Source organism: Parasteatoda tepidariorum, chromosome 11 (genome assembly GCF_982258835.1).
Source record: "Parasteatoda tepidariorum strain Cologne lab strain chromosome 11, Ptep-v5.0, whole genome shotgun sequence".
NCBI classification, from domain to species: domain Eukaryota; kingdom Metazoa; phylum Arthropoda; class Arachnida; order Araneae; family Theridiidae; genus Parasteatoda; species Parasteatoda tepidariorum.
In genome coordinates, this window is record NC_141765.1 from 98,345,735 (window position 1) to 98,489,913 (window position 144,179).

The 144,179-nt window shown below is 29.5% G+C and overlaps 3 long non-coding RNA genes across 21 annotated transcripts; 2 read left to right on the forward strand and 1 right to left on the reverse strand.

The window, feature by feature from the left end:
* Positions 1 to 24,758: 24,758 nt before the first annotated feature.
* On the reverse strand, positions 24,759 to 77,758 carry LOC147801977 (uncharacterized). 14 transcript variants are annotated; one of them, XR_015430139.1, is made up of 7 exons: positions 77,131 to 77,569; positions 76,001 to 76,246; positions 70,463 to 70,586; positions 61,622 to 61,720; positions 37,528 to 37,570; positions 35,249 to 35,319; positions 24,759 to 24,926 (listed from the first exon to the last, which is right to left on the reverse strand). It is a non-coding gene; the product is annotated as an uncharacterized LOC147801977 (long non-coding RNA). The 14 variants fall into 14 exon arrangements; XR_015430141.1 differs by lacking the exon at positions 24,759 to 24,926 and adding an exon at positions 32,011 to 32,149; XR_015430140.1 differs by lacking the exon at positions 35,249 to 35,319.
* On the forward strand, positions 51,302 to 54,413 carry LOC147801978 (uncharacterized). Its single transcript, XR_015430167.1, has 3 exons — positions 51,302 to 51,565; positions 53,374 to 53,435; positions 54,349 to 54,413. It is a non-coding gene; the product is annotated as an uncharacterized LOC147801978 (long non-coding RNA).
* A 97-nt stretch (positions 77,759 to 77,855) lies between the features above and the next one.
* LOC147801979 (uncharacterized) lies at positions 77,856 to 93,576 on the forward strand. Of its 6 annotated transcripts, none has more exons than XR_015430173.1 (5): positions 77,887 to 77,909; positions 80,369 to 80,471; positions 82,106 to 82,209; positions 85,769 to 85,849; positions 93,119 to 93,576. It is a non-coding gene; the product is annotated as an uncharacterized LOC147801979 (long non-coding RNA). The 6 variants fall into 6 exon arrangements; XR_015430172.1 differs by having other exon boundaries at positions 77,900 to 78,027; XR_015430170.1 differs by having other exon boundaries at positions 77,856 to 77,909; positions 80,369 to 82,209.
* The last annotated feature ends 50,603 nt before the right edge of the window (positions 93,577 to 144,179 follow it).

Sequence of the window (144,179 nt, forward strand, 5' to 3'; positions counted from 1 at the left end):
TCTTTTATTCTTTCTGAGTTCTTTATAATTTGCAATTTTAAAACTTATACGCAATAAGAGAATAAAATATCCCTTATCCAAGCAGTAGAGTTAAAAGAATAAAGTTTCACTTATCGTATATCATAGTAGGAAAGAAAGTAAAGAAAATAAAAGTAATTGCCCTACCACATTGTAATAACGGTTAGATAATAAAGGTAATCAATTATAAGAGAATAAAATTTCTTATCAGAGTAGTAAGAGAGGAAAAATTAAGTAATCAGTGATAAGGGAATACAATTTCCTCTAATCTTAAAGAGAACAAATTTCTCTTATTACAGTAGTAGTGGTAAGAAAATAAATTTCCTTTATTGCAGCATTATCGGTAAACGGATATATTTTCCTTTGATATAGTAATATTCGAAAAATAAAACTGTTTTTATCTTAGATAAGGGTAAGAGAATAAAATACCTTTATTACAGTAGTAGAGGTAAGAAGATAAAATTTGTATTACTACAGTAGTAGTAATAAGAGAATAAAATTTCCTTTGTTATAGTAATATAGGAAAGATAAAACTGCCTTAATCATGTTAGTAGCAGTAAGAAAATAAATAAAAAAAATCCCTAAGATGAAAATAATCAGTAGTAACTTAAACAATCCCTTGTCTTTCCAAATCGCCAAAACAGAATGAAATTTTCTTTCTTCCGATCGTTGCGACGGTAAAAGAATAATAAAAATTAGTAGTACGAAAAAAAAATTTACAATACCAGAAATAGGCAATTTGTTCCCCATGTCCATTCTCAACATTTCTGTCCAGTGCACTGTGGGCCAGAAGACCATGATCTTTGGCCAAAAGTCAAAAATTAAATTTTCCACTAAAATATGTGTAAGCAGTTTTAAAATAGCCCAAATTAAGTATTCATAATCATTCCAAACACTATAATTTACTTTTTATACCAACAAGAATATAATGTAATGAAAAATATGTTAAAAAAAATTTCTTTTTAAGTGTAACTTTTACATTTTTATTTCAAAAATATATATAGAAATGTCACCTTACTGTTGCATTTTAATCCGAGTAATTAGTCTGAAATTATAGTACAATTTTTCAATTTGTTGGATTAGTTAATACTCTTGACAAACTTTAGTATAGTTTATATCTTATCATTTGACATTTTACAATGTTTGAATGACTTTCGATACTTAGTTCCAAAAAGTTCCACGAGGTAATTAGCTCAACTTTTTGTTGTTGACTTCTCTAATGTTTCTTTTTTCGAAAAAACCTACCCCATTTTGCCCGTATTGTAAAGGTGGACTAAATATACCAAAAAACAAATATTATGTTTTTTTTAATATTTTCGCGTTATTTTGTAATATTACTTCGGAAATATAATTTGCTTTTCATTTTTAATATAAAATTACGAAAATTATTATATTTTCATTGCTATATTTAATTATTTAAACGTACTATATTATTTTTTTTATTTTTGCTCGTCATATTTCAGCCGCCATTTTTTTTCCTGGGTATTTTTAGTGTATTTCAAAATTTTAACTATGCATTTAATTTACCTGCACATAAGAACCCCCAAATTTTGAAACAAATTTTTCAAAATACTAATTTTGGCCACGAAACCTTGGATGCTGGTCAACTGTGCAGTGCATTGTAGCAGATATTGGTCATCGCTCCCTTCATCCATTCGACAAAAATCCTTCCCTTATTGTCATCGAAATTGGACCCGCAGACATTTTAGTTCGGAACCGAAATTTTCCTATATAAAGTTTCCGAGGCCTCGCTCCAGAAGGCATCCGGATCTTCCAAGGATTTCTTGTGCATATTCCAGAGCTCATCTGGGCATATCGCTTCTGCTCCTCCGTAGCCTCGTATGCGTAGTTCGTGTCCTGGTAGTTATCGTGCAGTACTAGTCCATTTTACGATCTCAATAATATAAAAGAGTTTGAAAGTCAACCTTTGCAGGGTTTCGTACCCGGAGCCTCCGGGACTACATATCTAACTTGCCCATAGCGCAACCAACTGCGCCACAATTCACATGCTAGCCCCACGAATATTTAGATTAAAAACACCACGTCCGGTTTAGTCAACAAAACTTATTTTGGCCCATTGTGGGCCCACTAATTGGTCTATAAAAAATTCCTTCTTTACAATTGTTTGTTACATTAACCTCTAATTTCGGGCCGAGTTTGAAATTAATAGGTTAATATTATCGAGAGTTACGGGGTGTGATGTGTGCGTGCCCACTGATACTACTTTTGTTCCTTTTGCAGTAATTATTCGCTCTTTAATAAAGAAAAATAATTCTTTTCATATATAGAACACTTTATTCACTTAAAAATATTGAAAAAGGAGTTAAAAAAATAACATTAAATAAAAATTATCCGAAATTTATCCGTTTATTAGCTATTATTCGCAATTTCCCAAAGGAAAAATAATTATTTCTATATACAGAATACTTGATTCACGTTAAAATGTCAATAAGTATATTAAAAAACATAATATAAAATAAGTAAAAAAAAATTAAAGTCGACCCTCCCAGGGTTTCGAACCCAGGACTACGTATCTAACTTGCCAAAGCGCTACCAACTTCGCCACGCTTCACATCCCAACTCCGCGAATATTTAGATTTAAAATACCACATCCGGTTTAGTCAACGAAACTTATTTTGGGCCCACTAATTGGTCGTTAAAAAATTCCTTTGGGACAATTGTTTGTCATATTAACCTCTAATTTCGGGCCGAGTTTGAAATTTATAGGTTAATATTATAGAGAGTTACGGGGTGTGATGTATGCGCGCCCCCTGATACAACTTTTGTTCCTTTTTCAGCAATTATTCGCTCTTTAACAAAGAAAAATAATTCTTTTCATATATCGAACACTTTATTCACTTAAAAATATTGAAAAAGGAGTTAAAAAAATAACATTAAATAAATAAAATAAATAAATAAAAATTGTCCGAAATTTATCCGTTTATTAGCTATTATTCGCTATTTCCCAAAGGAAAAATAATTATTTCTATATACAGAATACATGATTCACGTTGAAATGTCGAAAAGTATATTAAAAAACATAATATAAAAAAAATTTAAAGTCGACCCTCACGGGATTTCGAACCCAGGGTAGCCGGGACTACGTATCTAACTTGCCAAAGCGCTACCAACTTCGCCACGCTTTACATGTCAACCCCGCGAATTTTTGGATTAAAAACACCACCTCCGGTTTAGTCAACGAAGCATATTTTGGCCCATTTTGGGCCCACTAATTGGTCTTTAAAAAATTCCGTTCTTTCAATTGCTTGTTACATTAACCTCTAATTTCGAGCCGAGTTTGAAATTTATAGGGTTATATTATAGGGAGCTTAGGGGTGTGATGTGTGCGTGCCCCCTGATACTACTTTTGTTACTTTTTCAGCAATTATTCGCTCTTTAACAAAGAGAAATAATTCTTTTCATCTGTAGAACACATTATTCACTTAAAAGTATTCAAAAAAGAGTTATAAAAATAACATAAAATAAAATAAATAAATAAAAAATTATCCAAAATGTATCCGTTTCATAGCTATTATTCGCTATTTCCCAAAGGAAAAAGAATTATTTCTTTTAATAATTAAAGGAAAATAATAGGAAAAGAATTATTTCTTTAAGAATACTAGAATCTCGTTAAAATGTCGAAAAGTATATTAAAAAATATAATATAAAATAAGTAAAAAAATCTAAAATCGACCCTCACAGGGTTTCGAACCCAGGAACTCCGGGACTACACATCAGCCTTGCACACAGCGCTACCAACTGCGCCACGCTTCACATGCCAACTCCGCGAATATTTAGCTTAATAAACCTACGCCCGGTTAGTCAACAAAATATATTTTGGCCCTTTGTTGGCTCCTAATTAGTCTATAAAAAATTCCTTTAGTACAATTGTTTTTGACATTAACCTCTAATTTCAGGCCGAGTTTGAAATTTATAGGTTAATATTATACGGAGTTACGGGGAGTGAAGTGTGATGTGGCTCGAGAAAGGTTCAAATTTCAGGACCCCCTAGCTCCCTTTAATATGAAGGTATAATTTTCTAACTCGAACCCTAAGTAGGGGCCTATGGTCCAAACAAGGCTGCTGCAGATAATTTTTATAGGCTATTTAGGGGGGTCACAGTGGGGCCCTAAAGGTAAATTGCGAAGATGAGAGGAGAGAGTTTTTGAAGCGAAACTGTGGTAGGCTTCACGTATCACCGTGGACTGGAAGGTAGGCCACCAGACAAGCAAGTTCGCTGCAGGATGGAGGGGTCCTGGATTCGAATCCCAGATACGGTCAAATTTTCAAAAAAATTTCTTTTTTTTTGTTTATTTTAAATTCTATTATTTTTTTATGTGTTTTTCGATATTCTGGAGGATCCTGCATGAGGGAAAAAATTTTTTTGTTGGGAAAATGGGAAAAAACTGGAAAAATCCTGGAAAATCAGCTAATTTGCTCTTTTTCGACTTCTATTGTAACATTTTGGATATTCTAGCATGCATGGGGTGTTTTCTGTGTGTGAAGTCCAGCAAGGAAAGCGTAATGGTATAATAAAAAATAAAAAAAATGGCTCGGGAAAGGTTCAAATTTCAAGACCCCTAGCTCCCTTTAATATCAAGGTATAATTTTGAAACTCGAACCCTAACTAGGGTTCTATGGTCCAAACAAGGCTGCCGAAGATAAATTTTATAGGCCAATTAGGGGGGTCGCAGTGGGCCCCTAAAGGTATATTGCGAAGATGAGAGGAGAGAGCTTTTGAAGCGAAACTGTGGCAGGCTTCCCGTATCACCGTGGACTGGAATGTAGGCCACCAGACAAGCAAGCTCGCTGCAGGATGGTGGGATCCTGGGTTCGAATCCCAGGGGCGGTAAAATTTTCGAAAAAATGTTCTTTTTTTTTGTTTATTTTAAATTATATTATTTTTTCATGTGTTTTTCGATATTCTGGAGGAACCTGCATGTAGGAAAATTTTTTTTTTGGGAAAAAGGGAAAAAATATGAAAAATCCAGGAAAATCAGTTTATTTGCTCTTTTTCGACTTCTATTGTAACATTTTGGATATTCTAGCATGCATGGGGTGTTTTCTGTGTGTGAAGTCCAGCGAAGAAGGCGTACAGGAATAATAAAAAAAAAGAATAAAAAAATAAAATGGGTCGAGAAAGGTTCAAATTTCAGGACCCCCTAGCTCCCTTTAATATCAAGGTATAATTTTCAAACTCGAACCCTAACTAGGGTTCTATGGTCCAAACAAGGCTGCCGAAGATAATTTTTATAGGCCAATTAGGGGGGTCATAGTGGGCCCCTAAAGGTATATTGCGAAGATGAGAGGAGAGAGCTTTTGAAGCGAAACTGTGGTAGGCTTCACGTATCACCGTGACTGGAAGGTAGGCCACCAGACAAGCAAGTTCGCTGCAGTATGGAGGGGTGCTGGGTTCGAATCCCAGGGACGGCAAAATTTTCGAAAAAAAATTTTTTTTTTGTTTATTTTAAATTATATTATTTTTTTATGTGTTTTTTGATATTCTGGAGGTTCCTGCAGGAAGGAAAAATTTTTTTTAAAGGGAAAAAAGGGAAAAAACTAGAAAAATCCAGGAAAGTCAGTTTATTTGCTCTTTTTCGACTTCTATTGTAACATTTTGGATATTCTAGCATGCATGTGGTGTTTTCTGTGTGTGAAGTCCAACAGAGAAAGCGTAATGGAATAATAAAAAAAAGGAATTAAAAAAAATGGCTCGAGAAAGGTTTAAATTTCAAGACCTCCTAGCTCCCTTTAATACCAAGGTATAATTTTCAAACTCGAACCCTAACTAGGGTTCTATGGTCCAAACAAGGCTGCTGAAGATACTTTTTATAGGCCAATTAGGGGGGTCGCAGTGAGCCCCTAAAGGTATATTGCGAAGATGAGAGGAGAGAGCTTTTGAAGCGAAGCTGTGGTAGGCTTCACGTATCACCGCGGACTGGAAGGTAGGCCACCAGACAAGCAAGCTCGCTGCAGGATGGAGGGGTCCTGGGTTCGAATCCCAGGGACGGTCAAATTTTCAAAAAAAATTTTTTTTTGTTTATTTTAAATTATATTATTTTTTTATGTGTTTTTCGATATTCTGGAGGTTCCTGAATGAAGGAAAAAAATTTTTTTATTGGGATAATGGAAAAAAACTGGAAAATCCTGGAAAATCAGTTAATTTGCTCTTTTTCGACTTCTATTGTAACATTTTGGATATTCTAGCGTGCATGGGGTGTTTTCTGTGTGTGAAGTCCAGCAAGAAAAGCGTAATGGTATAATAAAAAAATAAAAAAAAATGGCTCGGGAAAGGTTCAAATTTCAAGACCTCCTAGCTCCCTTTATTATCAAGGTATAATTTTCAAACTCGAACCCTAACTAGGGTTCTATGGTCCAAACAAGGCTGCTGAAGATAATTTTTATAGGCCAATTAGGGGGGTCGCAGTGGGCCCCTAAAGGTATATTGCGAAGATGAGAGGAGAGAGCTTTTGAAGCGAAACTGTGGCAAGCTTCACGTATCACCGTGAACTGGAATGTAGGCCACCAGACAAGCAAGTGCGCTGCAGGATGGAGGGTTCCTGGGTTCGAATCCCAGTGACGGGAAAATTTTCGAAAAAATTTCTTTTTTTTTTTTTTATTTTAAATTATATTATTTTTTTATGTGTTTTTCGATATTCTGGAGGTTCCTGCATGTAGGAAAATTTTTTTTTATTGGGAAAAAGGGAAAAAATAGGAAAAATCCAGGAAAATCAGTTTATTTGCTCTTTTTCGATTTCTATTGTAACATTTTGTATGATATAGCATGCATGGGGTGTTTTCTGTGTGTGAAGTCCAGCGAAGAAAGCGTAATGGAATAATAAAAAAAAGAATAAAAAAATAAAATGGCTCGAGAAAGTATCAAATTTCAGGACCCCCTAGCTCCCTTTAATACAAAGGTATAATTTTCAAACTCGAACCCTAACTAGGGGTCTATGGTCCAAACAAGGCTGCTGAGGATACTTTTTATAGGCCAATTAGGGGGGTCACAGTGGGCCCCTAAAGGTATATTGCGAAGATGAGAGGAGAGAGCTTTTGAAGCGAAGCTGTGGTAGGCTTCACGTATCACCGCGGACTGGAAGGCAGGCCACCAGACAAGCAAGTTCGCTGCAGGATGGAGGGGTCCTGGGTTCGAATCCCAGGACGGTCAAATTTTCAAAAAAATATTTTTTTTGTTTATTTTAAATTATATTATTTTTTTATGTGTTTTTCGATATTCTGGAGGTTCCTGAATGTAGGAAAAAAATTTTTTTATTAGGATAATGGAAAAAAAACTGGAAAACTCCAGGAAAATCAGTTTATTTGATCTTTTTCGTCTTCTATTGTAACATTTTGGATATTCTAGCTTGCATGTGGTGTTTTCTGTGTGTAAAGTCCAGCAGAGAAAGCGTAGTGGAATAATAAAAAAAAGGAATTAAAAAAAATGGCTCGATAAAGGTTTAAATTTCAAGACCTCCTAGCTCCCTTTAATACCAAGGTATAATTTTCAAACTCGAACACTAAGTAGGGGTCTATGGCTCAAACAAGGCTGCTGAAGATAATTTTTATAGGCCAATTCGGGGGGTCACAGAGGGCCCCTAAAGGTATATTGCGAAGTTGAGAGGAGCAAGCTTTTGAAGCGAAACTGTGGTAGGCTTCACGTATCACCGTGGACTGGAAGGTAGGCCACCAGACAAGCAAGTTCGCTGCAGGATGGAGGGGTCCTGGGTTCGAATCCCAAAGATGGTCAAATTTTCAAAAAAAAAAATTTTTTTTTGTTTATTTTTAATTATATAATTTTTTTAAGTGTTTTTCGATATTCTGGAGGTTCCTGCATGAAGGAAAAATTTTTTTTTATTGGGATAATTAAAAAAACAGGAAAAATCCTGGAAAATCAGTTAATTTGCTCTTTTTCGACTTCTGTTGTAACATTTTGGATATTCTAGCATGCATGGGGTGTTTTCTGTGTGTGAAGTCCAGCAAGGAAAGCGTAATGGTATAATAAAAAATAAAAAAAATGGCTCGGGAAAGGTTCAAATTTCAAGACCCCTAGCTCCCTTTAATATCAAGGTATAATTTTGAAACTCGAACCCTAACTAGGGTTCTATGGTCCAAACAAGGCTGCCGAAGATAATTTTTATAGGCCATTTAGGGGGGTCGCAGTGGGCCCCTAAAGGTATATTGCGAAGATGAGAGGAGAGAGCTTTTGAAGCGAAACTGTGGCATGCTTCACGTATCACCGTGGACTGGAATGTAGGCCACCAGACAAGCAAGCTCGCTGCAGAATGGTGGGGTCCTGGGTTCGAATCGCAGGGGCGGTAAAATTTTCGAAAAATTTTCTTTTTTTTTGTTTATTTTAAATTATATTATTTTTTCATGTGTTTTTCGATATTCTGGAGGTACCTGCATGTAGGAAATTTTTTTTTTGGGGAAAAAGGGAAAAAATATGAAAAATCCAGGAAAATCAGTTTATTTGCTCTTTTTCGACTTCTATTGTAACATTTTGGATATTCTAGCATGCATGGGGTGTTTTCTGTGTGTGAAGTCCAGCGAAGAAAGCGTAATGGAATAATAAAAAAAAAGAATAAAAAAATAAAATGGGTCGAGAAAGGTTCAAATTTCAGGACCCCCTAGCTCCCTTTAATATCAAGGTATAATTTTCAAACTCGAACCCTAACTAGGGTTCTATGGTCCAAACAAGGCTGCCGAAGATAATTTTTATAGGCCAATTAGGGGGGTCGCAGTGGGCCCCTAAAGGTATATTGCGAAGATGAGAGGAGAGAGCTTTTGAAGCGAAACTGTGGTAGGCTTCACGTATCACCGTGGACTGGAAGGCAGGCCACCAGACAAGCAAGTTCGCTGCAGGATGGAGGGGTCCTGGGTTCGAATCCCAGGACGGTCAAATTTTCAAAAAAATATTTTTTTTGTTTATTTTAAATTATATTATTTTTTTATGTGTTTTTCGATATTCTGGAGGTTCCTGAATGAAGGAAAAAAATTTTTTTATTGGGATAATGGAAAAAAAACTGGAAAACTCCAGGAAAATCAGTTTATTTGATCTTTTTCGTCTTCTATTGTAACATTTTGGATATTCTAGCTTGCATGTGGTGTTTTCTGTGTGTGAAGTCCAGCAGAGAAAGCGTAGTGGAATAATAAAAAAAAGGAATTAAAAAAAATGGCTCGTGAAAGGTTTAAATTTCAAGACCTCCTAGCTCCCTTTAATACCAAGGTATAGTTTTCAAACTCGAACACTAAGTAGGGGTCTATGGCTCAAACAAGGCTGCTGAAGATAATTTTTATAGGCCAATTCGGGGGGTCACAGAGGGCCCCTAAAGGTATATTGCGAAGTTGAGAGGAGCAAGCTTTTGAAGCGAAACTGTGGTAGGCTTCACGTATCACCGTGGACTGGAAGGTAGGCTACCAGACAAGCAAGTTCGCTGCAGGATGGAGGGGTCCTGGGATCGAATCCCAAAGATGGTCAAATTTTCAAAAAAAAATTTTTTTTTTGTTTATTTTTAATTATATAATTTTTTAAGTGTTTTTCGATATTCTGGAGGTTCCTGCATGAAGGAAAATTTTTTTTTTATTGGGATAATTAAAAAAACTGGAAAAATCCAGGTAAATCAGTTTTTTTTATCTTTTTCGACTTCTATTGTAACATTTAAGATATTCTAGCATGCATGGGATGCTTTCTGTGTGTGAAGTCCAGCAAAGAAAGCGTAATGGTATAATAAAAAAAAATAAAAAATGGCTCGGGAAAGGTTCAAATTTCAAGACCTCCTAGCTCCCTTTAATATCAAGGTATAATTTTCAAACTCGAACCCTAACTAGGGTTCTATGGTCCAAACAAGGCTGCTGAAGATAATTTTTATAGGCCAATTAGGGGGTTCGCAGTGGGCCCCTAAAGGTATATTGCGAAGATGAGAGGAGAGAGCTTTTGAAGCGAAACTGTGGCAGACTTCACGTATCACCGTGGACTGGAATGTAGGCCACCAGACAAGCAAGTGCGCTGCAGGATGGAGGGGTCCTGGGTTCGAATCCCAGTGACGGGAAAATTTTCGAAAAAATTTTCTTTTTTTTTGTTTATTTTAAATTATATTATTTTTTTATGTGTTTTTCGATATTCTGGAGGTTCCTGCATGTAGGAAAATTTTTTTTTATTGGGAAAAAGGGAAAAAATAGGAAAAATCCAGGAAAATCAGTTTATTTGCTCTTTTTCGATTTCTATTGTAACATTTTGTATGATATAACATGCATGGGGTGTTTTCTGTGTGTGAAGTCCAGCGAAGAAAGCGTAATGGAATAATAAAAAAAAGAATAAAAAAATAAAATGGCTCGAGAAAGTATAAAATTTCAGGACCCCCTAGCTCCCTTTAATACAAAGGTATAATTTTCAAACTCGAACCCTAACTAGGGGTCTATGGTCCAAACAAGGCTGCAGAAGATACTTTTTATAGGCCAATTAGGGGGGTCACAGTGGGCCCCTAAAGGTATATTGCGAAGATGAGAGGAGAGAGCTTTTGAAGCGAAGCTGTGGTAGGCTTCACGTATCACCGCAGACTGGAAGGCAGCCCACCAGACAAGCAAGTTCGCAGCAGGATGGAGGGGTCCTGGGTTCGAATCCCAGGGACGTTCAAATTTTCAAAAAAATGTTTTTTTTGTTTATTTTAAATTATATTATTTTTTTATGTGTTTTTCGATATTCTGGAGGTACCTGCATGTAGGAAATTTTTTTTTTTGGGAAAAAGGGAAAAAATATGAAAAATCCAGGAAAATCAGTTTATTTGCTCTTTTTCGACTTCTATTGTAACATTTTGGATATTCTAGCATGCATGGGGTGCTTTCTGTGTGTGAAGTCCAGCAAAGAAAGCGTAATGGAGTAATTAAAAAAAGAATAAAAAAATAAAATGGCTCGAGAAAGTATCAAATTTCAGGACCCCCTAGTTCCCTTTAATACAAAGGTATAATTTTCTAACTCGAACCCTAACTAGGGATCTATGGTCCAAACAAGGCTGCTAAAGATACTTTTTATAGGCCAATTAGGGGGGTCACAGTGAGCCCCTAAAGGTATATTGCAAAGATGAGAGGAGAGAGCTTTTGAAGCGAAGCTGTGGTAGGCTTCACGTATCACCGCGGACTGGAAGGTAGGCCACCAGACAAGCAAGCTCGCTGCAGGATGGAGGGGTCCTGGGTTCGAATCCCAGGGACGGTCAAATTTTCAAAAAAAAATTTTTTTTGTTTAATTTAAATTATATTATTTTTTTATGTGTTTTTCGATATTCTGGAGGTTCCTGAATGAAGGAAAAAAATTTTTTTATTGGGATAATGGAAAAAAACTGGAAAATCCTGGAAAATCAGTTAATTTGCTCTTTTTCGTCTTCTATTGTAACATTTTGGATATTCTAGCGTGCATGGGGTGTTTTCTGTGTGTGAAGTCCAGCAAGAAAAGCGTAATGGTATAATAAAAAAATAAAAAAAAATGGCTCGGGAAAGGTTCAAATTTCAAGACCTCCTAGCTCCCTTTAATATCAAGGTATAATTTTCAAACTCGAACCCTAACTAGGGTTCTATGGTCCAAACAAGGCTGCTGAAGATAATTTTTATAGGCCAATTAGGGGGGTCGCAGTGGGCCCCTAAAGGTATATTGCGAAGATGAGAGGAGAGAGCTTTTGAAGCGAAGCTGTGGTAGGCTTCACGTATCACCGCGGACTGGAAGGCAGGCCACCAGACAAGCAAGTTCGCTGCAGGATGGAGGGGTCCTGGGTTCGAATCCCAGGGACTGTCAAATTTTGAAAAAAATATTTTTTTTTGTTTATTTTAAATTATATTATTTTTTTTATGTGTTTTTCGATATTCTGGAGGTTCCTGAATGAAGGAAAAAAATTTTTTTATTGGAATAATGGAAAAAAAACTGGAAAACTCCAGGAAAATCAGTTTATTTGATCTTTTTTGTCTTCTATTGTAACATTTTGGATATTCTAGCATGCATGTGGTGTTTTCTGTGTGTGAAGTCCAGCAGAGAAAGCGTAATGGAATAATAGAAAAAAAGAATAAAAAAATAAAATGGCTCGAGAAAGGTTCAAATTTCAAGACCCCCTAGCTCCCTTTAATATCTAGGTATAATTTTCAAACTCGAACCGTAACTAGGGTTCTATGGTCCAAACAAGGCTGCTGAAGATAATTTTTATAGGCCAATTAGGGGGGTCACAGTAGGCCCCTAAAGGTATATTGCGAAGATAAGAGGAGAGAGCTTTTGAAGCGAAACTGCGGTGGGCTTCACGTATCACCGTGGACTGGAAGGTAGGCCACCAGACAAGCAAGTGCGCTGCAGGATGGAGGGGTCCTGGGTTCGAATCCCAGAGACGGGAAAATTTTCGAAAAAATTTTCTTTTTTTTTGTTTATTTTAAATTATATTATTTTTTTATGTGTTTTTCGATATTCTGGAGGTTCCTGCATGTAGGAAAATTTTTTTTTATTGGGAAAAAGGGAAAAAGCAGGAAAATCAGTTTATTTGCTCTTTTTAGACTTCTATTGTATCATTTTGGATATTCTAGCATGCATGGGGTGCTTTCTGTGTGTGAAGTCCAGCAAAGAAAGCGTAATGGAATAATAGAAAAAAAGAATAAAAAAATAAAATGGCTCGAGAAAGGTTCAAATTTCAAGACCTTCTAGCTCCCTTTAATATCTAGGTATAATTTTCAAACTCGAACCCTAAGTAGGGGTCTATGGTCCAAACAAGGCTGCTGAAGATAATTTTTATAGGCCAATTAGGGGGATCACAGTAGGCCCCTAAAAGTATATTGCGAAGATAAGAGGAGAGAGCTTTTGAAGCGAAGCTGTGGTAGGCTTGACGTTTCACCGTGGACTGGAAGGTTGGCCACCAGACAAGCAAGTTCGTTGCAGGATGGAGGGGTACTGGGTTCGAATCCCAGGGACGGTAAAATTTTCGAAAAAATTTTCTTTTTTTTGTTTTTGTTTATTTTAAATTATATTATTTTTCTTATATGTTTTTCGATATTCTGGAGGATTCTGCATGTAGGAAAAAAAAATTTTATTGGGAAAATGGGAAAAAACTGGAAAAATCCTGGAAAATCAGTTAATTTGCTCTTTTTCGACTTCTATTGTAACATTTTGGATATTCTAGCATGCATGGGGTGTTTTCTGTGTGTGAAGTCCAGCAAGGAAAGCGTAGTGGTATAATAATTAAAAAAAAAATGGCTCGGGAAAGGTTCAAATTTCAAGAACTCCTAGCTCCCTTTAATATCAAGGTATAATTTTCAAACTCGAACCCTAACTAGGGTTCTATGGTCCAAACAAGGCTGCTGAAGATAATTTTTATAGGCCATTTAGGGGGGTCGCAGTGGGCCCCTAAAGGTATATTGCGAAGATGAGAGGAGAGAGCTTTTGAAGCGAAACTGTGGCAGGCTTCACGTATCACCGTGGACTGGAATGTAGGCCACCAGACAAGCAAGTGCGCTGCAGGATGGAGGGGTCCTGGGTTCGAATCCCAGTGACGGGAAAATTTTCGAAAAAATTTTCTTTTTTTTTGTTTATTTTAAATTATATTATTTTTTTATGTGTTTTTCGATATTCTGGAGGTTCCTGCATGTAGGAAAATTTTTTTTTATTGGGAAAAAGGGAAAAAATAGGAAAAATCCAGGAAAATCAGTTTATTTGCTCTTTTTCGATTTCTATTGTAACATTTTGTATGATATAACATGCATGGGGTGTTTTCTGTGTGTGAAGTCCAGCGAAGAAAGCGTAATGGAATAATAAAAAAAAGAATAAAAAAATAAAATGGCTCGAGAAAGTATCAAATTTCAGGACCCCCTAGTTCCCTTTAATACAAAGGTATAATTTTCTAACTCGAACCCTAACTAGGGATCTATGGTCCAAACAAGGCTGCTGAAGATAATTTTTATAGGCCAATTAGGGGGGTCGCAGTGGGCCCCTAAAGGTATATTGCGAAGATGAGAGGAGAGAGCTTTTGAAGCGAAGCTGTGGTAGGCTTCACGTATCACCGCGGACTGGAAGGCAGGCCACCAGACAAGCAAGTTCGCTGCAGGATGGAGGGGTCCTGGGTTCGAATCCCAGGGAATGTCAAATTTTGAAAAAAATATTTTTTTTTGTTTATTTTAAATTATATTATTTTTTTTATGTGTTTTTCGATATTCTGGAGGTTCCTGAATGAAGGAAAAAAATTTTTTTATTGGAATAATGGAAAAAAAACTGGAAAACTCCAGGAAAATCAGTTTATTTGATCTTTTTTGTCTTCTATTGTAACATTTTGGATATTCTAGCATGCATGTGGTGTTTTCTGTGTGTGAAGTCCAGCAGAGAAAGCGTAATGGAATAATAGAAAAAAAGAATAAAAAAATAAAATGGCTCGAGAAAGGTTCAAATTTCAAGACCCCCTAGCTCCCTTTAATATCTAGGTATAATTTTCAAACTCGAACCGTAACTAGGGTTCTATGGTCCAAACAAGGCTGCTGAAGATAATTTTTATAGGCCAATTAGGGGGGTCACAGTAGGCCCCTAAAGGTATATTGCGAAGATAAGAGGAGAGAGCTTTTGAAGCGAAACTGCGGTGGGCTTCACGTATCACCGTGGACTGGAAGGTAGGCCACCAGACAAGCAAGTGCGCTGCAGGATGGAGGGGTCCTGGGTTCGAATCCCAGAGACGGTAAAATTTTCGAAAAAATTTTCTTTTTTTTGTTTTTGTTTATTTTAAATTATATTATTTTTCTTATATGTTTTTCGATATTCTGGAGGATTCTGCATGTAGGAAAAAAAAATTTTATTGGGAAAATGGGAAAAAACTGGAAAAATCCTGGAAAATCAGTTAATTTGCTCTTTTTCGACTTCTATTGTAACATTTTGGATATTCTAGCATGCATGGGGTGTTTTCTGTGTGTGAAGTCCAGCAAGGAAAGCGTTGTGGTATAATAATTAAAAAAAAAATGGCTCGGGAAAGGTTCAAATTTCAAGAACTCCTAGCTCCCTTTAATATCAAGGTATAATTTTCAAACTCGAACCCTAACTAGGGTTCTATGGTCCAAACAAGGCTGCTGAAGATAATTTTTATAGGCCATTTAGGGGGGTCGCAGTGGGCCCCTAAAGGTATATTGCGAAGATGAGAGGAGAGAGCTTTTGAAGCGAAACTGTGGCAGGCTTCACGTATCACCGTGGACTGGAATGTAGGCCACCAGACAAGCAAGCTCGCTGCAGGATGGTGGGGTCCTGGGTTCGAATCCCAGGGGCGGTAAAATTTTCGAAAAATTTTCTTTTTTTTTGTTTATTTTAAATTATATTATTTTTTCATGTGTTTTTCGATATTCTGGAGGTACCTGCATGTAGGAAATTTTTTTTTTTTGGGAAAAAGGGAAAAAATATGAAAAATCCAGGAAAATCAGTTTATTTGCTCTTTTTCGACTTCTATTGTAACATTTTGGATATTCTAGCATGCATGGGGTGCTTTCTGTGTGTGAAGTCCAGCAAAGAAAGCGTAATGGAGTAATAAAAAAAAGAATAAAAAAATAAAATGGCTCGAGAAAGTATCAAATTTCAGGACCCCCTAGTTCCCTTTAATACAAAGGTATAATTTTCTAACTCGAACCCTAACTAGGGATCTATGGTCCAAACAAGGCTGCTGAAGATACTTTTTATAGGCCAATTAGGGGGGTCACAGTGAGCCCTTAAAGGTATATTGCGAAGATGAGAGGAGAGAGCTTTTGTAAGCGAAGCTGTGGTAGGCTTCACGTATCACCGCGGACTGGAAGGTAGGCCACCAGACAAGCAAGCTCGCTGCAGGATGGAGGGGTCCTGGGTTCGAATCCCAGGGACGGTCAAATTTTCAAAAAAAAATTTTTTTTGTTTAATTTAAATTATATTATTTTTTTATGTGTTTTTCGATATTCTGGAGGTTCCTGAATGAAGGAAAAAATTTTTTTTATTGGGATAATGGAAAAAAACTGGAAAATCCTGGAAAATCGGTTAATTTGCTCTTTTTCGACTTCTATTGTAACATTTTGGATATTCTAGCGTGCATGGGGTGTTTTCTGTGTGTGAAGTCCAGCAAGAAAAGCGTAATGGTATAATAAAAAAATAAAAAAAAATGGCTCGGGAAAGGTTCAAATTTCAAGACCTCCTAGCTCCCTTTAATATCAAGGTATAATTTTCAAACTCGAACCCTAACTAGGGTTCTATGGTCCAAACAAGGCCGCTGAAGATAATTTTTATAGGCCAATTAGGGGGGTCGCAGTGGGCCCCTAAAGGTATATTGCGAAGATGAGAGGAGAGAGCTTTTGAAGCGAAGCTGTGGTAGGCTTCACGTATCACCGCGGACTGGAAGGCAGGCCACCAGACAAGCAAGTTCGCTGCAGGATGGAGGGGTCCTGGGTTCGAATCCCAGGGACTGTCAAATTTTGAAAAAAATATTTTTTTTTGTTTATTTTAAATTATATTACTTTTTTTATGTGTTTTTCGATATTCTGGAGGTTCCTGAATGAAGGAAAAAAATTTTTTTATTGGAATAATGGAAAAAAAACTGGAAAACTCCAGGAAAATCAGTTTATTTGATCTTTTTTGTCTTCTATTGTAACATTTTGGATATTCTAGCATGCATGTGATGTTTTCTGTGTGTGAAGTCCAGCAGAGAAAGCGTAATGGAATAATAGAAAAAAAGAATAAAAAAATAAAATGGCTCGAGAAAGGTTCAAATTTCAAGACCCCCTAGCTCCCTTTAATATCTAGGTATAATTTTCAAACTCGAACCGTAACTAGGGTTCTATGGTCCAAACAAGGCTGCTGAACATAATTTTTATAGGCCAATTAGGGGGGTCACAGTAGGCCCCTAAAGGTATATTGCGAAGATGAGAGGAGAGAGCTTTTGAAGCGAATCTGTGGTAGGCTTCGCGTATCACCGTGGACTAGAAGGTAGGCCATCAGACAAGCAAGTTCGTTGCAGGATGGAGGGGTACTGGGTTCGAATCCCAGGGACGGTAAAATTTTCGAAAAAAATTTCTTTTTTTTGTTTTTGTTTATTTTAAATTATATTATTTTTCTTATATGTTTTTCGATATTCTGGAGGATTCTGCATGTAGGAAAAAAAAATTTTATTGGGAAAATGGGAAAAAACTGGAAAAATCCTGGAAAATCAGTTAATTTGCTCTTTTTCGACTTCTATTGTAACATTTTGGATATTCTAGCATGCATGGGGTGTTTTCTGTGTGTGAAGTCCAGCAAGGAAAGCGTAGTGGTATAATAATTAAAAAAAAAATGGCTCGGGAAAGGTTCAAATTTCAAGAACTCCTAGCTCCCTTTAATATCAAGGTATAATTTTCAAACTCGAACCCTAACTAGGGTTCTATGGTCCAAACAAGGCTGCTGAAGATAATTTTTATAGGCCATTTAGGGGGGTCGCAGTGGGCCCCTAAAGGTATATTGCGAAGATGAGAGGAGAGAGCTTTTGAAGCGAAACTGTGGCAGGCTTCACGTATCACCGTGGACTGGAATGTAGGCCACCAGACAAGCAAGTGCGCTGCAGGATGGAGGGGTCCTGGGTGCGAATCCCAGTGACGGGAAAATTTTCGAAAAAATTTTCTTTTTTTTTGTTTATTTTAAATTATATTATTTTTTTATGTGTTTTTCGATATTCTGGAGGTTCCTGCATGTAGGAAAATTTTTTTTTATTGGGAAAAAGGGAAAAAATAGGAAAAATCCAGGAAAATCAGTTTATTTGCTCTTTTTCGATTTCTATTGTAACATTTTGTATGATATAACATGCATGGGGTGTTTTCTGTGTGTGAAGTCCAGCGAAGAAAGCGTAATGGAATAATAAAAAAAAGAATAAAAAAATAAAATGGCTCGAGAAAGTATAAAATTTCAGGACCCCCTAGCTCCCTTTAATACAAAGGTATAATTTTCAAACTCGAACCCTAACTAGGGGTCTATGGTCCAAACAAGGCTGCAGAAGATACTTTTTATAGGCCAATTAGGGGGGTCACAGTGGGCCCCTAAAGGTATATTGCGAAGATGAGAGGAGAGAGCTTTTGAAGCGAAGCTGTGGTAGGCTTCACGTATCACCGCAGACTGGAAGGCAGCCCACCAGACAAGCAAGTTCGCAGCACGATGGAGGGGTCCTGGGTTCGAATCCCAGGGACGTTCAAATTTTCAAAAAAATGTTTTTTTTGTTTATTTTAAATTATATTATTTTTTTATGTGTTTTTCGATATTCTGGAGGTACCTGCATGTAGGAAATTTTTTTTTTTGGGAAAAAGGGAAAAAATATGAAAAATCCAGGAAAATCAGTTTATTTGCTCTTTTTCGACTTCTATTGTAACATTTTGGATATTCTAGCATGCATGGGGTGCTTTCTGTGTGTGAAGTCCAGCAAAGAAAGCGTAATGGAGTAATTAAAAAAAGAATAAAAAAATAAAATGGCTCGAGAAAGTATCAAATTTCAGGACCCCCTAGTTCCCTTTAATACAAAGGTATAATTTTCTAACTCGAACCCTAACTAGGGATCTATGGTCCAAACAAGGCTGCTAAAGATACTTTTTATAGGCCAATTAGGGGGGTCACAGTGAGCCCCTAAAGGTATATTGCGAAGATGAGAGGAGAGAGCTTTTGAAGCGAAGCTGTGGTAGGCTTCACGTATCACCGCGGACTGGAAGGTAGGCCACCAGACAAGCAAGCTCGCTGCAGGATGGAGGGGTCCTGGGTTCGAATCCCAGGGACGGTCAAATTTTCAAAAAAAATTTTTTTTTGTTTAATTTAAATTATATTATTTTTTTATGTGTTTTTCGATATTCTGGAGGTTCCTGAATGAAGGAAAAAAATTTTTTTATTGGGATAATGGAAAAAAACTGGAAAATCCTGGAAAATCAGTTAATTTGCTCTTTTTCGTCTTCTATTGTAACATTTTGGATATTCTAGCGTGCATGGGGTGTTTTCTGTGTGTGAAGTCCAGCAAGAAAAGCGTAATGGTATAATAAAAAAATAAAAAAAAATGGCTCGGGAAAGGTTCAAATTTCAAGACCTCCTAGCTCCCTTTAATATCAAGGTATAATTTTCAAACTCGAACCCTAACTAGGGTTCTATGGTCCAAACAAGGCTGCTGAAGATAATTTTTATAGGCCAATTAGGGGGGTCGCAGTGGGCCCCTAAAGGTATATTGCGAAGATGAGAGGAGAGAGCTTTTGAAGCGAAGCTGTGGTAGGCTTCACGTATCACCGCGGACTGGAAGGCAGGCCACCAGACAAGCAAGTTCGCTGCAGGATGGAGGGGTCCTGGGTTCGAATCCCAGGGACTGTCAAATTTTGAAAAAAATATTTTTTTTTGTTTATTTTAAATTATATTATTTTTTTTATGTGTTTTTCGATATTCTGGAGGTTCCTGAATGAAGGAAAAAAATTTTTTTATTGGAATAATGGAAAAAAAACTGGAAAACTCCAGGAAAATCAGTTTATTTGATCTTTTTTGTCTTCTATTGTAACATTTTGGATATTCTAGCATGCATGTGGTGTTTTCTGTGTGTGAAGTCCAGCAGAGAAAGCGTAATGGAATAATAGAAAAAAAGAATAAAAAAATAAAATGGCTCGAGAAAGGTTCAAATTTCAAGACCCCCTAGCTCCCTTTAATATCTAGGTATAATTTTCAAACTCGAACCGTAACTAGGGTTCTATGGTCCAAACAAGGCTGCTGAAGATAATTTTTATAGGCCAATTAGGGGGGTCACAGTAGGCCCCTAAAGGTATATTGCGAAGATAAGAGGAGAGAGCTTTTGAAGCGAAACTGCGGTGGGCTTCACGTATCACCGTGGACTGGAAGGTAGGCCACCAGACAAGCAAGTGCGCTGCAGGATGGAGGGGTCCTGGGTTCGAAACCCAGAGACGGGAAAATTTTCGAAAAAATTTTCTTTTTTTTTTGTTTATTTTAAATTATATTATTTTTTTATGTGTTTTTCGATATTCTGGAGGTTCCTGCATGTAGGAAAATTTTTTTTTATTGGGAAAAAGGGAAAAAGCAGGAAAATCAGTTTATTTGCTCTTTTTAGACTTCTATTGTATCATTTTGGATATTCTAGCATGCATGGGGTGCTTTCTGTGTGTGAAGTCCAGCAAAGAAAGCGTAATGGAATAATAGAAAAAAAGAATAAAAAAATAAAATGGCTCGAGAAAGGTTCAAATTTCAAGACCTTCTAGCTCCCTTTAATATCTAGGTATAATTTTCACAACTCGAACCCTAAGTAGGGGTCTATGGTCCAAACAAGGCTGCTGAAGATAATTTTTATAGGCCAATTAGGGGGATCACAGTAGGCCCCTAAAGGTATATTGCGAAGATAAGAGGAGAGAGCTTTTGAAGCGAAGCTGTGGTAGGCTTGACGTTTCACCGTGGACTGGAAGGTTGGCCACCAGACAAGCAAGTTCGTTGCAGGATGGAGGGGTACTGGGTTCGAATCCCAGGGACGGTAAAATTTTCGAAAAAATTTTCTTTTTTTTGTTTTTGTTTATTTTAAATTATATTATTTTTCTTATATGTTTTTCGATATTCTGGAGGATTCTGCCTGTAGGAAAAAAAAATTTTATTGGGAAAATGGGAAAAAACTGGAAAAATCCTGGAAAATCAGTTAATTTGCTCTTTTTCGACTTCTATTGTAACATTTTGGATATTCTAGCATGCATGGGGTGTTTTCTGTGTGTGAAGTCCAGCAAGGAAAGCGTAGTGGTATAATAATTAAAAAAAAAATGGCTCGGGAAAGGTTCAAATTTCAAGAACTCCTAGCTCCCTTTAATATCAAGGTATAATTTTCAAACTCGAACCCTAACTAGGGTTCTATGGTCCAAACAAGGCTGCTGAAGATAATTTTTATAGGCCATTTAGGGGGGTCGCAGTGGGCCCCTAAAGGTATATTGCGAAGATGAGAGAGCTTTTGAAGCGAAACTGTGGCAGGCTTCACGTATCACCGTGGACTGGAATGTAGGCCACCAGACAAGCAAGCTCGCTGCAGGATGGTGGGGTCCTGGGTTCGAATCCCAGGGGCGGTAAAATTTTCGAAAAATTTTCTTTTTTTTTGTTTATTTTAAATTATATTATTTTTTCATGTGTTTTTCGATATTCTGGAGGTACCTGCATGTAGGAAATTTTTTTTTTTTGGGAAAAAGGGAAAAAATATGAAAAATCCAGGAAAATCAGTTTATTTGCTCTTTTTCGACTTCTATTGTAACATTTTGGATATTCTAGCATGCATGGGGTGCTTTCTGTGTGTGAAGTCCAGCAAAGAAAGCGTAATGGAGTAATAAAAAAAAGAATAAAAAAATAAAATGGCTCGAGAAAGTATCAAATTTCAGGACCCCCTAGTTCCCTTTAATACAAAGGTATAATTTTCTAACTCGAACCCTAACTAGGGATCTATGGTCCAAACAAGGCTGCTGAAGATACTTTTTATAGGCCAATTAGGGGGGTCACAGTGAGCCCCTAAAGGTATATTGCGAAGATGAGAGGAGAGAGCTTTTGTAAGCGAAGCTGTGGTAGGCTTCACGTATCACCGCGGACTGGAAGGTAGGCCACCAGACAAGCAAGCTCGCTGCAGGATGGAGGGGTCCTGGGTTCGAATCCCAGGGACGGTCAAATTTTCAAAAAAAAATTTTTTTTGTTTAATTTAAATTATATTATTTTTTTATGTGTTTTTCGATATTCTGGAGGTTCCTGAATGAAGGAAAAAATTTTTTTTATTGGGATAATGGATGTGGTGTTTTCTGTGCGTGAAGTCCAGCAAGAAAAGCGTAATGGTATAATAAAAAAATAAAAAAATAAAATGGCTCGAGAAAGGTTCAAATTTCAAGACCCCCTAGCTCCCTTTAATATCTAGGTATAATTTTCAAACTCGAACCGTAACTAGGGTTCTATGGTCCAAACAAGGCTGCTGAAGATAATTTTTATAGGCCAATTAGGGGGGTCGCAGTGGGCCCCTAAAGGTATATTGCGAAGATGAGAGGAGAGAGCTTTTGAAGCGAAGCTGTGGTAGGCTTCACGTATCACCGCGGACTGGAAGGCAGGCCACCAGACAAGCAAGTTCGCTGCAGGATGGAGGGGTCCTGGGTTCGAATCCCAGGGACTGTCAAATTTTGAAAAAAATATTTTTTTTTGTTTATTTTAAATTATATTATTTTTTTTATGTGTTTTTCGATATTCTGGAGGTTCCTGAATGAAGGAAAAAATTTTTTTTATTGGAATAATGGAAAAAAAACTGGAAAACTCCAGGAAAATCAGTTTATTTGATCTTTTTTGTCTTCTATTGTAACATTTTGGATATTCTAGCATGCATGTGGTGTTTTCTGTGTGTGAAGTCCAGCAGAGAAAGCGTAATGGAATAATAGAAAAAAAGAATAAAAAAATAAAATGGCTCGAGAAAGGTTCAAATTTCAAGACCCCCTAGCTCCCTTTAATATCTAGGTATAATTTTCAAACTCGAACCGTAACTAGGGTTCTATGGTCCAAACAAGGCTGCTGAACATAATTTTTATAGGCCAATTAGGGGGGTCACAGTAGGCCCCTAAAGGTATATTGCGAAGATGAGAGGAGAGAGCTTTTGAAGCGAATCTGTGGTAGGCTTCGCGTATCACCGTGGACTGGAAGGTAGGCCTCCAGGCAAGCAAGTTCGCTGGAGGAGGGAGGGGTCCTCGGTTCGAATCCCAGGGACGGTCAAATTTTCAAAAAAATGTTCTTTTTTTTGTTTGTTTTAAATTATAATATTTTTTTTATGTGTTTTTCGATATTCTGGAGGGTCCTGCATGTAGGAAATAATTCTTTTATCGGGAAAAAACTGGAAAAATCCAGGAAAATCAGTTTATTTGCTCTTTTTCGACTCCTTTTACAACATTTTGGATATTCTAGCATGTGTGGGATGCTCTGTGTGTGAAGTCCAGCAAAGAAAGCGTAATGGAATAATAAAAAAAATGAATAAATTGGCCCGAGTAAGGTTCAAATTTCGAGACCCCCTACCTCCCTTTACTATCAAGGTATAATTTTCAAAGTTGGACCCTAAGTAGTACACTATTACCCGATAATATAATACGTGTTCCAATTAAAATCTTATGATTCAATATTAAGGTCTGATATCGGGCCTTGCGCTAGTTAATATTGTAGCGATTCCCTTCTGGGAAATCTATTTTTAGACCAAACCCCCAAATTGTGCCTCTTCAGCCTTCCCTGAGAGGCCGGGATTAAGGATTTCCAGACCATTCCAGTGAGTATCCCCTCAGCGAGCAGTCGCACTAACTTGTTGCTTGTTACGTTTTAATAAATTTATATTAAGTTTTAAATCGTCATCCTTGTTCTCACCACACATTGGAGTCCTCATTAATTAGTGATTAGAGGAAATAAAATTACACCTTGAAACCTCTAAAATATTGAAAAATGATTTCAAATTTTTAAAGCTCTTTAAAAGACGAATTTCCTCATTTTAAAGCTTTTCAGAAGATTATTTTAGGTATACATACATAGTAAACTACAGGGCCACATTGTGTACCTGATATGAAGTCTATAATTATTTCCTCCGGTAGGTTACACTATTACCCGGTAATATAATACTTGGTCCAATTTGATATTAATGGTTTATATTAGAGGGAGGTATAGGACCATATTTTTATACAGATTAAATGTAGACAACAGATATTTTTTTTAGCTCGTGTCATATCATAACTGCAACATTATTGATTTCAGTGACACCTGTTTCATCTACCCATTATTATATGGACAAAATAAAAATGTTTAACAATTATTTAACATATTTATCTGTTTTTGAAAATCTTTGCACCGATCCTTTGACTCGGGATTAATATCAAAGTTCTCTTGTGAACCAAAAATTAATTAAAAATCATTAATGTATCTATCAAAAGATCCCCTCAAATGCAGCAATTAATATTAATTGGAAACAAAAGAGAACTATGCCAATAACCGAAATAGACTAAAGTAGATACTAATTGAAAGGTACAGATTTTTGTTTAAACCCCCGTCATATCTTACTTGCATCATCATTGATTTTAGCAACAGCAGTATCAAGGGTGAAATGGACAAAATAAAAAAAATTTTAATAAATATTTTTTATGTTTTTGAAAATTTTGACATATATCCTTGGATTTGGTATTAATATCAATCTCTTTTGATCCAAAAATTATAAAAGAAATTAGTGTTCATCCCCTCAAAGGCAGCTATTAATAATAATTTGCTGTCTCACTAGAGCTTATCGTTAAGACACGGTTCCCAGTTAATCATCGAAGTTAAGCATCACTGGCTTCAGTGCGCGGGAGGGTAACCATCTTGGCTCAGTCTGCGAAGGGTTGTGCGACAATAATAATTCGAAAATAAAGGAGTGTAATGCTTGTAACTGAAATAATTTAGATATCTTAATTACCTCATTCGATATCTTAAGGACAAACCCGACCTTCGATCCACACATTTCATGAGGGTGTTGAGCTTGATTAAAAGCAGCCATGTATAACAACTTTATTCAGTGATTAGTTTGTATTAATTGCATATTAATTTTAACCACTTTAAGTTAGAAACAGTAGCTCTTTGGTTACATTGTTATTATTTAATTATTATTAAGTATATAATATAACTTTTATCTGAGCTTTGATTTAATAAATGTGAAAGAAATAAAACTAGATTTAAAAAATACGTTTTTTTTCTTCAAATAATTTCTGACAACCTTGTTTTCGGAAGTAAAGGAGAACACACATTGAATTATATTTTTATTACATACAGAGCCATAAATAAAATATTTAGAAAATTAGTACAATATATTCTGCAATAGGTGAAAAAAATAACATTAATATAATTATTTCTTGTATCTTTTCTCAGAAGACGTTTCAGACTTAGCTTCTTTACAGGACTCTCGATACATATACTGCAATAAAAAGTAAATTGTTATTACCTTTTTATAACACAGTTTTACAATTATAGAATGATAATGAAGTTTTATAGTGCCCAGCCATAAAAGAAACTTTTATATACAGGGTATCTGCTACATTTCAGATTTTCAAATACATGACTCACCATGAATAATTTCAAGAAATTTTTATGAAGAAATTTTCACTTACTGAAGTTACAATTTTTTTTACAAATTTCTTAAATTAATGTAATGTAATGTGTAAAATAAAAATAATAAATAAATAAAAAAAATTTGAAATCACTGAAGTTTAAAAGATAATTCCCTCTAGAAATTATGTTCTTTCTTTCATTTTTTGAAAGAACATCATAATTTAATAAAGAACAGGAAAAAAAAAACATTTTATATTTTAATGAAATATGACTGTGAGTGGGGATTTTGTTACTATTTCAAATATTCTGAATTTTCAGTTTTAAAAAATAAGATTTTTTTTGGCGACCTAAATCTATGACTTTCTATGATTTAAAAAAAAAAAAACCAACTAAAATCATGACATTTCATGACAAATTTTGTTCAACACTGAAATCTGTGACTTTCCATGATTTTCAGGAGCACAGATACCTCTTTTATAAATTGACAAAAAACAAGTCTAGAATGACAGAACACGAGATATCAGGGCAGTACTATGAAAACTTTTAACTGAGTACAAATGCTTTAGGATCTCAACTCAAGTTGTCCGTAACCAAAATTGTTCACAGTTAACCATAAATAAATAAATAAAATAAAAAAACGAGTATTTTCTTGTACACCGATGGCTATTATGAATTAAGGTGAGATATTATAACTTTGTTTCGATTCACGATGTAAGTTATTTTAATTAATTAATATTATTTTAAAACGTAATTATGGCTCATTCTTAATGATACAATTCATGGATTCAGTTGGCTGGATTTAAATGAAAATATCTTGAAATACATTAAAAATAGTTTGCGAATTTAACTATATATACGTGGATCACACTCTAGAACAATGGTTCCCAAATGACATTCCGTGGAACTCTAGGGCTCTGTGGAAGAGTTAAAATAGCTCCAACAGTTGAAACTTTTTAAAACGCTTTTTTTTTAAAAACATTTTTTGAAATCTTTAATTATATTTAAAGTAATATGTCAAAAAATGAGAAATGAAATTTTTTAAAAAAATATATAATTTGTCTAACAACAGTTTAAAAAAAGTATGAAAAACATATGCATTTATAAGAATTTGCAATAGTATTTTACATTGTGCTTTTCAAATCAAAATAAAATAACTGAATTTTTTAATAAAGAAAATTTTTTCCCTAATAATTATTTTCAATATTTAAAACAGTTTCTAATAGCAATATAAAAACAAATTTTCAACTAGACTAGATTCATCTCTAAGACAGTGTATTCAACTGTTGAACATAAAACCTAAATTAAAATTATTAAATATAAAAAAAGGAAAATTTTCTATTTCTCTTCTTAAATATTAAAAGTTTAAAATAAAAATAAAATATTTTATTTTAATTACAGAGCTACATACTACCTTCCTTTAATCAGGATAAATATAAATACTAAAAGGACTTTCATGCTCTATCCATTCTTTAAATAAAAATTAAAAAGTATCATGAAAAAAAAAACTATGATTTCCACACATATTAAAAATTTAAAACTAAGTTGTTTCTTTATGTTTCACTGCATTTTAAAAATATTTTTGCACTAAGTTTGAATTCCCAACATTTTACATCTTTACCATTCAACAGTTTCATGGCCACTAGTAACTCAAATAACATTTATTCTTAGAAGCAGCTGATTTAAAATGAAAAAAGAATATTTGTATGGAAATATTTAGCAATCTTGCTTAGGTATATTGAATAATAAAGTAAGTTGAACCATTTTTATTGCTGTCATTAACATTCTTACCCTTGATTTTATGAGTTGATTTTAATATTATTGAAAATTTTTGTTTTTTATTAGTTTATACTAGATAAGTCTTTGTACAAAATATATAAAAGTTTTTACAAAAGTAACAATATTTGGTTTCCGGCAGAATATACTAAATATTTTACATATAGGGAATTTTCGGGATTTTTATTGTTACCAATATACGAAACCTTTATTACACTAATATACATAAATGGTCTGCAATATTTTTCATTTGTGATTGACATTATATGAATTCGAAACTTTCAGTTTCATGCTAACTCATAATTTTAAATAGCAGTAAAGAAGTAAATAATCATTGATGATTAAAAGATTTTATAATTTAAAAAGGGTGTACTGAATAAAAAGAAACTGAAATTTTTAGAACAAAGAAAAAGAAAGATAGGAAAGCTTTAAACTGATTACTCTAAGTGAGACCCACTTCATTATGTATTCATAATACTTATCTAAATATTCAAGCGAGACATAAAATGTATAAAAATTCTATTCTAATAGGGATTTTTTTTTTACTAGAAAACTCCCTCAATTATAGAGAATTTTCAAAAATGTACAAAAACGAGGAAAATTTTTATTACATCCAGAAAAAAATGGCAAAATCCAGTAGAGTTGGCAGCTATGGTGTAGGACAAATTCCATACATCTTAAACTATATCATTACCATACATCTTAAAATTTAAGAATTAAGATAAGAATGGTAATGACAGCTTGAGAATTTTAATGACAGAAATCAAAATAGAATAATACAATATAATTTTTATTTATTTTACAATCTTAATTTAAATTTAGTACATTGAATTGTATACATAATTTTACATGCTAAAATTTTGACCATTTTTTGTATAATAATTTTGAATTTTAATATTTTATTTAATGTTAAATGGAAACTCATTAAAAATGTCTCTAAGTATTTTTAATACTTTTGCATTTTGTTTGACTTTTTTTTTTATGATTTAAAATCGCTACAATAATTTGTAACCATCAGGGATGCACTATTTTTTTTATTCATCTCAAAGAGTCATTGACCATAGGATTAAGTTATAGGATATTTTTTAAAGACTCGGTCATCAAATGAAATAAAGCTCCTTTTTTGTGTGAATAATAAGCTATTTTTATAACTGCTGTGAGTTTGCAACAACTGTTGGGTCATCCTAGATGCCACTCAATTTCAGAAAAAAATTCCCTGATTTTTCCAGGTATATCAGATAAATTTCAATGGAAATTCATATCATATTTTATTAATACCAAGATCATGCAAATTTTTATCAGAAAACTTTGATTTGTTTTATTCGTTATCTCAAAAATTAGATTTTGTGAGCAAAACCATATAATTGAATGAGAATGGATACATAGAAAAGTTTCACTTAAAAGAAGAATTTTATAAAATAATTGTAATAAACATTAGAATTACTTAACTCGAATCTCAATAACTGATTACTGTTATTGAAAATTCTGAGAATGGTTATTTTCTAGGTATGATGTAGGAATTTTCCAGGTATTTAATAAAAAACTGTAACTTTCCCTGACTATTTCTTGTTTTTTAGAGTTAAAATAAAATTCTCTGAGAAATCCAAGTTTTCCCTGTCATCTATAACACATGAAAGCCCCGCTCATGTTTGACCTTTCTTTAGCCAATATTATTATCCATGCTAATTCTGAAAACGAAGTAAGCATCAATATGAAGAAAAGTCACTTTGGGGAAACTGGTTTTACATTTTAATACTTGAACAATTATTCCAATGCTACATTATCTGGGATAAGAATAAGTCTTTGATTTAAATAATTTTCATTAAGAAAAATCTCTCTAAGTTGACAGTTTTAAAAAAGCTGAATAACTTTTAAAATATTTAAATTTTTTGCCCATTCTATAGTCAGGATAATTCACTAGGGCAAGATAGTGTTGTGATGCCCAATGGACATTACATATTTTCTAGCTTTTAAAATTTCTTTAATTTCTTAAACTTGCTTTTTTACTCATTCTTAATCAAATTATAATTAAATTAAATCAATTAGTTAATTTTTATAAATATCGAATATAAAACATTTTATTCTTTTCTCATTGATCAATGTAATGGCTAACTTTTTATTTCAATACTAATGCAGACTCATTAATTCACTGTTGCGCTTAATAATTTTTTTTATTTTATTTATAACTCTTTATTCTTAAAATTCTTACCACAAATATGTTTCAGTTACACAGTTATAGTAATTCTCACAGTCTTGCTGGCGATTTGTGACTGCCAAGGTATTTCTCGAACCTAATATTGATTATGGGGGACTGGCTTTATTTTGGGCTATGTTATTTTTTGATAAATCACCAAACTTGGATCTCTTCTCATGATTCAAACTGTCTGTGGGGAACAATTCAATTACTTTTTAATTTAGCTTTTCATTAAGTAGGTCATTGGAGATTTAACTCCTATGGCCTGTCCTTATTAATATTATTGTGCAAAATTTATTTAGCTTAAAGTCTTATTGATAAAATATAATTTTTGTATCTTGAGCTCTACAAATACCACTAAATAAAAGTTTTATTATAATTTATGATTTAGTTTTCATCTTCAACTTCATTTTTCATTATCCTGTTTTTCATCACTATCTTCAATTAGTCAATTATACCATACAACTTCCAACCACACCTGATTTTCGACTTCACAAGTGTAAATTGTAAATTCTCTTAGAGTGTAAGGCTGTGGTCAACTTTATAATCTTTGTGAAAGAGCTTTAAAAAACACTGCTAATGTAACAAAATTAAATTCCTTGCCTTGGACTAACAAAAAAAAAGTATGTCAAGAGGCATTTTTACTGTAACACATGCTTTTATTTTACAAAGCATTACTTGATCAAATTCAAAATGAAAGAAAATAAAACAATTAAAATTTTCATTCATAAAATTTGCAAATAAAAAAAAAAATACAGATTAATAAAGTTAACAAGAGCAATGACTTTTAGATCCAAGAAGAATGCTTCAGTGCCAAATTACTAAAGAAAGTTACTTTATCATATACTTCCATGGAAAAAAAATTATATATATATATATATTTTTGTAAGAAAGATCATAAAAAATTTACATTGACCCACGGAAAAAGAGATTATAAAATGCAAAGTAAGGGGGGGGCCCCTAGCAGATTGGGTAAAAACTTCACATAGGAAATTAATTTTTAATGGTTTGCTCTGTGCATCTTGGTCAACAACAACAATACTGAGCAAATACTTTCAAATTTTTTAAGCAAAATGTATCAGTAAAAGATGAATGTGTAAAAAAACATGCACATTTCAACATTAAACTTACACATTCTGGCATTTTTTGTCCTTTATTCCTTAGTATATTTAAGATGTTAGATTTCAAACATGAATCCATCATTACAGTTTTTCCTCAATAATTATCATCCATAATACTAAATTGTTTGTTTTCAAACTATTTATGTTTGAATTTTTCTTATTTTAAGTTTTTTAAATGCCAAACTTTAGCAGTATTTTATGAAATAAACATTATTTAGGCATTAAGACTTTCAAACACTAAGTAAAAATAAAATAATATGTATTCATATCTGAAAAGTGATATACATTCAGACTTTGTTTACATTTATAGGAAAAAAACTTACAACATTTTATTTTTTCTAGATACTTTTAGAGATTTTAAAACAACTCACAAAAACTGAATTTTTCGAATTTATTCATGATTTATGACAAAGAATGATAAGAACAGTTTTTGACAAATTTATAAAATTAGGTTTTCTTAGCTTTAAAATAAATGTAATCTTTTAAGAACATTTGTAGTTCCCCAAATATATATATCTTGCCTTTATAAGAAATGAAAAACAGTTCCTGCAGTAAAAATTTAGGAATGAAAAATCACACATTAGAATATGTACGCTAGCTGAATAACCACTTTCATACAAGGCGAATGAAAAGAAAATATTCAATGAATTAATACTGAATAAATTCGATATTTTTTGGAAATAAAAAAACTTTTTTTATTCTTTATTGTTTTATGACACAGTTTCAGTTAATTTTTACATTAAAGATTTTAACAAAGTTGCCTTATGTAGAGTGGACAAGATAAAAAAGAAACACCCTGAATGACTTTTGATTTAATGTGATTGGATTTTCATTTTCTAGGACTTAATCTTAATGGCTCGAGGGGGTGACCTCAAATATGCTGATTAATTAATGTAGACAATATTTTAAATCACATACATAAACATACTTTCTCTGAATAACTATCATGAGTATATCTCTGAATAACTACATTTTGACTATCATGAGTCATTTCCCGCACAAAAATCTTGAAAAGAACATACTTGAAACATTTTTGCTTAATATAAATGAGAGATTTGAGTAAAATCAGCAGCTTATGACATAGATGGCATATACCAGAAGGAGACAAATATATAAAAAAATTATAAAATTATTTTTTACGTAAGTAATAGTAACAATATCATTAAAAATCTTATTCATTTAGAATTGAGGGTGCTGAACCTAGCTCATTTTTAAAAAAATTGCAAAGTCTAAAATTTTATAAAAGCAAATTTTGGTCTTAGTTCATTCATAATTGAAAGAGGTTATTGCTCTGCATCACCTCGAAAGTAATATTCACTCCTTCATGATTAGTATTTTTTCACTTTTGTAAAAAAGCCGAACATTGAAACAGCGACTCTTAAATTTATTAAAAGACTCAATTGTCATATACCATGATCCATTTAATCGAGTTGGTGGGAAATATATTTTTTATATATCCGTTAATGTTCTAGCACTAAAGTTTTATATAAAAAAAAATTTATATTTGAAGGAAATTAATCAAATAATTACTTTTTCATTAGAAAAAACTTTTTTCTAAAAATCTTTCCCTTTTCCCTTTTATCAATAATTGATTTAGCATGAATATATATATATATATATATATATATATATATATATATATATATATATATATATATATATATATACTATACACATATATATATGTGAAAAGTGATTACTCAAATTCGAAATTCATGCCTCGTAATATCATATTAAAAATTGGATTTTTTAAAATCAAGCGGAAATTTGTAGCAACAACCATTGAAAAGACAATCAAGAAACAAAGCAGACTTGCAATGAAATCTGTGCAATTTGAACGAATTAAAAAGTGATGACTCAAATTTGCAATTCAAAATTTTTTATTTTTTAAGAATCAATTCAGTCTGTTCAGAAGCTTCCGCAGGCTGCAGGTTTTCAACTCAATTTATGCTAGAAAACATCACTAGGAGTACAGAAAAGGCTCCAGATAGTCTCCGTTTCCTAAAAGTTTGAGTGGTTGATCTCAAATATGCTAATTAATTACTGAAGACAATATTTTTAAGTTACGAAATCAGACACAAAAACGTTTTTTCTCTGAATAAACATACCTTTTTGATGGTGTATACGGTTTTCTGACCCCCATAATAAATGGAGTAGCCGTAATATGGGAAATATGGCCCCCATAGTTTTGTCAGGAGAACAAGTTACGGCCTCTTAATGGGTGATTCCACACTATTTGTAGCCTGGCATGCTTAAAATTTTTTTCCCAATAAATTTAATAAACCGCATATTAAATTAGGGGTCATTAAATGAATTTTATGAATATGAAATTAGTTTTTTTAAATAATGATGCAAACTCTTTAAATTGCATAAAATGTGAAAAAAATTGGGTCAAAAAGGTGCGTACATGACAGAGAGCGAAAAAAAATTGCAGTTGCAACATTTGATATTTGTAATTAAACATCATACTTTAAGAGATATATTGCATTTGCATAATTAATGACTGTAAAAACGTTATTTTTAATTTCAGTATTTAAATATAGGGCGCTTATAAAAGAACAATTTTGCTTTTTAATGATTTTTTTAAAAACTTTTATTAAAACATAGTAGTTAAAAGATTTATATTCTCCAAAATTGGATTTCTTTCGACTATTTGCAGTGTTGCATTATTTTGATTTTTAAAAAATTATAATTTTTTTTATTTAATATTTTTTAAAGAATTTCCAAATTGGTCATGTCCGCAATGTTGCAGACATGACAAGTTGCAAAATACAATTTTGCTTACTTTTATTTAGCATTTAAGCTTGAAATTCGTATCACAAACTATAAAACTTATAAAATTTGCTCTGCTGCCATTTATTTTCTTAATGACCAATTACACTGACAAATTACTTAGTTTAAAACATGTCTAAATTCTACATTTATTAAAAAAATATATATTTTTTAAGTTTAAACATTTGAATTTGTGGCAGCATTTTTATTTGCTCTAAATTATGTTAGGAATAATGGCATCAAAACAGTTAATAGAATATTAATTAGAATAGAACATAGTTTAAAACAGAACATTATTTTCAAAATTATTTAGCTTTTCACTTGTTTATTTGCAGATGTTTTCTGTTAAATTAAATTTTTCTATTAAATTTTCAAATTAAAGTTTTCAAAGGATTTAATTTTTACTAGTTGATTTATTTGATTATTATATAATTAATTAAAATTAATGAAACTTGAAACAGATTATAGAATTCTAAACTAAGTTGGTAAAACTATAAAATTTCTAATGCCATTAACAAGTACAGAAAGGTCCAGACTGAGAAGACAGAAATTGAAAGCAGAAGCAGAGAAATATGAAATTATAAAACCAGAAGAAAGCAAGAAAAAGAATGAATACAGACATTCTAAGGTTCTTACAGAAGAACAGAACGAGCACAGAAGACCAAAAAATAAAGAAGCACAGAGGAAATGTAGAAAGAAAAAAGCAGAATCTGAAAAATCAAGCATTAATATATCAGGCTACACTAGCAGACAATCTTTAGGAAAAGCGGTAAAGAAAATTAATAATGCTTTATCAAAATCTCCTCTCCTCAATCTCCTCATGTTTTAACAAATGTGATATCAAAAATGTCTCCATTAAAAAGAAAGCAGATAGTTGAAAATGCCATTAAAAAGAAAAGGCAACAAGTGCATATTTTAAGAACAGATACTGAAACTAATATTCGAAAAACAAGAAGTGATAAACTACCAGCGGAAACTGAAATAAAAGTAAAAATTTTTTTTGTTAGAGATGACATTAGCCGTATGTGTCCAGGAAAAAAAGGAAGTGATATCCATAAAGACACAGACAGAAAGGAAGAGAAATACATCAAAAGCGTTATTTAGTGATGAGCATTGGAGAAGCATATGAGTTGTTTTTGAAGGAAAATTCTGATTTAAATATTAGGAAAACTAAATTTTATGAGCTTCGTCCTAAGTGTGTTCTTCCGTCTGGAAAGAAAGACCAAGAAGTCTGTATGTGTATATACCACGAAAACATTTCTATGATTCTTTCAGGAATCCGAGCTCTCTGTCCTGATCTTCCGAAAAATTCGGAAATAACTGCAAAAGAAAGTGTTTGTAATTTTGATGATGAACATATTGACTGCATAGACAGGTCCTGTCAAGATTTCAGTGTCAAAAAATATTTAAATAAAAAAATACCAGAAAAAAATTTAGACAAAATCGTCAAGTTTTATCAACCACGTCACAGTGTACACTTGTGTTGCATATTTCAAGGATGGTAGAAATAATTCTTTAAACCATCAGTCCTATGCCATTATCTCTGATGACCATTCACACAATAAAGATAGCGTGCAAGTTTTTACTAAAAAAATTTTATCTCATCTAATGGAACAAAAAAAAAAGCACAACTGAAAAAGTACATTACTGGTCTGATGGAGCTGCCAGTTATATCGAAAATCAATTTATGCTCGTAAATTTGACTTTCACAAAGAAGATTTCAACATTGATACTGACTGGTCATTCTTCGAAAACAGCTCATGGGAAAGGTGCCGTTGATGGAATAGGTGGCGCCATCAAAAATGTAGTTTGGAGTAGGTATTGCAAGGTAGAGAAGTTGTCGTTGATGCAAAATTGTTTTCTGAAGTGGCTTGTAAAATTTCAGATGGGAATATAAAAATTATGTACATAAGCAAAGACACTGTCGATCATGAGGCATCAATGCTGAAAGAACGTTATAGTCTCTGCAAATCTATCTCAAATACGAGATTATTGCATTTTATCTCACATATAACACTTAATTTAGTTGAATTTCCTTTAAATTCTCCTTTCTCTAGTCCCCAAATCATGCACCTAGCTGAAATATTTACTAAACTGCCTTCAAATCTTGCTGTAGCTTCACAACAACAAGCTTAAACACCAGGTTACAGTTTTAGAAGATGGCCAGTGGATAGCCGTATTGTTTGATAACTATTGGTGGCCAGGAGAAATAATTTTTACAAGTAAGACAAATATTACACTTAAACAACACTTCAAACCCGTAGCTATAAACAAGTTTAAGTATTTGGAAAAACACTGCAATTTGAAACAATTTCAATAGACTCATACTTATGCCCTTTGCCATGCGATCCTTCACCTGATCATTCTGCACGTTTTTTTTCATACAATTCAGAACTTGCCTTAAAGATAAATAATATAATAAATAAATTGTAATACGTTTCTTGACACATCTTTTGCCTAAAATCTAAAATAAAAGTAATTTAGAATAATTAATTTTATAATAAAATTTAAGTTTAAAATATTAAAAGAAAAATAATTTTACAATCCCGATTTACTTAATATTTCATTTAACAAAAGAAATATATAATATTCCAATGATATATGACCATATCTAAGAAGGTTATTTATAATGAGAAACTTTCTGTCATGTCTGCAAAGTCATGTTCCGCAACATACATATTGTTTTTAATTTGGTAATTTTTAATTAAATTAATTTTATTTCGTCAAAATTCTTGTGATTTCCTTTATATAAATATACATTGAAATCTTACCTAAAAAAAGTTGTCATTTATTTCATAAAATTCAGAGATTTTGGTGAATGTAGAAAAACATTCTAAAAACAGATTTTTCTGCGTCATGCCAGCAACGCTTAAAATTTTTATTTTAAAGCTGTTTAAATTCATTTTTATTTTTAAATATGAATTGGATTAAAAGATGACATGTCTCCTGAATTTTATGATACAAAAACCAGTTACTAAGCTCAACTTTTCATTTAATTATGAGTAATCAAACTTTGTAAATGTCATGTTCGCAACTTGCACAATATTGTGAAATCACCCTAATCTTAATTTTACTTTTTGCTTATTTTGCCATATTTCAAGAACTTTTCAAGTGTAATGAAAAATTCTTGCACAGACTTATAAAATTTGTTTATCCAAAGATAATTACATTTACTTAACATACTTTAACTTTACATTTTTTATAATTTTACTTAGGAATGTAAAAAAAAAAAAATTTAAATGTAAGGTATGCAATTTTTTACATAATTTGAAAGTAAGAAAATTTACATGGCAAAATACAAAATCAGAATTAAAGAAGTAGCGTTGTCAAAATTGAATTTCGCCGGAACTATTCAACCGATTTCACTCAAATGTATTTTTTCCATGTAAAATGACATACTTTGAAATGATGTATAGCTTACACTTCAAAATTTTTTCGACTATTATTAAATACAATAATAAATATTTAATAAAATTTATTTTTGTATGGAATTATCTTTGGATAGATTAATTTTATGATTGTTAATAAAAAGCTCAAATTAACTTAAGAAGTTCTCGAGATACTGCAAAAAGTGAAATTAACAAAGCTTTGGATCGCTCTCCTGAACAAACTTTGGGGAACATAAATCTGAATTTTTGGACAAAAAGGAGTGTTTATTCAGAGAAATGTTTTTGTGTTTGATTTTGTAACTTAACCACCTGACTTATTAGCATATTTCAGGTTATCCCCTCAGACCAGTTGAGTCCTAAAATATGAAGATCTAATCATTAAAACAAAAGTTATTCGGGCTAGTCTGTTTTATTTTTTGTTGTTGCACGCTATACAGTGCACAAATTGAAACACAGAATACTTAAAAGAAATAATTTTAGTGGTTTATAAATCTAATTTTTAATAAGCTAATTAATTTTTGCAGACAATAATTTTTAATTATAGAATCAAACACAAAATGTATTTGATTTGCTTAAATAGTTTTAGAGATTTTAATAGTAAGAGGCTTAAATTTCCAACCAATGTCCCAATTTAGATCTAAGGATCATATCTCCCATATTCTTAGGGTCAAGTACACAATTTTGTCGAATGAGGGGCATGTCTATCCAGGGAAAAGAAGTTTTTGTAACCTTAAATATCACTTACATGAACTATCTAGCATATTTCAAATTTCTTATAGTTTTAGTTATAGTTTAAATTTCTTATAGTTTTTTAAATGTCTTATAGTTTTGCACAAGAAAAAAAAAATAGCGACTGTATTTGTACAGTTAAAACTGAAAAAATAGGGAAATTGGTCAAAAAATATTTTGTATAAAAGTTACCAGCACTCACACAAAGAGCAAAGAATGATAATTTCTAATGAAATTTCTATAAAATGTTTTTTAAAAGTCTTTCAAAATTTTGTAAAAATTGAGATGTAAACTTTATGAAAAGTTTTTATATGGTGAAAAAAAATGCAATGAGGGCCTGTAAACAGGAAGAAAAGTTTTCACCTACACTATATGCATATAAAGAGAGTGTAGGTGCTTGGTCTTGGTTGGGCGATGACAAAAGTTAAAGAGAAAAGTTCCAACCACTTTACAGATAAAATTATTAAAGAGTAGTTAATTGTTACTTACTTTAGAAAGGAGCTTTGTAGTAAGCTATTCCTTTTCCTCAGAACTGAAATTAAGGAGATTTTGTTACATATTGAATAAAGATATAATTTTCATAAAATCAAACAAAATAAAAGTTTTCTCTTTTTTTAAAAAAAAAAGTTTATATAAAGAAATTTAAAATGAAACAAAATAATTTACTTAAAAAATTCAAAAAAAAAATCATTAAATAAAGGGAAATATTTAAATTAAATAAAGATAATATAAAAATGTTATTTTTTTTAATCTATCATCTTGAATAGATGTGGAGGAAACAATGTTTAGCTTGCAGAAAATAACACTTTTAATGAATAAAATTATTTTTAAGTTTAAATAGTTTTTGCACAAAATGTACCAAATAGTTAGAAACCAGTAAATTTTTATGTTTATTTACATTTCAATATAGAGCCATTTTATACTGTATTTTATCCAAACAGCCCAGTAAGCACACACCTCACGGCAAACGTAAGGCCGTAAGCTGGCATTCTAGGTAGGGTAACGGCAAAAGGCAAGTACAATAGGGTCCTTTATCGTTTGTTTTGAGGCATTTCAGGAAGAGGCGGAATAACTCTTCACCTACACAGGCCCGAAAAATAAAACCGTTGTTTGGCCTCTTACACTTAATTAGTTACTGGACCTTTATTGTATACCGTTGTTTGGCCTCTTACACTTAATTAGTTACAGGACCTTTATTGTATACCGTTAATTAAGTGTAATGTTACAATAGATTAATAATGAATAGATGCAGAGTTGGTAAAAAATGTGCTTTTAACTCAAAAATTTGAAAAAAATCAGGAGAGAATGGAAAAAATCCATAAAACGTTAACCGTATTTTTGAGAGGAAAAAAACAACTTTTATTATTCTTTGAAAACTGCTAATTTTTTACATAGAATATTAAAAACTTGAATTTTATTATTTTACTATAATCTAAATATACTTTATGTGGTATTACCTATTATATTTTTTAAAAAAATAATTTTATTAAAAAATAATCATTTTAAATTTTATTAAAATTTTTAAATAAATATATATAATTATTTATTTTTTCTTTTTGAAATCATTTTCTGAAGTATAATTTTTAACTCGAAATATAATATATTCTTTCTTTCTAGAAAAATTTAATACATATTCCCTTAAAAATAAGAATAAATATTAATACTTTTAACTAGAACAATTCCTTTGTTCATTGAGAAAAAGTTTTTATTTTTTCGATTGTTTATTATAAAATTTTGTTAAATTTATTGTATCAAACATGTACTTAAGAAAGACTTATTGAATTGAATACTTATTGAAGACTTTTTCTTATTGAAGACTTATTATTATTTTTTTATTGAATAAGCGATACATTTATTTTTAACGTTAAAGGATTCAATAAAAAATCCATCATTTTTGTAATTCATGGTAAAAAAAAAAAAATCTAGTATAATTTATATGATAGCAGTAAAAGGCTAAAGGTCCGTCATTGTCTATTTTTTGTCATTTTAGGAAGAAGCGATATGAAAACTTTTCCCATTGTTTATGTTTTGGTCGCTTGAAAATTATTACTGTAAGCCCCAAATGAAATTAACATAAATTTTTTCCAGACTATGACTCCTTTTTTAAACCTTCTCTAAAACAAAAATGAATAGGTAAGTTTAAAATTCATGTAAATAAAAAAATCCATTTTATAGAAAATAAATGAATAAAAAAATATTGTAAATTGCTTAAATCCTCCTAGAAATTATAAATATCTTGAATTTAGAGCAAGGATTTTTAATGAGATGGGCTTTTTTATTACATTAATTTACTAACTTTTATTACAATTTAAGTGTTTTGTAATAATGAATGTATACCATTTATAATAGTAAACGTTTTATTTATATAAATTGTTTTTTATTTTATTTTTATTTTAATGTTCATTTCAAATTTAATATCTTAGTTTAATCACTTACTTCTTAAAAACTGGATTCAAAATAGTTTAAATGGTCTTAAGAATTTTGAATTTTAAAAAAATCGTGTTTAAATTTTCTGACTGTTTATAGCAAATGTCTAGTCTAATAAAGTAAATAACTTTTTTCCCCTAAACTTTTAAGCAATACTTGAAAATAATAATTGTTTAGGAAATTTTATTCTTAAATATACGTTTTTAAGTAATAAAAATACATTTGGATATTTTTATTAATTAAACTTCAAAATATTAAGCAAATAATTTTTTTTAAAAACTTATAATACAGAATATAAATAAAAATTAAAATTATACTTTCAAAACGTTAATTATATTTATTTTTTATTTGCATTACAAAAATATTTTTTCATGCAGCATTAATTTATTTTTAAAATAGTTTATATACATTAAGGAAAAAAAACTGTTTTGAATGCAATACATAGATGGCGCTGTTTTTTATTTTTTACTCTAGACGTGTTTCTGAGTCCTGCGGATAGATGGCAGAAAATATAAAGTGTAGGGTCTTGTAGGGTTGCCTTTCTTTTAACTTTGATAGAATTTCGCCAATTTACACAGAATCACAGTCGGTACGGCTTTTGTCCAGGCATAACCAATTGAGGAGACTGCGGCGACAATATCCCCCCCCTCTCCCTTCTGCTTACTATAGTCAAGCAAATTTATCATTCATGTGTGGCAAGGGTCTGCACTATTTATTCTAGCATAAAATGTGACATAAATAAAAAAATGTTCTACTGCATATTGCCTTAACCAATTAAATAGCGGAGTAGTTATTTAAAACCATAATTGCGTTATTGAGTTTTATTTTGAAACTAAATTCTTTAAATAGCAAATTAGACAAAATTAAACATTAAATTTCTCTGTTTCAATCTTTCTTTACACTACATTCGTCACATACTTCAATTCAAGTGTTAATAAAAATAGCATAGTATTTAAAGCTGGAAAAAATACAAAAGTTACAGCAGGATTGAAAAAAAGTCACCGATTTTTTCTTCTACGAAGTCGATATAAGATTTAAATAAAAATGCATTGTGTGAAAAATTACTCATTTTCCAGTAATGTTCCCTAGTTGTAGAAAAATGAAAGAAACATAACAATACAAAATAATAAACATACATTTAATCATTTTCAAATGTCATTTGCAAAATGTTTCCTATACATGAATTAAAAACATTGTTTTTTTCTCACAAGGGGTTTTGGGTTAACAAATTTTAAAATTGTGCTATGTTTTAAATCTTAGGAACTAATAACAGAAATATGGCTGAAATATTAAAATAACGGTAAGAGAACCGAAATTTTATCTGTTTGTCCCATTAAACTGTAGGTATAGTTTTAAATTTACGGTAAATTTGCAAATCAATATTTCAGAAAAGGCATAACTATTTAGACGAAATTGAATGATTATGTAATTAGAACTAAGTGGAGCTCTTTTAACCATAAACTGGTGAAAAATGAAATAGTATTTCATGCTGCCGAATCGACTTGGCAATTTTCATAGTACAAAACGAATCCAATGAATCATTTTCATACCTCCTTTTTAAAGAATGCAGTTCTTTTTGAACTAATTTATTGAAATCCGGTTAAAGTTTGACGTTAATTTAAAAAAAATTCAAAAACAGGTCATAATTCGTAAACATGCTAATATTTAAATATATTAAATGTTTTTCAGATAGTGATGATAATTTATACCTTGACTGCAGCAGATAAATTTTTATCAATTGATCAGCTTCTACAGTCCTTTTTTAGAGACAATTTTAAATATTAATCATACGCTTACTGATAATAGTTGTTCGACACAATTTATTTTTATGTATCCTTGTTTTCTACATGGAGGCACCGTCACCTGTTCGCTACGCTCGATAATCCCTGTAGTTGAATCTCATTCATCAAGTTTGAAATAATTGAAGATCAAGTACAAATTGTTTTCTTCCACTTTTTTAAGTAAAAATTACGATTGGATTGCCAGCAGTTGCATTTTAAGGATTCCTAAGTTTTGACAAATGAAGAAGAAGGAAAAACGGTCTCGCCGAGAGTTATTACGCATTGAAGATGTTCTATGGAAAAAGCAGTTTATGCCCGCGCGCAAATTCGTTTTTTTATTCTCTCAGAATTAGAGGCATTTGGCACAAACTGTTCTTAACAATGTTCTTAAAAGTTTTTTTTTTCCTGAAAAGTCGATTAAAAATTATTTGCTTAATGTAAAATTATTATACTTTTATTTAAGTTCATTATATTAACTTGTTAATTTTGACAAAATAAAAAGGATAGCTGGATTTGAATGATAAATAACTGCGCTTAAAAAAATTACATTTTAGAAAGGCAGAGTGTGCGACACAATGAAAAGAATTTATAAATTAGAAGTAATTTTTTCTTGTTAACCGATCATATAAGAAACAATTCTTATTTCTCTTTATTCTACACATATTTTCAAATGTCGGTATAAAATGTCGAAGTTTTATATTTGGCAACACCTAGCCTTTTTCTATATAATATTTTTTTCTTTATTTTCATTATTTTTAATATTAAGTCAAGAGGGATATTATGAAAATCGCGTAAATGAAAACTTTTTCCACAACAATCAATAAATAATTATTAGTTAAAGAAAAAATGAAAAAAAAAACTTTTAAATTGTAATAACTTTCAAACAAATAAGAGTTTCTAAAAGGAAATAAAGACTCTATGTTACGGTTAAAAACAAATTTGGCTCTTTCAGCATACCAAATTTAACTTCCGCAGCTGAATTCTTGCGGTCACAGAGCGGCCCGCATGTTATTTTTCTAACAAGTATAATAGTAAAAATAATCTTGACTTAATTTTAGAATTATTTTTTAATTCCATTGTAATCTCCGTTCAATTTCCTACATATTAACGTAATTTGAAGTTTCTAAATCAAACAGTGTTTGATAAAATGTAACGTTAAGTTGAAAACCCCAAAACAGTGGCGGTATCAGTGACCTTTTCAGTTTTCTGACAGAGAAGGAAATTTATTCAGTTTTCTGACAGAGAAGGAAATTTATTAATATCTGCTCGTTTCACGTTAATTTAACAATGCAGTTTATTTTTCCAACTTCATATAAAAAGAATTTTCAGGAATGGTCAGTGTTAATGCTATTATTCTAGGTTCTCATGCGTTCGCACTTTTCGATTCGACCAATTTAATCGATTAGATTAACTTCAACACTATTATCTTAAGTAAAGAATTCTAAGAGTCATGAAAAAAATCATGATAGCATCTCGAAAATCAAAAAGCATCTCGAAATGATATAATTAAAAATAAAGAAGATAATTTTTGAAATTCTTGGAATTCATTGTTTTACAGACTGACCTTTTTCTTTTTACTTTCACCAGAGGGTAATTTTAATAGTGTTACATTAAATTACCTTAAAGCAATTTTATATTCGTTTTATAATTAACTTATACACAACTATTGTTCTTCTTTTTGGCAGCAATTATTATATAAATATTAATACTGAAGAAAGAAAAGAATTTTCTGCGAAACGTATATTGGCTGGAATTAAAAATCAATTTAGCCCATTGACTGACAAAAGGACAAAAATTAATTTAGACACCTTCTGTAATTAATGACGACCTTAAAAAAAATCTATCCAAGAAAAAAAAATGATTAATGGGTATCCAGTGATTGGAATAGTGCAATTACAATTCTCTCATGTTATTAAACAAATAGTATTCTGTAACTTCCATTAATCATTTTATTAACGAATAAAATTGTAATTGTATAGTATATTTCTTTCTCTTAATAACACATACTTTTTTTTAATTTTTTACTTTAATAATCTTTTTTTGAATTGATTCTGTTTTTAGAAAACAGTTCAAACCAATCTTTCAATAAAATTTTATATAAATAATATCTGATATCTAGTAACTTATTCTTAGTTTATTTACAGTTAAATATAATAAATTTCGCAATTATAGTAAGAATAAAGAAGTTTAACAAATACGACATAGTTAAGTTAAATTTTTACTCTTTATTTTGTAAAAAAAAAAAATTTATTTGATATGCATATTTTTTGTAGAATATTTATTTTGAAGAACTTGTAATTCAACATAACGTTGAGTAATTTACGCTGCGTAATTCTTTTGCCGCATTAATTTATTTATTCTTTATTTGACTTAGCTCAAATAAATATCCCCATAAAATCAATTTAGAGCAGTTCAGTATACATATCTTAATAGAAAATTAAAGGAGTTTAGTTTCCTACTCAGAATTTTAACACTTTAATCTTTACGCTACTATGACAGATATTAAATGAAAATATTATTTTGAATTATTTTCGTAAAAACAAAGTTTACTCACTGTCCCTTCTTTACACGACCCATCATGATAATTAATTCCTCGAATTAGTGCTGTTTTAAATAGTTTTCGATAAAATTATAATAATTTGTATTATTGGTAATTATTGCACTAAAATTAGTAGTTTGTAATGCAAGCACTTTTGTACGTGGTAAGAACTAGCGATTTTTTACTGTATATATTAAATGTAAAGTCTATATCAAAAAGAGAATCATAAGAATTTTAATGGTCAATTAATTTTATGCAATAGAATTTCAGGAATAAAAAGGAGTTTGTAAGTGTATTTGTGTGCAAATACACTTACAAATACAGGATCTTATTTTGAGCTTTTCCTCTCTTTGTTAGTGTATGGTAAATTGAGAAGTTAACGACGTCCGGTTATGCGCTTCTCGCATCCCACCCTGTTGGGGGTCAGAGTTCTTGAGGAACTTTACACTTTTCCAATTTTTTTTTTTTTTCTTCACTAAAATTTCAGTTTTTATTTATTTCCTTATATTGCTGATGATTATTATTATTTAACATTTTCATAAAACCAATTTTGTTTTCAATTGTTTGCAATAAGCTTTTAATTGAACTATTTATTTTTTCTAAAAAAATAAATAAGCAAATGTATAACAGAAAAACGGAAAATTCTCATATTTCATAGATTGCGAAAAGCAATACACAGTAAAAATCTTTTACAGATCAAAATTCTATTTCTTATGCATCTAACAAAAATCTTTCAACCGGATATGGGAAATTGTAAAAGTAAATAAAAAATAAATACATAAATAAACTCTAACTTTTTAAAAATATTTTTTGATTCAATATTAAAGTCTTATTTGATTAGTAATATAACTTGTTAAAAATGGAGAGAGTTTCGCTTTTTATGATTTATGGGTACAACTAAGCATCATAATTTTTTGCACTTTTTTGGATTTTTAAACCCCTTGTATCTGAACAGTCAAGAGTTTGTAAATGATTCAAATAAATCAAATTCATTCTCATTCATGTGTTTTAAAATTATAAGCAGATATATTTGTTTGTAGGGAAAAAAAAAACATTATAAAGCGAGAAATCAGTTTCAACCTTCCTTAATTTTAACAATTGATATAATAAATCGGTAGCTTACTTAATTAGCTATATCTCGTGGTTCGTGCACTAATAAAGAAAGCTAAAATATAAAAAGAAAACTATAAACGAAAAATTAACGGTAACGAAATTGTTAAATCTTCTTATTTCATAAATTAGTAAAATCAAATTTTTCTCTCATCTGGACACAAATGCAATAAAAGTTAGATCTTTTGTAATTCATAAATTTTAATTTTTTAATGTCCTAATTTTTATGAGTTAAGGTGGAAACTTCTAACCGTATTTCATTTATTAAATTGGCTAAAATGTTCAGACTACACAACATCATTTTTCATTCTTTTCTTTATCTTCCATCTCTTTATCTAAGCAGTCGAAAGTTTGTAAATTATTTAAATCATGGTGAACGACTATTTGAGTCTTTCACAACTATTGAGATAATATAGTACGTTTATAGTACGCCATGATACAAATTAATCAAGTTTCTTTAAATGCTTCAAATATAAACACATATATATTTTTGTGCAGGTAAAAAAAGAACATTAAAAAACAAGAAATTAGATTCTTTGAACCCTCAAAAATTTGAGTAATTTATCTGATAAATTTGTAATAAGCTTCGTGTTCATGCATCACTGCGATATTTCTTGAATATCTTGATTTTTTTACAACGTAAGCACATTATATTTCTTAAACAAATGCGCAAACAGAAGTTTAAGGGCAATTCCACGGTAACTTACGTTACATTCACATAAACTTTAATGCACTGAGAACTTAAAAGCAAGCAAATAATACTAATAAACATATTAAAATTAAGTGATTTCTTAAAATTACAATCAAAACCAAAAGGAATCTAATAAAAATCATTAATATTTTGTAATTTAAACAGTGTAAAAACCTAAAATTAGTGTGGTAACTTACGTTACCGAAAAAGGAATGGCATAAATTTGCAATATGCTTGAAGGCAAAATTCTGTTCTTATACAAATGTTGCGTGATTAAGATTATATGTATTATTTTTCTGATATGTTTACATATTTCTTAAGCCTAGATTTAAGATTTTATTTTAAAAATTAAATTAAATATAATTTTTTAAATGGGTAACTTACGTTACAGTAACTTACGTTACGAAATTCACTTTGTATCCAACTTTTATCCCAATAATGTGCAAATGCAAATTAAGATATTTAAACAGTATAGTGCAAGGGAGAAAAAGTGTACATGAAGCAAATTCAGAAACTTTTGTATCACACATAACTGCAAACTTATAAGGTCCTCTGTTATTAACTAGTACAGGGGGCTCAATTCTTTTCACCATGTTTTCCTTCTGGTAGAATATTTCATCTCTTTTTTCTGGCCATTTACAATAGATTCCCGCAGCAGCCATTACATTGACTTTAAATTCTTGCTCTTCAACAGACATGTCCTCGTATCTCACCATATATCAACCCCCAGCTTTTATCTTGGATTCATCATTTTCTCTTTTAACATCTTTCACTAAAAAAACTCTTCTGGTATACCTTCTTGTACTCTTAAATGGTGGATTTGCTTAATGTTTTTAATCTGTGATGCTTTTGAGAATAGACAAGACACTCCACTCATCTGCTCTAGAGACTCGCACTCATCTATTTTTTCTAAACATAAAATAAATTTCTAAAGAATTTCGAAAGATGGAACATTATGAATTTTGCTGAAGGCTTCCTTAGTCAATCCGAACTTTTCATGATACTTACAAAGACAAAAATTTCTTGGAAGTTTGCTACTAAGCAAGACATGCTTTGGACGGAGCTAAAAGAATTTGGTTTTTTTAATTTTGAAATTCTAAATTTTCTTCCATAAACATTTGGTGTATTTCTCGAGCTGAACGAAGAAGAAGCCGTGTTTTGTACTTTCTTTTTGATACCTTTAGCATCTCTAATTATAACTATATCCTTAACTCGTGGTGCTTGTCGAGAGATTTCTCCAATTTTAAAAACATATGAATGCCAACACCCAAATTAATAACTTAATGCAAAGATTTTCCTTAAAATTAATATCTTAGGGCAGTGGATAATTCATTTAAACTTTGATATTGTAACTAGATACAGCTTATTTAGTTTATATGCCAATTCTCAAGAGGACTCATTTCACACTGGTAACTTACATTACATGCATGTCAGTAACTTACGTTACACATATTGAATAGTGCACAAAACAATAAATAAGTAATATTTGAAAAGAAAACTATTGCTGTTTATTTAGTGTTAGCCTCTAAGAAAGAAAAAATATTATTCTTACTTTTGTATCACTTGATCTTTTTTACACATAAAAACTTTTTCTAGTTTTCGGTAACTTACGTTACATGCAATAATGTTTATTTGAAAGTTATATAATTAAGTAAATTTAATAACAAAAACTTATTTTTACACTGCACAATATTTCTATTAAGTGTAATAAACAATATTTATTCTTCGGAACATTTTGAAATGAAAATAATGTTAACTTACTGATTTTCAAAATCTGACCATGTTCTTCACCCAAATCAGAACAAGCAAATGCTAATGTTCAATGGGTTGCCAATACTAAAAAACTAAATTCTCAAAAAAAATTATGATAAATTATCAAACTTCAAACCTTTCTAATTCAGAAAACATCCAAAATAATAACATTATTCTTATTTGAATTTTCCAATGCTTTTCCCCCTTTTCATGGAATTGCCCTTAACTGTTATGAAACTCTGAAGAAGCATCATAGTATTTTTTTCCCCATTATAGTAATAACTTTTAAGTAGGATTATTTTAAAATTTCTTGTTAGAATTTGTTTTACTAATTAAAGAAATGTTTAATATTTTTTTTCAAGCACAAGTTAGACACTGTTAATAAATTATTAAAAAAAGGAAGAAAATTAATGGTAATAAAATTGTTAAGTCTTCTTATTTCGCAACTTCAAAAATTAGTACTATTCAACTAGACACAAATGCGTAAAATGTTGGATCTTTTATAAATCATGCACTTAAATGTCTATTTTTTAGTATATTTACTTTGAGGAGTTAACTCAGATACTTCTAAACTGGATTTAATCTTTTTAATTAGAAAAATATTCTGCAAAAAATTATCAATATATTGTATTTTTATTTAATTTTTATATGAAAAAATTCATAAACAGTGGCAGGAAAACTACTAAATTATTGAGCCGAATCCTGAAAGAAATATTTACTATAATACGTTTCCCTCTGAATAAAAAAGTCCTAAGGAGCGAAGTCCCCTCCGCTATTTTTGGGTGTTTATTTTAACTTTACATTTTGCTTTGCTGTACAAAAAGTATAAGATTTAGAAGTTTCAAATTACGAAGGATAAGCGGTGGAGGCTCAGGGGAAGGAACGCTAGCCAACTAATGAGTTTTGAGGATTTGAATCTTAAGAATTGCTGGTTGATACGAATTTCGTACCCGGCTGACATAAAATATTCCAAGTGATAGACGCATCGTGGATTATTAGAGTCCCATCTTCGTCTTGCTAATCACGGGAGGTTTTCGTGGTTTATCTCACCATGAAAAAGTTCTCCACGAAGGCAATTCGTTCCCGATACTTTTGTACAGGAGTTCTCTTATTTCTTGGTTTAGATTCAAAATTACAAGGATATAAAGTTGAACACTGGTAACCATGAGATCAAATTCGGGTTGGCTGTTTAACAACAGTTATAAAATAAAATTACAAAGGATTACAGAAAAATGAACAGAGAGTGCGATGAAAATGACTATTCTATAATTAGTTTGGAAATTGTTATCTGCAAAATCTGGTGTAAAAAAATACTGTACTGGCTGCTTTGTAGAACACAGAAATGCAAATACTAATTAGAAATTTTGCGCTCTGTAAAGGCTAATTTTGATCTTGAAATTAATACCGGTATTCAAATATGTTCGAAAATTAATTGCAATTTTATTATTGCCTTTTACGCACCTTTTTTCTTCTTTTTCTTTTCACGTGATTGTTCTTATGATGAGTTGTAGAGAAAATTTCGATTTCGATTGTTAACTTAAAAATCACTAATTGTTAATAAAAAAATACTGCGATTGGTTGATATGTTTGCTAGAAAAGAAAATTTAATCAAAACTACCAAAATATTGTAAAACTTACTTTATTTCCGGCTATAGGGAAAAACCAAAAAGCTCAGTATTTTTTAACGAAGTGGTTTAGTAATGTTTTCGGTAAAGTAATAAAAAATTTAGATTTTATAATATGAGTTGAAATGCGAAAAACGTGGTAAAATTTTATAATTTTACCATGATAGTTTAGAGCACTGTATAAAAACCATTTGTTCAGAAAAATTTACTATTCAGTTTTATATTTTTTACTAAATGTGAGGTTAAAAGAGCTATAATTTTGAAAGCTAGAGTATCCGGTTAACTGCTATCATTTTAACAAAAAAATTACCAAATAAATGGTTTAAATACTTGGTTTTATTAACAGAGCTATGGTTTTGTTTTGAAAAAATGTTATTATCATAGAATGCGGTAATTTAAGAAAAACTTTTTCTTCGCGTAGTTGGCTGAAAGGTAACTTGGTTAAAATTTAATTTGCTGAAAGGGCGGGTTTATGTGTAAACTTAACAAGAATTTTGTTTTGAAATTCCAATATGTTTGAAAGCAATTGAAAATTTAAATACTCATTCGTTATATCTTTCTTTAAGTTTTTTTGCTTTAAATATTGACCATTGACTATTTATCCATTGTCATAAGAAATTTATTTTATAAACATGCGCTCAAGTTGTTGTCAATAAAAAGTAGCGAAAGACAGCCAGAGAGAGAGAGAGAGATTTGTTTGTTGCCTAATATCACTCTTAATAATTATATTGACATTTTTAAAAACAATAAACTTAATAAATAACGCTAAAACCGTTCCCTGTTTAAACTTCAATAAGTCTTGTTAACGAGTAATATTACTTCTCTTTTTTTTTTTTCCAGTTGAGTTACACAATCTAAATTCCTTAAGTTTTTTTTTCTTTCAAGTACAGATAATTATTTTTCAAATTTATTAAATCCTCTATTTCATTATGCTTAGCAAAATGTTCTTACATAAAGCTGCAATACTTGTATATTTTGAAAATAAAATGTTATGTGTTTTGCGAAAAGTGAAAAATATTGCAGCTTAAGGAAGTATATATAAAGAAAAAAAATCAATGATGAATGAACGATAAGCAATTACGGGAGTGAGCGGAGTAAGAAAAGGGTAAAGCCTGCTATTTTTTATTTTTGTATAAATGGAATGATTTTTAAACAAAAAATAGACAGGTAATTTTTAACTATGCATTTAATGAAATATTTAAAGTTTCAAATGATAAAATAAAAAATAACGTTTTTCATGTGTTATAGCTATGCAAATAATAGCAAAATAAAAACTGATGTTACTTCAAAAAATTTCGATGCATGTTTTGAAATATAAACTGCGTGTATATAAGTGTGTTTCAAAGTATAAATTTAAAATATAAACTAAATAAAACTGTTTGAAAACTAATAATGGATTTCTAAAATCAATGTTGTTGCTTAAACGTAAATAAAATAAAGTTTTAAAGTTAAAGTTACGATTTTTATGTTAAAGAATTTAAAAATCCTGAATTTTAATGCCATAGAAAGTATAAATATGCATAGCTAAATAGAATTTCATCGTATGAATATCGTCTGTAAGAAAGTTAAAAGAACATCATTATCCTTATAAAGATAGTTAAAAGAAGTAAGTATTTAGTAGAAAAATAAAGTAACCTCAAATTTTTGCTTTAAGTATCCAAGGTAATGAATTTGTTGCAGTTGGTTATTTAGGATTTTAAATCTTTCTGATCATTAGCTTTCAACCAAAAATATAATTATTTTTTAGTAATGTAATTGAATGATATAAAAAAAACCAGTCGTCATGCATTCATTCATAAACAAAAACAAAAAAATTCTTAACTCGGGGAGTGATTTATAAAGACTTTTAGACGAAAATATATATATATTTTTTTAAAAATTTATAATTTTGTAGTGCTAATATTATATTTTACTAAACCAGTTTGCTAATGTAAATAAATTTGCCCAATTAAAGTTATTTAATTATTTATAAAAAATAATTCATAAAAGTAGAACGTGTTTTTATGTACTAAAATTGTTAAAAAGCTGATGAAACCTAAAAAATGGTTTATTTACTTAAACGTCCTTAATTATGGAATCTTTACTGTTCATTATAAAGAAACGATATTCTAATTTACTACTTCGCAAATCAAAATATATATGTAAGCATTATTTCCCAGTTTATATGTATTAAAAATTTTTCTTACGAAAAGTACTCAAATGAATTTTGACTTCAATAATTTTTTAATTTAGTAAGCTTGCTTATTGCTAATAGTTAATAAAATATTTTAGTGCAGATTAATTTTTTATTATGAGGACCAGAAATTGTCTTTAAGAATTCAAAATAGATATTCATTACGGTTTGAAATCACCAGATAAGTATGTTTGAAGTCCTTGAACTAAAAAGAATGTGGGGAAGCACATTTTGTCCCCTACCCCCAATTCTAAGAAACATTCCTTTCAAGTACGGAAAAGCTGCTCAGTAGGAGGTCGTTGATTACTTCTATGTATAGAACAAGCTAAAAGATTCATTTGGCGAAAAGGGTGTAAAAAGAAGGAGATAAACGTAGCCCCTAGTTTTCTTCTTTCTTCGAAAAATAGAAATGGTGGCACTAAGTAACAAGTAAGTAACAAGTTTTTTCTCTTTAGTTCATGTAATTTAAAAAATTTTTTAACTTATTTATTAAATAGCTTTTTAAAATTAGTTTAATTCGCTTTGATTTTATTTGCTAAGTTTTTAGAAATTATGTTTTATAACTATAATACTTCAGTTGGCTATTTTATCTTATGCTTTCCTGTTGTTTAGTTTAAGCTGCTAGTTTAGTTTTAAAATGAATTAGACGATTTTTTTAATTAATAAAAGTTCAATTAACTCTATCTAATAAAAGAAAAATTTATGATTTCTTATGCTTTAATTAAAAATGCTTCTTTCATTTTTCGGAAGCATTGATTAATTTAATAATTTACTTCATTTCGGTAGCCATATTTTTTCTCTGAAGGATTGTTAAAAAACATTATTTGAATTATCTAAACCGCGGGTGTCACTTATTGTTTCAAATAATAATTTTGATTAGATATAAGAAGAAATATTTTTTTGAACCACCATAAAATAAATAAATAAATAGTAAGAGTTTAAATTTTCTCATCTCTAATTAGTTACTTTATATTTAAATTATACTTTAATTTTGATATTTTTCTGCTTTGACTTTTTTAAATTAAAAAAAATAATAATAACGTTGGTAAACATGTAAAAATTGTTCCACTAAACACTTCCACTTTTAAAGTTTTTTTGAGTATTTTCAGAATATATTTTTAAACAATTTAAATATTTGTTTTGATACTCAATATAATATATTCTTTGTTCTAAATAAATAAATAACAAAATGACATATTAAATAGAAGGACAGTATTTCTAATTTTTATTTTGTTGTTTTTATACTTCTTTTGCATTTAATGAATTGCTGTAGAGGTATAAGAACATTTCAAATCTTTATATTAAGTTTAATTTTACGATTAAATTTGTTTTAAAATGAATTAATTCGTTATAAAATTATTATGTTGTAAAACTGAATTTTTTATAAAGCAAATTTAATTTAAAATTACGTTCAATTTTTTTGAATAGAAATTAGAATATTATTTCATGGTTATTATTTTTAAAATTTATTCATAAGTATAATAATATTTTCTGTATAATAATTTTTTTCATGAAATAAAGCTTTTTGTATTAAATATTGTTGGTCCTCAATGCTATAAAGACGATTACTAATTCTTTTTTTCCAGTTATTGTGCAAAATCTATAATTTATCTTCTTCTTAATTTACTATTTTGAGTTTTTAAATGGTTGTTAATTCTAAAATATACCTGTTCAGCCTTCACCTTTGACAATTTTGTGTTTAAGAAAGTGTATACATTTTCTACAAAAAAGAATTTTTATTAATTGTTTAATTAAAATTTATGATGATAACTGTGTAGTGGAAATATATAATCTAAAAATTGTTGGAAACTATTCCTCAAAAATTCAGGAAATTATATTTTTAAAATTGAGAGGGAGCCCTAACTAACAAAAGCTTTATTTAGAATTTGTCTATTTATTTTAATTCTAATTTATCTATTTATTTTAATTCTAATTGGCTAAAAGACTAGTTCTTTTTCTAAATTAGAATCAAAAAAATTTTAAGAGAAAATTTGGTAAGGTAAAATTTGGTAAACATTCAACTTATCGTCAGTTACCAAAAATATAAATATTCGCCGTAATTTTAATATATGATCCTTCTCTTTCCTTTAAATCAAAATTAATTTCATTTAAATCAAAAAATTGTTTTTAACAAAAATTATAAAATATAATTAGTTAGAAACAGTTTTGATTTTGTTGATTTTTAACTGTTTTTATGACGATCATACTCTAATTTATTCCTTTTCTTTTATGGAAAGACAGGGCGAAAGATCCAAGAAATGCTAATCCAGCGATCAACAGCCATCAACAGCTAAATAAGGTAAGAACATAGTGAAACATTAAATATTAATATTTTTTTCAATTAAATCACATATTTTTGATTTGCAAAAGAATTTTGATTTTTTTAATTAATAATTATTGTGCTTATCAAAATTAAGTTCACTTTATGTATTTCTCTAACACAGTCTTTATTAATAACAAGTGTTTTTATTACTCATATAAGCTTTTATATTTATATTTTTGCAATATTCTTATTTAATAATTTCTTAATAAGGTTTCGTAATAAATGAAAAATGCACTTTATAAATGTATAAATTAGGTGAAAAGATGTGCTGAAAATTTTATATCATTACGATATTTTAGTATTTGTTTTCTCTGTTTTCATGCCTGTTATAACATTTTTTTATCATTCTATTTTTTTAATTAGTTAGAAAACAAAATTTTAAAAGAAATTATTTTTACTGTTAAAATAACTACGTAAAGTTATGAATGAATAACGAAATATTTTTCGTTATTTTATTTGAAATGATAATATTATATAACATTTCATTTTTCCATAAGTTTCACCAGCATATAATATTCGTATTAAAGCAATTATTTTAGCAAATATTTTTTACTTAAAAAAATACATGAAAAAAATTAAAAACTTTGTCCACATTAAATTTGGGCTGAAAGGCTAAAAGTATTCCCCTACAAGCTCGTGCTAAGTTTTATTGAATTTATCAATTCACATTTAGTTCCTCTAACACACCACATGCTTAGAGTATAAACAAGATAAATGATAAACAATGAACTTATTGTCATATTCCATAACTGAAATAAAAATATTTACATTAATCTTCATACATGATTTTAGAAACAGTTTTTTTTTTAATGTTTCGATTTTGTTGTTTTTGTTTTAACTAATTTTACAACTATCATATTCTAATTATAGTTTTTTTTTTCTTTCATAGGGAGTCAGGATGGAAGATCAACAATGAAGATAAAACTCAAAATTTAAAAATCAACAAAAAGGATGGTAAGAAATAAATTTATATTTTACCTTAGGTTACCATATGGTTGAAAAGAAACCAGTTTTTTTTGTTTAAACTGGGGGTTTTGTGTTTTTTTAAAACAATTTGTGGAACATTATTTTAAGCCAATTGAAATTAACCGAGCCAATTCAAGGTCTTTCATAGCATTTAACTATTCCTTTAACTATTAATTAATATTTTCAATAAACAACTAAAAATATCCACTCTTTTCTTTAAATATATTAACAAAATATCTAATAAAAAAGGAAAGAACTAAATATTTAAGTATGCAGCTTTATTTAGCAAGCAAAATAAACATTCAGCATTTAAATTTGATTTTAGTGATACCATAAAGAATGATTTTCTACCTTGCTTGCCCGTAATATAGAAATGCTATATTTCAATATTGTTTAATTAATGTTATTATTTAGATGTGTATAATTTATGATATTAGTATGTAATTAAATTTCATGGAACATAATTATTTTTTAATCCATTAACATAATATAAATTTTTATATATTTAAGGCAATATATCATATATATTTTATATGAATGATAATTAAAAAGTGTTTTCTTATATGGTGCATTATAATTATTTGATAAAAAAGATACAAAATTGATAAGGAAAGATATAATAAAAGTAAGTTTTTATACTAATAGTTTAATAATAAAGTATAAATTTTCTCTCCATTTATTTTAGCATAATAGTTTATTTAATAAGTTAAATAATATCCGAGTTCATAGTCCTGAAATTTCTGAATTCCTGATAAAGAAAAAAAAACTTTATTCTCATGTTTTTTTAGCTTTTTGCTCTGATTTCTGACAATGTCTGTGTTCGATTTTGTTGTTTTTGTTATCACATATTCTACAAATACTAATGCAGTTCCTAAAACTATCAGTTTGAATAATCAAAAGATTTGTATTTCTGATGTAATATATATATATACATATACATATATATATATATATATAAATGCCAAGACACATATATTTACTTTGCCTTCCTTTCAAAATAATTGAAACTCCACTTAAAAGTAATTTATTAAGGATGTCACGAATTTAATTGCAGATTTTAAATAAATATTGGTATGAAATAATATTAAATAATTGATACTGGTTACAGAAGTACTATTAACATTTCCTAATTATCAATCTCAAACTGTTACGAATCGCTCATTAATAGAATTAAAAAAATTATTCAAGCTTTGTTTCTGGAATTAAAAAATTTATATTTAGAGCAAATTATACTTTTTTGTTAATTTTTTTTTACAGTTAACTGATAAATGTATAATGTACCAGCAATTTGGTTATTAATATAATGTCGCATTAAATAAAATTAAATATAACATGAATATTGTTAATAAATTGTTGGGTTTAAGAAAATCATTTAAAAAAAAAATTTTTTTCTACGTTTACCATTCAAAACATTGAATGAATTGTTTTCATAACACTTAACATTACTTTAAAATATTATTATAGCTACAATAGTTAACATTTCTAACTAAGATGGTTAAAATTATTTAATTATTACAAAACTAATTGAATAAATAGAATTATAATTATGTTTTTCATTCTCAATTTGGTAATGAATGTTAAAGTTTGTGATACTATTTTTCAATTAGATATCTAAAGCAGATTAAATTAGTTTAGATCAGATTGCATTGCTGAAAAAACTTTTTTAAATTACTTTGGGTAGAATAAGTCTTGATATCTATGAGCTACATATATATGAACTGCATTTAAATAATTAAAAAATGAAATGTGAATAATTTTAATATGTTTGGCAGTTGATCTATTTTAAAAAATAATAATTTGCTTGCATATCCCTTTCACCATTTCTTAGTAAATAACCTTATTAATGGAAAAAAAAGAAGACTTGAATTAAACATACTATAAATAATGTTTTTATTAGTTACATAGTATAAAAAGTATTTATAATTATAATAGTTAAATGATAAGTTTATTTAAGTAATTGATTTTTTTCAAATCTATTTCTTTAAATCAATACTTTTCTTAAGTATAATCATTAAAGGGATGTATGACTATAATAATTTACATACATATCTCTTTTATTATTTCTTAGTGAAATACTATCATTATCTCTGAAATCAGATCTTAGTTGTTTTTTTTAAATGCAACCTAAAGAATGCATATTTATTAACTAAATTCAATATCATATTTTTATAATTAAATTAATAATTTTTTGTAAAAATAATCAGCTTGTCTTAATCCATGGCTTTTAATAAATCAGTTGATTTAAATCAATGATATTTTTTTTTTCTGTGAACATTTAATATATCTATAGTAAAATAAATTGCTTTATTTTTTGCAGGAAAAATGCTCATTGAAATAAAGCTTCTGGAATGGGATAAAGAAAATATATTTGTCCATATGTAAATAGTGTATACAGATGTATTGATTTGTTACAAGGAAATAAAACTCCTTCATGGTTTATTTTAAGCTTTATTGTTGTTAAAATTCCTGTTTTTATATATTTAAAATTACTAAAATGGTGTATTATTTACTAGTACAAAATATTTTTTTTTTGAAAAAACTATTTATGATATATACTGTTTATCTAATATTTAATAAAATTAATGACTTGATGAATATACACAAAATTATAGGATAAATAAACTTTTGTGTGTAAGTTTCTATCAATAAAAGCTAGATGTAGGTTTTAAATATATAAGCATTATTTTAAAAACTTAAATAACTTATTTATTGAGTTGCATTGTGTTTTATTTTAGAATAAAAATTTGTACTTAATTTCCTCTATCTCAAAATGCTTAAAAAATTTAAATACTCAATTCAAAAAGATTTTTTTTTATATGCTTCTACTTTAAATGATAGCGCTTATAATTGTTTAAAATGAAATAAAAAAAAGTCTATTTTATTGTACGAAGATTCATTGGACATTTGGTTATAAATTAAATAATTGTTTTACACCATTTTGTTTTTTATATTGTCATAAAACAGTATGCATGTAATGACAGTTGTTGTTATATTACAATATAAAAAGCTAAGAATCAATAAATTACTATCACTGATATCAGCCGAGTAGAACAAACACTCGTGACAATTTATGTTCCCTAAATAAGAATTGTAACAAAATGCAGCAAGAAGCCTTTGAAATTAAAAGCTAAGTTCTAATAATAAAAAATAAAAAAAATGCCGAGACACCTAAAATAAAGGTGTGATACCGGCAAGGACGCCATTAAAACTTTCTATTGAACCGAGTTTGAGGTGAGTTAAGGGTGGTGCATTGGTAAATAAGGCAAAGAAGTTCGCCTAAACACCTGAAATAAAGGTGCGATATAGGCGAAAACGGCATAGACGTTTTCTAATCAGCCTACAGTTAAGGTGCCTTAACGGCAAGCGAGGCAACGACGTATGCCAGTGAACGTATTCAGCTTTTGATAAAAAGGCAAAAAAGACATCATAAAGGTTCAATAAAAGCCTTTACGGCAATTTTCTCTTTATTCTGTGAAAAAAAAAATTTTCCCCGGTATTTAACAGGCAAAAATGGCAAAGCAATCCAGAGGCAACAAAATAGTCCCGGTCCTTCAACGATTGCCAGAAGTTTGCCTGAAATGCCATGCACTGGCCCTCATTCTGGCCCAGATTTCACTTTATTAACGGAACCGATACGGCAATGAAAAGCCCGCCGTAATGGCACTTTAGGTGAGCCGGCATTGTCCCTTCACTAGCCCAAAAGTTGTGTGCTTGTTGGGAGTGCTCTTTATAAAATTCATTGAAATAATTTTCTTTAAAACAATATCATAAGTCAAATGTTTAACTAATGTTGTTTGTTTCAAATTAGCACTATTATTTTAAGACATTCAGTATTTGTAAATGAAAAATTGTCAATTTCTTGTTGCATATTCTATAGAAAAGAAAAACACTAGATAAAATTCTTTAATTTTTTTTCTTTCCTAATGGAAATTAGAATATATTAAGAATTCCAATCTAACATGGTTTCCTAGATTAGATGAGTTAATTGGCTTTGTTTTTACATCTGGGCAATTCCATGGTGTCGGAAAAAAATGAACATTAATTTCTTAGAAAGACTATGTAATAAAACAAAAGTTTATAATCATCAAATTTTTACATTAAATATTTAGTATATCATAACCTATCGAAAAACAATTTGATTTATAAAAACTGATTATTATAATTTTAATTTAAATGGATTAAAGTGCTGCTTTCGGATGCAAATCGCGAGAAAGCAAAAAAAAGTATTACTAATTTACAAATTGTCTAAACTCTGTGAATTTGTTTGTAATTTAAATTTAAACTTGACTGAATTTTGAAGCTGACATTTGAATAAAAAATTCTATGTAGTTGTTTGTGAAAGATGATACATAATTAATTTGAAATTTTTTACTTTAGTGTCAGATGTAAATTTCTCAAATTGTATAGAAATTTTAGTTAATGATAACCATTATAATGACTGAAAATTACTTTAATTTTAATCTTAATGCTATAAATATTACTTTTTACTTAAATAGCTTCTTTAAATTTAAATTATCTTCTATTTCCTGTTGCAATGGTCAGATTAATATGTTTCATAACATTTTCCATCTTATAAAAGTTAGTTGAAAAATCACTCATTTAACTATGCAATGTACATTAACAACAATGAAATACATTAACATCAATGTAATATATAAACAAGAATATGAATAAAACTCATATTTGAGCAATATTTTCTTAAATTTAATAATTTTAAAAATCATGGAATAAAAACTTTTTATAAAAAACAAAATATGGGAAAAATGTTGAAAAAATTCACTATTTTTATACGCAATAAAAAAAAATTCGATTGAAAAAAAAAATAATAATCACTGTACATTAAAAGGAAAAAAAACAATTTTTTACTGTATTATTAGCCTATAAGAAATTTTTCTGGGCACAAGAAAAATGATAATACATAATAGCTTTATTTACTGCCTGCATAAAATTAAACAATATTTACCGATTTGCATTTTACTTCTATTTAGTGGCATAGCTAGCTGTGAACAAGCAAGAAGATATGTCCAGTTGTAACATAAAAGATGGGCCAAATTTTTGGAAAAAAATTTAATAGGAATTCTAGAATAAATTTTAATCTTTTCTTTATACCCCCTCTCCAGTTTCGTTGACCAATTTAAGACCCAATAAATAACTAATAATTTTTATCCCATTTACCTAAAAATTGAATAGGATGTGAGTTATTGTTTTAGTTTGCTATGCAAGTAGGTTTAATATTTTTAATACAAAATTATTTTTTTTCTTTACACAAAAATATAAATAAATAACTACAGAATGTTCTGAAATTATTTTTTCTCTAAATACACAAATGTTTCAAGCTCTAAGCAAAATGATTGATTTAAAATGTTCTAAATGAAATTAAATTGTTACTAAAAAAATTAAAACTGAGTTGCTTACCTCAAAAAAATAAATAAAATTAAATTTAAAAAATATATTAAAACTTCATTAATCAATTTTAAGTAACAATATAAATAACTTAAAGTACAGCTTAGTTGCAAAAATTTTATTAGGTTCCGAGGTGAAATACATTATTGTAAATTAACCTTCAGGAATATTTATATTGTTTCTTTTCATATATTACTTCATTTTATAAAGAAAATGTGAAATAAGAGATGAAAATAAATAAAAACAAATGTAATGAAAAGAAAAGCAGTGGTGTCTGACTGAGTGGTGTGTATAAATAACTAATTTAAAATAAAAAATATTATTATCAAAATCTTGTTTTAAACAGAAAAAAATAATTGATTATATTGAATCCTAGTGCTACAGTACAATTAATTATGTATTTTGGTATCACACGTAAAATATCAAAAGTTCCTTGAGAATTTTTTTTGTAAATCAAAATGAGACATGTTTCTACATATTTGTGCAAGATAACCTGCTTTGTTATAGTTTACTTTAATTATTATTCTTTCCATTTTCTATTATTAGTGTGAATTAAAAAAAAAAAACTGTACTTGGTAACAGATTCCCTTACCATGGTTGAAAATTTCAAATGATGTTGCCCTTCATTTAACAGCCTATGACTTATTGAAAACTGATATTTATAAGTTAAAAATCATTGTTTCTAAATCTTTTACTTTGGAAATGATACTTTGGAAATGTATCTCTTTCTCTATAACATTTTGAGTCTCTAATTGTAGTACCATCTGTAGAATCTGTAATCAGCAGGTCTGGCCTGCATTTATCAATCCACCCTGGTCCCAAGTGACGATCTGGAGTGGTGTTAAAATTCCCCTAAAACAGATGTATTTCAGAATATGCACAAACAGAAAACATGCGTTGAAATGTAAAAACATAAATGTGGATAAAAGAAACCGCATTACAGATACACCTACACTTTAAGAAATATACATAATTTAAATTTTAAAGAAATAAATGGCTAATATTTTTATAAATTTGTCAGCTGTATTTCTCTTCAATCTATTGCAGTTTATAGTACTATATAAGCAGACCACTTGCAGTGCATAACTATAGTAGTTTACTCAGATAGTACAAATTTCCTTGTTTATCTGTTAATTCCTATTTCCAGTAAAGATAAAAAAAAGTTACTTTATTTTCCACATTATTTCAAAATTTGTAACTAGATTTTCAATTAACAACTACCTCATTCAGTTTAAAAGGTTTAATTAAATATTAAAATGAATTACAATTTGCTAAAAAAAATAATAGTTAACTTACATATAAGCTAAAATGACAAATGTAGGTATTTCCCTAATAATGTTATTTATTATTCGTAAAAAAAATTAAGCTTACATCAATTTTAATTTCATTTTTTTGTGTTACAAAATTTATTTATTAAAACAATAATAATAAGAAGAAAATAGGGAGATGGATGAGTTGCAAAAGGTCTTCTATTTCAACATAGGATGAATTTGGTTCTTGATAAGAGGTCAACATAGACATAACATAAACTTAGTAGGCTTTACTGTATGAAAAAGAAACTGAAATACTTCTGACAAGTATGGGTAAGTATTATGTTTTAGAAATGCAAATCAATGTGAATAAAATAAATTTTTCACAGACTTTCCAAAAATAACTCTAATAATAAAATTATAATACTTAAAGCCTAGCTTTCCTCCCATTTCAAAAACACAAAAGCTCAATCAAAATAAATATAAGAAACTATAAACCAATTAATTATTTACAATGACAATAGTTGAGAAAAAAAGACTTACTGTGTAGACTACTGATTGTGATCTTACTTTTATCAAAAACATTGCAAAACCCAATACATGTCCAGCATAACAAGCTGTGATTTCAAGGTCATCAACAACCTGCATAAACAATATTTTATTTTAGGGTGCATAGCCAGATTTTTCAACAAAACATAAGCACTCTTTAAGTACGTTTTATGCACTCAAAAAATATTTTTAATCACTTTAAAAAAAAATCATAATTAGGATCTGTGCACTAATAAAAATTATTTTTTTCTATTGTTTAAAGTTCTTAATTTATACACATAAAATCAATAAAATTCAATAACATTTTAAGAAACTTAACATAAACATGATAAAATAAGTAGTTTCTGATAAATATTGAAGAGAAAATTGTGAAAATCGTGCTTTTTCGTAATTTAAAACCCCAATCAACACGGCAAAGAAAAAATCTCTCTTTAAAAGATAGAATTAAACACTTTTTTCAAATCCCGAATAGAAGAAGCATCTTTAACAGCTTTTAAAAAACATAAATAAAAAATAAACACTTTTAAACACTTTTTAAAAACGCTACGCACCCTGTATTTAAATAAAGGGAAATTTAATTTTTCATTACATCTCCAAAAATATTTTGAATTAATAAATAAATATAGTAAGAAATATATATAATAACTCATTTATGCAGCAAAACTGAAAACCAGTGCCTTAGTTATGATTGGCTGGTCTATTATGTTACAAAAATAAATTAACAAAAGACCAAGGTTTTAAAAATTTATACTGTAAGTCATAAGCACTTGACCTCATTTTTTATTAATTGATAAATTTTTTTGTTTGATTTCAGTAGTTATCATAAATTTTGAAAACATACAAGAAAGGGAATATTGGGAGTTATGTTTTAATTATGTAAATACTTTTCAATGTAAATGCTTTTAATGTAAATACTTTTCAATGTAAATGCTTAAAACTTTTCAAACTAACTGTTGTAAATTCTTGCGTTTTTTTTTTTTTTTTTTTTTTTTTTTTTGCCGAAGCATTTTCAAGTAGGAAAAAAAAGTGTAGTAAAAATTAAAAATTAACTTTAGAAAATCAGTAAGAATCTGGCAAAAATATTAAATTTTTTTTTTTTAATTTTTAAATAACTTCACATAGAAATACTTATAAATTATGTTATTTTATGCCAAATAAAAATTTATGTAACTTTTTTCGTTTGTGTTCACTCATAAGAGTATAACCTGAAACAAAATTTCAGAGTCATGCTAATGTCAATACAGTCATTTACTTGCCTTCAGTTAATATTTATGCTGTCTCATAATAGAAAAAATAATTATTAGTAAGTAATTTTAAAAACTGAATAAATAAAATTAACATGTTAATGTATTAGGAAGTATTTTTTCTTAAACTGATTTATATGCTACAGTGTAAAGTAGAAAGCTAAAAGTCCTGCCTGATGATTTCCTCTTAAATTTGCTTGAAGCATTTCCGAAATTTATAAATTTAGAATAGGGTTTAAACTTTTATAAATGGCATACCTTGCATCCTAACCGGGATAAGACACTATTTTTGCACATTCAGAATGTAATGGGATAAACTGGATGAAATGGAAGAAATCCTTAATTATCACAAAGAATAAAATTAAAATTTATGAAATTCATTGAAACTAAGTTTTTAAACAGGTTTTGTTCATTTACATTGGATTTGTAAATTTAATATAAAAGATAAAACTATAAATTCCACGTTTAAATTTATTCATAAAACAAAAAATTAAAGAAGATAAGCTTTATTAAGCTAAATTTATTGAGTATTATTCTATACTTATATTTTATTCTATACTTATATTTTATTCTATACTTATTAAGAGTAAAAGATATTAATAGAAATAAAATTAATTTCAATTAATTATCATTTGTTTCAACGCTTTCATAATATGCAATTTCACTTTTTATGTCCTAATCACACTTAAGTTTACTGCATTTAATTTATGATAAACATTTTTTTTTCAAATGAAAATCAATAAATGATATGTATTTAAATAACAAAAAAATAAATAAATAAAATAATATGCTTCCTTTATTCCTGTAAGAATTATAAATTCATAACTCTCTAAAAGATTAGGAATTAAATGACAATACTAAATATAAAAAACAAATATTATGTTATTTACTTAGTAAAATATATTAATCCTTGTTTAAAGCTACTGATTAATTTAAACATACAACTTTAAATGAGAAAAAAGAGCCCCCTGCCCAAGAGCAGTTTTGCTCCGTTGGAGTACAAACTTCATGATCTCGTTTAAACTTAGTATACAGAAATAATAAAACATGCTAGCATATAATTTATACCCCTTTGAATATCCTACTAATATAAAGCTATATTTCTTTTAATTTATTAGTGATCGAGCAATTTATAAGCAATTGATAAAAATAATTATTGATTACAGTTTCGAAAGATTGTGCGAAAATATATTTACGCCTTTAGCTTACTTGTTTTCTATAACGTTTTTTTTTTTTTTTTTTTTTTTTAATTCAAATTCTATAAGGGGTGAGATAAAAGCTTCAAACTACTAGGTAAACATCTTAAAAATGAGCAAAAACAAGAATAAATAACTTAATAATAACAAGAATAAATAAAAAGAACAAATTTCCCTTGCTATGGATGGTGTTTTCAATATAAATGTAAACAATAACAATCTTGAGCTCCATACTGTTTGTCTAAGATCTGCCAGACATTCGTCTGGAGCTGTGACGGTCACAATGGTAACTAAGGCTCTAGTTCCACAAACAAACACAACATACATATGAACACAAACATAATGGTCTTGTATGGATACAGAACCTCCTATCTAAGTTGAATTAAAATTTACATAATAATTAAAGTACTTAGGACAAAATTGTATTTAAATTTAAGTTAAATTAATTTTTAAATACGTTAAAATATTTAGATGAGTACATGATTGTCAGAGAACAGACATGTACTCTGTCCTGAATGTACAGAAGTGTATAAAATGTACAGAAAGTTACAAAGTAAGAAAAAGTATGCGCTGTGCACCTTGATGGAAGCATATCAAGTTTTAAAGCAAATGCATCCAAACATAAAACTTGGCAAATCTAAGTTTGCTGTACTACGACCTATCCATATTTTATGCGTAGGTAAAACACCATATAATGTGCTTATGGGCTATTCATGAAAATGTAAATTTACTATTAAAATCACACAGTTGTGTACCTAATAATTACATAAAATTACTAAATATAGCGACTTGTAAAACTGATTTTCTAACCATCATTGAACAGCTGACCCAAATTTAAGTTTTCGGCTACCAATGTTCATCTCTGTAGCCTTGTAATTTTTAATCCAACCCAAAATACAAGGGAACTGGTATTAATTTGTTATGAGAACTTGGAGGACTTTGTGACCCAACTGATTTCACGTGCACCAGTACCCCATTTAAAACACTGGGATTCTTTTGATGTTATCAAAGACAAGTGTAAACAGTATTAGGGAAAAATAGGGTAGTTAATTTTGTTGCCCAAATAACTGAAATTGAGAAAGAAACAAACAATGTGCATGTTTCTTAAGCATGGTCTTTTAAAACAAAAACTTTCAAATAAAACTACAAGAATGTAGCATGGGTTCACTAGTCAGTTATCATAACAGTGCTGCCAACCCCAACTTTAAATAACCGAAGAGTCACTCTTGACAGTGCTATTTCTCTTTAACTACTTGTCAAATTTGTAAGAAGTCCCCTTTATTACATTTCATGTCTACTTACGACATATTATTAGGACTTAATAAAAATGTGTTTGCAATTTTAAAAGTATCATAATAATTTATTTTACGTTTAAATGCTATAATTTAAAAAAAATTACAGATAATGTTTAGGATGGTCGAAATCACAAAATTTAATGTAAATAACAGTGTATGTCTAAAAAGTGGGATTTTATTTGCCCCCTCTGTTACAAGTACTTTGAATTAACTTGCAATTTAATTATGAGTCTCTTTTATTATTTTGTGCCAATTAATTAAATATTGCACCCTAAAGTAGCAGGGCAATTCCTTGAAAGTATCAACTTTTAAGTGAATTTTTTTTTATGAATTGCATATTTTCATTTTAAAAATATGTTCAAAAATAGCCAAAGTCTGCATATTCCTGTTTCACTTTTGATAATTTTAAGTTTTTTGAATTTTAAACTTTTTGCAGCATTCTAAAGTAATCACATGGCTGACAAGTGAATTGTTCACATTTGTGCTCAAATTGTTTTCTTGAAAAACACTTATAAAATAAAAGAAATGTATCTTTCTTCTGCAATATTTTGATAAAATTATGCATATAGTACAAAGTTTAAACATTTAAAACAGTCTTTATGTAATTTTAAGTTTAATATATAAAATAAAAGAAACTTTTTTTTGTGTCATTCCGTCACATGTTTTAGTATTTTTTTTTAAATAGCAACTGCATTTCAAAATGAAAATGTATATATTTTGGAATATAAAGCAGATATGGTATAAGAATCAATGAGAGATAAAATTTTATGCATTTGATTATTAACTTCCAATAATTTGTGTGACGGAATGACACATCTTCGGCGATGGAATAACAAAACGAGTCCTACAGAAGCTTATTCAGAAACTAGAGAATCATTTCTTTTTCAATTTACCTAATGGCTAAAACAGCTATTGGAAGACAGATAGAATGTTGAAAAGAAGCAAGATCCCCATGATATGATGAAAAAAAAGACAGAGAAAGAAAGACAAAGAAAGAAAGGCAAAGAAGAAAGTTTACATGACAAAAGCTGGACTTAAAAGATTTAGATGTGCAAACGCTGTAGTGCAAAAATTGTGTAAACAAAGAAAAAATCAAATTCTACCAACCTCTTCACATACAATTAATTTAAATTCCTCATACAAATCCTGGCAGAGTCTCGGTAAAGTAATAAAAAAAGTTGTACACTCACTTCCAAAATCACCAATAAAGGCAAAAAAAAAACAATTATTCAATCTTTATGTGAGAAGTATTTAACATCAAACTCAAAAGAAACTAATTTAAGTGCGAAAAGCAATGTCGATGAGCTGTTTAATTTGGTTAAAAAAATTTACGATCAAAACAATGTTAGTTACCAGGTATGAAGGATTCAGTCATAATACGAACTCTGACAGAGTAAAAAAGAGTGCAGATGCAATATATGCTTATATAAGTAACAAATAGTGGAACTTTTGATTCTGACCAGCTATTCTATTTAAGAGAGGGCAAAAGAGAATGACTTCAGCTGGTCTCTTGTTACAGCAGCATTGCCAGGGACAAGAGACATGCACTAGATGTTCATGTAGTTGAAAAGTGAATCATCAAAATTAGAGAATCATCAAAATGTTTTCTAATTTTAACCAAGGCGAAGTGTATGATTTGAAAGGCCACTGTTTTGAAGAGGAAATGGAAAACATGACTGAGGAGTATGCCTGCGGCTCCTTAATCATTGTTCCATACTGCGGTAAAAAAGGAGCATTTATAAGTGACGCAAATTATTTTGATAGACAAAGACGATTTAGATGCTAAAGTACTAAAATTATGCATAAATTTCCTGAGAAAGATAAGATGTGACCTTATTAGATATAAAACCAAGGCAAGGTAGATATAAAACCTCTTCAGAGACAAGCTAATTTTAAAATTGTTGAAATTTTTACTAATTCTGTTTATCAGTTACATACATATTAATCCTGTTTATCTGTTACATTCTGTTCATCATTTACATATTAATAAAACCTTTTTTTCTTCCACTTAACTTTTTGTCACTCTGACATGGTCATTCTGTCACAGTAAATAGATGTTAATAACTGCTAGCCAACCTGAGATTAATTTTTCAAATTCACACTTTACATTGCTTACACATTATACTAAAAGTGAAAAATAATTCAGAAAAATAATAGCGGCAAAATTCACAGAAACTACCAGTTCTAAGTGGCATACTAAAAGCTTGGTTGCCAAAATGTCATTCCATCACATAAATAAAAAGTATATCAAATTGAAAAAAAAAATGGAAAATCCTTTTTTTTTAGTTTATAAATCGCATTATGCCAATAATAATGATATGCATGAGAAAAAACAATGTTTATTTCAAATTAGATGCATAGAAACTTCAATTAACTGTTATTTTGCAAGTCAAAATGTCATTCCATCACATATGAAATTGCCCAGCATACTCTTGTAAAATGTTTTGTTTTCAGAAATATTAAGTATATTTTTCAGAATAAAATACTAGTGTGATTTCCCTCTGTTACGCTTGGAATTCAACAAAATAACTTGTACCAAAAAAACATATTTCAATTATACACATTTTGTTTAAAGCTTATTTAAATGCAATTTGTATAAATAGCATACATATATCAAGACTTGTTCAACCCAAAAGTAACTTAAAATAGTTGTTAACTAATATAATCTTTTTAAGACTTTTAATTTAATCTTTCTAGCTGACAAATAGTATCCTAATCTTTAACATTCATTATCAAATTAAGCTTGAAAAATATAACTATGATTTTATTTTTTCAATGATTAGTTTTTTAATACTTAAATAATGGTTTTACCCATTTTTTAAAACCCATCGTTTTACCCATTACCAGAAATGTTAACTATTTGAGCAATAATTGTGTTTCAAATAATGTTAAATATCATTAATACAATTTATTAGATATTTTAGTCAGTGAAAAAATATGATTTAAATGTAAAAAATCTTTTTTGGTTTTTTAATCATAATTTAATTTACCACAGTTTCATTTTATTTCATAAAACATTATTTTAATAAGCATATTGCAGGTCGCAGTAGGATAAAAAATGAAACCAGGACATGTTTTGAAACAATATACATATATTAGTTTACTTTTTTAAAAAAGCAAACAAAATAAAAAAATATTATAGTTTTCTCAACTTAAGTACAACAAGGGTCAATTTTAACCACAAAGAAAAATACTTTTATTATATACAGAGTTTCTTTATTCTAAATAAAAAGTTTTAAAAAATTTTCCAGTTGAATTCTTTTAATAAACATGTCATAAAAGATCAATAATTAAAAAGTTTTATTGGTACTGTGGCATTAAAAAATAATCCATTATTTATTATTCTTTCATACGAATATTTTTTAAAAATTTGCAACTAAGTCCATGATTTCTTTAATAAATCATTTTGAAGTGGAGTTGCAATAATTTTGACACGAAAGCACAGTAAATATGCGCATTTGTTTTCAAAAGTAATTTTCTGCATGAACTAAAATAAAACAAAAAATATTTAATTGAAAATACAAATCTTTCTATCATTCAAACTGATTACTTTAGAAACTGTATTAGTATTCATAGAAAATGGGATGTTCTTAGTACAAATAAATCAGAAATATCAGGACAAAAAGCTAAAAATAAAGTTAAAAATTTTTTTTTAGTCAGGAATTCAGAAATTTCAATACTACAGTCTTTGATATTATTAAACTTTATCATGTATTTAATCATGTATTAAAATTTATTATGCTAAAATTAATGAAAATAGTTTATACCTTATTTATTATGAAACTATTAATATTAAGACTTACTTTTACTATTTTACACGTATTCCATGTCATTCTTGTATCTTTTCATAAATTCATTATTATAAAATATTTATGATATATTGCACTTTAAATATATTAAAACTGGTATTGATTCAATGGATAAAAAAAAATGTTTCATAAAATTTAATTAAATACTAATATTATAAATTTTAAACAGCTAATAATGATGCTAATTAAATAATACTTAAAAATACAGCATTTTACATTACAGAAAAGCAAGGGGGAGGTCATTCTTTAACTTATACTACTAAAATAAAATTTGAATGTTGCGTTTATTTGCCTGCTAAATGAAGTGGTAAAATAACATTTTTAAAAGCATATTTAAATTATTCAGCTCGTCTCTTCCTTTTTTTATTATTTTGTTAGCATATTTAAGGTAGATATTTTTGAACTGTTTATTGAAAACATTAATTAATATTTAATGGAATAGTTAAATGCCATGAAATACATTGGACTGGTTCCCGTAATTTCAACAATGGGCTCCACAGTTTGTGCTTGTCCACAGCTGACATTGTTCCACAGATTGTTTTTTTTTTTGTTTCTTTTTTTTTTAAAAAAAAAAAACATAGTTTGAACCAAGAAAAATATGTGATATTTCTGATCAAGCTACAAGAAATAATAATTCCCTTTTTTGCAAGATGTTCCCTAATTTTTACAAGAGAGCATTTTGACTTTGTGTCACTTGGCACATTTGAATTTGCTATGCATCTTTCTAAATCTAAGAGGAAAAATCTAAATATCTAGACAGGATTTTTTTTTCCTCTTTAAAACATATATACTCCCTTAAAGCTTGATTTAATAAAATGGTGATGATTTTATTCTCTGAAATTAGCTCTTAAAATCAGCCAATTACATAATCCAGTTATTTTATCAGTGTTATTCACTGCTTGTAATAAAGAAATAATGTAAAGAAATTTTCAAAAAAAAAATTTGCAAGATTTGAAAATCTGTTCCAATGACTTTCGATTAAAAGAAAGATAAGATTATAATAAAATTTATGGCATGCATTTTAAAACTTATTGATGAATAAAAAAAGTCCAAACTAACTTTCAACTGGTTTCATAATCCAATTATTATTTTTTAAAACAAACTTAGATTGATGTTTTTTATAAAGTTGTTATTAACAAATTTCATACAAGTAAAATCACGCATGAACTATTACAAAGAAAAGAAAATACAACTAAACATGAAGTATAAGGAACAAGAATGCAACTAGCTAGAGAAAGTGCAAGTAACTTCCCTAGCATGAAAGTATCTAGAAGAAATAATTTTTACTTACAACAGATGTAGTTCCACTAGTAACTTGCAGATCTTGTAGTTGAATAGAACTTGGGCAGCGGGATACTAAATTTCCAATAATTCTTTACAGTAGCTCCATTCAGTATAGTAGTACATGTTACATCCTGTTAAATACAAAATTACATTTAAATAAGAAAATTCGTATATAATTTAATAAAAATTAAAATATCCGTTAAAAATGCATTTAAGCATTCAAAAAAACATTTACACATTTCTATTTAGAAGTAGCAAACAGAGTTTATGGTCAGAAAAGTTTTTTCACTGACTTTTCCAATCGAATTTGCCTACAAATCCAGGACTTATTTATTTATTTTTGAAAATATTCAATAAAATTTTTATTTGATAAAACTGCAAATTAAAATTATAATTGCAAATCCAAGTAAGCAAATGTTTTTTTTTTCATTTTAAAAAAAGCAGAAGATTTTAATTTCGTCAATTATGATTAAGAATAATGAAGTATCAGAAATATAAATATAACTGAAAGAAAACACAAGACTAATGGAATTTACTATGCAACAGTTAAAAAAAATTATAAGTACAAATTTTTGCAAAAGAAATACTAAAAATATGTACATAATCTGTATATTATCAATGTTAAATCTTATTTAATCAATGTAAGAACATTCTCCAAAAACACAATAAGCAAATAAACCCCCATACATAAGCATCGATTAAAATATTAATAATGGGAAAGATAAGCATCAATGAGATTCAGAAACTTAATTGAGCATTACTTAATTAAAAAAAAACATTTTTAACTCTAAATATTATATTATCCTGAAAAAAAAATTTAGGAAATGTGTGAAAAATCCATATTTATCCACAGAAGTTAATCCACAGAAGAGAAGGGAAAAATAAGTATAAAATTGCAACATGTTAAGATTTTCTATTAAAAAAATATCATTAATAAGATTGATAAATAGCTAGAAAAATATAAATTATGATGGCAAAATTGTGAAATTAATAAAAAAAATTGAAAAAAAAACAACAGAAAATAACTTCTTTAATATCATAAAACTTACACAAATATAAGTCAATTAAAGATCTTCATTTAATTGAAGTTAAGCTAAATTATATTAAATTAAATAAAACCAAATTATAATATACTAAAGATTTATTATAAAAAACTAAAGATTTATTATAAAAGACTAAAATCACCAAATTAACTAATATAAAACAAAATTAGTAATTAAAAAAGCAATATATTTTATATCTAATTAAAAGCAAAAAATAAAATGACAAAATACAAGGAAACTTTATTAATCAAATTAAATAAAAACAACACTTAAAATTTACCAAATGGAAATGATAATTAAAAAAAACTAAATATAACATAAATATTACAATCCAGTACAAGTATATAATACAAGTATATAATCTAGTATATAATAAAATTAACTGAATTTTTAAAAAAAACTTCACCTTAAAATTCATGAATAAGTATTAATTTATTGAGAATGAATTTCATGATGAACAAAGAAAAAAACTAAAATTATAGTGGAATCTGAAATGTATCACCTGTAAAAAGAAAATGCTGCAATCTGCTTTTAGTAATAATTGTCTGCTTTTAGTAATAATTAATTTTACGCTTATAATATATAAACAATCTTTTACTTTTATTTCTTTACAAAATTAAATGATTTTTAAAGAAACCAGAGGTGACTCCACATCAGGCAAAACTTGCAAATGATACTGCCCCTCTCAGAAATTGAAATTTATTTAGCTAAAAAATATTGCTTCTTTAAAAGATATCGAATAAGCATAGCAGCTAACAGAAAACGTTTTGTTCTTAATAATTAAAGTCTCATATGAAATTATAAAGCAATTTGTCATAAAATATCAAGGAGAACAAAAATTGAGAAATAAAAATGGATGAAAAGAAAAACCTAACACATAGATACTCTAAGGGGAGAAATAGGCAGTTCCTTAACAACACTACAGAATTTAACTGACAACACTCCAGAAACATGTAAGAATAATAGAAGAATCTTACAGGATACACCTAATGGTAAAGAAATCTAAATCACAAATTAGTAATTTTAAAAACTGTAAAAAATGCTAAATTAGAAAACTAGTAAATTGTTAAGGAACCTAATCAAGTTTTCTCCTTTTTTGATTTACATGATTTCAAAAAAAGCACAATTTTTTAAAGCAGAGTTTTATGTAGATTTGCTCAAAAAGTTATTTTTAGAATGAATACTTTTAGGAAAAGGAATGTTTTTCTGTCCTGTCACAATAAGAAGTTAACAATGATTTGAAATTGTAAATTTAACTTATAAATTACAATTTTGTCTGTCAAATTAAAATTTAAATCAATTTAGGTCGATTGCCGAACCAAAAACAAAGAATCCCTAAAAAGAGAATGGATGTGTAATTTATTTGTTCAAAAAGATGACATAATAACAGAGATATACATAGATTACGTATCAAGAGAGAATGTATAAATAACAGAGATAATAACAAAAAGCAAAGCTGCATTTATCCCACATCCTGTAAACTCTGTTATAAAAGGTTTATTTCTTTTATGTACCTAGTTAATTTTCATTGTATTGTATTATTAACAATAGACTGACATATTTAAGAATTACTACCCATAAAAATATTTGTCTAATAAGTCTAAATAAAAAAATGGAAATAATGCAAAAAATTATTACTGACATTTTAAAAATAAGTATAGTACAGTAAAAATCCAAAGCTTGCTAAAAATATTTTATGTTTAAATTCTTTTATCTCTTAAATATCAGATTCCACCCTAAGATTTTGATAGTTTCACTCAGCTTACACAACTTTGTTTCTTGAAGAATCTATACATAAAGACTTACTACCTGAAGGTTTTCATCCAGTTTGGCCCATGACGTAAAATAATAAAACATTGAAAAAGGAGATGATTTAATTCAAATTATTAAAATTTTCAACTTAAACTGTAAGTTAAATTACTTCAATTAAAAAATATTATTTGAATCATGAAACGATATCAAATATTTAAAATGATTATAATAATTTTGCTTTTAATGATTGTGAAAAGAGTTAATAAAAATAAAATTTTTCTAAATCAATTAATTTTCATTAAAAATAATTTTTATTTTCATTTAATATTTTAAATTTTCATGAATTTTCATAAAAACTTTTTTTTATGGACCTGATACAATCTATACTTTTTTATTTTTTGCAGAAGGCAAAGTATTCAAAGTTCAAATGTTTTTCATTCCAAAATATTGTGCATTTAATAATCTAGAAATATTATAGAAATATAAACATAGTTTAAGATAGATTTGTTTATAAATTTTAAGGTGAATTACTTACAATATTAAATAAAGATTACATTGGGGAAAAAATTTTTTGTTACGCTTATACAGAAACTTGATCATGCCTAACTCATGGGTGGAAATTTCAAATCAGAAATTAGCTTTGTTCCTAAACCTACAGATTGTCTTTGAAATGATATTTTTGTCGAAACGTACAAGTTTTTAAAATGTCATGTATAACAGGGGTTCACATAAATGTTGTGACAAACTTCTAGGGGAGTTGGGCTTATCATCTGAATCAAACTTGCAAACATGCATGGAAATATTGTCATATGTGGCTATTATGACCTATTCAGAAGCACAGTAAGAAGCAGTTCATAATACTAAACTGCATAGTATGTCAAAAAATCCCGGCATAAGTCGTTAAGCAAGTTTAATACAGATGATGTGCCTTTATTCCCCTAGAAAATTGTCACAACATTTATGCAATCCTCGGTTATAGGTAATGTTTTTAAACTTCCATATTTTAACAAAAAATACACTATAAAATATTATTTGAAAAAACCATAGCTTGGAGGAAGAAATTAATTGCAGATTTGAAATCAGCGTCGTAAAATTGTTTTTGTTAAAATATCTTATTCATTGGAAAGCAAAACAAAATAATAATAATTGTTTTCCAGTGCTATTTAAATTATAATTGATTGATGTAAAACCTTAATTTATTTGTCCCACTTAAACAGATAATTTTTTGTTTTTTACGAATTTCTCAATTTTAGAGCATACTATTATTATTAGCAGATTAAATTAGTGTAGCACTTTTTAAATTATATTATGATTAATAAAATATATAATTCCTACTGTGCAATTCTTTCTATTGCTTGCAATAAGTGAGTAACATGGCTGTGCAATTTTATACTTCATTAGATAGCAATTAGTATATTTCAGGAAACGCAATTTATAATTTTAAAAACATCTGTTTCTTGCTATATAGAATATAATCAAGTTTAGAAAAAACAATAAAAAGTATATATTAAATATATGTGTAGATATGTGATACAAAGTTAACCTTTTATTATTTTTTGTTTGGTTAAAAAAAACAGTTTTGGGTCTTAAAAAGTCCATCATGTGGATTCAAGAGTACTTGAATTTTTTTTTTTTTTTGTCCTTTAGTATTCTTTTGACTTTTTTTCAAATTTAAATTAAAGTCAGATTATGGACAAAACTTTTTTAAACTTTATATTTAACACTCAATATTCTTAAACCTCCGCTCTCAACAACTGAATTCCAACCTCTTAACAGCCAAGATTATGATTAAATTTTAAAAATAAACTTAATCAAAAATTTTATCTTATTTTGCACAAAACACAATTTAAAGAGAAAAAAAATTAAAATAGTTTTAGAATATTAGAGAAGAAAACATATTTTCTTGCATATCAAAATTTGGTAATCTGAATTTCAAAATATTTACACACATTTAAAAAATTTTAGGACCTGAAAACTAAAATTAAATCAATTGACACATACTTTCTATAACAAACAAGACTACAGCAACTCATAATATTTTAAAGGTTACATCCCTATTAAACATTTACGTACTTGCCAAGTCTCCTATTTATTAATGAAGACTCTCTCCTGTTTACCTGTATATTACAAATTTCTCTGTATTTGTTGAAGAAATACTTTTTAAAAAAAAAAATTGATGATGATTATCTGCTGATGGAGAAAAGACTTCTCTTATTCCTCAACAGATAATACTATTGCTAGTACTGCATCTTGTTAAGTGTTAATAGTTATAAGTAAGTATAAATAATGGTTTAAAAAATCTTTAGGTTAAGATTTATATACATATTTCTTACTTTGCTAAATGGAAGTGCTTACATTATTTCTAATTTTGATTTCTTTTTTTGACTTATGTGATAATTTATAATGGATCAAACTTTACAAGCAGCCTAAGAAATGTTGCTAGTAAAATCTGTGTAATTTTTTCTCTAATGTTGGCCGATATGCATTTATAATTATGGGGGATGGAATTTGAACAATCGAATTAACTTTGTCAGGTTTTTTATTTATTTATTTTTTTAAATAAAAATGTTAAGCTTGTTGAAATATATTACAATTTATTCTTTTGGTCAGTTAAATAAAAAAAATTAAACTTTGAAAGAAGCTAATTTGAAAAAATAATGAATAAATGGTAGTACAAATAATTTCAAAAATGTTATAGCTGAAATGAAATAAAATATAAATGAAAAATGAATATCTCATATAAAACAAACCTTGATTTAAACAGATCATTGTCTCTTCATTGATCTTTATCTCTCCATTGATTCATTGATGCTGCATCTAACACACACGAAAAACTAGAATTCTTTAAGTTTGGAAGGAATACTCTGATAACAAATGATGGTGAAAAATCAGAAATTGGCAGCATTCCTCTCAAATTGTTTGATTTGAAACAGTAGCAGCAGCTAGTAGGTAAACAAGTATACCTAAGAGCAGGTACAGAAGAACTATGACAGCACCTACATAAGAAAAAACAGGAAATATTAAAAATAAAAAAAAGTAAAACTATAAAAACACTGCATTTTTTTAATAAATAATGAAAAAAAACTTTTAAATTTAATAAACTTTTGACTTTTTTGAAATTAATAAAAAATAGATTTAGAAAAGGTTATCATTTCGCAGCCCAAACTCTATCTGGACTGCATAGCGTATGAGCAAATATTTCTTCAGAAATTACAATATCACCAAGGAATTGAAAATAAAATTAGCATCAAGGATAAAATTAAATAGAAGCTTTGCAAAATCTTTCTAATGAGATGAATACATCAATATTTATAAAAAGCTAAATCTTAAAAACATTTAATATAATCGTAAATTGAACTATTTTTTTTCCTAAAAGATAGTTTGTTATTTTTGTAAATATAGAAAAAAGTAAAAAAAAAATAAATAAACATATCCAAAAAAATCTTTGCTATAAAATTTAAACTAGACTGATAAATTATTAATTTTTCATATTATAAGCAAAACCTATAATAAATTGATATATATTCTTGCAAAAGTTTGTTCCCATGAAAAAGCAATTAGGGGCCGTTCAAAAAGTATGTACATCCCGAAGAGGGGGAGGGGATTAGCTATATTGTTCGGTTTTGTACAATGGGGAGGGGGGAGGTATTATACAAAGTATGTACATTATAAGCATACACCAAATTTAAATTTGACTTATTCCTATTATGTTGATCAGATAAGATTGTTTTATTTATTGATTCAAAGATAAAGTTGGGTGTTAATGTTTAAATAATTTAAATGAATAAATTATTCTAAATAAATATTTAATTTTATTTAAAACACGATTATTTTAATTTTTATGAAAAAGGAGGGGGGGGGGCTAATAAAATGTACCTACTCTTGGGGGGGGGGGAGTAAGACCTTATGTAGATTAAGAAAGTTTTCCATTACTAAATAATCAGAGGACTATTTAACAGAATTGAAAGTAACAAATTTTAAGAATCTTGTTTGTTCTAAATCATTACATTCTGCATCAATTTAATTTGTACACAACTTTTACACATATCTAACAAGTAACTAAAGGATTTGTTAAATGAAAGATATTTTAATCTTAAATTACAGATAGAGTCAAAATATATAATTTTTTATACATGGGAGAAAAATTTATTGTATTCATTGACAATATACATTAAACTATTTAGTATGAATATTCATCTTATTAACATAAAAAATCTATCTTTAAAAATTAACTTGTAACTGTAAGAATGGATTTTAACTGCTGCAAAATGAAACGGGGTAGGAAACAAACAGATTCAAAAAACATATAGTTTAGTTGCATATAGTATAGTTTATATTATTACAAAAATGTCACATATATATATATATATATATATATATATATATATATATATATATATATATATATATATATATATATTTTCTAACTAAAATATTGAGCTGAAGTGATGATAATTGTAACGATCAGTTTTGATGAAGCTATTAGCTGTTTGCAGCTTATAGCTCGCTTATAATGATCTGAAGTTCACTTTTATTTTAAACACTTGTGCGGAAGAAATTTTTTAAGCTTGTAGCTTACTTGTCTGCAAAGGCTTGTCTGCAAAACATTATAGAGAGTTAGATGTAATCATGGAAAAGTGGGATTAAACAAATGCTTGTGTACAAAAAGCTAATTTTACATTATTGCATTGAAAAGATATATATATATATTTTATATTTTTTTTCTAATATGCAAGTGCAATTTTTTTTAAATAATATAATGCATTCAAGTTGAACTGTAAGAAATTGTATTGACAGTTACAGTAGTAACTCTATTTAATATATAAAAATATAGTTTTTATTTAGTATATAAAGTTGTTATATCATTAATTAATAAAGTATATAATTAAATTAGTTATAAATTAAAATAGTATATAAAGTTGTTTATATCGGGGATATTTCAGTATCGTGATCTGTGGCAGAGTAATCCCCAAGTCCTGGAAACTTCCAGGCAGTGGCCCGTGAAAAACTAAAAAGAAACGTCACAGAAAGGGACCAACTCGAAAGTTATAACTCGCAGCCACCCATAAACATCTACATGTTTTTTTTTTTTTAAATTTGAAATTTTTAAAATCTATTTGGCACTTTAGCAATTGTAGTTGGCGCTACAGATCAGGATACGAAAATATCCCCTTTTATATCAATTCTTTGATTCAAGTATTCGTAGCCAAAGTGTACATATTATTAGAAACTTTAATTTTGCGTAGTCAATTAGCTACTTCTTACCTTAAAATAGGAAAAGTTTCGCTATTTTTTTAATTTTCTGTTATTACCCTTCTCTTTACACTTAGTCCTGATTATTGGATTTTCAAGCATGTTCCATAATTCAATAAGGGGCCGTTCAAAAAGTACATACACCCCAAAAGGGTGAGGGGATTTGCTATTTTGTATGATGGGGAGGGGGGAAGTTTTATACAAAGTACGTACATTATAAGCATACACCAAATTTAAATTTGACTTTTTCCTACACATGTATTATACATATGTTTGTTCTTGTAATTTTTTTCGCACGGCGACCACTTGTTAGAATGAGTAAACCAGTTCTCAAAAAAAGTTGTCTCTCAAAAAATAAAAAAGAATAAAAAATTAAAGGGTTAGAGCAATATAATGTACGTACTCTAGGGGGGGGGGGGTAAGGCCTTATGTACGGTAATGTACGAAAAAGGGGGATGGGGTTAAAATTTCTCCATTTTTGTGTACGTACTTTTTGAACGGCCCCTAAGCAGGTTCCTAGGAAATTGATACTCTTATACAAAAAGATATTTTAGTATTAAAAAAAGCACTGATAAACATATTTTTTTAAATAATTTTTAAAAAAACATACACATACCTTTTAAAGTAAATTTGATTTTTATTGAATAATAAATAACTTTTGAAGGATTAAAATTTAACATAGATTTAATGGTGTTTAAGAAAGAGCATTTTTTGTGCTTAAAATAAAACACCAAATTTTTTGTTATCTTGGTGAAACTGTGCAATCATAATTTTAAAATGTTACTACTAAAAGTTAGACAAAAAAAGGTTTCATTAGTAAGAATTCAGTTAAACTTGTAACCAAAGAATAATAAAGCAAAAATGTCAGAAAGATGACCCAAGCAATTTAATTGATGGCTAATGGATATTTTTTTAAATAATTAATTCAATTATTCTTAACGAAAAGTTTCATTGCAAGTAGCAATTCATCAAAAAAAGTGGAAAAATTCAAATTTCAAAACATAATAAAAATATCCTAGAGACTACAAAAATTAAATGAATGGTGGCTAATGATAATTTTTTAATAATTTATTTAAGTTTTAATATTGTTAGTAACATGGTAACAATGAGAGCCAACATCGATAGGACTCTGTTCCAATCTGCATAAAATGCAAAACGAAAATGAGCAGCATCTGTCTCTGCTTTAGCTATCCCTCACTTGCGATTTTAAACACCAAATTTTGCTGCAGCTCATAAAAAATAGAAGCTGCTTTCGACGGAACACTGTCTTGAGAAACTGGTATTATTTAGCCTTTTGCCCCAGATGTCCTAAAGAAGTGCTCATGCCTTACAAACCCTCATGGATGTTTAAGATGAGCAGGAATTGTGTAATTTGCTCTTCTAGCTATTTGCTTTTCCTGTTTTCAATTTTTTGCTTTGTTCTTAACTTCGTGGAATTTTGGAATATATTTTTTCTGTTATTGTTTTTTTCATTTCAGTTAATTGTTAAATAAATTAGGGTAATTCTCCATTTTGCCGGAGCAGGCGATAAAGTCACTAATTGAAACTTAATGAGTGCAAGTAAATTCAACTGTTTTTTTATTATTTATAAGTGACTTTAAAAAAACAAATAATAGATAAATTAGCCAAAATGAAAAAGTACCTAGATTAATTTAAAGTTATTTCCGTCCTTTGCTCCATATTCTTCCAAATCACATGTTTAGTGTTTGTGCAAATCTTAGTTATCATAGCCTAGTTTACTTCTGTATTGTAATGACAAGATTAAACTGGTCAGGTAGAAACATAGTATTGAGACTAGCATATACCATTTCATGAAATATGACTTAATATACTAACATTTATATGTATTTTTGTTGTATCTGTAGGCAGGATATGTCAGTAGATAAATGTATGTAGATTGAATTGACTCTTTGGTTGTGACTTAAAGTCTTTGAACATATAGTGAAGTCAATTAATTAGGTACAAAAGGTATTAACACTTAAATTTATTATAAATATGAAAGTAAGCAGCTACATTTAGGATGATTCTGGCAGATTTTAATTTCAACTATTAAGTGGTAGATAAAATTTAAAAAAAATAAAATAAAAAAGCTTAATAGTACTTGAAACTAATTTATTAGAAAATTATATCTTTATTATAATTTCTTAACTTTAATTTCTTGATATTTCTTAATGACCCCTTATTTTAATAGTTTTTTTTTTTTTTAACTTTACGACTAATATTTTTTTCTATGAACAAACTTGATTGTTTATAAATTAAATTTAAATCTCTGTTTTCACAATTTCCATAAAATTTTAGAAGTAGACCATGAATTCTTTTTATGTGAATTACTGGTATGCAATAAATTGTTTTGCATGAAATTTCTAGCTGTTATATTGGATAACTATTAAATGTGCTCCTAAACTGGTTGTCTGAGTTATGGTTCTTTATGGCTGTACTTAAGGGGTCATGTCTACTTAGGGTCCGATCAAAATTTCTTTTGAAAAATATAGTTTTTGTTAATAAGTTTTTTGAAAATTTTTTTATTTAATTAAAACAGCAACTTTGTATGAATTATTTGTATGTATTATTTGCTGAATTCAAAAATTCTACAATTACAAAAATTAAAATTTTTGAACAGCAATAAAAAATACAGCTTATTAAAAAAATAATAATATTGCTTTAATATATAAATTATAACCTGATAACAGATAGCCTGATATAATTTAGTAAATATAGCAGATTTGATGTTATATATTTGCTGAAAATATTTTATTTTTGGCTTACATTCCTTGTTTTTATGTACTAGTACTTTTTGAACATGGAAAGGCTGTCATTTTAAATTAAAATTACTTATAATGGTTTTTAATTTTTGAGGTAATTTTGGGTTGCTAATAATTTTCATACTTTGAACTTTTCTTTTAACAATCAATTGAAATAATCATTGATGATATTTAACATAACTTTCAAGACATCTAAAAATGTATAGTAACAATTTGAACACATAGGTGAACTTATTTATTGCAGAAAATGAATAAAGAGTGTATTTAAAACTATTTTATTTCAAAAAGGCAACTTAAATCTCTACCATTTTTCTTTATTCATAAAATGCAAAAGATTTGTAGACTTTCAATCTTACCTTATTATATAGAATCTGTTGCAATAATTATGTTTTAACTATATTAAAGCATTGACAATATTAAATCTATGTAGAAGGGTAAGTTTTGACTCTTGCTTAATTATAACGTTTTGTAACATTTAAATTCAAGGTTAACACAGATCATTATACTAAAAAAATAATAACGAATAGATTAGTTGAGATATGTACGCTTACTCAATAAAGATCTAAGTCTGTGTCAAGGCTTTTTAAATAGAGGTATTTTTATTTTTTGAAATAATATGGCTTGTAATTTTCTCATCATTCTGTCCATTCATTTTTACTTTAAGATTTAAAAAAAAAATATATTTTAATAAAAAGAATTGTCCACAATCAAGAAATAATTTTGCTCCTTACATAAGCTTTCTTTCTTGTACATTGTACAGTTTTGTGCATTTTTTTAAGAAAGTAATCACTCATGTATAATTTAAAAGTATGTTTGACACTCAAAATTTTTCAATTTCAGTTTTGAGCTGCTCCTCTTAATAATACTACATCTGATGCCATAAAATTGACTCTCCTTTTTATACTCAAAGCATTCTCTGATGTTCAAGTTGGTATTGAGCAGAGGTAAATTTTTACATAAATTTGTTTAAAATAGAGAAAATATTTAATATTGTTTTGTCTTGTATTATGATTTATCTTAGACTAAAAATATAAAAGGATATTTTATTGTAAATGATAGTTTTTTACCAATACCTTAGTTTTCTTTTAATTATCTTTTGTAATTTTATATTTATCATTTCTATGTAATTTGCTAATAATATTTTATTTTGTTATTAAATTAAGTTATCAAAACAAATTACTTGTTTGTAATTTGCTTTGAGGAAGCAGAATAGTATCTTCTGAATGGTGATGTTAATAATGAAAAAAGAAAAAAAAAATGTGGATTATGTTACAGTTTGGGTAAAACACCTCAAACAACAATTTTGTGGTTATGCATCAGTTGATAAAAATATTGAAACTTGCTGGATCAAAAAGTAGTTGCAATATAATACCAATGAAGAGTGAACACAAACAATTAGAGCAAACATTTTCAGAAGGCCTGAAAATCTTTAAACCAATCAGGAGCTTTTTATATTCACAGGAATTTTCAGAAAATGAACTACAATCTGTAACAGCTCTTGAAAATTTATTGTTTGCCTAAAGAAAACCAAAATTTCCAAATGCAGTGAAACTTCCTGCTATGGACACTTCTTCAAAACAGACGCCTCTCAATATGGACATATTTTTAATTCCCAGGGAATCTTCTATGAAGAAACCGTTATGTACATACTCCACAAAGTGGACACTCCCATAACCGGACGCGGACAGTCATTTTGGCCCTGAAATGTTATTTCTATCTCCTCAAAACGGAGACTACTTTTTCTAAATTTGAAAAAAAAGGAGAAAAAAAACTTTCTGCTTTAAATTGCAAGGAAAAAAGCGCAACTTTTCACCATTTTTAAAGCATGTAAATTTTTTTTGCCTTATCCATAACTAAAAATATTGTTAAACTATTTCACTACGGAAGAAGCAATTTTTCTCCTGTCACTTTGCCTTACCTTTGTAAAGAAAGGAGAGAAAATGATACTGCTGTTGTGAAATAATTTGGACAGCGAGATCTTTTGATCTTTTCATCTGGACCACACAAGTTAGGAGACCCCTCAAGTTGAAATAACATCTTGAACACTCTCAATGCTTCTTCCCCATTGAAAATTTCTTTAATTTTCTTATCAATTTGAAGACTGTATTTAACCGAGCTGGGGTAAAAAAGAGAACAGAAGTATAATCTTTGAGTTGTTCATATAAACGAAACATTTATTCAGACAATTGATAGCTGTTCAATTGTGAATAATCAACTCCATAGGTCCTCATGCCTTACAGGTAGGCATAGCTTTTTTCCTCTGTGAATCATGTGAGGTTTACTTTCAAAAAAGTATTAACCACGTTCCCTATCAAATGATAGGTAGGTGTAAGAGGATGTAAACCTAATAATTGAAAACAACTGAGGATTGAAAGCTCCTATTCAGTATCATATGTTTAACTGAAGTATCTATGCTAATAGGGAAATTATATTCATTTATCTGTAACTACATCTGGAATTATATATTCTCCCTCAAACCAGACTCAACATTCTTTTCTTTTTGAGACTTGCAGAGATCTTTGAGGTCTCCAACTCCAAACTTTGTATCTACAGACTGCCTGTTTTTACAAGCTTTCTGAGAAATGCCACTGCTGGATTTAACTTGGTGCAGCCTGTCCGGAAATTAGACTTCCACCAGACTCAGTTGTATCCTATTGCTCTGGCCACTATACACGAGTGATACCCTTGCCAGGAATGGCTGCAGGTTTTTACTGATGGATCCTCCACTTTTTCAACTGGTAAAGCTGGAGCGAGTGCTTATTCCAAATATTTCAGCCTTAGAGAACCTCTTGACACTTGGGCAGATAATTTTGATGGAAAAATGTTTGCAATCCTTATGGCTATTACAGCTATTGGTGAACCATCTGAACAAAACATTGTTATCTTTGTCGATTCTCAGGCTGCAATTCAGACCATTTCTGAATATAATTTATACCGCTCTGAACTTGAATTTGAGTGTAAACAACGCATCAGATCTCTCCTTTGTTCTGAAAGAGATGTAGTCCTCCAGTGGATCCCTGGCCATTGTGGCATCTGCGGAAATGAACGGGCTAACATGTTGGCTAGAGAGGCTTCAGCATTGCATTAACCCTCTCACTCAGTTCCTCTTAGAAATGCAAGGTGGCATCTTAAGAGCAAATTCAGACACAGAACAATATCTGCTCTTGAGGACTTAGCTGATGGAAAATCCTGGGCTAGCCTTCTTCATGGCCAGCAGCGCTCTCGTCTTTCCCTCCTTCCCAGGATCGAGGGAGTTGCTTGCCTTAGAATAATTACTGGACATGACTACTTGCAGGCTCATTATTATTAATTAATTTCATTAATTCCTGTGAGGACTTTCGTGCTCTCTCACCTTCTGGAGCTACTTCACTGTTATATTGTACTGCAAGACGCCTTATGTCTGAGGACGATGGCGGGCGTAATTTTAAAAAAAAAACAACATCTGGAATTATGTTTTTATATCAAACTTCTTTATATATTCTTTTTTATCTTTCTTAAAGTTTAAAAAAATATCCTTATAGATAGTTATTGTAGATTATTTAATTATTTCTACATCTTCCAAAATATTTTTTAAATAATTTACGGTGTTAAACTTTGTTATTATGGTACCCCTCCCATAAATGAACAATCTCGGTCCCAAGAATGTCCGCATAACGGAGGTTTTACTGTATTGTAAATATGTTGATGCACTTATTTATCCTTTACTTCGTGCCGTAAATATTTTTGCATAAATATTTCGAATAATTTTTTTAATTAAATGTTTTATATGTATTACGAATGTATTAATTTTCATGAATTTCGAAAATATTCTAGGTTAACTCTCATTCGTCATTTTCCTGCACCATTGATTTGTTATGAATAGTCCCTTAAAAAAAGGATCAAATTGTAGATCGTTTGAATTGTAGCTTATAAAAATTACTATATTAAATGAATTTCAAATTTTTCTTATAAATTATAACTTAATAACAGAGGTTTCTAAAACCTTTTAGCTGCCACCTCACTGTGTATTTTAAGAAAAACTTGATTCTATTTTATGCTTAAAACTCTGATCTTGACTGTTATTTTTTATTATGTAATCAGTGTTTAAGGAGAAAAAATCTAAAATCAAGACAAACTTTATGGTTTTTGCTTATAGGTTTTTATTGTTTTTACACTTTTACTAAAATCGTGAATGTAATAAAAGCTTTCCTATACTTGTTACTCTATAATATTTAAAATATAGAACAGAAATTTTTCTGAAAGAGGTTAAAATTTCATTATTTTACTGGTAATTCACTAGTTAGTTTTTTATACACATAGCTGAATGTATCAACAGGTTATATAAAAATCTTTTAACCTAACTTCTTTTATATAAAAAGTTTCTTTTTTCTCCCTTGAAACCATTTTTTGATGTTAAATTGTCTCCATGCATATTTTTATGTAGTTTTTAGTTCATAGTTATCAGAAATAGAATGCTAATTTTGAGTATTTGTCATTGTTCTCAATTGTTTTCTTTTTATTTAGCGATGGAAACATAAGGATTCGAACCCGCAACTGCTGCTCCTTCATCATTTTTGTATACCTGCTGTTTCAGCTATGTGAAAAGTAATTTTTTTTTTTCTTCTGCTAAATGAAATATGCTGTCAGTAATGAAAAAGAAGTCAGTAATGAGAAAGTTTCTTTGTATTTCTTTTAACTTTTAATCAATATTATTACTTTCATACCAAAAATTTTATTAAAAATGTTACACATTATCTTTAGTTTCTCAAACTGAAAGTATACCTGATTCATGAGAAAATGTCACATTTATTAGTAATAAATATGATTTATGAATTTTTTTTCCAAATAGTAAATATTGTGTTAAAAATTTTGATTTTCATGAAATACACTTTGAGACACTCTTTAAATATGTTTCATGAAATAACTAGTTTTTCTCTTGATTCAAACCATAAAAAATATCACTGTTCCCTTCAGTATTTTTTATTATTTGTTAAATAAATTCTTTCAAAATAAATTTCGACCTTGCTGAAATGTTTATTAGTTGACCCTTTTAAACATTGATATCTGAATAATTTTAAATAATATTCTTTTTGATTAACTTATTACTTATTAACTAAATTTTATTTTACCTGTTGAAAAATTTTTCATATTTCACTTTAATTATTTTTTCTAAGGAAAATTATTAACCTTATTGATTTATTATTTTTAAGCTTTTTTGTTGTTGTTAATTTACGTCGCACTAGAGCTGCACAATGGGCTATTGGTGACGGTCTGGGAAACATCCCGGAGGATGATCTGAAGACATGCCATCACAATTTTGATCCTCTGCAGAGGGGATGACACCCTTGCTTCTGTACTTTTTTTAGCATTTTAAAAATAGGAATTTTAAAAAAATAATGGATCTTTCTTATGTAGATTAATAGATCTTTCTCTTATTATAGCCTGTTGCAGTCCAAGGCTCTCTCCTTAAGTTTTTTTTATTTGGAATGATCTACTGTTACAGTTTTCCAATGGTTGATCCCAATTTTATGTGACATTTTCTTAACTGTATCAAGCCACCTCATGTTTGGTTTACCCGTTTGCCATTTTTTTTATCTTTGGGATTAAATCATTGTAGCTGTAGATATGTCCAACTTATCTTAATTGATATACCTTTTTAGTTTTCACAATATTTGGTTACTTTACTCCAGGCATTACTTTTTTGACAGTGCCAAATATTTTTCATTCAAATATTTTCTTTTCTCTCTGAACTTGTTTTCCTTTGTTTTGATCGTAGTCCAAAATGTGCTTCCACACATAATTATTTGTTTTACTAAACTTTTATATTTATAAGTCTTTAATTTATGCTTACGTGTTTTAATTTAAAGTGATTTCTTAATCCGTATTAACATTTGTTTGCTATATTTAATCAATTATTCTAATATTTAAGCTGTTATACTGAGTCTTTAATAACTCTTTTCAATGACATGGAATCTCACTCGTATAGATATTCGTATGAGTTTTACTTTACCTAGTTTTACCTTGCTTTTAAATCTATTAAGAGTCATCTTTGTAAGATTTATCTAGTTACGTGTGTATTTCTAAATCGAGTATTGCATGATATAATTTTGTTCTTTCTATGCCATCATATGCTGTCTTAAAGTAAAAAAATATATGGTATGTATAAATATTAATTTCGTTTCTTTTTCCCAGATTTGTATGATTGTGTGCATCTGGTCTTGATATTTCTTTTTCTAATCCGCATTGATAATTTTTGATGACTTTTGCAATGTATGGTAATAGTCTTTTGTATAAAATGTTTGGTAGAATCTTAAATGCTTTGTTTAAAGGGGTGATTACTCTGTAGTTGTTACACTCTTAAATTTGTCTCTTTTTTTTATGTCTTGAACACATGGCCCTATAATCCCATTCAATGGGCATTTATTTCAGTGTCTTGACACAGACTTTAATTGTTTGTGTTCTATATATAAACAAACATAATTTTTAGTTTTTTACTCTCCAATGATAATGGAAGAGCTGTAACTGTTATGATAACAGAACCACATATGAAATGAAAACCGCTTAAATATTAAATTTATCTTTTTTCTATAAAACAATTTATTTTTGAGGACAATTTAAATTTTTTTTTATAAAACACTTGCATCACATTCATTATTTCAAATGTGTCGTAGAAATGTGTCCTAGATTTAATTTGAAGTGTTCACCATGGTTGAGCAACAAATTTTGCATAAAATTTTATTTTTAAGAAATTCTTGTTTGTCTAACTCTTAATGAGGGTAAAATATACCTACCAGATCTAGTATTAAAACTAGTTTATTGTTTCTCATTATTATTTTCTGGATAATGAATCCTGGCTATCATAGATTATCGTATATCGCATCTCAATGTTGCAATTTTCATCTCATTGGTTTTAAAATAAGTAGAAAGAACTTTATGGGTTTCCTTTGGTGTAAATTGAATTGTTTGCTCATGGAAATGCACTGTTCTGTTAATGCATATGGAAAACAATTCAGATACCTGAGCACATTCATGTATAATATACATAGATCTTTCTCTTTTGTTGCACTAAATTCCTTCTTTCTCTATCCAAAATGATAGCAACTATTGTAATCAATAACAAAGCTACATAGTCAGTTTTTAATGGTTTACATTTTGTAATTAATAGAGGATTGAAGTTATTTTCATATCAAGACAATGGACTTATTTTATGACCATTGCATCAAAGAATTTTTTAAACCATATATAAAAACCAGTGCTTTAAAGTTGCTTTTAAATTACATTTACAGTTTTCTTTCGAAATGAAATCAATATTACTTATTCTGTTAGTCTTTATATTATGTAATCAATTATTCTTTTACTCAAAAGAAAAATAATGATTGAGAATAATATAAAAATTTATTTGAAAAATTTATTTTACAAGAACTAAACTATAAAAAATATGTATATTTATTTCTTTTAAAAATAATTTTGATTTTAAATCATGAAATCTAATTTCATTGCAAATATCATGTTAGTGCTATGCAAAGAATAATATTTAGCTGTTTTTATTAATTTGCTTATTGCTATTGTGTTTAACTTAAAATTTGATTATAAATATCTTTCCCCTTTACTTTGATTTGTTACCTACTTGAAAGATGTTATGATTTATATACTTTTTGCTGTAATTGTTTAAAAATAACAAGTAATCATTTTTTTAAAAATTGGATTTTGAAAGCTTTAAACATCCTCTTTGCTATATTCTATGAATTCAAGTTTTGTTATGTGTGCTTTGGGCACAGTAAAAAATATGATGCACAATTCATAAAAAACACCAAGGTACTTTTGTTTATAATTGAAATAAAATGATATAACTGAAATGTGTGTATGCCTTGGACATAATGTTCTGACTGGGCACACAATCCATAAAGGCCAGTAAAGGTTTATTTGAAGTTTTGTTCTATAAATTATTGAATTATATTTGAAATATTACATTACCACAACACCCGACCATGTAGTGAGGAACAGAAAAATGTCAAGTTCTTTATCAGAACCAAACTGGTCACCAACACTAATTACAAATATTTATGATTCCTTGATTTTATAAAATTTGTATTACATAAATGATTTACTCAATTATTTAAATATTACTTCTCAAAGTTTATTTTTCCTTGAAATTATTTAAAAAAAATCATTAATATATGATTGTAAAGTTATAACTCTCTAATAATCAGTTTTATCCTTACCATTAAAAGATAAAATTAGTGGCACAGTAGTGACACGTTTGCAAGTGACAATAAGATATGGAAAAATAATATTTTGACTTGATATAGTTATGTTCTAGAAACATATAATGTGTTTTTTTTCCTTTAAAAAATATCCTTAGAAGATTATTAAAGGTAAAATAAAAATAATTTATGACATTACAATAAAAAAAAGCAAGATGGGAACTGTAGTGAATTAATTTCTATGTGATTTAATATGTGGCTTTTTAATATTCAATTCGATAACACAGAATAAACTAGGACATCGCTTTTCTAATGATTAATGGGGACAGCAGTAATGTGCAATACAAGTAATTTTACTTTTAAGCTGATTTGGGTTCAAAATTCTTGAATCTATAGTCAAAAATTTGCAGTGTTTCACTTGTACAGAAAGAATAATGGAATCATACAATCATTCATTCCTATGTGATTTAATATGCGGGTTTTTAGTGTTCAATCTGATAATATTAATTCTAGCAGACGAAAACAAAAGATAAACTAGGGCAGCACTTTTCTAATGACTTATACAAATGTGAAAAGTTTATTAAAAGCTGCAATAAACATTTCTAGAAAACTTAACATTTAGCAACCAAAGTTTTCACAATAATTAACATATTTAGTGCTTAGTTGGAAATTTACTTTAATTATCTGACTCTAAGTTTGGGAAACAGAAGTGAAACTTTACTCAATGAAATGTAATACCTTTTAAATATGCAATTGAAAGAAAAATATGAAAACTTTTTTATGAGGAAAAGAGATTAAATAAAATAAAAAGGCACCAATCAAAACACTTTGAAAAAGTGTTAATGAAAAAAGCCCATTTTTCCCTTTAAAAATTCACATATCATTAAAATATAATTAAGAAATTCATGTGCTTTTACATTCTTGCAATAAATTCTTATGGTCATATGGTCTATAAGTGAAAAACATTATTATATGATCCCTCCTAAATGCAAATTACATAATTATAAAAACAAAATTTTTCATTTAATGAAGCTTCAAGCCTCAGATTTCTTTTTCCTTCATATTACTTAAAAAATTCCTTGTGTTAACTTATCAGAACTGAATCCTTAGTTATATATTGAGTGTATATAAAATTATTGAATCTAAGTTTAGAAAATGTGCAACTCTTCTAACTGAATTTTGTATAATGTCTTGATTTCAGTTAGCCTTAAAAAATTGAAAAATAGCTTTGAAAAGTCTCTTGAAAAGCCTATATAATGTGGCCTAAAAATATAAATTCTGTAATTCAAGAAATATTACAAATATATAGAAATAGTAATACTTATAATTTTAGTTTTATTTACTGAGTATTATTATTTTATTTCTTTAAAATCTATTTTGATTTTTGAACTAAAAGGGGGATTTAAGTAACTCCTCTCACAAAATTGTATTTGCTTATTTTTCAGCAAATACAGGAAGTAAAATTATGTCATTATATCTAAGTTTTAATTTAAATAAAATATTGTGTGAATGAATAACCTCTTTTTTTTAAATTATTTTATTTAAAAAAATATAATATAATTATAATATTAAATTAAATTTCTTAATATTTTATTAACTGTAAATATGAATTTTATATACCTTTTTTTGCATTATATATTGTATCATATTGCATTCTCTAACTAACAATTACAAATTTGTTACTATTGTATAGCATCATCATTTAATCACAAAGTGATGCAGAACAAAATTTTTGCCATAATATTATGTTAAAAATGTTTATACTAGCTTTATATCCTCTGACAAACCTTCTTTACTAATTAATGAAACTAAATTATTTTAAAATAATTTAGGTATCTAAAGGTAAAGTTCTGGTAGAAGTATTTGGGATTAATCTGCATTATTTTTATAATTATTTAAATACCTATTAAATGTTTGTTAGGAAACAATTAGATACTTTTATTTTAAAATCAACTCTATCAAAGGTTTTATTATTTTAAGATAAATACAGTTTCTTAAATATCCAATTTCTTTTCCCCTATGTTTTGTCAGACATAGCTTCTAGAACTTTTAACTTTGTTTTTTAATGTTTGTAACAATGTAAGATTTTAACTTGATTTTGATGCTCAATCAATAGCATTAGTTAGATGCTCCATCAATTCAAAATTCTACCCTTGTTGAAAATTCAAGATTCTGCCCTTGTGTGAATTACAACTCCAAATCTTATGACTTTTAAAGTTTAAAAAGTAAGACCTTTAAACTTGATTTTTATTTAAATATTTCATTAAAAATCTTATTTTAAGGCAACAAATAAGTTAAATTGAATTTTAGTTAAGCTCTATGAAAGAAAGAATTTATAGTACATATCCTTATTTTACTGAGAAAATTGTTTTTGTGAATTATTTTCATTTCATGGATGTTTGTTCCCCCATATAAATAATCTTACACCCTGGTTACAAGTTCATTTATTTCAACCGACTGTTGTTCATAATTGAATTTTTTTTTTTGTATGGCCTTAAGCTTTCAAAATTTACAGGTATTGCCAATTTTTTGATCATTTAAAATTGTTATTATTGTTATCGTATTAAGAGCTAATTTCAAACCAATCTAAATTATAATCAAAATTTAAGTTTATTTCTATACTGTGACCTATCACTATACTGTCTCAAAACCTGGTGAGCATTTTCGGTTTATGATGTGAATTTTTACGCATACTATGGCTCATTTGTAAACTGATTGTTACAACTGCATTTTGCCTCTCAAATTCTTTCCCATTTTTATTCTTACTCAGGTATCACAACACCAGAATACTGCATTGATCTCTCTTTCTTTCTCCTGTTATTTATTTATTTATTAATTATTATTTTTTGTGGCAGATATTATCTATAGCTTTGTGATTTTTTTCCCTATTTTGAGTATGTAATAGTTAAATTTGACTCAGTATGGCCAATTTAGATTATTATGCATTAAATTTCATCACAAACCAAGTGTCAAGTGGTTTTGGGGACTATCTTGTTTAATACAGCAGAGTTCAACTGTTTTTAATTCTCCTTTGTCATCATTTCTGTGATCAATATTACAGTTTTAGAAAGTTAACATGTAAAATAACTATACATTTTAGCTAATTTTTCACAGAATATTTTTACAATTTGTTTCAATTTGTACAAATGCATTATGATAACATTTTTGACAAAAAATTAATTATTTTTTTAAGCTTCATGATAAAATCCATCTATAAATGTCTTCATTTATATTATCTGAAATTTACAACAATGGCTCAGTGGTCAAACGAATTGAGCTATAATTATGAAGAACTGGGTTTGGAACTTGGTGACAACTTGAGGCCCACACACAGCTGCTGATCGATTGTTCGAAGATTGTGTGGGATTGTAATGCAAAATTGTGTGTCATGCTTACACCACATTATGCTTTTGGTCATAAAATTAAACTCCACCACCCATTGACCCATAATAGGTTGTTGCAGAAATTCTTTAATTTAACAATAAAGTGTAGGGCATCTATTGTAGAATTTTTATTTATTACTTTGATTTTTGATTTCGTCATTAATTTGACATATATGTGTTTCTTAATTTCAAATATTGATTTTTCAAATGAAAAAAAAAACTGTTTGTTATTGCTCAAAAATATTTTAATGCTAATATTATTTATTTTTTTTTTTTTTCATTTTCAGTTCTGTTATGAAGGTTCATTGAAATGGAGCTGTAAAGAATCTGTTACATAAAATTTAAAAAATGTCATAAGGAATACTGAAATCTGAGTTTACAAGGAACAGTTTTTAAAATAAAGTTTACATTTATAGTATGATTTACTTTTCATATGTTTGCATTTTAAAGGAACTGTAATATAATGTAATAAAAATAAACTGGGAAATTAATTACTCTTCAAGTTTATTTTTTTACAATGTTTGAAAACATATAAAAAAAAATTTTTTTACCCTTTGCATATGAATATTTAATATGGTATTCTATATTTATAAAACTTTATTATTCTGTACCGTTATGTTAACTTCTATGTTAACCTTTGTATATTCAGATAAACTCAATGTTAAATTATAATTTATAAGATATACGTGTTCATGTCTGGAATTGAGTGCGTATGCGATTTATAAATAAAAAATGTTCCTGAAAACTTTTTACAGAGCCTGGAAATTTTTTACAGAGATTTATACCTAATGTTTTTTACTTTTATTTGTTTTTCTTTCCTTTTAAGAATTAATTTTATAATATTTTCTTTTTCAGTGCAGGCTTTTATCAATGTTTGAAATTTGTCATCGATTTTATTATATGTAAATATAATAATAATTAATTTAATGTGTTGCATGTGATTTTTGCATCAGGTTGAAGATGAGAAAGTTACAAGTTTCCAGCTAATTAGCTTAAATTGTTTTTAAATTTTACTTGGATTATAAATGAAGTAAAAACTTTTCCTCTTATTATACCAAAAAAAATATATCTTCCAAATCTGATTCAAGATTTTTCTGGTAGTTTTAACTAAATTTATACCTATTTGTTTTTGCTAATAAAATTTTTTGTTAAAATGTAAGAAAAAATGCATTAAAATTTATATTGAAAACATTTATATAGATTACATATCATAATTTTTTTCTTTTATTTATTTATTTTGTTAAATTTATTGCATACTGTATTTTAAAAATGTTGTACATAGAATATTGCTTGATTGCATAAAACTTCGTAAAAACAAATTATTTTTAATAGAAATTCATAGCTTACTCTTTTTTTCCCCCTTCATATTTAATGGAATAATATTATTTCTTTTTTTACAAAAAATACTTTATGATATTTGGTATTTTTATTTGGAAGTAACTGTGGAATATGTAAAAATACGAAATATTTAATAAAATAATATTAATTAGCACCGTCGTTCCTTATAAATAAATATCTTTTTGAACAATTATATAATTGAAGATTCCATTTTTGTAAATTATTTACATTATATTGTTATGTTCAAAATCAAGTTTTTTGATAAGTCTATTTGAGAACAAAATGTTATATAAATGGTCAATAGATAGCGCAAATGTATAGTAAAGACTACATTGTTCAAGTTCACCCTGACGCCCTTTAGGTGAAGTAATTCATCATCCCCGTCTAAATCTATGGGTTAAATGTTAGGAAACAATTAATTACTAGCTCTGAGGGTTCGGGGCTCGAGCTGTTCAATATTTAAAAATTATATTTACTAAAAATGAATGTGCTTTTTTATTTATTTTTAAATATTGTAACTGAAATAAAACATTCTTTTTCTTAAAACTATAATATTTTTCTTTTTAAGCACGTACAATAGCAGTAAAATGGAGAAATTCTTGCTCATATACTGTACATATAAATGGACCCCTATCTCCCCTAAATATTAAACTATGATTTCCAAACTCCACCTGATATTATATTATAATGTACTATACAGAAAACAAGGGAACTCTTGGATAAGTATCAGCATAGGTATAATTTGTTTTGAGAACATGGAGGACTTTGTGACTTTACAGATTTAACGTGCATCAGTCACCATTTATTACACGGGGAGTCATCGACCGGCTTGGATAAGTATCAGCATAGGTATAATTTGTTTTGAGAACATGGAGGACTTTGTGACTTTACAGATTTAACGTGCATCAGTCACCATTTATTACACAGGGAGTCATCGACCGGCGGGGATCGAATCTACGACCTCTTGGACATGGGCCCAGTGCCCTACCAACCAGGCTATCCCGGCCTCTATATTGAACTATAATATTCAAATCTCTTCTACCAAGCTATCTCTCCTAATCTTTTCCTATGTACTTTTTTTTCATTCACTTGGTCGTTAATCTAACTGGGGCACCTGAAGGTATATAATATTTAACTTAAGTGCAATAAAAATTAGGGTCAAAAAATATATGAAGTATATTATTTGGATTGAATATTTGTCCACTGTAGAGCATTTTTAACCGAAAGTTTGGTGATTCGAGCCCACCACGAGTCGCCATTATTTTAGAGCCGTGGTGGCTCAAGGGATAGAGCACCAAAATGAGGTGAACTGATTTCGAATTCTAGCGATGGCTAACAGATACAGCACCCGGCTCGCATGGACCACAGTGCTGACGTAAGATATCCCCATGGTAGACGGATCACGGGTCCCCTTGCCGTCATGCTAGCCGTATGAGGTTTTCGTGGTTTTCTTCTCAATGGAAAGCAAATGCGGCTTAGTTTTATCATAAATTCCTCCACGAAGGTAAACTTCTCTTAATTCTGGATACAGGAGTTTCCTACTCTTCTGGATTGGGTTCAAAATTGCAAGACTGCGGAGTTGAACATTATTAGCCGTAAACCATAAAAAATCGCTAATAAATTGTTAGGCCGGTTATTAATGAAGCTGATTTTGAACCGAATGCGTCAAAAAATCATGGAAAATACTTATTGCAGATATATTTGCTTTGAAAAATATTTCACGTAGAGATTATATATGAAGAACTGTCCAAAAAAAAACAGAATACAAAAACAATCGTTCAATTTTGTACATGTACAAATAACGTCAAGATTCAACTAAGTAACCTTCGAGTTAATCGTGTTACTGGTTTAGATGATCTGATTTTTGAAGAAAAGAGAAGGATTTTCATCTAAATTCGAAGTGGATAACCCTTTGCAGCAACACGAGTACCTTGTTCTTTATTTGATAAAGTTTGATTTAATGAACCTGAATATTATTTTACAGAACTATTGAAAAAGAAACATGAATATATTAACTACAAAAGGCAAATTTTGCACTGTTATTATTTTTAAATTTATCCAAATGCAGCATAAAAGCATCGGTTTCTGAATAATTTAATATTAAATCCAGAATTTACCTGAAAGTGTTTTTCGCATAAAACATCTTTTAATTTCCTGGCGTTATAGTTTTTAATAGCAGAGAAAGAAAATATTTTTGGTTTGCGGTATACCGATGTTACCGTGAATAACCGAGATAGCCTGGTTGGCAGGGCACTTGGCCCATGTCCAAGAGGTCGTGGGCTCGATCTCCGCCGACCGTAGACTCCCCGTGTGACTGATGCACGTTAAATCTGTCGAATCTCGAAGTCCTCCATGTTCCATTAACAAATCATGCATCTGGGGTTTCTGATCCAGGAGTTTCCTTGTCTTCTTGATTTGGTTCAAAATTTCAAGGCATTAGTCGTCGTAAAATCTAAATTGGATCTTCTGTTCAACGACGGTCATAGAAAATAAAAAGCAAAATAACCGAAATGAAGAGAATGTCGACTTTCATCGGCGAATGTCAACAATCACATAGGTGCTAGGGTGTAGATTAGGAGATGTTTGGAGCACTGGCATTGAACCTTAAAATAACATCAGTGTAAGGTATATCGGACAGTGGCTCTTAACTAGACATAGTATATGTTTCGAACATTTACCAAAGCGACTACGTGATTGTCAACATTCACCGGTGGATGTCAACCACCAGTAATTTCGGTCATTCACAGTTACGTATACATAAAAATGAAAGACTTGTTCAAAGTATCGAGGGGCCTCCCTGGCCGAGCGGTATCACCGGTCCAAACGCTCTGTTAAGCGTGGAGGTAGCGGGTTCGAATCCCGCCGTAACCCTGGATGTATTCTTTGTGATGTCTTTCTCTGAATTGTTCTATCTGTATTTTCTACTTGACAATGACTTATAAGCCTATATATTGAGCACACAAGTCAGCAAATGTATGTAATTTCAATAAAATCAAATCAAAGTATCGAGGTATTTTGCTTAAAACTTTCTACTTTGAACCGTTCGAATGGGCTATGCGAAAACTCATGAAAAACAACCAAGCATTATTAAAATTTAAATTACAGATCATGTTTTTAAACTTTATTTCTTAATCTGCTATTTGGCATTTGACCTTTTTGAAATATTTACTCTTTAATAAAGTGGTAAATAATAAGTTTTAGGGTGATAATAAAACTTAAGCATAGTTTTCTTTTCTGTTTTGAGATCCTCTATTAAATATCGGCTAAGTTATTCTAAAGATATTCAAATACATTCATTTGTTATGTTTAAAATAGCGTTATATGTTTTTATTCAAATAATATTGTAGAATATGCAATTAATTCTACTTCAAAAAGTTTTTAATGAATTTCTGCGACGTGTAAAAAATGAAAATTTCTTTTGAATTACTTTTGCTTAATTCATTTGCTTACAAAATGGTAAATCATAAGAAGAAAAAATATCCTGCGTAAATCAGAGAAACGATTGAGAGAATTTTTTTCATTAAAAATTTGTTCAATGAAAACTAATTTTCCTCATTTTGCAAAATTAACTCATTTTCCGAAACGTGCATGTTTAATTAAGTTATATGTAACAGAAGGTCACGTAAATGTTGCGATAAACTTCCGGTGGAAAAGACGCATATCATCAGGATTAAAATTACAGAGGGGAACCCATGCCCTGAAATGTCTACCACTAGGGGAATTTCCCTAATATGAAATATATCTTCGTGTGCTTTTGAGCAGGTCATAATAGAGAAGCGCCCCTAACTGCGTACGATGACGTTTCTGGGCGTGAGTTCCTATGCAATTTTAATCCTGACTATGAGCCTTAACTTCCTTAGAATTTTATCGCAACAGTTACGTGAACCCCTGTTATATATAGCGTTCTTACGTTTGTACATTTCGACAAAAATTGACTAAAAGTATCATTTTAAAAAACAATTTGTAGTATTAGAAACAAAGCTAATTTCAAATCTGAAGTCCCTGCATCCGAATTAGGCAAGTATTTTTATAAATGCAGCAAAAATATGTTCCTCCATCTAATCTAAAGGAAAAGTAAAAAAAAAAAAAAAAAGGGAGAAGCTGATTTTCCTAATTTAAAGAATGAGAGAAGAAAAATCACCTTAAATGACTTTTGCTCAATTGTACTGAATTTATCTGGACAACTTGGTATGTATAAGTAATACAAGTCTATTTTAACTCATATATGAGCAATTATAATTGAATTTATTAGCATAAATAAATATATATACTATTTAAGAGCAAATAAAAAAAATATTGACAGAGCAAACTTACTTCATTTCTTCCAAATAATTTAAAAATAGAAGTTACTTTTACTGAACATTGATTGACACGCTACTTTTGTTATTGAATGCGAAGAAAGTGTGGTAACGTGAGTACGATGGGGTAGGAGTTAGGACAGCCATCTTGTCTCCCTTTATCCCTCAGGAGTGTTGAATAAATTTCCATATGGACACAAAAAAAAAATTTTGTAGTTTGTCTAAAGTAAGAACTCCCCATGCCATTCGTCTGGACCCGCGGCGGAGACTATGGTAACAAGGCATAACTATTTAAAGTAGGGGTGTGGGGTCACTGTTTAGGGCAGGTTTCAGGTTGGTGCGGTGAGAGAAAGGGAACCTTTTTTTTATCAATCTATTGTGTTAGCTCTAGAATGAAGAAAAGCTACCCTCCCAGAAATGCACTATTCTTGTTTCCATAGCTGCAGACGGTTTCAGACTTAGTGGTGGTGAGAGACAAACTATAGAGAATTCAGTTTAAGAATAATAAAAACTGCTTAGTACAAAAATGGTACCTTGAATTTTTTTTATATTTTAATCATATAATACATTGAAGAAATAAAATAAAAGAGATTTTATTAGCAACATGTTTAGGCTATGAGCTAAGTTTTGATACGTGAAGCTTACCACAGTTTCGCTTCAAAAGCTCTCTCCTCTCATCTTCGCAATACACCTTTAGTGGATCACTGTGACCCCCCTAATTGGCCTATTAAAATTTTCTTCGGCAGCCGTGTTTGAACCATAGACCCCTTCCTAGGGTCCGAGTTTGAAAATTATACTACTTAGCTTCTACTACTTAGCGACTACTTAGCTTCAAGTACCCTCTCGGCTAGCGAAACAAAAAATTTTTGGAGCCATAGCGATTCTATAAAAATATACTTTGGAGGGGTGTTTCGGCTTGTAGAGGCCCACCTTCAGTCCGAGTTTTAAAGTTACATACTTAATATTAAAGGGAGCTAGTCGGTCTTGAAATTTGAAACTTTTTCCCGCCATTTTATTTTATTTTATTTTTTATTCCATTATGCGTTCTTTCAAAAAGAAAGACAAAGGATTTTATACATAGAACACCTTTCGTATGCTAAACTATCGTGAAAATATTGTAAAACGAGTTTAAAAAATAATATAATTTAAATAAACTAATTTTCCGTGATTTTTCTAGTTTTTAAGCGTTATTTGAATATTCCCGAATGAAAGAAAATTATTTTTTTTATATAGGATCCTTTAATATATCGAAGAACACATTAAATAAATAATATAATGTAAAATAAACAAAAGAAAAAAAAGAGAAAAAATTTTAAAAATTGACACACAGCCGGGGTTCGAACCCTTACTACATGCGTAAGTCACTAGCATTAAAAAGGAAATAAATTAAAATAAGGATAAAAAGTAAGCGAATATAGAAATAGAAAATTTATGCGAAACCAATCATTCAGATGAAGAATTACGAATTATATAAAATAAATTAAAATGTCTGAACTTACTCGCATATTTTTTGTTAAAAGGCGATCTGTCAGCCAGATTCTCTCAGAACAAAGAATTTTCTTGAATGCGGATCTCTGACGAAAATTCATATTAAACTAAAAGCCGAAAGAATTCATTGTTAAAACAAGTAATAGAGTTTTCAAATTTTAATTATGAACGCATTTAATTAAAATAAATATATCTATTACTGTTTAAAAAAATAAATATAACATAATAAGAAGAATTAAGAATAATTAAGAATAATATAATATAGAATTAAGAATAAATATAATAGAGAGTGAAGAAAGATGGCAGTAAACATTTTGAGGGAGGGTGGCGATAAACCAAAAAATGTAGGCGTTATTTGGCTAAAATTTCTCGTTCAGGAAATACCTTTATCAGGAAGTAGTTTTTATCAAAAGTTAATTATTTTTATTACTTAAAAATTTGAGCAAAAGGGGTCAAATATTTTCCAAAATATCAAATTTTAGAAAAATTCGTATTTTTAAAATTAGAAGAATTATTCGATGAATTTCGTTCAAAAAGATTCCAACCTTTAGACTGCCCTCCTGACCAATATATTCGGACCATAATTCCTAGATTGAAGCTACTCCCTATATTTGAACGATATTAATCCGAATGCGAAAAAGTGGAATGTTTATTCTGCGAAAATACGTTTTCTTGTCTAATTTCGTAACTTAAGAAAATTGCTACGAGTCTATTAATACCAGGGTTGCTATTTATATTTCTGGCCTTGGCAACAGTAAGTGCTGCTAGGCGACCGCAGACGATTTTAATCGAAAGTTTGATATTTTTAAATATAAATTCAGCAGACGATTTACCATTATAGCTTCATTTGTGTTGTTGACAGTAAATTCGCGATCGCAACGAACTATAGGGGGCGTTGTTGTATGAGACGCATACCTGCGATTTCTATATGAACCGTCATTCAGTTACTCTGGAGACGTCTTTAATGTAGCGTGTAGCATTGTAACGTTCCTTCTTTAATGTGGCTTATTAAATTTAAAAAAGAAAAATGTTTGATATCCTTTCTTATACAACCGAAAACAAGATGGTATCTCTTTTTTTTAAAGAAGGAACATCCAAAACACATCTGAAAAATATTCGTAAATAAACAGAAAAAAATATGTATCTTCTTAATAAAGTTAAAACCAAATGCCTGAGAAATAGTTTTGCTAAATTTAATAATATAACCTGAAAGGCCTATTTAAACTTTACATTCCATAGTTTTAAGAATCATATTACTTCAAACATTAAAATAAGCAAAAAGTGTACATAAGCTTCATAATTTTATGTAATTTAATTTTGTAATAAAAATTGTTTGATAAGTAATTTTATCAAAAAATTTTAAGTTTTAATAAAAATCATTATTTAGAAACTGAAAAACGTAAAGTAAAGAATGCTTACGATGCAAAAAAAAAAAAAAAAAATACAATTCTAAAAATTCCTTATATTAAAATAAACATCTTTCATGTTTTTTATTTTTTGATTCATAATCGGACGTAGAAAACCATTCCATAGAAAACTATCATCTAGAAAAAAACTACTTAAAAGTAAAATTTTTTATTTTATAAAAATTAACACTTACCTGCTTATAAATCAGAAGAATTCCAAAATGATTTGTTCTTCGATTTTTGTTACCATTTTTCAGTGCTACGAAAATGCGTCTTTGGGATTTGCCAAAAATAGAACAAGATGCAATTTTATTTTTTCAGGAGCGAAATATTTTGCCGATTGTCCACCGAAATCCGATAAACTACTTTGATTTTAAATAAAGTGTTTCGTTTTATGATTTGTCACAAAAATTTAAGGTGTCGATTGGCGGCACTTAAAAACAGCCAAATCTGTAGCTGCTGTGGCGTTAATACATAAGTACCGAATTTTTATTCATACTTTTCTGAATCATATTACTTGAAAAATTAGAATATGTAAGAAGTATACATAAACACATAATGTTATACCATTTATGTTTTCAAAAAAAGTATTTTGACAACAATTTTTATCAAAAAATTATAAACTATAAAACGGAAAATAAAGAATTCTTAGGATAAAAAACGATTTTAAGAATTCTTTACTTTGAAATAAAAACTTTCATATAGTTTCTCATTATTCTTATAGTTCTTAATCAGACGTAAGAAACCATTCTGTAGAGAACTATCATCAAATAAGAAAAAAAAGTTTTACGAGCTAATTTTTTATTATAAAAATCATAACACTTACCTTCTTTAAAAATCCGTAGAGTTCCAAATGAAATGCTCTTCGTTTTAAAGTTTTATTTTCAAATAATATGTGCATAGATTATCCCTTTATTACTTTTAGATAACATACCACACATCAAAATTTTATAATTGTAAGATCTCGATATGAATTTGATGTGTAGCTTAAAAACAGAACAGCTGAATTCTAGTTGAAATTATCTATTCTTTCAAAACTAAGAAATACTTACCAAGAAAACGATAAAAAATTTATTAATCATCTGCACAAATGACACTACTTCAAGTAATTTGGTTGATTCTTTATTGTTGTTTTCCGAATTATATAGATACAGAAATATATACTGTTCTATAACAAAGAAGAATTCTATAATTATTGCAGTTCTTGACGTTCTGAATTCACATTTCTTTATTGGAATGACGAAAGCAATGTTGACTTCATTTTAATTTGCAATGAATTGAAGACAGAAAAAATTATTTTACCGTAATATACACATCTGTAACAGCAAGTGATCATGAAATTGTAAGTTATGTTGTTGGTAATAGAAAGGTAAAAATTATTCAGAAATTGTTCTTCAAATGCTTGGCGTGTTCTGCTTCAATGTTTGTCATGTTCTGGTTAGTTTTTTCAAGTTCTTCAGCTGTTCCTTAGGGAAATTTTTATTTTTATTTGCTGCTAAGAAAATTGCGTCCGTCATAGCCGATGACTTTGATGGAACTAAATAAAAACGTGATAAATTAATGTCTGATATTTACAGGCTCCCGATAGAGGGCGTACTCGAGCGTTGCGATCGCGAATTGAAAAGTTCTTCTCTTTCAAAAAATGGAATTGAATCGTGAACATTTTCGTGCCATTATTTTTCATAACTTTCGACGTGATTGTCAAGACAAGAGTGCTTCGATGAACTTAATTCTTTATTCAGCGATAAAGCGCCATCCATCGCGATGCTGTGCGTGAACTGATAAAGCAAGATCGTCATGTGACATACCGTGACATAGAGGCGTCTTTGGACATTAGTATGACTAGCATCAATAAAATATTGCATGAACATTTGAGTGTAAACAAAATTTGTTCGCGTTGGATCCCGCATAATCTGACAAACGCTCAAAAAAAGGCTCGTGTCGATTGGTGCAAGGAAATGTTGGAAAAATACGTTCAAGGTACATCAAAGGCTGTGTATAACATCTACACAGGTGACGAATCATGGATTTATGCATATGAGCCGGAAACAAAACAGCAATCAACTGTATGGGTCTTCCAAGACGAGGCAAAACCAACGAAAGTTGTTCGAGGAAGAAGCACATCGAAACAAATGATTACCTGTTTCTTCGGCATTAACGGTCATGTGGCAACAGTGGCGTTAGAGCAACGCAAGACGGTCAATTCTGAATGGTACAGGACCATTTGTTTGCCAGAAGTCATCGGAGAAATTCGAAAAAAGCATAAGAACAGGCGAATCATTCCTCATCATGACAATGCGAGCTCTCACACATCGACTCAAACAAAGGCATTTCTGACGGAGCGAAAGATCGAACTGATGGGCCATCAGCCGTACAGCCCTGATTTGGCACCCAATGACTTCTTCTTATTCCCACACATAAATAAATTACGTGGACAACGAATTTCGACGCCCGAAGAAGCGGTTGATGCATTCAAAGCGCATGTTTTGGAGTTACCTCAATCGGACTGGAAAAAGTGCTTTGAAAATTGGTTCAAACGCATGCGAAAGTGTATTGATCATCATGGAGAATATTTTGAAAAAAAAAATAAAACCAATTTCGATCCTACATGTTTGTTTTTTCATTATTAGGCCAGAAATATAAATAGCAACCCTCGTATTGTAAGAAAGCACTTGTTTTTGGATTTTCATCATGGAAACCTCGGTTTTTTAAAGGGTATATGGAGCCGAATAAAAATTCCAAAGATAAATTTAAAAATATATATACATATAGAATAAACAAAAACTTTTTTGATAAAGAGATTGGCATTATATTGAAGATTGAATTACTATATATTTTTATTAAACGCTGCAGATGCCATAAAGGATATAAAATCATAAGAAAACATATTTTCCCTAGAGCTGCGTTTCCCAATTTTTTCCGGTTACAGAACTTTTAAGTGATTGATGTGGCGGAACAACGATTTAAAAAACAAAAAAGTAGTTTTAAAGTGAAGAATTGATTTTTGTTATCGTTCAAACAATAATAATTTTAAAATTATGCATAAACTAAAAATGAATAAAATAAGCTGAATTTCAGGAAAAAACAAACAAATAATACGAACATTGAAAATGGCTATTAGAGAAACACTTTTCTTTACAATTAAAAAAATTTTTTTTTAGTGTTAAAGGTTTATTGGAAAATATTATTGTGTTTATTATAAAAAAAGAAGGAAAAAAAACGATTGCAAGAGACTGAGGTGGTATGATTATTATTTGATTAAAAACACTTCATTGCTTTAAAATTATACTGATTTGAAATAACAGTAGACATGTTTCACGCACTCAAAATTGGCGCTCATTTTCAAGACTTGCCAGGCGTAAATGATACGAAACAAAGGCGATTTGAATTATGAAACTTTATGGGTCCAACGTAAAATGGAAGAATAAATGTGAGAAACAAAACTGAAAGCTATTTTTTAATTTCGAGTTAGTTTTTAAAACCGGAATTTTTTCAGCGACATTTTGCTTGAATAATTCAGTGGAAATAATTAAAATATTAAATAAATAATGATTTGATAAAAATATAATATTAGGTTTCTAAAATTGTTACTACTTTACTTGAATTTTATTTTATAACCGTCGTTGAATAGCCGACCTATTTGTACCTCACTTATTTTGAACCCAATCCAGAAGACAAGTGAACTCCTGGATCAAGTATTGGGAGAAATTTGCCTTCATAGAGGACTTTTCTATGGAACTAACCCACATTTGCGTTACATGGAGAGGAAAACCTCCCACAGTTAGCCTGACTGCAAGGGGAGTCATGACCCGTCTACCATTGAGGATATTTTACGTCAGCAAGCAGAATGTTGAATTCGTATCGACCAGCCATTGATGGGATTCGAACCCGGTTCTCTCATTGGAAGGCTCTATCCCCTGACGACTCAATTTAATCGAATTGTCTCGGCCTTCCACGGAACACGTCTTTTTTCCGACGAATTTTTGACTCAAATTATAAGGAATAACCACAATTTTAAAAATACGGTTCAACAAGTTTGTAAATTTAAGACCTTGAGCTGCGAATTGTTAATTTTATTCTTTGCATCCCTTTTTCATTGCATCGAATCAGATTATATTTTCGAAGAATTAAAAAATAGTTTTAGTTATTTGCTAAATTTAATATTAATTTAAACATTTTTGTCTTGTCAGATAAAATATATATATTACAATTTTCACGTATCGTTTTATATTGGAAGATGATTCTTTCCTTGTTTAAAGCCTTTTTAAATAATTTCAGAAAAATATTTTACTATTTATCAATTACTTTTGAAATTTTAAGCACATACGAATTGGATTCTTTTTTTCATTACCTTGTATGGAAAATGTAATTATTTCCGCATCTGCATTGCTTAAAACTACAGATAGTTCAAATATTAATAGTTTTTCAGTGCTTATTTTTTTTTAATTTTACTCACTGTTTTATATTATATTTTAAATGCATCATTCAATTAAAATTCCTAAGATCGATGATCGCAATGCGGTATAAAAGTAAATCAGTGATCAAGTAAAGAGTTACCGCAACAGCCCGTAGTGGGTCATGGGGGATAAGACTGCACAATTTCGTGACCAACGTCATGATTGTGACAATGTGGTAGACACTACGCACATGCCCCCTTTACTTTACACACCAACTGATACCTATCGATCTGAAGCTGAGTGGGCTTCAAACCGCCCTTGGGAATCGAACCTAGCTCTTCTCAATGACTGCTTTAGCCGGTGAGCCATCACGGCTCAAAACAGTGTTAGGAGAATTCCGATAATTTCCACCAATTTTTGCTGTTATGAACCAATCCACTTCAAATTTTCTCAAACGTTAGGAGACACTCCCGCCGGACCAAACTGTCAACTTCAAAATTACCCCCGAGCACCGATTGGGGAGCTTTTCATAGCAATAGTAGATACATATTATATACGGCCGGGATAGCTTGGTATGTTAGGTGCTGGACTCAGTTTTATGAAAACGGGAGTTCGAATCCAGCCGGCCGAAGACTCCCCGTATAGTAAAATGGTGACTGCTGCACGTTAAATCAGTTGGATCACGAGGTACTCCATGTCATAAAAAATCAATACGTCTGGGGGTACTCAATTGGAGATTGATGGTTCTCCGGTTCAGGTCAAAATTATGATCTGTGTTTGTATGAATGGGTCCGTCCTATAAACGGGTGTGGCAGAAGTCAAATTCTTGGCCATAGTTGGCGCCACTAGAAAACAAGAACGATCCTACCCCCTCTGCCTATATGGCTGACTACAGCAACAATACATAAAATATTTATCTATCAATTCTAATAGATAGATATTTTTATAATAGTTGCATTGAGATAAAGTTGACGACCTCTCCCAGATCGAACTTTTCTATAGAAGTATTTTAAACAAAACGCTCTAGCGGAAAAGACTATGAAGCTTTTTTCATGCAGAAGAAACAAGTTGCTGTTACGTTTTTCGGTTTTACACGTTTTCACTGTTATTATTGAACATCTTGTGATAGATTATAGTAGAACTAAAGTAATGAACAGCGCGAAAAAAAATAAGCAAAAGACCTAGAATAACTTTTAATCTAACGACAGCATTTTTAAGTTCTTGTACTTAATAGTTCAAGGGAATGGGGTGATCTTAAATCTGTTAATTAGTTAGTGCAGATGAGTTACGAAATCAGATACAAAAAAGTATTTTCTCTGAATAACATCTTGTGATAGATTATAGTAGAACTAAAGTAATGAACAGCGCGAAAAAAAATAAGCAAAAGACCTAGAATAACTTTTAATCTAACGACAGCATTTTTAAGTTCTTGTACTTAATAGTTCAAGGGAATGGGGTGATCTTAAATCTGTTAATTAGTTAGTGCAGATGAGTTACGAAATCAGATACAAAAAAGTATTTTCTCTGAATAACAATTTTTCTACCGATTATGATTATTGACTCCCAAAATAAAGGGGATTGCTGGAAAATAGAGTCCCAAAATTTGGTGAGGGGATCTCCTTATTGTTAATTTTGCGTATTTCGTCCTAAAACGTTTTAAGGAAATAACATAAAATTTAATTAATAGTATGAAAGGAAAGACAAGTGTACATCGAATGTTCTTCAGCCACCTGAAAATGGTGTCAAATGATTTCAGTCGGCACTGATTATCTGGCATATGTGATGAAAACAATCGATTTTGCAGCAAAAAGCATTTTCATTTTTCGTTGATGCTGTTGTCGTAGCAAATGGTGCGATTGTTATTGTTTTTCAGTGGCGCCATCTATGGCCAAGAATTTGACTTCGTCCAAACCCATACGTCCCACCCGTTTACAGGGTGAATTCATTCATTCTTCCACACATCGTAATTTTCACCTGAGCTAGAGAACGATCAATCCCCAATTCAGTACCCTCAGAGGTATAATTTTTTATGGGAACATGGAGGACTTTACGACTCGATAGATTTAATTTGCATCAGTCACCATTTACTACAAAGGGAGTTTTCGGATGGCTACATTCGAACTCCCGTTCTCATGAATGTCGGTCCAGCATCCTGCCAACCAGGTTCATTTACCGTTACAACACCGGTACTGTAAAAAAAATGCATGGAAATTATCTGCAAAAATTACAGCAATTTTTTACAATGTGCTAGTTGCAAACTCAAAAAAACTTTTTGAAACACTTAATACATTAAATAATTCATTGGATTCCTCAAATAAGAAACACACTCTCATCAAGATCTAAAAATCTTACTATTTTTACGAAAGAACACACACCTATAAAGTTGTTAAAACCAGTGTAAAGGTTTCATTACTTCTAAAGAAGCTCATTTGAGAACATTTAAATATATTTTAAATTCATTCACGCTTACAATTAAACTGAAGCACGTATGAATGCAATAAGTAAGCGGTAAGTATAAATTGAATGTTTTGTATAAAATGCGTGTTTTCTTTTTTAATCTTAAGTTTCATAAATTCAATTTTCAACCAGTCAGGTTATATATTTCCTAAATCGTTGGTGAACTGAGAAAGTTTTCGTGATTTTCTTCTCATTGTAACAAGGTACAAGGTGGTTTTACTGAAATAGTTTCTCATTGATAAGAAATTGCACCATCAGAAAGGTTCCTAATTTTACATTAAAATCGAAATACAAAATTTATCATTAAAATCGAAAATCTTCTTTTTAGTTTTCTATTCAACGTTGGTATTACAAGAAACAATCAATTCTACTTTTTAATTTTTAGAATATTGTTTTAAATAACAATTTATTTTATTTCACGTTAAATTTATTTCGTGTTAGATTTAAAATGTCTTTAACTCCAGATTTTCAGTTTATCCGGCGATTCTTTTAAAAATTTCATTTTTACTGCTCTATTTTTTTAAAAAAAAAAAAGATAAAATTGATGAATCCCAAAAATATTCCTTATTTTTATTTCCTTACTTTTTGCTTTAGCAGAATAATTTTTTTAAAGAGAAATAAAATTTTATTCACACATTTAATTCTTTATTGTATTTAATATTTATTTTCAGCAGTAAATTATTGTAGATTTATAGTTTCTCCCTAACCCAGGAGTAGAATTATATCCAATGTTCGGCTACAAAATTCATTGCAAATGTTGCATATGGATTATGAGATCGGTCGAACGATAGAGGGTTTTCTTCATTATTATGCTGCCATTGCAAGTTTTCCAATGGAAACAAACAGTAACTTTTCTTTTCTTCGTTGTAATCAAAATTAGAAAGTGTTAAACATTAGTTGCCACGAATTTATGGTCAACGCCGATGATAAAATAAACATAGCATTATTACATACAGTTCAGTTAAATTCTAACAATAATAATCATTGCAATGTTCTACATTTTAATAAATAAAAACTTTATTATTTTTTTTTATTAAAAGTGTAAGTTTAATTGAAACCAGGGGGAAATAAACAGAATTCTATCACAGTTGTTAAATTTTCAACAAAATCTATGCATTATTTTTTTAAATATTAAATAAGAGTAAAACTTGCTCAGGCTCTAATTTTCCTGAAATTGGCGTAATTTTTTTTAGTTTTTGGTAATCCTTTAAGATGACGTTGAATCCCGTTCAAAACAAATTAATTCAAATTTGAATGCGAAATAAGTGGCCTTAAAATTCAAATTAATTTTTAAATTTTATCCTATATATTTAATAGGTTCCTATTTTACTTGGTTTAAAAAATTTTCACATAGAATCAGCAAAAATGATAATATTCATCTAAAATATTCAATTACTAAGCATATTAATTTACTTAACTAAATTAACGCAATAATTCCAATAATGTGTATCGCAAAAATCTGTTAAACTGGGCTAAAAGCACCTGCAACAGGATTGTAGCCCCCTTCCAAACACATATACAAAAACATGTATGGGTGATTCTTTTTAAACATGACAATTCGAACCAAAAAATTTCTTCAAATTTAAAGTCTTCGAAATAATTTAAAAAAATTTTTGTATGCTTCTTTAGTTACATTTATTAATATCTTACCGACAGCAGTGCAGTTTATTGACATTTACTCGAGAAAAAAAATAGAAATTCGCCAAATCTTGAATGCTAGGAAAATGACATATTAGCATAGAAGTTTAAAAAATGGTCATTTTAAGTTAATAGTAAGTAACTCAACTTGAGCCTTATATTAGAGGGACCAAAAATTGCTTAAATTAATTATTTTTATCCGCTGTAGAAAGAATCAATTTTTTTTTATTGCTAATATGTACAGAATAAATCTGTGTATAATAATCAATCATTAAATAAATAAATAGCTTTAATTACATCCAACCATATTACAATCATACATAAACTTGGTATTAATTTAATATTTGCTTTTCCGCCTTACAGTATTAGCAGTTAAAAAAAATTTGGTAACACTTCAATGTCCCGGATTTCATAAGCCAGGAAAATGACAGCCAGGATAATGACAAATTCGTCATTTTATAGCATATAACTTTACTTTAATTTAATATTTATGCCTAAGACGTTTGCATTCTGCAGAAAACAACAGGATTTCTTGAAATAACTCAGATAAATCTATGTAGTTTATGTTATTAATGATTTCAAGAAGCCAGGAAAATGACAACACAAATACTTACTCATCTTGAAAAAAATTTTGAAATAGATTTTGAACCAGAAAATTGATTCTTTATTCCAACAAGACATGCTCATATAGGACGGTATCTAATAAATCTATTAACTTAACATATTGATTGCTTACTCTATCTATTTTGGTTATAAACCACTAAATAAGAGTAGCCAAGAAAATGACAGATTTTCTTGGGACAAACAAATTACTGACAGAAAAAATTATTTTCAACTAAATTTTTGTAAATAATACCCTCTGCGTATATTCTGGAAATGCTTACATCGGTTGAGGTAAAAAAAATTAGATATTGAAAATGTTATGGGAAGTTTTGTAGCTAGTTATTATTGGAAACATTGTTTGGGACATGCCTGGAAAATGACATTTTGAAGTTCAATTAAATTTTTTAACTATACGAAACAGTCAATGCTAGTACTAAGTCATTTTAAAATGCTAATAGCAATGCAATTTATAATTTTTTTTTTAAATGTTCTTTTAATATTATAGTATTAGATCTGGGAGCAAGGGACAGTGAATAGTCATATTTTTTGAGAATCACCCATATACATATCCGAAAAACATATACCTACACTAAGAAATACGTATAAAACATTTTTTTAAAAGATTTTATTCTGTCCTTGTCACTCGATTTATAATAGTCAGCACAAGCGTCGATGATGGTCGAAAATACGATATGAGGAAAAAAGCAATTTCTGTATAGTATACACTTAAAGTATACTATCGTCTACTTCGACAGGCGGCATTCCTCTCCATTGCATTCCAATTATTATTAATAGCCAGTTATAAGGGGTTAATTTGGTGGACACTTTAGTAATTTTTTATAATTTTTGGGTTCAAATGACAAGTTTGATACTAATACCAGATCAAAGGAGAAATGTCAAAATTTCGAAAAATATATACATATGCTGAGAAATCTGTAAAAAGCATTTTCTAAAAATATTTTATTCCGTCCATGTCACTCGATTTATAATCGTTAGCACAAGTGTCGCTAAGATCGATAATGGTGTAAGTTACGATATAAGGAAGAAAAAAATTCTGTACTGCCTACATTTAATGTATACTATTGTATAATTCACTTAAAGGCATTTCTCTCCATTGCTTTCTAAATATTATTAATAGCTGGTTTTAAGGGGCTCATTTGGTGGACACTTTATTAATTTTTTATAATTTTTGATTTCAAATGACAACTTTGATACTAATACCAGATCAAAGGAGAGGTGTCAAAATTTCGAAAAATATATTTATATGATGAGAAATCTGTATAAATCATTTTTTAAAAATATTTCATTCTATCCATGTCACTTGATTTACAATAATTAGCACAGGTGTCGTTAGGATCGATGATGGTGTAAGTTGCGATATAAGGAAGAAAAAATGCTCTGTATGACCAACATTTAATGTATACTATTGTCTACTTAACTTATAGGCATTTTTCTCCATTGCTTTCTAAATGTTATTAATTGCTGGTATTAAGGGGCTCATTTGGTGGACACTTTTGTAAGTTTTAATAATTTTTGGGTATAAATGACAACTTTGATACTAATACCAGATCAAAGGAGAGGTGTCAAAATTTTGAAAAATATATACATATGCTGAGAAATCGGTGTAAAGCATTTTTTAAAAATATTTCATTCTATCGATGTCACCCGATTCACAATAATTAGCACAGGTGTCGCTAGGATCGATTATGGTCTGAAATACTATATGAGGAGAAAATTAATTTCTGTATAGTATATATTTAAAGTACACTATCGTCTACTTCGACTGGGGGCATTCCTCTCCATTGCATTCAATTTATTATTAATAGTTAATTATAAGGGGATAATTTGGTGGACATTTTAGTAATTTTTAAAATTTTTGGATTCAAATGACAATTTTGATACTAATACCAGATCGAAGGAGAGGTGTCAAAATTTCGAAAAATGTATACATATGCTTAGAAATCTGTATAAAGCATTTTTTAAAAATATTTCATTCTATCCATGTCACTTGATTTACAATAATTAGCACAGGTGTCGCTAGGATCGATTATGGTGTAAGTTACGATATAAAGAAGAAAAAAAATTCTGTATGACCTACATTTAATGTATACTATTGTCTACTTCACTTATAGGCATTTCTCTCCATTGTTTTCTAAATATTATTAATAGCTGGTATTAAGGGGCTCATTTGGAGGACACTTTAGTAATTTTTTATATTTTTTGGGTTCAAATGACAACTTTGATACTAATACCAGATCAAAGGAGAGGTGTCAATATTTCGAAAAATATATACATATGCTGAGAAATCAGTAGAAAGCATTTTTTTTAAATATTTCATTCTATCCATGTCACTCGATTTACATTAATTAACTCAGGTGTCGCTAGAATCGATTATGGTCCAAAATACGATATGAGGAGAAAATCAATTTCTGAATAGTATACATTTAAAGTATACTATCGTCTACTTCGACTGGGGGCATTCCTCTCCATTGAATTCAAATTATTATTAATAGCCCATTATAAGAAGATAATTTGGTGGACATTTTAGTAATTTTTTATAATTTTTAGGTTCTAATGACAACTTTGATACTAATACCAGATCGAAGAAGAGGTGTCAAAATTTCGAAAAATATATACATATGCTAATAACTCTGTATATAGCATTTTTTAGGAATATTTTATTCCGTCCTTGTCACTCAATTTATAATAATTAGCACAGGTGTCGCTAGGATCGATCATGATTTAAAATACAATATGAGGAGAAAAACAATTTCTGTATAATATACATTTAATGTATACTATTGTATAATTCACTTAAAGGCATTTCTCTCCATTGCTTTCTAAATATTATTAATAGCTGGTTCTAAGGGGCTCATTTGGTGGACAGTTTACTAATTTTTTATAATTTTTGGGTTCAAATGACAACTTTGATACTAATACCAGATAAAAGGAGAGGTGTCAAAATTTTGAAAAATATATGCATATGCTGAGAAATCGGTATAAAGCATTTTTTAAGAATATTTCATTATATCCATGTCACTCGATTTACAATAATTTGCACAGGTGTCGCTAGGATCGATGATGGTCTAAAATACGATATGAGGAGAAAAACAATTTCTGTGTAGTATACATTTAAAGTACACTATCGTCTACTTCGCTTATAGGCATTTCCCTCCATTGCTTTCTAAATATTATTAATAGCTGGTTTTAAGGGGCTCATTTGGTGGACACTTTAGTAATTTTTTATATTTTTTGGGTTCAAATGACAACTTTGATACTAATACCAGATCAAAGGAGAGGTGTCAATATTTCGAAAAATATATACATATGCTGAGAAATCAGTAGAAAGCATTTTTTTTAAATATTTCATTCTATCCATGTCACTCGATTTACATTAATTAACTCAGGTGTCGCTAGAATCGATTATGGTCTAAAATACGATATGAGGAGAAAATCCATTTCTGAATAGTATACATTTAAAGTATACTATCGTCTACTTCGACTGGGGGCATTCCTCTACATTGAATTCAAATTATTATTAATAGCCCATTATAAGGAGATAATTTGGTGGACATTTTAGTAATTTTTTATAATTTTTAGGTTCTAATGACAACTTTGATACTAATACCAGATCGAAGGAGAGGTGTCAAAATTTCGAAAAATATATACATATGCTGAGAAATCTGTATAAAGCATTTTTCAAAAATATTTCATTCTATCCATGTCACTCGATTTTCATTAATTAACTCAGGTGTCGCTAGGATCGATTATGGTCTAGAATACGATATGAGGAGAAAAACAATTCTGTGTAGTATACATTTAAAGTATTCTATCGTCTACTTCGATTGGGGACATTCCTCTCCATTGCATTCAAATTATTATTAATAGCCGGTTATAAGGGATTAATTTGGTGGACATTTTAGCAATTTTTTATAATTTTTGGGTTCAAATACATATGCTAATACATATGCATATACTTTGATACTAATACCATATCAAAGGAGAGGTGTCAAAATTTCGAAATACATATGCTTATGCTAAGAAATACGCACAAAACATTTTTAAAAAATATTTTATTTTGCCCTTGTCACTTTATTTAGCACAGGTGTCGCTAAGATCGATGATGGTGTAAGTTACGATATGAGGAGGAAAAAAAAATTCTGTATGGCCTACATTTAATGTATACTATTGTCTACTTGACTTATAGGCATTTCTCTCTATTGCTTTCTAAATAATATTATTAGCTGGTTTTAAGGGGCTCATTTGGTGGACACTTTTTATAATTTTTTTTTCAAATGACAACTTTGATACTAATGCCAAATTAAAGGATAAATGTCAAAATTACGAAAAATATATACATATGCTGAGAAATATGTATAAAGCATTTTTTAAAAATAGTCTCCTCCTTCAATTCTCCTCCTGCTGTTGTCGCTTAAATCTGAGATTCTGTAAATTATTCTGGATAGCTGGGATAATTTTTTGTTGTATAGCCTATGTTCAAAGGACTGTCATTTACTGTTTCATGCATTGTCTTCTTTTATTTACTTATTATCATCAATTTCTGCATTATAGGGGGTCATTTGAAGGACAACTGACTAATTTTTTATATTCATTTGTATGAAAGAGAGTACTTTGATATTAATACCTAGTGAAAAAGCTAGGTGTAAGATAGGTATAAGCTTTTTTCAAAAAAATGTTTTTTTCTGTCCTTGCGACTTAATATAGTTTCCACAGGTTTCGTTATAATCGCAATTGAAGCAAATATGATAGGACACTAGTTAAAAAAATTCTTTTTAGCAACATTTAATGTAGCTTATTCTTTTTTTCGGTTTTAAGCATTGCTTTCTTTTGTATGTATGTTATTATTACATTTATTATAATGATCAGGATCAGGTAATAAATATATGCGATTTAAGCACTTGGAATTTTTGTGTCTAACCAAACAATCCGCCAAAGCTTTATACAATGTCGCAGGATAGACTGATTTACAGGATGGTAATACTTTCTGAGGAGTTTTGCCTGATGGAATTTGCGTGTGTTGAAGATTTTCTTGACATGTGACAGAATTTATAGCGAGTATTATCGTTGGAGGTGATATGAAGCCGTGGTATCCCCAATTATACGGGGAAAGGGAACGACTATCTGCCGGGGTAAAGTAAGGAAATCATCTGGAAATCTCTGGAAATCATCATGAAAACAAACCTATTGGCAACTTGGAGCAATTAAGTTACATAGATGGAAAACTGAGCGTGTTACGATATTTCGAAAGCCGTAACATAGAGCAAAAAGGTTGTTAACATTGAAAAAATGAATTGTCTTACAGAAATACTGACCCGTTTTTAATATGTAAGCGCTATAAAACTTTTAATTTTAAATAATTTTGCTTCTTGTCTTTTTTTAGAAATATGAAATTTAACATTTTCTTTGCGTAAATCGTACCTATAGCTACATAAATAAATATAAAGTAAAAGTTGATCTTATATTTACACATACTATACATTAAGTTAATCTTATATTTACACTGTCTTGAGTAATTGGTAGTAAGTCTTTTTATTGAATACTTTAAAATCAATGTTACACTCAAACAATTTATTTTATTCAATGTAGGTATTGTTTTTTTCTTTTTCAGAATTCTTCACTTTAAAAATAAACAGTAGATAGAAAATATTAAAGATAATGATTCCAACTTTCATAAAAAATAAATTATGGCCGGGAGGTCAAATTACGTTTTCCTTTGAAAGCTGTTGGATTCAAAAATGCACATTCTAATCAATGTATTTTGACTCGAGATAGGTTGATGTGCCTACGTTTTGCTATTTTTACTTTTGATTTAGATCTTTTTTCTTTTCGTAAAAAAATCGTGGAATTCAGACAATCCAACGAAATTTTAATTACGAAAATTTCCAACGCACAAAATAGTGTTTCTTTTTATCTCTTATTACTTTTTGAATTCTGATCAATCAAAAACTCTAACTGATATTTTGTTTACCTTCCATTTATTTAACCTTACTTAACACTAAATTAACTTTATTATTATTAATAATTAAAATCGTGCTCAATCTAAAATAGTTGATTTAATAAAGCTCAGGACATGAATGTTTATCTGTGTGTGTTGTTCTCTATTGTGTGAATGTGGCCCACCCTATAAACGGGTATCTGTGGCAGTGTGGCATGTTGATCGTCTCCGTGACTTAGGTTCACAGGTACCCACTGGGTAAAGTTAAATGAGTAATATTTCCGGAATCTTCACATTCGAAGGACGTAAAAGTTCAGTGCCTGCCTTTAGAAGAAAAAATATTAAGGGTGACTGTTATGTAAACCCCTGTAATAAACAAAGAATAATAGCGTGCATAATAAACTCCTAAAATTTAAATTACTATTTGGCAATCATAATAAAATCAAGTTAGTGAGTTAGTGAATAAAAAAATAATGGTCGAAAAATAAGAATTAAAAATAATAAATAATTTGCAATTTTGGGGAAAAGCTTTCAAAGGCAGCACGTAGATGGTAGTTTTAAATTTAATTAAAACAATCTTCTTTGTGATTTAAGCATTGTAAAAAAGTGTTTTACTTTCAAAATTTAATTGGATAAATATTTTGTATGCACGACAATATATGAATAAAGATTACATCATTTTTTTCTTAACTATATAATACGATTTAATAATCTTTAACATTTAAACACAACAAAAAGCTGATTTCTCCTCATCGATTACAATCTGTTAGAAAGTCAAATGAAACTAAAACTCAATAATAAATTCTGGCAGATTAAAAAAGAAAAAAAAGCTCTTCCTTATTTATATTTGGAAGTTGTATTTGTTTATATTTCTAATAGGAGTTAATGATATTAAAACAAATGGGAGGAACTTTTCAAGCATATAAATTAGGTATTTTTTTCTGTAGATATAGAACATTTTATTTGAAAAACATAAAAATTAATTACGATAAGAAAAACCTAATAGATGTAAGAGGGTTTAGCTTTTGATTCCATACAATCCATTGAGATGTAAAAACGTTTAAAAATTCTTTTTCGAAATTTGTAACATCTTAGATTCGCCTTCCACACCAACTGTTCAGGTGTACTTTTTTTGCATATTCTATGCAGCTTAAAAAAATAGAATTAATTCACCTCAAAGCGCTCGCGTTTTTTTCTGCGTCTATCTTTCTTAAAACAATAGAGAGCACGCGTAAAATGTTCTTAATCGCCTCTTAATCTTGTCATATCTTTAAGGAATCACCAAAGGGATTTCTTTCGCATGAAGATTTCAAATTACGCACCTCGGAATGCTATGCTATAGCGTTGAGCTTTAGCTTGTTTTCAGGTGATAGTAAAGCATAAGCCGGGAGGGCACCATAAGGATACCGATGCATTGTACAACAGTCCACTAATTAAACATAAGATGAATGCAAAAAAAAAATACTTTTTTTATTACTTATACCTGTTGAAAGAGGCTTAAATGCTTTGATGGTATGAGCGCTTTATATATATATATATATATATATATATATATATATATATATATATATATATATATATATATATATATATATATATATATATACACTGGTGTGCAAAACTGAAGCAACAAGTTCGTTTTTTGTCATAACTCTACAAGAAATCATCCGATTGACATGAAATTTGAATATGATGTACATTATTTTGTACTTAAACGCTTAAACGATGGTAAAAGAATAATGGCGCAGAAATTAATATAAAGCTTAAAGTAGGGTATGGAACAAAAAAAGGCTTTATTTGACATATAGTGGCGTTACACATGATTGCCTGAAAAAGCGTAAGTACAATTGGCAGATGTTCCCTAGTATGGGATATGCCCTCCCCTTACTGTAATTGTTGCTTGCCATCGTCTCTCCATGCTAAGCACCAGATTATCCAAGAGTTCTTGGGGTAAACGTCTCCATTCCTCCTTTAACGCAGCTTTAAGCTGATGGGTGTTACCAGGAGGATACTGTCGTGTCGCAAAACGTCTCCCTAATGCATCCCACACATGCTCTATGGGATTTAGAACTGGAGAGTAAGCTGGCCAATCCATTCGTGTGATATCTTCACTTTCCAGTAGCTCTTGAACATTAGCAGTACGGTGTGGCCGAGCATTGTCCTCCATAAAAATGAAGTCTGGTCCAATGGCTCCTAGGAACAGACGCACACGGGATAGGATAACTTCATTGCATTAACGGTCTCCAGTTACAGAACCTCGGTCGAAGATCTGAAGCTCAGTCCGCCTGTTTAACATAATGCCACCCCAGACGACAACTCCAGGACCGTCGTTGCGATCTCTTTCCGCGATGTTATTGGGATGAAATCGAGCTCCAACCTCTCTCCAGATCAACTGACGTTGAGAATCGCTTGTAGCACTTAAACGACTCTCATCTGTGAAGAGGACGCGACTCCATTGATGAGGTGTCCAGGTTTCGTGCTCTCTGCACCACTCTAAACGCTGCCACCGATAGCTAACTTTTAAAGGTATGCAGCGTTCAGGACGTCTAGCAAATAAGCCACCTTTGTGGAGGTGTCTGGCCACTGTAAATCTTGATACTTGTCGTCCTGTGGCTGTGCACAGTTGCTGAGATATGGCACTCGCTGACTGAAAACGGCTTCATTTCGCTTGGAGGACAATGTAACGGTCCTCTCTTGGTGTTGTTTTCCTTGGACGGCCACCACCAACCTTCCGAACAGTTGTACCAGTAGTTTTAAAGGCATTCCAAGCACGAGAAACAACACTTTTGTTGATCCCGAACTCTTCGGCGACACTGGTCATACTACGCCCCTCCTCAAGCTTCCGAATCATTCTTCCTCGAGTAAAGTCGTCTAAATGATTTCTTGAAGACATGTTTCACAAAACAAATCACTTGCACTTCCAGCGAATGTCTTTAACAACGGTGCTCCTGTTCCTTTTAACACAGCTTTGACCTGCACGCGCCGACCTACAAGGTTTACGTACACTTACATCACCTATGGCGTCTTATTTCTAAAATTTGCATACAAATAATCTTTCTACTGAATTACGAGCATATTATATTGTGCTGTTGACGTATGCCATGAAGGCAGAGGGGGAGCGATTGTTCTGGCCAAGAATTTGACTTCTGCCACACCCATACGTCACACCCGTTTATAGGGTGGGCCCATTCATACATCCATTCATTCATCCACATTTTGATCTTAATTTTTGACGTGAAACAGAGAACGATCAATCTCCAATTCAGTACCCTCAGAGGTATTGATTTGTTATGGGAAAATGGAAGACTTTGCGACTCCACAGATTTAACATGCATCAGTCACCATACAGTCTTCGGCAGGCAGGGATCGAACCCACGATCACTTGGACATGGCCCCAGTGCCCTACCAACCAGGCTATCCCGGCCTGGTAAAGTATATTAAAGGTATATCTTATGACTATTCTGTATAGTTTAACCATCCAGCCCTTTCTTTTTTATGAAATAGGGATAGGCTTGTTATTATATTTTGGTTTCATTCATATTACCAGGCATAGACAAAGATATCCCCTATATTAGTCCCTGCGACCACGGTAGAAAATTGAACAAGATGAAAGCGTCGCGGCGGGACGGGGGGAAGTGTTAGTATTCTGACTCCACTCCCATGCGTGTGAACGATCTCTGGCCTGGAAGGTGTTGTTGCCCTGTTCTTGAAGAGGAAGAGATTTTTAAAAGAGAAGGACACTTTTTGGATATGTACTGATACTCACAGACCTAGGCGTACAAACAGTAATACGCCTTTCATATATGAAGGAGAAGGTTGAGAACCGGAGAGATGTGACTCCATGAGTAAAAATGTAAACTTTTCTTTAAAGTAACCGATATTTATTATTTACTTATACATGTTTTATAATCGTCGTTGAACAGTCGAACTAAATTGGAGTTTACAACTACCAATGCTCAACTCCGTTGTTTTGTAATTTTTAACACAATCCAGGAGGCAAGGGAACTTCTGGATCAAGTATGCGGTGAAATTTTGCTTTTGTGGAGGACTTTTTGATGGAACTAATCCGCATTTGCGTTACATGGAGAGGAAAACCACGGAAATATTCCTCAGCTAGCCTGGCTGCATGTTGATTTTAAACCATGATCAGTCCACCACTGAGAATGTTTTACGTCAGCACAGTTGTCGGAAATCGTTTCGACGGGCCATCGTTAGGATTCGAATTCAGGTCGCATCATCGGGAGGTGAGCGGTGCACTATCCGTTGAGTCACCACAATAATAATAATAATAATCGAGAACTATATAATAATAATAAAATTACGGAATTTAAGTCCTCGAAATCATTGAGTCGAAAGAAACGAACCTACAAAAACCTGTCTCTCATAGTATTATTATATTGTTAAAAGATATTGATGAATTTTACTTCGGAAATTTTTCGATAATTTCATGCACTTAATGATAGTTAATTGGCTGTTAAAGAGCTTTTTGCAGCGGGGCCGTCCATAAATGAATAACTTTTACTTACACCTTTTTTTTTCCAAAAATTTTTGACACCCCATACCCTTTGTCACAAAGTATCTCATTTCACAATCCCCCCTAACCTTGACGCATGTTACACGATTCTAAACAAACGAATGCTAGCAGTTCGGAAACAAAATACATGTTATAGATCACATCTAAAATTTTACTCTTTAATTTTAAAGCGTTTTTTTAACTACATTTGTGATCTGAATATAGATGAGCCTTTAATTTGTTATACGAGATAAAAAAAAGTATAAATATGCTAAATAATTTCAAATTCATTAATTAATTTCAAATATATTAAATAATTTTAAAGCTATTCAATTGTTTTAAATATTTTTATTTTAGCCAAAATGCGTGGTGTTTTATTTGATATTACCTCTTCCTTTTTCTGCAAACATGACTGTTTTAGAGCATTTTTGACCCACTGATTGAAAAGTACTAAAAATTATATTTCATTATAAATGCAGTGAATGATCTTTTAAGCCTTTTTTTTTATCCAGACTTTTTTTAAATCCCTCTCTACCAAGAAAGTACTATCTTTCTTTTAAATTAGAATATCTATTCTTTAAGCTTTGAACAGAAGTTATATTGATTTTGTAACACGGTATGGCTAAAAGAAAGAAATAATAAAATTGAAAACGTCTAAAAAAGATAGAATAAAATTTGAGCTTAAATATCAAGTTATCGTTTTCAAAATCATAGTTTAATACTTCTTTGACTGCATGCCAACTTTTTAAATTTGTGAAAAGGTGAGGGAAGAAAGTTTTTTTCTTATTTATTTTATTTTTCCTTCTCTTGTTTAAAATCAACAAATGGGATTTTCTTTTCCTTCAGGTTTCCATATTTATGACAGAATCTTTCTTTTTATTAGTTTGGCGAAGCCAACGCTTCGAAGTAATATATTTTTTTCGCCTAAAAGCATTCAAAATCAATTTTAATGATTCTAATAGTGTTATTGTTTACAGTTCTAAACGTAAAATAAAAATTAGGTAAAAATAGGATTTAAAAAGGGCAGGAAAGTATGTAAATAGGATTTCAAAAATGCTAATAATAACAATAATTGTTTTAGGGAAAGGTGTATTTCAGGATAACAAATGTTTCTTTTCTGTTTTATTTTAAAAATGAAAAATAATTGTCAATCAATGTTATACTTCAATTTAAAATAATAATTTAACTCAATATTTATTAACAGCTTCTAAATAGAGGGTATTTGGAAATTACCTTTTTAATATACAGGTTGTTTATAAATTCCCGGACCCATTTTGATGTTTAATAACTCATAAAATAATTAATATATAAACAAACTTATGACATTTATTGATGGAATAACTCATATATTTTCCTTTTCAGGTTTGAGTATCTTTACTTTTGTAAATATCGTCTGCGCGTGTGGTTAATTTCAAATAATTTCATTTTCCAGTCTAAATATATGTACTTTTCTAAATATCGCCTGCTTATTAATTGCATTTTTCTCTCTTTTGTTTTTGGCAACTATTGCAATGTTTTGTTTACTTTTTATGTGTTTGTTCTATGTAGTACTTTTCTATGTGATGTTTTATTCGAGCGGATATTAAGGAGAATTCATGCACCACAAGAGAAAGCACAGATTTAATGGTGGATGCCGACATGCTTGCCGCTTCTTGACTTGTAATTGACTATCGTCCGTGCGACGAAGGGGGCACACGTGGAAGTTCATTGACAAGGGTCATGAAACTTTTTGATTCTATCTAACCACTTATGTTATTTATTTTAATCTATCTTTATTATTTTATGAGTTATTGAACATCAAAATGGGTCCGGGACTTTATAAACCTGTATATTTGAAGAAATTTTTCTGAATAGGAAATAAACAAAAGTAGTTGCACATAAGGGATTGCAAATTAATATTGAAGAGACGGAAAAAGATCTGACCAATAGTATAAATATTTCTTTAAAAATTACGGTATAAAATTTTACGGCAAAAATTGATTTTACAGTGGGCATGGTTTTACATATAATGCACCCAAACGTTCAGTACTTTTAATCGTAATTTAATTCCAAATTTTTTACGGTGTTATAATGGTAAATTAGATTATATTTATAATTGGACAAAGTGGCATCTTCTTAATTCTTACTTAACTTTACGGAATTATTCTTTCTTTCAAGAAACATTTTTCAAACAACATAAAGGCATCAATATATATACCATATATATTGATGCCAACACAACATTCCAACCCAATTTTGAGTTTACGACTACTAATGTTCAACTCCGCAGCTTTGTAATTTTGAACTTATCCAGAAGACAAGGAAACTCCTGAATCAGTACCCCCAGAGGTTTTGATTTGTTATGGGAACATGGAGGACTCCACAGATTTAACGAGCATCAGTCACCATTTACTACACGGGGAGTCTTCGGCCAGCGGGGATTGAACCCACAAACATGCATCGGTATTATAACAAATGCTCAATATGCGTGTTTTTTTTTTGTTGTTAAATGTTTAAGTTGTTAAAAATGTGTACCATATTTTCCCTTAAAAGTAGAACATGACTCAGCAGCCTGTTCTGAGCTAGAGGAGAGAGTCCTCAATTTCGTGTTCAACAACATGATTGTAGCGATGAAGTCATCAAACTAACTTTACTTTTAAGACTATAGTATTTTTTGCTTGTTTTTATATATATTTTCACATTCAATCAGAATAAGCTGTCCCTTAGTTTAGTTATGTCAGTTGTTACTCATTATAAGTGTATAATTAAATTGGTCACTAAGAAGGCAACTGTTTGAATAAAATAAGAATAAATAATTAGTATTACTCCCTTTTTTTGCATTACTGTGAAATCTGGTAAATTTTCAGAATAAAATCTCAACTTGTTTGCATCTAAACTAGCTTAAGGGAAAAAATATTTTCATACGTCTTTATTACTTCTACCTTCTATAAGTAAGTTTATTTTAATACATTTGTTTAGATTTCATAATTAATCAGTCTTCAAAAGGTTTATTTAAACAAAACAAAAAAACTTTTTTATTACGCTTAAATAGTTTTTGGTTAAATAAAATTTTTTAAAAAAATATTTTAGCAATTTTGTCCCTGTCACTACTACCTCTTAAAAATATGTTTTCCTTTCCTTAATTAATGTTGTTCTTGTTGTCGTCCCAGTGGCGCAATCTATGGCTAAGAATTCGACTTCTGCCACACCCATACGTCGCACCCGTTTATTTGGCACACCCATTAATTCGTCAAAATTTAATAATTTTGACTTAAGACAGAGAACGATCCATCTCCAATCCAGTACATCCAGAGGTACCGGTTTGTTATGGGAACATGGAGGACTTTGTGACCCTACATATTTAGTGTGCACCAGTCACCATTTACTACACGGGGAGTCTCTAGCCTGCTGCTTCCCTAATTAATACAAAAGTTATATGCTTCTTCAAACATTTGTAATGCGGTTTACCAGAGTATGTTTCATTAGGGTGTCAATAGATTGTGAACTAGATTTCCTATTACTATCATTATCGAAAAAAGTACTTCATTAATCATGTTTACTACTTATCCCACTTTCTTAAGATTCAGAATTGTATATTCTTAGATTCCTTATTAAAAAAAATTATAAAAGTTAACAGATTCGGATTAACAAAATAACATTTCAGTGAGTAAAGGGAAATCAAACACACTATCGATCACGATCGTGTAGGTGGGTTTGAATAAATCAAAACTTGTTTCAATTACCGGAAGAAAAAAAAACATTTTTTTTTTCTTTTCCAATGCCCAGCTGTGTTAACATCCGTCAATTCACGCATATACAGGGCGATTCTGTTGGTCTCTCTTTCAAGGGCACCATATTAGGTGGGCCAACGTCGCTCCCTCAGTGAGAACAAATAGTTCAGAGAGAAGGAAAGAACAACCATGCCTTTGCTCGGGATTCGAACCCAGAACCTTTCTGATGCAAGGACAGTTCCCTGCCCTCTACACAGGTCGGTCGACCCGGAAAAAACAAGAGGAGAAAAAATTTTTTGATCAAATTAAGTAATGTTATGCAAATTAAGTAATTTAGTAATGACATTTCTAGTAAGGGAAAAACTTTATTCTGGTAATAAAAACCAAAATATTAGGCATTTAAACCTTTCAGTTGGTGGTAATTTTTCCGTTCATATGGTGATGATTTACCGGAAATTCTGGTTTTTGAAATTTAAGATTTTGCTACTACACATTTAGAAAAATATACAGAACTGAAAAGTAAATTTAACCGAATAAACGGTTTTTATGCCATTCTCTAAGTATCGTGATAAAATGATCTGACTTTACCACATTTATCTTATTTTAGCATACATTGTAAAACCATATTTTATTGTAAATTGTCACAATCATTCTTAGCTTCTGTAAAAATTATTGAGCTTTTTGGTGTTAACATAGAGCCAGGAACATGGTAAATTTTACCATATTCTGAAAGTTTTGACCATACTTTTTTCCAATTATTGAGTGTAGTTTAAAGGTAATTATTTAAAACACCCACGAACTTTAACCCTTTGGCTACTAACAGGACTCATTTGTCCCAACAAATGCTTAAAAATTACTAATGGGATGAAAAGCACTTTGAAACTCATTGTAATATGTAGAGTCGAATCAAGTGTCAAATATCCCCTAGATGGCGCTAAAGAGTTTCTTGCATGAAATAGCAATGTGATTTTGGGCTGGAACAGATGTATCCCACTAGTATTCTTCATTAGGACAGATATATCCTACTCGTATTCTTCATTGGGATTGTTATGTCCATTCATATTTTCTCAAATGAACATTGAAAATAGAATAAATATGTGTTGTCCAATGTTTAATTTTGGGTAATGCAAAGATAGCTTCACCCCGTATCATACCATGTAAAAAAAAGTTCATATAATAAATTTTTCCGGAATGACAGATGTGCTTGTAGTAAGTCGATCACTACAGGTGTGACATATGTATCCCACCATTAAGTACGGCCGGGACATATATGTCCCAGTCTTTAAATTGATAACCGCTTGTCAGAAAAATCACAAATACTAAATTTCCCTTATTTGTGCCCTATTTTGACCTTTTGAATAATAAACGGGACAAAAAAAATTCATTTTTTGAAATTCGTAGTCAAAGGGTTAAAGAGCAATGAAACAGGTTTTCATGTTTTTTCCTCACTGGAGATTCGTTTTTTAAATATACCGGCACCCATGTTTTTTTCCTTAGTTTAATCCGAAAATTTTTACAGTTAAAGCTTAGACAGGGATAGCTATCCCAAGGTCTCCTGAGAGCTATTTCCTACTTCATTGCTAAAATATAGTGTTTTAAAATAATTTTTATGAAAAAAAATTGCCGAGAATTTGTTTATAAGCTTTATAAACTACAGTTTTGAAAAAAGGGTTTCTAAAACTTTGTGACTCTATCTGTTTTTAACCCTCAATAAAATGTGTCCCGGGATCCGTAAACAGGGCCCGACTTCGCCTAATTGGGGCTCGGGGCAAAAACTTCTTTGGGTTCCCCCCTCTGCTTCACTTTTTCAGTAATGAAGAACCGAACTTTATGGAGGTATTTAAATTTTTCACTTCATTACAGATAACATAACTAGAAAATTGACTAGAACCTATTAATAGCTATAAAGTCCCCTCCCCCGTTCATTGGTTAGACGAAATATCATTCCATCCATTTTATTGATTGACAATTTCATGTTCATCATGCAGAATACAGTTTTCTGATTCTCATCTAGCTGCGAAAAATTAATATCCTTGCTGACATTAGGACGGAGTGACTCTCCTTTCCTTTGTCCCCCCCCCTCCATCTCACCATACTGCATAAGCAACCACTTTTTAGTTCAATCATCACAGTATTTCCACTTCCTTCCCCGCTTTCTAAACGTTACACCAGTTTGGAGAATGAATGGAAAGAAATGAGGGAAATTAGAATTTTGCAAAATTCTACTTTTCTACGTAAAAAGAAAATTGTATTTCGTAATGAGCACACAAACCTGCATATGCATGTGAAACAAGAAATAAATATCATTCATTTTAAAGAATAACGAGGATTTTTAAATTAAAAATGTCATGCTGAAAATTTCTATTCTCTTTCCCGCCATTGACTTGGCAATTTCCTTTCCTTTATCTGTAAAAAATTAACTTTAAGCAACCCTAAAAAGAGTAGAAGAGTTTTCATTTCGCTCTGCGAACATTTGTGCAAATGCAAATTTTCTTTGAATCGTCCTTCGATTTGATTGGTTATCGAGTGTAGGGGGGTAAGAGTGTAGGAAGGCGAAAATGAAATGAAATCATCATGTGATGAACAATTTATAGAACGGTGTGCGCGCTGTGCTTTAGAAGGTGATTTTTCGTGTTTGGCAATTCCCATGATAGAGGTAATGAAGAATTTTAATATACTTTTTATTCGCGATATATTTTATTTGCTAAATAATTCCCCTTTACTAATATTTATATCAAAATCTTTGTATTTTATTGATTTTCTTGTCGCATCGAAAGAAAAATGATATCTTTTGACGCTTTTAGCAAACAGTTTCTCCAGAATGGAGCTCTTTTTACGTTCGAAACACTTTTTTGAATTGTATTTTGGATTCAATATTCAAATTTAATGTGATCAGATAATAAATTGTTTTTTTTAATGATAAATAAAAAGCGTGACAAATGTGATAATTAACATATGTGTTCGGTTTAATATCAGAGATGTTACTTCTGGTATTGTTTTTAGTTAATTATTTAAAATGATCGAGTTGGAAATTTTAAGTATGCAATACATTATTTTTCTGCTTTCAATACACAAATAAAACATTTTGTTGACTTATTATAGAAATAGTGATAAAAATTAATAATTTACTTTTTTTCAAATGGAAGCATTTTAATTAGTATTAAGTAATGCCTCTAAATTTAAAATTAGCACATTTCAGTAAATATAAAATTTCGAAATATGAAAGCTACATGGCTTTCATATTTTGCTACAAAGCTTCAAAGTATGAAAACAACTTGTTTATATGAAAGCTACATGGCAGAAATTTGTTGGATAAACAAAATGAACGTTTTTAATTATTTAAATAAATAAATAAATAAATTGGAATTAACTGGAGGAAATTCTAATTTTTTTTTTAAATGTTACATTAATTCAAAACTTACTATTTCCTATTTATTTAAAGTTCTTACCATGTATACATACTCTATAAACAAAAAGAATAAAGCGAAAATAAATCTTACAGATCAAAATAAACAAAAATGCATTTTTCGTGATAAAACATTTGATTGATCATTTGTGAATTTACAGGATATTTAATTTTTCTTATCTGAGTTCCAAATATTACATTAAAGGACATACTAAAAATTTTAAAAATATTATAAATTTTTCTTGAAGTAGTTAGCTGTTAGACCATAAAGGTAAATTTTAGTTATTATCCATAAAATCAAAAAAAAAAATTTTTTTTTTAAAGTATTAATTTCTAAGACTGAGTATTTGATAGTATTTAATAATGGAATTTAATGAAAAAATTAGTTTGAAAAATATTTAATTTTAAAGAAAAATATATATATATTTTTTTGAAGTTGAACAATTATGGTGGTCAAAAGTTTCATTGTCTGTATTTAATGTATTATTTTGTATACTCACAAAGTGTAATTCAAAGTAATGTATCGGATATATATGTGTAAAAACTTTCGGAAAAAAATATTAGAAAAAAGAACCAAATCATTACCTCTTTTATTTTTGAGTATAAATTTAAAGTTCCATTCGTTTGGGAACATTGAACCCGAATTAAATGAGATTAAATTAGATTTCGGAGCATTTTAAAATGAATTACAAAATTATTGTTTTTAAATTTGAAAAAAAAAATATTAACTGCGCAAGATATGAGTATTCAAAGTATCTCTTTATATTGCTCATGAGCAAAAAAAATTAAATTTTCATAATTTTGTTGTAGTGAATTGTAATTGGCAACTAATGAAAAAAGTTTGATTTTCGCATTGTAAAAATTTAAAAAGTTTTAAGCACTTTACTACTTTTTTTTAAAAAAAAAGCTCAAAACGATAGAGGGTTTTCTACAAATTTCATTTTGTATGTTTTGTATCATGATTTGTATTATGTAATTTGCAATGCTACAAAATGACATTTGTGGATAATCCCTGATAATTTTGAGCTCTTTTAAAAAGTACATAAACTACTTAGAAAATTGCTTCAAACTTAATAAACTTCTATGATATTGAACTACTTTTTTATTTATTTGACAGAAATGATAAAAGTAAATATTATAAATTTTTTTTAAATTTTTCTGCGCATGCGCAGCATAGAAGAACTACTTAAAATGCTCATAACTAGTGCAGTTTTAATTTTTTTTCTTCAAAATTTTAAATTGTTTCAAAATGTTTCTTTAATTTTATTAAATTTTTTTTTAGATTATAGTAGAAAAAAAAGATAAAGGAAAATGTAAAACAAAAAAAAGTTTTTTTTTTAAAAAAAACTATCTTTATTTCCATGTCAAAAATTGAAAGTGAATTAGCATTTCCTATATACAGAGTTGCCACAGGCGACTAAAAGCCACTATTTGCAACTATTTTCGACCTGATGCGACTATAGCAACTTTTTTTGCATGAAAAGTCTAAGAAAGCAACTATTTTCAGTAAACGAAGACTATAGGGAGACTTTTGTGCGCTCCTAGGTTGTTTTTTTTTAGCACAACTTGGGTTGACAACCTGCGTCCCACTGTATTTTTAGAGCACAATGAATTTTTTCTTTCTTAAAAAATGTTGATTTATCACTTTTTAATTAAATTCGATTTCTCACAAAAACGATTAAAAAAATTCGATTTATCACTTTTTAATTTGCACAGATTCCATTGTAAATCTATTTTGTTCCTCGGTCGCCTTTTCAACAGTTATTGCTACGAAATTCTGCATGATTTTAAAAAACCCAATTTTTAATATGATATTACGATGTGAGAATTTCAAATTTGAATAATCACTTTTCACAATATATATATATATATATATATATATATATATATATATATATATATATATATATATATATATATATTTGCTAGATCAATTATTGTTTACACTGAAATTTTTTTTGTAAAAGTATGTTTTTTTTTTAATGAGAAAATATTTTTTTGAGTAATTTCTAGTAATTAAAAGTATTTAATTTTCTGCAAATATACTAATTTTTTTATGTAAACATTTAGTGCTAGAACACTAATGTTTGTATAAAAATTATATTTGCTACCAACATGACTAAATGGATCATGGTATGTGACAATTAAGTAATTTAATAAAATTTTAGTCACATTTTTGTTCTTATTTAGGCAACTATTTTCATAGTTTTGGCAACTATTTTCATACTTTAGGCTACTAAAAGCAACTATAGTGTTCATTTATTTCTGTGGAAACCCTGTAGTAGAGCAAACAATTTAGATTTATCCGTAATTATTACGATGTCATGACCAAAATGACGGTCTGACGTTGAGTAATAAAAATTACGGATTTTGATAATTTCCATACTAATTTACTAAACATAAGTTTTTTCCTCATAACAACCTAGAACTATGAAATTTTGTTGTCCCTAACTCATTTACTTATCTTTTTTTTTTTACTCTTCTAACAAATATAAATGCAATAAATGATTAAATATTGTGATATAATAAATGATATAGAAATATAAAATTTAAAAAAAAGCTAAGAAATCTTATTAATCACTTTCAAACGGACTGTTCTGAAATTTTATCTTCACTCCTTATCAAAAATGCATAGTTTTACGAATGTTTTATACCAATATAAAATGAAGTAGAAACTGCTTAAAATTGAGTTAATATGAATTTTGTTAAGGTTAACTGAATATATTTCTGTGTTATTGTACTTCTGATTATTGATCTCTGGGGTTCAGGGGATAAAGCACTTGCCTCCCAGTAAGGTAACCTGGGTTCGAATCCCAGCGATGGCGGGTCGAAATAAATTTTGCGACGACTAGAGTGCTGGAGTAAAATATCCTCAGTGTTAAACGAATCATGGGATAGAGATTCTTCGCCGTCAGTTTAACTGTGGAAGGTTTTCGGGGCTTTTCTCCTCATGTAACGCAAATGCGTGTTAGTTCTATCAAAATGTCATCTCCCAATCCAGGAGTTTCCTTGTCTTTTGGTTTGGATTCAAAGTTACAAATCTATGGAGTTGAACGTTAGTTTCATAAACACAAAATTGGATCGACGTTCACTGGATCGACAATTGTTCAACAACGATTATAAAATAAAACAACCGCTATAAGCATTTTTATGCCTCCAAATTTTGTACAATTTGATACAAGGATAGAAGTTACGAAAATTAGGCGCTATATAGTGAGTAATAATCTGTTAACATTTTCACTGGTCTGTTTATGTCTCGATTAAATTTTTTGTGAACAAAAAAGTACTAAAGTAATTTTAAATAAAAATTAAAATACAAAGAATGTGTAATGTTCGCAGGGGTCTGTTCAGACATTTTGTGAAAGGTCCGCTTTTCGTGAAATTGTGAAAAAATTACTCACATTCTTTCAACCAGGGTCCGCTGTTATGAATTTGTGCAAATAGGGTCCGGTTATTGCAAAAAACTTTTTCAAGGACTTTTTAAATTGTAAATAGATACAAGATTATGCTTGGCACTGTAAAATTAGAATAAAAGAACTAAATTTTCAAAAATAAGCAGCAATTGCTGCTTCTAAATTAGAGATGCAACATTTGATATTTAGCCTATACTGCTGAACACAGAATATTCATTTCGGACGAATAATGGAAGAATCGTCTGCCGAAGACAAAACTTAATTCGTTTACATCCATCTTTCTTGTTTTCTGCCCTGGGAAGGGTTTATTCGACAAACAATTTAACAAAACAAAATTTAACAAAACAATAATGAAGATAAACAAATTTGTGAAGGGTCCAATTAAAAGAAAAATCCTTTTGTGAAGGGTTCGTTTTTAAGTTCAAATATTTTGTGAAGAGTCCGTTTTTAAGTTAAAATATTTTGTGAAGGGTCCGTTTTTATGAAAAGATATTTTGTGAAGGGTCCGTTAACGGACCCAAATTTCCTCTAAACAGACCCCTGGTTCGCAATTATGATGAAATACAAGTTTCAAAATATCTGGTCGTCACCCAACTGCCGCAAAAAGAAATCAAATATACAGGATATATAATATTGATCGCCGTTTCTCAGAACCCTCAAAACTTAAGTGAAAACAGTATGAGCATTAAGGTTTGAAAATTAATAGTGAAACATTGAAAAAAAATGAATAAAAAGTTTTTTACGAAAAAGTTATTGAAATTTAAGAAATATAGGTAAAGAGGGACAAGGAATCAAAACCTGTTTAGTTGCCGGAGGAAAAAGGAGCTCAACTGCGGTCATTGGAAAGTTATTATCAGGCTATCAAACTGGTTTTGTTATTTTTTATCCAGTCTTTTTCGCTAGTGATTCAACTCTCTGCTTTTAATAATTAATTTCAATATAATATTTTTTGGTCACTTTAGCTTGCCAATTTAGAATTTATTGGACTTATATTAAATGTTTTATGTTTTTTTTAAAAAAAGGTTACGTAGCCAGCTAATTAGACTGCTTAAAAGGAAACTGATTAGCATGTTAGTCAACTTTTATACAAAAACGTACAAAGTTGAGAAAAATGAAAGGGCTACCAGATATACTCGTACATTTAAAATCATATTAACTTGTCAATATTTATTTTTCACACCTCTCGTCATTTATTAGATTTTAATAACTCAAAATGGATAGAAAATATTTTTCTTTACTGAACTTAATGAAAGAAGTTGGCTTTTGTACAAACTGATTCACTTTTTAACTTGTCTTTAAATGCCTCCTTTCATTAGAAAATCCGAAGTATTTAAACTCGCAAAGGTAGAGATTAAATCTAAATTTTACCGTATTTATTGATTGTTTAAAAAATTCTATCTGTGGTAAATTTTTTATACTTTACATAATGGATTTATTATTTCATAAAATGTAATTTTTTTCTCTCCTTACTCTTTGTCAGTCACGAATGCACAGTATTTAACCGCTTCCCTCTAGTAGAGTCGAAATCGTTCATAATGAACCCAGATTTAATGAGGAGCCGGATTTAACGAAGAAAGCAAAAATACTTAGTTGGTAGACCCAATTGGAACTTAGTTCGCTTTTAAAGAGCAAACCCCGGTTTCAGCAATCAATATTTTTGTGATTCATAAGCAGGGGTCTGCTTAGAAGAAATTACGGACCCTTCACAAAATAATTTCTTTTAATCGGACCCTTCACAAATTTGTTTATCTTCATTATTGTTTTATATGTTGCATCGTTAAATTAGTAGCCGTAATTGCTGTTTATTTTTTAAAATTTAATTTTTTTAATTACATATTTACAGTGTTGAGCATAATCTTGTATGTCTTTACAATTTAAAAACTCCTTGAAAAAGTTTTGCAATAACCGGACCCTATTTGCACAAATTCATAAAAGCGGACCCTGGTTGAAAGAATGTGAGTAATTTTTTCACAATTTTGCGAAAACGGACCTTTTACAAAATGTCTGGACAGACCCCTGATAAGAATTACATTTAATTCCAACTCTCCAGCTCAGTTAATCCCTTCTTAGAACAATTCTTTTTTGATATTGACGAATTTATTTCAAGGTTTTTTATAATTATTTTCTTATTTTTATTTTTTACTATTTGGGCCATAAAGCTTATCCGAAGAACTGTAACACTATAATAAGAATAGTTCAAAGCAATTTAATTACTTTTTTCATATTCTACACAGAAATAAAAAAACAAAAGAAATAAATACTGTATTTCTAATTTAGTAAGTAACATTGAACGTTTTTGATTTTTTCACAACCGCTCGGTTAAACAGCATATATACAGTCCCTTCGTGCCGCTTACTGATTGCTATCTCCTATAGATTATATGCTTGCTATTTTGATGTGTGAAATATTGATATTAATATTATCCAATTTCTCTTTCAAGGTCATGAAACTAAGGAAATCGGAGCTTAAGCTCGAAGAATTTTGATGAAAAAAAATGATAAGTACCGATTTTATTGCTTGATTTCAATTCTCTTTCTCTCATTTATGTATGTATGTATGTATATATATATATATATATATATATATATATATATATATATATATATATATATATATATATATATATATAATATTTATTTTACTTCATTTATAAATATAATTGTATATAAGCACAATAAAAACAAAAAGAGAAAAAAGAGAATGCTTTTATAAATTTGGAAAAACAAAGCCTTTATTTCTCAGTTAAATATTAAATTAGCTTAGAGCATGCAACATTAAAAAAACACTATTCTGCATTTTTCTTCACAGAATTGATTTATTATTAACTATCAAATTATTTTGCACGCAGCTTATAGAATATTAGTAAGTCTTATATTGCTTTAATTCATATTTTTTTAAGTATTTAAATTTTGAATATGGAAACGAATTTACATACAATAACTTTATCATTATTTCTCTTGATCAGAAGGTTAATCTAAATTAATTAATAATACTCTCGATATAAATTATATTATGCCCTGATTATGATTCAGAAATTATGTGTCGTTATCGGCACGGCTGCTATTGTGATAGTAAATATTTTTTTAATAACTATTCTCCTTTGTTTTTCTTTTTTTCTACTAATATTTTTATAAACGATTATGTTCCTGCCAGTTCGATATCTTTTCATTTTCTTTTGAGTCATTATGCCCCAACCAGTTCGAGTGATGAACTGGTTGATGATGGGGTATGTCTTCCAGAAAGTCCGGAATATGTTTGAGTAATTCTGTATCGCTAGCGGTGAAAGAATTACTTGATCTATGTGCTTGTATTGCCGGGGCCGTAGTAACGATTTAGAAATTCATCTGCAGAGTGTAGTTGCAATGAATTTCTTAATCTAGGACCTGTCCGCCTTCCGGACACTGGAAGCTTACTTGCTGTCGAGGTAATAATGCTTATCTTTTTCTAACATTTTTCTTTGTTTTGCTTTTTTTTTCTATGATTTTTCTAGTTATTATGCCCCAACCAGTTCGAGTGATGAACTGGTTGATGATGGGGTATGTCTTCCATGAAGTCCGGAATATGATTGAGTAATTCTGTATCGCTAGCGGTAAAAGAATTACTTGATCTATGTGCTTGTATTGCCGGGGCCGTAGTAACGATTTAGAAATTCATCTGCAGAGTGTAGTTGCAATGAATTTCTTAATCTAGGACCTGCCCGCCTTCCGGACACTGGAAGCTTACTTGCTGTCGAGGTAATAATGCTTATCTTTTTCTAACATTTTTCTTTGTTTTGCTTTTTTTTTTCTATGATTTTTCTAATTATTATGCCCCAACCAGTTCGAGTGATGAACTGGTTGATGATGGGGTATGTCTTCCATGAAGTCCGGAATATGATTGAGTAATTCTGTATCGCTGGCGGTAAAAGAATTACTTGATCTATGTGCTTGTATTGCCGGGGCCGTAGTAACGATTTAGAAATTCATCTGCAGAGTGTAGTTGCAATGAATTTCTTAATCTAGGACCTGTCCGCCTTCCGGACACTGGAAGCTTACTTACTGTCGAGGTAATAATGCTTATTTTTTTCTAACATTTTTCTTTGTTTTGCTTTTTTTTTCTATGATTTTTCTAGTTATTATGCCCCAACCAGTTCGAGTGATGAACTGGTTGATGATGGGGTATGTCTTCCATGAAGTCCGGAATATGATTGAGTAATTCTGTATCGCTAGCGGTAAAAGAATTACTTGATCTATGTGCTTGTATTGCCGGGGCCGTAGTAACGATTTAGAAATTCATCTGCAGAGTGTAGTTGCAATGAATTTCTTAATCTAGGACCTGTCCGCCTTCCGGACACTGGAAGCTTACTTACTGTCGAGGTAATAATGCTTATCTTTTTCTAACATTTTTCTTTGTTTTGCTTTTTTTTTTCTATGATTTTTCTAATTATTATGCCCCAACCAGTTCGAGTGATGAACTGGTTGATGATGGGGTATGTCTTCCATGAAGTCCGGAATATGATTGAGTAATTCTGTATCGCTGGCGGTAAAAGAATTACTTGATCTATGTGCTTGTATTGCCGGGGCCGTAGTAACGATTTAGAAATTCATCTGCAGAGTGTAGTTGCAATGAATTTCTTAATCTAGGACCTGTCCGCCTTCCGGACACTGGAAGCTTACTTACTGTCGAGGTAATAATGCTTATTTTTTTCTAACATTTTTCTTTGTTTTGCTTTTTTTTTCTATGATTTTTCTAGTTATTATGCCCCAACCAGTTCGAGTGATGAACTGGTTGATGATGGGGTATGTCTTCCATGAAGTCCGGAATATGATTGAGTAATTCTGTATCGCTAGCGGTAAAAGAATTACTTGATCTATGTGCTTGTATTGCCGGGGCCGTAGTAACGATTTAGAAATTCATCTGCAGAGTGTAGTTGCAATGAATTTCTTAATCTAGGACCTGTCCGCCTTCCGGACACTGGAAGCTTACTTACTGTCGAGGTAATAATGCTTATTTTTTTCTAACATTTTTCTTTGTTTTGCTTTTTTTTTTCTATGATTTTTCTAGTTATTATGCCCCAACCAGTTCGAGTGATGAACTGGTTGATGATGGGGTATGTCTTCCATGAAGTCCGGAATATGATTGAGTAATTCTGTATCGCTAGCGGTAAAAGAATTACTTGATCTATGTGCTTGTATTGCCGGGGCCGTAGTAACGATTTAGAAATTCATCTGCAGAGTGTAGTTGCAATGAATTTCTTAATCTAGGACCTGTCCGCCTTCCGGACACTGGAAGCTTACTTGCTGTCGAGGTAATAATGCTTATTTTTTTCTAACATTTTTCTTTGTTTTGCTTTTTATTTCTATGATTTCTATGATTTTTTCTATGATTTCTATGATTTTTTCTATGATTTCTATAATTCATTTTATCTATGATCACATTAAGTTAATTATATTCACTAATTCTATTAAATTTAGTTTAGATAATTAGTGAAAGGTTGAAAATTTTTATCCGATTATGTTATTATTCATTAAACCAAATTGTCATTAAATAAACAAATAGTCAATATCATCATATAAGCTATTTTTAATGTTTTACCTTAAACCGTAAATAATTCTTTTCGGACTCATGTTATTAACTAAAAGAGAACTTACTTTAAAAAATGTAAATGCTAATTGCATCACATTTAGGATTTGAAAACACATTTTGATCTCAAAAATCAAGTAATTTATACGAGTTTTTTTTTCATTAACTGAGTAGTTAGGTGATTGAAGAATTTTATAAATTATCTTAAACATTCGTTTTCCTTAAAATTGTCATTAAATAAACAAATAGTCAATATCATCATATAAGCTATTTTTAATGTTTTACCTTAAACCGTAAATAATTCTTTTCGGACTCATGTTATTAACTAAAAGAGAACTTACTTTAAAAAATGTAAATGCTAATTGCATCACATTTAGGATTTGAAAACACATTTTGATCTCAAAAATCAAGTAATTTATACGAGTTTTTTTTTCATTAACTGAGTAGTTAGGTGATTGAAGAATTTTATAAATTATCTTAAACATTCGTTTTCCTTAAAATTTTATATAATAAAATGTAAATATAATTTTATATTGTATAATATTTTTCTGCATGCGCATTTCACCGAAACTGGCGCTTTCGCACTTAAAACCTTTCGTACGAGAACGTTCGGAACCTAATTTAAATTTGCGAAATCTCCCATTGAGTCATATTTCAAAGTAGATCTCTAAACATAGTTTTGGTCTCAAAACATTGAAATAATTTTCTTCAGCTGTTTTTATAAAGAACTGTTCTAAAAGAAAAAAATTTTCTCGTAAAATCTGTGATATGTCGACATTCATTGGTCCATTTCACTCGAAATAAGCTCATGCGTTTTTTTTTTACTCTTTCAAAATGTGAAAATATTGCCCATAATATTAAAATATGAAATATTTTTATGTGTACATGAAAAAAAATATCACATTTTCAATTAAATATTAAATCATTTAAAAATAATGATTAGAAATACAATTACGGTTGACATTCAGTTTTTCTCTGTGCGTACAGGCGTTGTTGTAAACACGAAGCTCGTCTGTTAGTTTAAATAGGTAATGTATGTATTTGCTACTATTAAAAATATCTTGTAGAAAGATGTTGAGGTTTGTCGCAGACAAAAATTCTGCCTGGAGGGTCACTATAACGATGAAAAAAGAATATAATTTCTAAGCTTTTTTTTTTAGACTTCGAAGTCGGTGCACAAAAAATCAGTGATTACTCAAATGCAAAATTTCAAACTCGAAAAATGACGTCGAAATTGCTAAGGATTAAAATATAATAACAAGATAAATGGCAAATGGATACGGTTGACATTCAGTTTTTCTCTGTGCGTACAGGCGTTGTTGTAAACACGAAGCTCGTCTGTTAGTTTAAATAGGTAATGTATGTATTTGCTACTATTAAAAATATCTTGTAGAAAGATGTTGAGGTTTGTCGCAGACAAAAATTCTGCCTGGAGGGTCACTATAACGATGAAAAAAGAATATAATTTCTAAGCTTTTTTTTTTAGACTTCGAAGTCGGTGCACAAAAAATCAGTGATTACTCAAATGCAAAATTTCAAACTCGAAAAATGACGTCGAAATTGCTAAGGATTAAAATATAATAACAAGATAAATGGCAAATGGATACGGTTGACATTCAGTTTTTCTCTGTGCGTACAGGCGTTGTTGTAAACACGAAGCTCGTCTGTTAGTTTAAATAGGTAATGTATGTATTTGCTACTATTAAAAATATCTTGTAGAAAGATGTTGAGGTTTGTCGCAGACAAAAATTCTGCCTGGAGGGTCACTATAACGATGAAAAAAGAATATAATTTCTAAGCTTTTTTTTTTAGACTTCGAAGTCGGTGCACAAAAAATCAGTGATTACTCAAATGCAAAATTTCAAACTCGAAAAATGACGTCGAAATTGCTAAGGATTAAAATATAATAACAAGATAAATGGCAAATGGATACGGTTGACATTCAGTTTTTCTCTGTGCGTACAGGCGTTGTTGTAAACACGAAGCTCGTCTGTTAGTTTAAATAGGTAATGTATGTATTTGCTACTATTAAAAATATCTTGTAGAAAGATGTTGAGGTTTGTCGCAGACAAAAATTCTGCCTGGAGGGTCACTATAACGATGAAAAAAGAATATAATTTCTAAGCTTTTTTTTTTAGACTTCGAAGTCGGTGCACAAAAAATCAGTGATTACTCAAATGCAAAATTTCAAACTCGAAAAATGACGTCGAAATTGCTAAGGATTAAAATATAATAACAAGATAAATGGCAAAAGAAGCAAAAAAAAAGCATTTGAGGTTTATAAAGAATCCTGTCTTACGCAGAGTGTTCCGAAAAGTCTGCTCTTAATATGTATTTTTTTTAAATCCTTTTAAAGAAATGAAAATAAAAAGTATACACATGAGGAGTCCTAAATTAATATTCAAGAGAAAAAATAATGAATAAGAGGAATGTAGTAATCATCAAAACAGATTTAATTGGACGTCGAAACTTTAACATGTTTTCAACAATCTTTCAACTTATATTTGTTTCCACACACAATCAAACTTGCCTTGTTATTTATTATATACACCTTCCTGTGCTGTGATATGTCAGATTTCGATAGTGTTTTCGTCCCCCCCCCCTGGTTAAATAATAATTGCGATCCCCAATTTGTTTTCATTTATGATCCTCAATAGAAAAAAATAATGTGTTAATGTCTGCCTTTATCAAACATTCAGTCTCTACTTCTTTAAAGTTTTTTTTTCCAACCTGTGTTCTACTTTCATTATCAGAGGATACAATTTAGTCAGCTATTTTCAGCTATTATTTTTTTACAGTTAGTCACTTGTGACATATTCAATATGTTGTATATCAGTGTCCTGAGTAAATTTTTATTTTGATGTGTTATTTGAAATTTTGAGTATTTCATCCTTTTTTTTTTTCTTTGCATTTTACAGGATTAACTGCAGTCTTTATATCTATGAAGGGGAATTGTAGGTTTTGCGTGTTACATCATTTTTCTTAAATGGTTCTGGTAAGAATTTCATTTAATGCCTTAACCATTTTAAAATCTCTTTAAAGTGAATAAAATGTTTTTTGTTTTTATATTTCCTATGTAATTGTCTGATAGCTTTTTTGGGCAATTAAGTGAAAATTTAATGATTTTGTTTAAAGACTGCTCCCCAATTTTGAACATGCCCAATTCATTCTGGAAAACAGTCTTTTTACAGAAGCTATTGTTCTCTGCTGTATTAAACTTGGGCAGATAACTTTATCAGTTTTGGAAATTTGTCCCAAATGGTGCTCTTCCTTTCCTGAGTTTTAAATCCCTTAAATAAGAATGACGATGTCGTGATTTTTAAATCGCGTGAATACGAATCGAAATTGATATTTTAAATTGCGAGAAGACTCACAAGGTCTGATTTTTAAAATGCGTGAATATGAATCGCAATGTGGTATTTAAATCGTGTGAATGCGAATCGTGATGTATGATTTTTGAATTTCGAGAAGTGTAACAGCGAATGCTTTTTTAAACGCCAAAATACGAATCGGGATATGCGATTTTAAATCTCATGAATACGAATCGCGAAGGATGATTTTTAAATCTCGTTAATGTCAATAGGGAACGTGATTTTTAGCGAATCACGATGCGTGATTTTTAAATTGCGAGAAGAATCAAAACGTATGATTTTTAAAACGCGTAAGTACGAATAGCGATATATGACTTTTAAATCATGTGACTATAAATAACTTGATTTGCGACAAAATCGGCACAAATAAACCACGTCATAATTGATTATCTAAATGAGCGATTTGTAATAATATCGCTCTAAAACAGTGGTTTCCAACTGGCGGCCCGCTAAGCCATTTTTTGTGGCCCGCGAACTAAAATATATTAGTTGTCGTTCTCAGCGGACAATTTTTGTAAAAAAATCTATATGGGTTTAAAATACTTTTCTTCCGTTTAAAAAAACCTAATTTCTTCGTTTCTGTGAAATTTAACGTACCAACGGTGCAAAAAAAAATTATTTCTCAGGTTTTGCATCCGAGAAAATATTTATTTAAACACAAAAATAATCGTGTATGTTGCTCTGTTTTATTTCGTTTTTTTTTTTGTATTTTGTGAAGGTAATTTAGCATGTGCGTACCAGAAATTTTCTCGAAGAAATTCTCTCATTTAGCTTTTTGAAACCATTTATTTTGGATGAAATTACTTACATTTGTAAATTTTAAAGCACATGAGAGAGGGAATGAATATCAAATTTTATTTAACTTCCCTGAATTGAATATCGCATGAGCGGAAAAGGAAAAAAATTTAATTTCATATGATCGAGAAATTTTTGTTGTTGCCATAATTCCTAATAAGTCGAAAATTTTTTAATTTATCACAGAATAAAATTTAAAAGAAAAAAAAATCTTGTCACTAAGTTTCTGATTAAGATAAGATTCAAAATGATACGTTGCAAGTATTCGTAATGCTAGTATACGTAACAAATATTTGTAATGCTTGTTATTTTGCTTTTTAATGTTAAAAAAACTTTGATAAAAATCTGACTGTAATATTCAATGTACCTTCAACCATAAAAGAGTCCTGTATAAAATTTTGATTAAGTTGTGGCCCGATGTTTGACTGGTGATTTTGATTGCGCCCCCCGGCCACATGTAAGTTGGAAACCCCTGCTCTAAAAATATCAAAATTTTAAATATCTCATGGAAATGCGTAGCAATAGTCATTTAAATTTGCGATAAAGTTTGCGCAAATAAAGCTCGTCAAAAACGAATTTATATAAATGCCCCATTCCAAACTTTCAAGACGTAAAATATCTTTAAAAAAATCGTAATTTCAGAAACTACGTGAAAATGGATAGCATTGAATTTATGATAAATTCGGCACATATGGCGAATGACGTAAGTGATAACTAGAATTCAAAATTCGTTCGTGTATTCTAATAATGTCGTGTTAAAAATATGATATTTTCAAGACTATGCGTAAATCCGTAGAGTTAACCATCGAAAAAACAATCGAAAACCTACATTGGTTGAGATTGGGTGTGTCAAAAACTTAAACGAGCAATCTCAGACTTTTTTTATTTTTCAAAATAAAAAAAATAAAAAATTGAGTTTTATTTCATTTTTTCAAAATTACTTACGGTTGCTGCTCAGGGCGCATGTGCCGCAAGGTGTGTACCCCTATATTTATGAAACTTAATCTCATAATTGCGTGTTTTCGTAGTTAGATATTCTACAAACTATCAAATTATATTTTTCGCATTTTTCAAAATCTTATTCTCTACGCAATCAAGTAGATTATATTTTCAATAATATCCTAATCAATTGTTTTAGTAATTAAATTTAAGTTTTTCTTTAAATCAAACGTTCGTTTTTTAATTATTATATTTTATAACCGTCGCTCAACAGCCAACTCAATATTTGGGTTTACGACTACTAATGTTCAACTCCGTTTGAAATTTTGAACCAAATCCAGAAGACAGGGGAACTCCTGCATCGAGTATTGGGAGAAACATGCCTTCGTGGAGGACTTTTTGATGGATTTGTGTTACATGGAGAGGAAAACCATGAAAACTCCCCCCCCCCATTGTTTAGCCCGACGGCAATGGGATTCGTCAGCACTGTGGTCAATGTATGCAAATTTCGAGATGTTACTCTCGCTTTTGGACTCTTACACTTCCCTACAGCACTGAGCTTCTTCTAGGAAAAGTTAAAACAATTATTGTTTTTTTATTAGTACTATTACTTTTTATTCTAACTATTATAACTAAAACACGTTTTTCAGATAAAATGTATTAACTTTACAATATATTTCTCACTTGAAACCAATCCAGAAGACAAGGGAACTCCTGGATCAAGTATCGGGCTAAATTTCGCTTTAGTGGAGGGCTTTTTGGTGGAACTAAGCTGGATTTACGTTACATGGAGAGGAAAACCATGAAAAATTATCTCGATTCGCTCGACGGCACAGGAACTCGATGAATTATAAGTTATTATTTTTTCAAATTAAGAGCCAAAACCATTATCTTACGTAAAACTTACGTGTAAACTTATTTCAATTCAATATACTTTGTTACTAAATGAATAATACCAAGACTCTAAAGTGGACAAATAAAAAATGACATTTAACTTCAAAAAATATGAAGATGTCAATAAAAGTCGAAATGTTTTGGGACCTCGAAAATTCATGTCACTAGTCATTTACGTTAAGCAAGTTCTGAGATTGCCAATGCTTAAAGCAAATGTTTAACGTTCTCAAATATAGGCACCCATTTTCAAGACTCGCTAGATGTGAATGAGGAGAACAGGAGTGATTTGAAACAAAAAATGTTTGGTTGCGAATGGAGGGCTTTTTGGTTGAACTAACCTGCATTTGCGTTACATGGAGAGGAAAGCCACTAATTTTTTATTTTTTTAAAATTATTGTCAAGTTTTTATTAAAAGAAAGCTTAGAATTATTTCCAGTTAGTTGAAAATTAAACCTTATTAAGGAATTAAATACATTCTGCTGCTTTAGAATTACTTGATGCAAAACAGCTGACTATTTAGTAAGCATTACTATTTATTCGAAGAAATGATTATAAATTATTGATTATCTTTTTTATTGTTTCCTATTAGAATAATGAAAAATAAATGCATATATGCGCAATGCAAAAAAAAAAAAATACAACAGGTTACTTTGCTTTTTAAATGGAGAAAAAATTAATGTGTTAAAATTTTATTTTGAAGTTCAAACTTATTCTCGCCCGCTATCTTTAAGAAAGTTGCCTTTTTTTTAAAAAAAAGATGAAATTTTTTTTTTAAAGAATCTTGTAATTTTCAACTTGTATTGTATAATCTTGTATTTTTCAACTTTAGCACAACTCACAAAGTATTTTTGAAGCAGAAAAATGGTCGGTCTTATTTTGTTTAACAGCAAGTACTAAAAATGGAAAATTGTAAAAAAAAATTCCAAAACCTTGCTAATTTTAGAATCGTCATATCAAAAATTCTTGCTTTTTCTAACTTTAGGTTTTTCTTAATACTCAAATAAAGTATAGAATACATTTTTTAATTTTAAATTATTTTATAGCTGTAATTATCATGTTCAGAAAATAGTTTCAATATACGTTTTTCTTCTCCATAAGTTTTAAATAGAAATTGTTCTTATTTCGCAGTAAGGAATTAATTCATTAATGTTCATCGTGTTTTCA